At 36.1% G+C, this 144,179-nt stretch overlaps 1 protein-coding gene across 3 annotated transcripts; it reads right to left on the minus strand.

The window, feature by feature from the left end:
* Positions 1-19,488: 19,488 nt before the first annotated feature.
* Positions 19,489-115,447, minus strand: RAB28 (RAB28, member RAS oncogene family). 3 transcript variants are annotated; one of them, XM_058546737.1, is made up of 7 exons: positions 115,204-115,446; positions 110,439-110,535; positions 105,209-105,297; positions 93,595-93,724; positions 40,971-41,074; positions 35,730-35,807; positions 19,489-20,439 (listed from the first exon to the last, which is right to left on the minus strand). In XM_058546737.1, the coding sequence occupies exons 1-7, from the start codon at positions 115,276-115,278 to the stop codon at positions 20,347-20,349; spliced, it is 666 nt and encodes a 221-aa protein (XP_058402720.1). In that variant the 5' UTR covers positions 115,279-115,446; the 3' UTR covers positions 19,489-20,346. The 3 variants fall into 3 exon arrangements, with proteins under 3 accessions (XP_058402720.1, XP_058402721.1, XP_058402722.1); XM_058546738.1 differs by lacking the exon at positions 115,204-115,446 and adding an exon at positions 114,918-115,061; XM_058546739.1 differs by lacking the exon at positions 19,489-20,439 and adding an exon at positions 21,683-21,787 and having other exon boundaries at positions 115,204-115,447.
* Positions 115,448-144,179: the final 28,732 nt, after the last annotated feature.

Genomic DNA, 144,179 nt, shown 5'->3' on the forward strand with positions numbered 1-144,179 from the left:
TAAATTTTCCAACATGATTAATGGTGGATCAGTGAGAGCAACTGGCCACAATGTTACATCCTATTCCCTCCTCCTTGCTTTGAAGGGAATAGGTGTTACCCTCTCATCCACCCTGGGTAAGAAATATAAGTGAGCACAGAAACTCATCTCTTTTGTCTACTGCATGCCAGAAGACAGGTTGGGACATGAGGTAAGCCCCCAGAGGAAGAGAGAGCGGAGAGGAGAGGGGAGGCAAGAAAGCACGCTTGAACAATAACCTTCAATATAGTAAATCCATCAATTACTAGTTTAGGATAGTAGTCTACTTTTAAAAAATAATTCCATTGAGTCAAGTAGCAGACTGTGAGGTGTATTACCCTCTGGATATACTTGCTTGGTTATTTATGAATTATTTCCCCATGTGGCAGACACTGTTGGTTGGTTGACCCAACTATTATTTCCAGTCCCTACTACCTTATGCACATTTTCTATATTGCTGTAAAGGCTAAAACTTATCTCCTGGCCTGCCCTGAATTATGGATGGCCTTATGATGGTCCCTTTCCAGCCAGTGGGAGGAAGGAAATAGTCCCTGGGGAATGTGTCTGTGGTAGGCAGAATAAGGTCCCCCAAAGTTGTTCATGTCCTAATCACCGAAACTTGTGAATATGTTACTTTCTCTGGCAAAAGGGACCTTGCAGATGGGATTAAGGTAAGCATCTCGAGATGGGGAGATCATTCTGGATTATCTAGGTAGGCCCGATATTACCACAAAGGTCCCTATAAGTGAAAGAGGGAGGCAGGAGAGTGAGAAAAGATGTGATAAGAACAGAGTCAGAGTGATGTGGTAAGGGAAAGACTCAACCAGCTGTTGCTGGTTTTGAAGCTAGAAGAGGTTCACAAGCCAAGGAATATGCATGGCCTCTAGAAGCTGGCAAAGGCAAGGTAAAGGATTCTCCCCTAGAATCTCCAGAAGGAACATAGCCCTGATGACACCTTGACCTTAGCCCAGAAAGAATCTGTATTTGTATCGTTTTCAGTCACTCTTGTTTTTGTGTTGTTTGTGGTAGTTTGTTAACAGCAGCAACTGGAAACTAATACAGTGTCTCTTTCCAAATAAACACGTCACCCTTCTTCTCCTTCCCCCTTCTTGCTGCATGGAAGGTGGATACAGAGTCTAGAGGAATAGCAGCCATCTTGCGATGTTGCAGCAACTCTCATGAGGATGAAGGACTCAAGCTCAGGACAGCATCAGGTCCCTGATGGCTTCACTGAGCCACCAGCCCTGGGCTGCCCATCCCTGAACTTCTTGTCACATAAGAGAAATAAAACGTGATATGTTTAAGTCACATAGTAGGACTTTACTAAACATAAACATTATTTAAAAATAAGGTATATAATCTTTTAATAAAATAAATTATGTTAAAAATAAACTCATCAATTCCTAAATATTTTACAAATTCTACTATTCTCTATGCTCTTGAAGCTACATACATCTATTATATCTGCAGGGTGGAGATACCATGTATCTCCCAACTCTATGCTATATACTACAGTCTATACTATATTAGATATTGTATATCTTTCCAACTCCACATTCAGTTCCATCACAGCGGCAGCTTGAAATCAGCCATGATGGGAGTATTTCCAACCTAGACATCAGCAAACACTACAAATCAGGGTTTTATTTTTCTCCAGAGTCAGTTGTTAATCATTTACTGACCTGCCACTGGTTTTGTGTTTCTGCAACCAAATACATTTCTAATTGATGCATCCATAATAATGTGTGTGTGTGTGTGTGTGTGTGTGTGTGTGTGAGGAAGATCAGCCTTGAGCTAACATCCATGCCAATCCTCCTCTTTTTGCTGAGGAAGACCAGCCCTGAGCTAACATTTATTGCCAATCCTCCTCCTTTTTTTCCCCAAAGCCCCAGCAGATAGTTGTATGTTATAGTTACACATCCTTCTAGTTGCTGTATGGGACGCCGCCTCAGCATGGCCCGACAAGTGGTGCATCAGTACGCACTCGGGATCCAAATCCGGGCCACCAGTAGTGGAGCGCATGCACTTATCCGCTAAGCCACGGGGCCGGCCCCCCCCAATAATTTTTAATGCTATTTGTAGTAAGATAAGAGCCACAATTGCCATCTCAAATTATATTTATAGGGAACTGGACTCTCCTAGTTTCTCTTTTAAATAAACATTTAAGTACCAGGCACTGTGCTAGGCAGGCTCTTTCTTATTCTACTTCACATAATCCTTACTACACTCCTGAAAGGTAAATATTATAACCCCATTTCACACATGAGGAAACCAAAGCTCAGGGGAAGAAGGGGTTTGCCAATGACCTGTGGCCAGTTAAGGGCTAAGATAGGATTTAAACATCCTTTCATCTGACTCAGAAATCTATGCTCATTCTTCAGCAATACGATGTGTTTTGAACATAGCAGGCACTAAATAAATATTTGTTGAGTTATTGAAATAAATATTAACTCTTCCTTTCAGATAGCTGGGGACCCAAAATGCTGGGCTAATGTGGAAGGCAGCTTTCACACCATATGCGCAAAAGACATTGGCACCAGGCTACTTTTCCTAAACATCAAAGAGAGCCTTGAAACACTTATGGTTAGAAGATTGAGTTTCATGAAAGTATTAAATTTATATTTTTTCAAACAGCATCACTGGGGGAGGCACCGTGGTTACAACTCTCTCATCTTGAAATAGACACAGAGTAATTTCCTCCTTTGCTGGTTGTCAGCCTGGCTCCCAATCATTTCCCCCAGAGCTGGCAGAATTTCAATGACTCTAAAATTAATCTATGGGGCAGAGAGTTTGCCCAGTGGCTTAAAATTCTGGAAGCTTTGCTGTGGTCTCAAAGTCAGTGCCTTGGATGGGAAGTCAAGAGGTCAAAGGTGAAATCCCAACTCTTGGCCCAACTGAGGAACCTTTGGACAATCCTGTGGACACATTTCTCCCCTAGCTTTATGTCAGGAAACCCCACAAATTATTTCGAACTAGAGTGATCAGTAACTAACATAGAATTGCTAGGCACATACATGGGATTTTTAAGTTAATTTATTCAACATTTATTTGAATTCCTAAGGAAGATAGACATGTCAACAGATAAACAATGTGATGTGTGTAGTGAAAAAGACATGCACAGGCTGTTAGGACTGCACAGAACCTGGAGTGACTAACCCCAGTGAAGTGGGGAGGGAGAGATTAGGCAAGGCTTTCCAAGATGATGATACCTGAAGTTAGGTTTAAAGAAAAAAATGGAACTGGATAAGTGAGAAATTAGGGTAGAGGATTACTGGCAAGGGAATAATGCAGCTACTAAGATGGTTAAACTACAAGCAGTTTAATGTTAAAAGCATAGCGTGTAAGGCACAGAAGGGCAAAAAAATAGCTATAGGGGTAAGCAAGGGCCAGGCTGCATACGGACCCTGGATATCACAGTAGAGAACCTGGAGTTTATCCCATATGCAATGAGAAGCCACCAGAAGTTTAAACCAGGGGGTGACATAGCCATGTTTGTATTTAAGAACCGTCCTAAAGGTCCCAAAATCTATTAAAAGGTAATAGCAAAAGTATAGATAGGAGATAAGGGCAACGATGGGGCTGTGGGGGAAGGGGATAGGGTCAGCATATAGATTCAGAAATACTCATTGAGGGGATGGGCCTCATGGTGTAGCAGTTAAGTGCGCACACTCTGCTGCTGGTGGCCCGGGTTCAGATCCTGGGCACACACGGATGCACCACTTGTCAGGCCACGCTGTGGCGGCATCCCACATAAAGTGGAGGAAGATTGGCACGGATGTTAGCTCAGGGCCAGTCTTCCTCAGCAAAAAGAAGAGGACTGGCAAATGTTAGCTCCGGGCTGATCTTCCTCACGAAAAAGATAAATAAATAAATACTCATTGAGAGAATCATAGATCATAGAGATTGAAGTTAGAGCTAGTCTAGGATAACCCCTGAGTTTCTGGCTTGGGCAACTAACTAGATGGTGACACCATTAACTAAGCACAGGCATGGCAGCAGGTCTGGGTGGGAGAGGAGTTACAGAATGAGTACAAATAAGCTGTGTGTATGTCATCCACGTGGAGATGTCCCACAGCAAATGGACACATGGGTCTGCAGAGAAGACTGTGCTTTATCCATCTTTGGATCCAATCCAGAGCAAATCCTGGCAAACAAAAAGCTCTTGACAAGTATTTGTAAATTGGAAAGATGACAGCCTGCATAAAGCTTAGGAGAAGGGTTCGAGGTAAAATAGAATTTTGAAGGGGGAAGGTTAGCAACATACTGAGAGTGGTTAAAACAGAGAATGAATGAAACTCCAGAGAAAGAGAGTCTCTAGAGTGAGAAGAGGGCCAAGAACAAGACGCTTTGGAGCACCAACATGCAAGGAATGGGCAAGACAGACCAGTGCAAGGAGATGGAGTCCAAGGGCACAGAGGTTGGAGGGGGACTAAGACAGTGATGTCACAGAGGCCAAGGAAGTCAGGTGGAGAAGCAAAGTCCTAAAGATACACCCTGAGAAAGGTCCATGGGAGCCATCTGGGGTCTTTGCAAGAGCAATTCCAGTGGAATGGAGGAGACAGAAGCCCGAATACCTTGAAATGTAACATGGGAGTGAGAAGAGAGATACTAGCAGTTAGGTTACAGGGGAACTCACAGCAAAGGGGGAGATGTTTTAGGACAAGAGAGGCTTACACGAGGTGCCCGGGCAGGAGACTGGCAACAAAAGTAGAGACAATGGGTGATGTGGCTTCATCGGAGACTCTGAGAAGATGCAGGCTAGGCATGGAGATTGTTTTGTAAGTGCAGAGGATGAACGGTGAATCATTTACTATAGCTAAAAAGTTGAGAGAACTCTCTATATCCAAAAATAGGGAAATGGTTGTATAATTATGATATATCTACCAAATGAAATATTTTACACTTGTGAAAAAATAAGTTATGAAACTATGTGGCCATATGAGAAAAGGAGTTCTAAAATGATGCTAAATGAAAAGGATGGACAATTACCAATATAAGAGTTACAATTACTTTTAAAAGAAACTTCAGAAAAAGTTCTAGAATATTAACACCAACCATGATTGTATTAAGGTATGGAGATTTTGTGGATGTTTCTCAGTACTTCGTCTTTGATTTTCTACAAGTTTATTGAATTTATTTTGAAAATTTTTTTAAAAATTAAGTTAAAATAGGACTTACTTGATGATAGCCAAGTTTTTCCATAGGTAATAATTCTCATTCTTATACATTAACATATCCAAGAATCAGAGCCCCAGATAGCATTTCCCTCCGACAGAAATCATTGTCCCATCCTTCAATTTACACATGATGGGACCATCCCACCTGCCTTATAATTTACTCCTCACGTTTTCCTTCACAGCCCTTCCCCTGGAGAATCTGAAGGCTGCCACTGGCATGAATATAGGCTTTCAGTTGGAATGTTCAAAGAACTGTGTCCAACCCATAGGTAAGCTACTGTCCCCATCACAGGGCAGGTGGCTGAGATGCCAGCCATTGCTAAAGTTAGTATATGTTCTGTTTGACACTTTGCCTAAGGTCTTGCCTAATTCTGAAAATGTAATTGAGACAGGGATTTTAGGGGAGAACGCAGGGGTTGGAACGAGACAGAACTGGGTTAGACTCTCCACGCCGCCTTCTTATTAGGGCAAGACAATTATGAAAATGGAGCTTCAATCTCTACATTTGTAAAATGGAGGTAATGAAACCTACTTAGCCGACTTCTGAGAATTAAAAAAAAGCATCACATATGTGTGTGTGTATATGTATATATCCTATTGTATCTATATATGACAATATCTATATCAACTTTAGAATTTTGCAGCCTGGGGTTTGCACTTCAATGTGGTCATTTACAAACTGTGTGAGACCTTGAGCAAGTCACTAAACTACCAATGGCTGAGGACAAGACAGGATAACGGGGGATGTCTCTGTGGATGCTAGTGAAGATAGATGGTAGAAAAGGCCAAATGCATCAGACTTTAAAAAGCTTCCAGAACTTGCCAATGACCCTGGGGAAAGATGGGACAGACCACTCAAGTGTAAAAGAGGCTTGAGACAAAAATTAAATCCATTATAGAAAAATAAAAGTGCATTTTTGCAGTCCTGATTTTGTGCACTGAATATTCCATGGTAATTTGGGTGGAAAGGTAGAAGTAGAGTTAGCAGCAAGTGTGGGAGCACATGGCCAGACAAACCTCTGTTCCATTCCTGATCTAATACTTTCATTTTACAAACCAATGAATGGAGGCCCAGAGAGGTGAAGCAAATTGTTCATAATCACACAGCAAACTAGAATTCAGATCTTCTAACTTCCCACACTGCCTCCCAAAATAGTTTGTTATGGTTTTACCAAAAGCAGTAGAATGGGAGCACTATCCCTACGTTAGAATGAACCAAAGCATTGAAGCCGAGCCATTTCCCCAAAATGCAATTGCTTTAAGGAAGAGTCATCTCAGGGAAGGCAAAGACAACAGTTTCTACATTTCATCTGATTCCTTAGTTACGTCTGAGGACACATAACCAATATATCCTAACTGTCTGGCCTGAGAGATTTTCATCTATAGAGTACACTTATGTCAGGTTTGATTCAAGCTGTGATGGCCCAAGCCTATGACTATCAACTACTTGCTTCAGCTCTGTGGCCACTCCAATATCTTTCAACAGGTTTCATTCCTAAGGCAGAATTGCCAATAAGCCTATCTTGAACCTTTGAGAATAAGAACCCTGAGCCAAGTGACATGCGCTCATTTCCTAACCTAAATTGTTGTGTTGCTTAAGACTACTTTGACTGCAAGCAACTAAAACCTACCATGAGCTAGCTTAGGTTAGCGCGTGAGTGTCTTATTAGGATGTTGGGTCTCACTGTAGGACAGACAGGTATTTGGACACCAGGACATATTAGAGCTAGAGGTTTGAATGTCATCAAAAACTCTGTCTCCCACCTTTCATTTCTAAGCCACTGCTCCATTTCTAAATTCAGTAATCCTAGAGAAGGAACTCACCATTGAGCTAACCACCTTGGCCAGAGACGGTGAGTCACAATGGAACGTTCCTGCCTCTGCTTCAGTTTAAGGATGAGGTGGAAGCAGACAGCCACCAAGTGTTGATTTTAGTGTTTATTAAATGTAGGGCTCTGTATTAGGCTCTAGGGGAGAAGGGCAGCAAAGGAAACAAAAAGTTGGAGAAGAACCATATTCCTCCCTCAAGGAGTCTCCCACTCTGGAAGGGAAAATGACAGAATACGGCCTAGCCAGGGCCACTACCATGTTGGGTAGATAGAATGGAATCCCATCTTACACAGGACCTGGATTCCAAAGTTAGCAAGAAAGGCAAAAAAGGTCTATAGTCAAATATTATTGCCCTAAATTTTTGAATCACACCCAGCACAACAAGATGCTCATGGCATGAGAGACAAGCAGAACCAAAACTAACTTAACAACACAGATTCATATCTCCCATCTCTCACTCCAGGGTACGTGCTCACTGAACAGACTGGCAGGCTAAATCACTCACACTATTTATAGTAGTTTCTCTTCTTCTCATGCTCTTTTACCAAGTCCGTGGAGTTAAATCTACAGAAGTTACACATATATAGGATGTGACTCATTAACTTACCAAAGCCACATATTGAGCTTGAGAACCAGAATCCAAGCCCAGGGTTGCCTGACTTTTTAGTCCACGATCATGCCCCTACACCAGGCAGTCTCCTGGAGTTACTTCATTCCCCATTCTCTGAGTCTTTTAAAGATGGAGGCCCCCAACTGCTCCTCCTTGGAAATCCCTGGCCCCCAGCCCAGGAGCAGCACAGAGCTCTACTCAGGTGGGTTCACATGTGTAGGGTTGTGTTGGGCTGGGCTGGGCTGGGCTGAGCTGAATTGGGAGGTCGTCTGGACAAGCACAGAAGGACAGCGATTCCAGGGCAGCTGGTGGGATGCCATTCATTTTCCTAGGTTGTATATGCTATAAAGAGCTTATCAAGGAGATGTTTATAAATGGGGAGCCTTGCTGTTTTTAACAGATTAACTATAACATACTGGGTCAGTGACCTGGCAACCCATTTCCATGAACTGTTAGTTTACTCTTGACTCTTTTCCTGGACGGTAGGCAGATAAAGAGGCCACCGGGTTGACAGGGAGGAGGCTGGCCATGCCCAGAGCTTCCATTAGGCAGTTAAGCATGGGCTCTGCAGGCTCTAATACACCCTAGAATCCAGCCAGAACTCACACCTCACTCTTTCCTACATGGTCATCGAAAACCTTCCACCCAACCCTGCCTAAGGCCTCTTTCTGACCAACTCTATGCAGAGGCTCCTGTCCAAACAACACAGAGAAACTGTGCTGTTGTTGCTTTGGTCAAGTATTCAGGTCGAAACCACATCAGATAGACCAAAAGGACTCCAAGACAGGTCCAATTATATTTTCTAATCTGGAATAGGAAAATCTGACCTCCAGGGACATTAACTTAAATGCACTGAGCCCTAATCTGGTGTCAGTTGTTCTCTTCCTTGATCTCATTTAACCTCAAAACTACTCCAAGAGATAGATATTCTCTTCACTGTCTTGATAAGAAAACTGAGGCTCAGAGAGATTAAACAGACCAAACTGATACAATTTACAGGTGGTACAACTGGAGTTCTCACTCGGGTCTGTCAGATTTTAACATATGTTCTTTTCACAATACCATGTGGCCTAATCCAGATACCCTAATTGTACCTGCGTTGGCAGATTCTTTTGGATGTCTACCCAATAGCCACAGTCCCCTTTCCAGAACTTTAATTAGCTCACATATCCTACGGCCATGTGATTCTGTGAAGATTAAGATACTCCCCATCCCAGAGGGTGAAGCTTGGAGAGTCTAAATCAATGATTCTCAACCCTAGATGCTCACCAGAGCTCCTTGGAGTGTACACACACACACACTCCTTGGAGTGTGCACAATAGGGCCCCCAACTGAGCCCAATTAAACCAATCTCTGGCCCCCAACTGAGCCCAATTAAACCAATCTCTAAGAGTAGAATGTAGACATCTGGATGAACTTTAAAGGCTCCCCAATTCTTTCTCAGCCAGAGCTGAGAATCACTGGCCCTAACCATTTTCCTTACCACTGGTCTGGAATGAGCATTTGATAAAATTCTGGCCAAAAAAAGGGGTGAGAAGTCTTCTGGGAGGTGAGGCTTTGGGGAAATTTTTCTTCCTTCTTTAAAGGAGACATGATGGGATAGGCCCTTTTTTCTCTTTCTGACCTCTGGATTTTGTGATGTAAAGATGTGATGCCTGGTGTTATGACAGCCACCTTGGGACCATGAGGGACTCAGCCTAACAGCCAACAGGCTGAGGACGGCAAAGAAGAAAGGAAAGAATCTGGGAACTTGGTGGCATCTTTGAGCAACTTAACCCTGGAATCATCTTACCTTGAGAATACTTGTTGTGAGAGGGGATCGATATTCTTAATTGTTTAAGACACTTTAAGTTGGATATTTTGTTACTTGCACCCAAAGGGATCTCAACAGCTACGCCCACTACTGAGCTTCACCTGCCTACTGCCTGTGCTATCTCTAACAGGGGCAGAGGTTCATTAGCAGCTGGGGCCCACCAGACAGTAAGACCTAAACTTAGTCTTGCTGCCCAAAGGACTAATAACTAAAGGGAGCCCTGGACATGTCATTAAATAACTAGTTACCATGAGAGCTATTCCAATAATAACCATGACATTTATTATGCACTTACTATATGCCAGGAACTGTGCAAAGCGCTATGTCTTCTCATTCCATCCTTCAATTACCCAGTGAGATAAGTATTATTATCTATTTTTTATACATTAGGAAACCGGGACCCAGAAAAGCTAAGGAATTTGATCAAGGTTGCGTAGCTAAAGAGTGGCAGAGACAGGATGCTAACCCCAATCTGTCAGACTCTCAAGATTTTTCTTCTTTCCAGGAGACCATGTTGTTTCATTTCTCTATGACTTATGACGCTCTGTGTATTCACACATCCACTGAAGTGCTTAACGATGCGAATAAAAGGCATTCATCATTGTAATCCCTAATGGAGATAACAGAAATATTAGCAAAGGCTGAAGTGAAAACAGTTCAAGTGAGTCCTAATTTTTTACAAGGCCAAGGAATGATTTACTTTATCATAGCAAAGAATTTTATTTGACAAATGCATACTTTGTCATCTCTGGTCTGCTGAAAATGTAAGTTTACATTTTTCCTAACCATAAAATTAAAATAATTTTGGCTCCAAAAAACTTAAAAGAAATCCCATTCTAGCTTCAAGCATTTCCCTGCAAATTTAAATGCTAAATATGGAGTGTGAATAAATACCATTCCCATCGGGCAGGACAGACTGGAGTCAGCAGGAGCAGGGTTCAAATCTTGGTTCTACCTCTTGCTGACAGTGAGGCACTGGAGAAGATGTTTCACTCCTCCAAGTCTCAGCTTCCTGATCTACAAGACGAGAATCACAACTCTAACTGCAAGCCTGAGATAAGGATTAAATTAGATGGCCTATGTAAACTGCATGACAAAGTAGATGTGTTATAAAGCTTGGCTGTTATGAAAAATATGTACAAAGTGCCCAGCATGGTACCTGGTGCAGAGCAGCTACTCAATAAATTTTTGATGCCTTCCCTCATCATCAACAATCTTAAGAAGTAGGCCTCCAAAGAGGGCACCAAAAACAAACTAGACTAGGTCCCCCCTGTACTTGCTTGTGGAAGGAGTAATGAGACAGCACCCACATCTTGGTTCACTCAGCTTTCTGTCAGCTTTTTACAGTATCATCCCTACACCCTGACCCAAACACAGGGCAGCTAGCCAATCTGTTAGTGGGCCACCTGCCAATTTGGAAGACAAATTTGAGAAAGTGTCAGAGGATTGGGGTAAGGGACAGAACAGGGGTGGGGATGCGGTGAGAGGAAATGGTTAAGTTGGCTCCAGAGCCAAGGGACTTTGGAAAGCTGGAGAGAAACAATCCTCCCTCCCCCTAAGTTAGAAACAAATGAGGGGATTTCAAAGGAATCTGGACCGCTAGTGGGAGAAGAAAAAGATGGGGCCTTAGCAGGGGATTACCTATGATAACAATGGTGGCTCCATTAGTGCTTTATTGGGGTTGGTTAGCCAAAATAGGACTCCAAGTCACACTAAGAAAAGCAGACAGAAAAGACCAATAGTTCACGTACTTGTTTTGAATTGTTATAGGTTTTTGAGGTCCTTTCCCCCATGATTAGAGTCTCATCTCCACCCTATGAAGTCTCAAGGCATCGCAACGATTATCATTCCCACTTTACAGATTAGCAAACTGAGCCTTCAAAGCTGACAATATATTCTTGCTCACATAAGGGAGAGGTAGAGACACAGAGAGATGAGTCTATCCAGTGGCTCTCAAACAAGAGTCCAGGGCCCTGCATCTGGAGTGCAACACAGAATTGGACTTTTTTTAAGCTTCCCAGGTGATTCTGATGATCAACCAGGTCTGGGAACCACTGACAGCACCTAACAAACTCACTGCAGAAAAGGAAATGGAGCCTGACAGAGGCGGAGCCTGACAGAGCTATTTGCCCAAGGTCACATAGCTGCTCAGTGGCTAAGACAAGGTTAGTCCCTTGGTCAACAGTCTCCAGGACAGAGCTCTTCCCAGGTTTCATTCATTCAATAAACCTTTATTGGGTGCTTCTTTGGTGCCAGGCGCCAGGGAGACAGATAAAAATAACAGGGTTCTCGGCCTTAGAGAGTTCATGGTCTTTCTAAGGGGAGGGGGACAAGTAGCCTCATGGCTGCAAGGTGGCATGGTGGTGCCATGAGCTCTGCTAAGTACTTCTAGCTTGGGGTCTCCGGTGAGGTTGTGGTCAGATGAAAAGCTGGAGGACTCACTTCCATGTAGAAGCAAAGACCAAAAGAGGGCTTAGTAACTTCTGCGCGAGGCAGGGCAAGGCTTCAGAAAAAGGGAGAGAAAAATAAAGAAAACAAAGGCTCCTTACATGGAAGCTTGGTTACTTTTGTTTTAATAAGCCACTTGTGTGCTGTGACTTTATACAACTCAAGTTAGAATAAACGATTTTGAATGAAAGGTTTCTAAGGATATTTAGTGGGTATATAAGAAACAATCTGACATCACTAAAATATGTTAAGACTAAAATAGAGGCACCAGGAAAACATCCCTGTAGGCACAAATCTTCACTACCATATGGAGAGCTTAGCTGCCTGTGCTCATGGTTATTGACGAAAGTCTGTCCATATCAGTTCTGTGTAGAGGACCAGGCCGGTCAGTGAACCGTGAAATTTACATGAGGAATTTACTGTCTCTAATGTTGCCAAGGTCATGGGGAAGTGGACACCTTCATTTGCCATTAGCAGGATAAGTCATATATTTCTGTAGTGCAGTTTGGCAAAATTTATGAAAATATAAAATATTTTTAAAATAGCTTTGAACCAGCAATTCTACTTCTAGGAATTTATTCTGAAGATAAATACATAAAGGCAAATATAGAAACATATACATAGGACATTCAATAAGGCATAGTTTATAATAATAGTGAAAACTTGGGGGAAAAACAAATGTCCATAGATCAGGGAATGATTAAATAAATTATCATATTATACGCTTGAAAACCATGAAGCCACTAAAAATGATGATGTGTATTTATACTTCTGGATGTAGGAAAATGTCTATAATATCACTTAGTGAAAAAAACAAATTTCAAAAAGAGTTATTTAACATAATGCAACTTATTATAAGTGTGGCTTCTGAATATGTGGACTTACGCATGGAGAGATATCTGGAAGATGGCTTTTCACCAAAATGTCAACAATAATGAACAGGGAGGGGGGATTTTAACTTCTTTATTTTTCTCTGTATTAAATATTTTACAATACTATATAATCCAAACAAATGATAGGGTCATTTTCATTTGGAGATTAAAATTCTTGAAGAAATTAGTCCTAGGTAATAAGAAATTCCAACCTGATTTAATGAAGATTGCAAATATTTATTTGTTCTTTATTTTTACAGTCTTCCCTTGTAAATATATACTCATGTAATTCATTTATATATTCAGCCACGAAAATCGTTTGTACATTCATTTGAAACTACTTAATAAGCACCTACAATGAATCAGGCACAGGGATACCGATAAGTGAGGAGTTTAACACAACAGTTAAGAAGTCAGGCTTCTGAGCCAGGCAGACCTGGGTTTGGATCCCTGTTCCATGACTCAATTGTACAACCTCAGACAGGTTATTAAACTACCCTGAGCCTCAGTTTCCCCATCCGTCAGAGATATATAAATACCCATTGCATTAGTCATCTATTGCTTTGAAGCAAATTACCCCAAGATTTAGTGCCTTAAAACAACGATTTGTTACCTCTCATAGTTTCCGTGGATCAGGAATTTGGGGAGTACTTCGGCTGAGTGCTTCTAGCTCGGGGTATCTGGTGAGGCTGCAGTCAGATGAAAAGCCAGAGGATTTGCTTCCAAGCTGGCTGCATCAAAGGACTGGCAAGTTGATGCACACGTTGGTGAGATGTCTTCTTTAGAGGGCCCTCTCCACATTGCTGCTTGTGTGTCCTCATGGCATGGTATCTGGCTTCCCTTAGAAGGAGCAATTAGAGGGACCAAGGTGGAAGTTGCAATGCCTCTTATGACCTTATCTTGGAAATCACACACCATCACATCTGTAGTATTTTATGGGTCACGTGGATTAGCCCTGATTCAATGTGAGAGGGGATAAAATAGGGTGTGAATAACAGGAGGCAAGGATCATTGGGGTCTTGAACCTATGAGAAGATGTTTATAAAGAGCTCAGTATACCTGGACTGCATCCATAATAAGCTGTGGTGACAATAAAGAGCACAGACAACTGCACTCCACGAATGGGTCCCAGGAAACTGAGCCCAGAGACATTAAGTGGTTCAACTAGTCATAAGTCAATTGGTATTTGAGCCAGGAGAAAAAGCAGGTTTTCGAACTTGCCTCTTCAGGGTCCCTTTTTCCCTAGCAGAAATCCCAGTAGAGACACAGAAGTGAGGGACCACTTGCTAGAACAAAGTAGTCACCAGGGTTGAAGATGAACAGATGTCTCAGAAGGAAGGATGGGGAAGCCATTAGAGGATTCTGAATGTCAGGCTGAGGAAGTCATTTTCCTTTGATAGAAAAGGCCATTTGGAGCCATTGAGGGGTTTGGAATAAGAGTGACTTAATTCAAACCTGAGGGTCAAGTTCATTCTCATGGCCGTGTGTATAGCAGATTGTGGAGGTCTCTGAAAGAAGTAGGCTATTGGAGCCACCCAGGCATCAGGGGATGAAGGCAGCAATAGTGGAAGAAGAGAAGAAGCCCGAGAGACACAGTGGCTAGGAATCCTATCCATGCACAATCTGTGGATTCAGGTTAGTTAAGGATCAAGGAAGCCAAGTCACAAGGCTTAGGTGAGAGTGGCTAACTGAGCTGGTATGTGGGCAGTGCCAAGGATATTTGCCTCCCTCAGCCCAACCTCTAGCCCTGTGTCTACTTCAGTCTACAGTGTGGGAGGCCTAAAAACATTCAATATGACTTGGAAGCAGGACTTTAAAACAAATAGTCTGCCTTTCCTCTCACTTCCAGCTCTCCAGTGGGGAAAACTGATGGGATGAAGGGCCAGACAGAATGGAATTTATGCGGTTCTAAGATCAGCCCAAAGGCCCTGCTTTACTGAAAGGCTCACTTTCCAGGGCTGAAGGTGTTGGGAGAGAGGGTTGTCTCACTCAAGGCTGTCAGTCCAAGCCTCACTTCCCCTGTCAAATCTGTTCTGACCACTCCCTCAGCCTCCTCCAGGCAGAACTGACCTGCTCTTGGTGTTCTGCACACCATTTACCAGGATGGATTCTCTCCTGATACCTAGGATGCCACAATGCCCTGATAACTTGAGGGCAGAGACTGTGTCCCTAGGCATCGCCTAGGGCCTAGCCTAGTGTCCCTAGGGCCCAGCCTGAACACTATGATTTTACCCTCTGAAAAAGTTTGACAAATAATTTTCTCTCCTAATTTCATCAGCTTTACTTCCAGACACTAACGTTTACAATCACAAGGGTTGCAATCTGGCCACCAAAGGGCTGAATTCAGCCTATCGATAGGGCTGCCATTCACATCCCAAGTATTATAGATTTATCACCCATTTTCCAGGACAGTAAAGTGCCTTGTTCTAACAAAATACTGTGACAATTTTCAAAAAGTGGAAAGTAAAGTGATTGAGAAAGGAAAACTTCTAAACGGCACAATGGTTTGATATAGGCTGGCAGTGGCCATATCCATACATAGGTTTTATTTGGCCAATATAACTTAAAAAACTTGATTGGAATGGCTTTAGACAGGGCACATGCTCTCTAGCTTACCATTCACTCCCTCTTATCTTATACTCTTAACTGCTTTTTATTCATTTATTTACCTACCTAGCCCCTGATGCCATGCGAGTTTGCAACCCTGCAATATGACACAACACTTCATAAAGCAATCTCTTCCTTCTTTGGGAAGCAGATGTTTGCAAGGTTCTTTCTTGGGCTAGATCTAAATTTTCTTTCTCTAGCTTCTACCTACCCATCCTATTTCTGGGGTACTATAGCTTCTATAGCAGAAGTTTAATCTTTTTCTAAAGCATGGTCTTTTACTTACTTGGAGACTACCATCGGAGTCTCTCTGAGTCCTTCTCTTTTCCATATTAAGTATACTTTCTTCCTTCTATTGTTTTATATGGCATTGAATCCTCTTACCATAATCAGAACGCACTGTTACCCTCTTAAAGAGGGGTACCTGTAAGTGGAAAAATACTGCAGGCATGGTCCAATCCCTTGCAATTCAAAGTGTAATCCAAAAATGAGCAGCAGTAGCATCACTGGGAGCTTGTAATAAACGCAGAACCTCAAACACTACCCTAGATCTACTGAATCAAGATTCTCCGGGTGATTTCGTACGCACAAACCAACTCAGAGAACAAGACTCGTTTTGCACTAATGTAGCCTAAGATTACATTAGCTTTGGAAGGCAATTATGTTACACTGTTGAACCTGATTCTTGTTATCTGAAATCCCTGTTTTTTCACACTCACTGCTAAGTCACATCTTCCTATATTATATTACAGTTTTATTGAAGCATAACAGTCTGATTACATTTTGATGAGTTATACACATCCTAGACTAAGATTCTGAGGACAAAATACAGATCATGTTCACCTCTGTCTTTGGTGCCAAGCAAAGGTCCTGGTACATAATAGTTGCTTATGTAAGAATTAACAAAAAAATAAAATAAACTAACCCTAGCCAAAATGATAAAGAAAACTGAGATATGCTGTTAATTCATGGCGTGACTTGATCTGGGGCTACTGTCAGAGACTGGGACTCTCTCCACTTCTCACTTCTGCTCCACTGGAGTCAACCCAGTATTTAGGCAGGCTTTCCCTTCATGTCCTCAAGATGCCTGCCAATGTTGCTCAGAGCTACAGCCTTTTCATTCAAGTCTAATGGGCAGAGAGTCATCTGAAAACTTGAGATATGAAAGTTGTTTTTTCTTTTCTCTTTTCTTTTTCAGGAAGCTTTCAGCAAATGTCACCCCCAGTTTCATTAGCTCTGATGGAGTTATCCTCTCGTTTGTGAGCCAATCACTGAGGTCAGGAGAATTTACTATCCTAATGCGTTTAAGCCAATGAGGATCCACTCCTAGAGCTGTGAGTGACTGAAAATGAAGGAGTGTTCCATCAGGAAACTGATGCTGGGAGAAGCGGTAGCACGGATGTTGGGGAGGCAGCCAACAGACGTCTGCCACAATGCTCAATAGGTCTGCATTTCCATTTCCTTTCAATCTTGCAACTGTTTTTCAGTATATCCAACATTACAGCAATCACTAGCATGGGTTATGGCCAGAAAGCTTTTCTATTTTTAAACAACACACAAATTATTATGCTCCATCACATTGTTTCAGCGATCAACTTTAAAGGGCCCTGGCTTACCTCCTCCTGGAATAATAAAGCAGTCACAGAAGGAGTTCTTTGGGCCACTCCAAAAACCACTCCAGAGCGGTTTGCCACACATAATAGAGGGTGCACTTGAAAGGCAGCGTCCGATGACCAGTTCTGGCTGAAAACTTTTGTGTTTTTCAAAAGTTCAATAAGCAGCAGAAGTGACCACAATGTGTTTGAAACTTTATAGCATGCGTCTTCAGGAGACAAAGTGCCTAAAACTAGACGGAAAGACTTGTAATTTTTTAAATTAAAAACTGTGGACAGGAGAGGTAACAGTCATAGTAAAATAAGCATGAATCCTACGTTTTTGTTTCAAAAATAAAACCTGAGGTATGGGGAAAATTGTAATATGGAATTCAGAAATCTGCTTTGGCCATATGCTGTACTGAATGTTCACTGTTCCTGCTTTCCTTGAGCCAAAAGGCTCTCAATGACTGGTCAGGCTTCGCTGGGAGAGACATAAAACCAATGAGACCAAAGGCGGGGGGAGCGCAATTTTCTGTCATCACTTCAGTGATCAGAGGGCAAACTTACCAACACCAGCCTCTTTTGGACACACACTGCTGGTCCAGGTGGTCAATGTGAGAAGGTACATGGACCAGCACTGGCCATCAACACTTCTCAAAAGAACAACTTAACAACCAGGCCTGGTCAACTCCTAGGAAGGAGGTCAGTTGTGTGATATTCGCAAATGGAAGGCAGCCTAAATCGGTATCCAGCCTTGTCCATCTGATCTCAGAAATGGTTTTTGCAGATCCTCACTCTACCACTTACTCAAGTAGGGACTTGGTGTAATCACTCACTCACAGCTTCTGTGTCCTCATGTGTAAAATGAGGACAACGATACCCATCACAGATTGGTGTGAGGAAAAAAAAAGTAGCTCGTGTGGCAAGTACCTGTAATGTCCAGGACAGAACAAGCCTATAACAGGCCATTCTCTCCCTTGTCCCCTGCTCAGTCCCATTCAGTGCTCTAACTTTATAAAAACACAAGCAGTTCTTTGATCTGATCACAGACCTTTCGAAATTTCTCTCTGCCTCCTCTAAAACGTCTGTAGCACTTAGCTTGTACAATCATATATATGTAAGTCATACCTTTTAGTACTGCAATAATTGGATTAAAAAAAAAAAAACCTTTTGAAAATCCTCAAGTTTTCACATAGATGTAAAAACAACACAAAACGACCAAAAGAACATGGCCTCATCCCTTACCGAATGTAAAACCTTGGCAAGTTTAGTTTAATAGTAGACTTCAATCAATCACAGCTTTTAAAATAGCAGCAAAACAACAAACATCTCTCCTACTAGACTTTAAGGCCCTGGAGGGTTGAGATCTTTTTTCAACTTTATATTCTCCTAAAGAAAATAGGGAGAATATATTTTCCCTAGCAGACTGACAAGCATATGTTATGAAGATGTGAAAAGTAAGGATAAACTGAACTACCTTGAAGGGCTTATCACCTTGAAAGGCAAGGCTGTTTAACTGCTATAAAATGAAAAATATAGAAATCAAAATAGAGAAAGATTGGACCCACTGCCTAATGAGTACAGCAGTCACAATTTTTGAAATTTCTTAAATTTCAAATCACTCTTGACAAAGTGTCACTCTGGCCTAGAGACAGAAGATTTCCTATCAGGTCTAGCTCTGTGATTTCACGACCTCTGACAAGTTCCTTTTTCTCTCCAAACTTCAGTTTCCTTAGCTACACAGAATGTGAAATAGTTTTCTAAAATCCCTTACAGCTGTAAAATTAGGTGTCCAAAATTTCTGCACAAACTTGTGGCAAGTCTCCTACAAGAAAGGGGCCCTGCTGGCACTCCTGAGAGACATAAGAAAGAACAGACTTGAGACCATCCTTCACTAAGCTCATGACCTATTAATAAAACACAAGGACACGAATAACTTTGATTCAAGGCAAGAAGGGGTGATCGCCATCTGAGAGGTACTCACATGGAACTTTCAGCTGTGAGGCAAGGACTGGCCTCGTGGAGGGGCAGCATTCATTCCTATGTCGATGTGGCAAATATGGAGCAGCAACCATGCCAGGGATTGTGCCTTAGCACAAAAAGTACAACTGTGACCAAGACAGAGCCCTGCCCTTGTGGTCCCTAAAGGCTGGCTGACAAAAGGCAGACATTTGGAGAGGGGGAGGAATTCTAGGTAAAGGGACCTGTAGAGCAAAGACAGGAAAGCAGAGCATCATAAGGCACACAGGAGTGAGTCCATGGCTCTGCTTGCACAGAGGTAGGCAGGACACAGAAGACTGGCATAAGAAAAGGTAGAGAGGTCGGAGGCAGCTGATACGGAGCCTCTGAAATGCCAGGCTACGGAGTCTGGATTTTAATCAGTCCAACAAAATAACCTAACAATTCTAAGTGATTGAATGCTTACTAAACTTCACATGATCACTGATTTTGTATCCAAATACACTTTGTTTCTCTGTAAACAAAAGGAAAATGACTGAAAGAAAATCCCCCAAAAAAAGTAATTTAAATAAATTTATTTGCAGGAGAAAAACATCTGAACATCAGGTACAGTCTGATCCACAATGATCCAACAATAGTCATAACTCATTCTGGGAGTACTCTTAAGCAGTTTGCAGTAGAAAGTCCATGTGGAGAATTAGCTGAACATTTATCAAAATTCATAAAGCCATCTAACCTGAATATTACACAATACATAATGACCATGATACAGTAATAAAAATACAATATCAAATACTCACTACTTTGTGAGCTACAGCTACAATATAGACAATTTAGGCCCTTTTTTAAAAAATGAAAAAAATATTTCTATTACAGCTTTATTTCAAGCATTTTCAGTTAGATACAGCTTTATATATGTTCACTCACAATAGATAGCAAAAGAATGCCTTCTTAAGTATCTGTAAATAAAATATATTACTTGTTTAAATGTTCGCACTCTGAAGCATACTTGGCCATGTATGAGTTCAGATAAGAGAATGAAACTGTACTGTGGCAAAATCCTGGCTGATAATCAAGACTTGGATAGTTTTCGTGTTTGTTTAAAAAAATTTACATCAGGGAAAAAAGAAGTGAGGACATAAAGAGAACCAACATTATTCTTTTTCAATGAAGCAGTCTAATTTCAGAGAATGGGCTTTCCATTTTGAATTCAAAGTGTGTGGTCCCAAAGTTGAATTCTTTCCAGTCCAAGGAGCTGCCTGCGGCTGTGAGGCAACACTTAATGATGAAGCAAGTTGGGAGGAAAGTGTTAACTGAACTACAGAGATGGTCACTGATAAAACAAGTTCCTAGAGGTCCTAGGGCCCACACAGAGGCAAAGGGCAGCCAGAACTATCAATACAAAAGAAAAATGCACTCACTGAACTGCACACATAGAGCTTCTAGGAGGGTTAACAGTTCTTGACATAGGTTCCTGGTTGTAGTTTACAATATCTGCCTTCACCACCCTCTGTCATAAAAAAAAAACAAAGTTATTATCAGGACATCAGAACATTTAGAAAAAGCTCCTTAAAGTATATTTTTATTTTCTGAACTTTGGTGAACTCCTGATGATAGACATCATAAATGAAGCAGGAGCTGATACTAAAAGAATCAACCAGAACAAACTAATGTAAAGCTTGGATTGGGGGTGGGGAGAGGTTTAAGGATATAATAGCAATTCCTCTACTGAGTCTTTCCTGGTTTTATGACATTACCTTGAGGTTATAACAAGTCTAATAAAAAACTGACAAATCAACATGAAAAGTTAAACCCTGGTTATAATTTAAAGCAAAGGAATTAAAATTAATCATTCACATGTTTTAATTCATAGGCAAGACCTCATCATTTCAAAGTAAAAAAGTCATCATTTATTAATATTTCATAAACCATTATGCCCAGCCATAACTTTTTTTTAGAATGTGTACAGCAATTTGTGAGTTAATGAGAAAAGGTATCAATGTTAAAAATAGTCACATATAAAGGAGAAATGTTTTGAGCAACCCAATTTTTAAAACTTTTCCAATTTTTAAAACTTTCCTCCTAAATCCCTAACTTTCTTCCAAATAGCTCACTATTGGGTTACGAATAATGACTCTAACAAAATACAGAATAACGAGAAATTTAGAAAATTACCTCATATTCATGGTTTTGAAATAATTTAAACCAAAGACACTTTTAACTCTGCCTTCCTTCCTTCTAACTTATACTTCAAGGAGTATCTTAAACAATGAATTTAAGAATACACCCTAATATTCATCTCTAAGTAATAATTTAAATTAAAACAAATTCTTTACTGTTTTCAACTCTTTTACTAAGGCTGCACACACAAGCAGACAAAGAAGGGTAATTCAAGGCAAATTTTTAAAATACTCTTTCAAATACCAGGATATTTCAGGAAAAATGGTAAAGAATGAATAATCAAACAACTGCCTCAATTTTCTACTTCACTGCACATGTAATAAACACAACAATCAAGACAAATACTTTGAAAGTAATTGAAATGTTATTTTAATTTGTTCCCAATTCCTTCTTTAATTCATAAGTCTCTTGGCAAAGGATCAATTTTTCAAAGTTCTAAAACAGGACTTATGTAATATTAATTCCCAATAATGCACAATAATCACTGGAATTTCTCTGTTGATAAAGAATAAGGAACAAGATGGCATTCACTAGTTCTACCCACCCTCCTCCCCAAAACTGCAATAATTTATCCATTAATACCTGCACTACTGTACTGAACAGATTCTACTTTGAGCAGAGTTGGTATGTTGATTATCTTCTTCCGGGTACTTCACTATTTCTGCCCTGACAATATGCTGTCAATTCCATACAATATTAACAAGATGAAGAAGAAAGAAAAAAAAGGGAAGAAAAAATGGAAAGTATGTTCAATGACTGAAAATAGAAAGGAACACTAACACAGAAAAGGAATACACACATAAATTTAAACATGTCACAAAAGAAATAGCAAAATATATACATATAAAAGGAAAGAAAATGAACAAAGATCCAAGAAACATTACCTTTACAATTCTGTTTAATTATTGAAATAGACATGTCTAATGAACCTCCCAGACAAGTTGTGAGTTCTATTTTTGATATCACAATTATACATAATATATATAATGCCCAGTATTTCAGAGGACAACAAAGAATTATGGGGCTTTTCTATGCAAAAGTGCAGTAAAAGTATTAATTCCATTTCCTTCAATGAATATTATTGAGGAGCTATTATGTGCCAGTCACTCTATACTAGGAATGTATTGGTGAATTACACAGGACATGTTCACAAGTTGCTATGGCTCTAATGGGAAGAGAAACACGTACACAGCTAATTGTCATACGAGACAAGTGCTTTACTAGTGGACTTAAGATATGTTGTGGGAACATAGAGGAAGGAGTAATTAATTTTCTTTGAAGGTGGGGAGAGGATGCAAAAATCAGAGGAAGCCATATGTCACTTACAATTGTTACAATTAATAATATTTATTACTTGTCAAAGACTTCCTTTTGATGCTCACTCCCCCATCCCTCACAACTCTAACCTACATGCTACCAAATTTCATGTAGAAATAAACAAGTTCAAAATGTACTTTTCTGTCATTTAAAAACAATATTTAAGCACAACACCTGTTGTTTTCAAATATCTAAGAGTTTTGCTAAATAAATAATCAAAACTACTTTGTTAGGTTTTTGATTGCTATAACTCTGAGGGTGAAAAGACCACCTATGACAAATATATATGATAGAGATAACACACTCCTCGAATTTTTTAGACTTGAAATTATCCTTTCTTTTTTTATGATTCAAATATCTTATTTCAAAGAATGCTTCCTTCATAACAGCATCTATTAATTAACACGTATAGAAAAACATGTTAATATGGGCTGTTGTTTATGACAACATTTATAAAGACTGGATAAACAACTGTGAGTAAATGAACAGGATGCTATGGTATACTAGCCTTGGATGGGCTCTGCTCTAGTTCTCTATCAAGCAGTATTAACTTCTGGACAAGACTCATGATTTACTAGGCACTCAGCCTGATGCTATCAACAGAAGCATTACCAACTGCCACATGAGGTGTGAGGGGGGTACATTAGTGAAATGTTGAACGCCATCATCTGACCTCCCCAAACCTACTTGTTTCATGCCAAACTATGGGTTACAATAAAGAGAAGGGATTTTCATAATCAGTAAGCAACTCATTAATCCTCCAAAATGTTGTTTTAAACCCTATCCTATAAACACAACCAGGTTCTGACCTACGGTCAAGACACTTTGGTCAAAGTACTGACTAACATAAATGACTTGGATTTTCACCATTAATTTTCATCAAATTAATGAAGAACTAACAAGGCAACATCTTTCTCGGGGGCCTTGGCTGTTTGACATAAAGCTTTGTACAAAGTTTCTGAACTGGAAGCCAGAACCAAGGCTCTGCAGATTCAAAATTTGCTTTCTGAGTAGAAAAACATAATTTCCATGACATAAGCTTCATGGTAGGTGATTTTACAGCAGTCGGCTTGTTTACAAGCATTCATTGACGCTTTCAGACAAAATGTTACCTACAAAACACCAACTTTTCTTTTTGGAGCCACAAAGTACACTCAATTATTCTCTGCTATTATTCAAGGGAGTGAAAATAATGAAATAGCCCTAAAAGGAAAGAAGCTTAACCCTTATTTTGTCAAAGAGTATTTGCAAGTGGACACTGGGAATGGAAGTGGTAGCTATCCAGAGGGTAAGCAAGAAAGCAACCTGGGAGTTGGGATAGTAAGGTATAAGGAGCAGAGATGGACTCTTGGGAAGACACTAAAGATAAATTTGGTCAATTCGGCAATTATGTCTTAATCCAGATAGCAGTAACATATTTACCACTGCAAAAGTCATAATTTTTCATGCTCAGGATATGGAATAAACATACATTCAAGGCTAAAACATTTGTCACTATCATTCATTCAAAGCTAATCACTATTCTAGGTATTGAAGACATTCAGATAAACAATACATGATCTCTGTTTTTGAGATGCATAAAAGTCTAGCATGGAAAACAGATGTATAAACTATTAAAGAATATCATGATTGATACACATAAAAAGTGCAACCAGATTATAGATTAGCATTGAAAGCATGGATATACCATTTTTAAAAGCATGGTACTCTGCACACAGTTGGAGCTTCAAGGAAGCTACTATTCTTTTTCTTCCATATAATGTGCCATTATATGCTACTAGCAACATTCATAACTTTGGGCAAGTTACTTCACCTCTTTAGTCTTCACAATCTCCTAGTCCATAAAACACAAGGTTTATCTACATGGTCTCTAAGGTCCCAGCTGGTTTTGAAACTATAAGAAAAAATAAATCTAAAAGATGAGTAGAAAAAGGAAAAAATGGGATATGAAATGGAAATCCATTAAGCAATATTCAATATCTCTGGGTTAGAATAGTATGTACAAAGGGAGTAAATATATTCTGCAAGGAAGACAAGTGACGTTTAGGATAAGAAAAGAATTCCAGTGCAGTCTTTGTAACACATTGGAGAAAATGATAAAAAGATTAACATCTGGGTAAAAAGAATCTTAAGTTCCTTATGGCTCCTTAAGGAAAGTCAATATTCAGATAAAGCCGAAAAGAAAAGAGGGGCTCCTAGGATCAGGGTTAAATGGGCACCTGCGCTGTACAGTTGTGTGCTAAGTAAGACTTAACTAAAATCTTGAGCATGACTACTATATGGCAGGCCCTATGCTAGATACTTTCATATATAGTAGGAAAATAATCAGAGGGGACATAAGGAATTTTTAGCAAGGTGAATGAGTATCTCAGACATGAGAGAAATTCTTGTTTTGAAGAAACTAATGCACACTTAGTTCAAACGGAACAGAAATTCACAGTTTATTAACTAGCAAGTGAAAATGTCAAGGCATAAAAATGTATTAAGTACTCTTAACACCAAGCATATATGGTAAAATCTCCTTGCAATTAAGACTAAAGAGATGAGATATAGGACTATGCATTTTCTTCTTAGATTATCTAATACATTATTAAAGAGCTGAATACTGGACTTCCTAGAGAAATAGCAGTTACAAATTTAATTTTTCTCCTAAAAGTCTGACAACTTTGTAAACAAAAAAATCTGAACAATCTAGGAAACCAATATATTTGTTAACAACTAGTCCCAACTTTTATACTATCTTAGAGGAGGATAGTTAGAAGAAAAGAGGAGAACAGATAAATGATGCAAATGAAACTATTAACTAAATTAAGAACTGTGAAAAATGCATGTAGAGTATACTTGTTTAAATATTTGTCTGCCCTCATTTATTCTGTGAGCTCCTTGAAGACAAGAACTTTAACTTAGTCATCTCAGTATCCCTAGATTCTAGTGTGGCCCCTGGCACAAAGTAGACCTTCAAAAAATGTTTGCTGTATTAATTAACTGCATTTCCTGTCTTTTCTCCCTCTTCCCCTTTCCCCTCCTTGTGAAGCTTGCAAAATGTGCTGATAACTCATTTTATATGACTCCCAAACAGAAACAATCTAGGTTAGAACTAAAATAGCAGAATCTCTTTAAATAAGCAGTGAATGAAACTAACACTAAAACCTTATTATAAATATTTACGTCCCAAACTAAATTTCTACAGCATCAATTTCCATATGACCGGTGAATCTACCATCTAGCTCCTTCTCTATAAAATAGTACATAACACTTTCAAACATTACACTGAATTCCCTCAGGGATCTTTCAAATGGCATAAAAAAACACAGAAAATAAGCATTCGCATCCTTTCCCTCTTCCTCCTCTCCCTCCCTCTCTGCCCCCTCCATATGCAAGATCTGAACTTCTTTGTCTTTTAAATGAACTTTCAGAAGACGTCCAAATGGCCAAGAGGTAGATGAAAAGATGCTATCAAAAACAGAACTACCAGAGTGATGTCAGCAACATGGCAGAATAAGCTGTTCCCTTTATCTCTCCTCCTCTGAACTACAACTAAATGGACATTCATCTGAATGTCTGAATATACATAATACACATATGTTGATATACATAAAACATCTGAAGGTGGATGGACTGGGCCCCCAGGAAGGCAGTGGAGATAGGTGAGCACTCCCCTACCCTTCCCTGGCAGCCCTGTGTGCATGTGAACACTTTCCTGGCAGGCAAGAGTCCCCTTAGTACCGCTACAGCCCCACAAGTGGGAATGTGTCTTGGCACAACTGTAAGAAGAGGCGGCGGCAGCCCTGAACCCACACACGAACACTTTCCCAGCTGGTAGAAGAGCCCACAGTGCTACTGTGGACTGAAAGAGCGGCCCAGACTCAGACTCCGTGAAGAAGCCTTGTCCACCAAGCACAGCAGCTGGCGTGACCATAAGAAGAGGTGGCAGCAGATCTACACAGAGGTGTGAATGCTTTCCTGGCCAGCGAGAGCGCCCGTAGTACTGCTGCAGCCCCACATGTGGGAATGTGCCTCAGCATGACTGTAAGAAGAGGTGGCAGCAGCCCTGAGCCTACAAGTGAACCCTTTCCTGGCCGGTAGGTGTGCCCACTGTGCCCCCACAACTTCCAGCAGATAGGTTCCGATCAGAAACATAGCTCTTGCTTCCCCACAAGCGGTAGCAGGTGGAATCTGTGACCTGATACTACCATAAATGCACCAGCAAAGGCTTAGTTCGTCAAACACAATGAGAAACTACAGCAACAATTCAGAGCAGAGGGAAAATGACAAGTCTCCAGAAACCAACCCTGAAGTCACAGAAATTTACAATCTAAATGACAGAGAATTCAAAATAGCTGTCATAAAGAAACTCAGTGAGTTACAAGAAAACTCAGAAAGACAGTTCAATGAGCTCAGGAATAAAATTAATTAGAAGAAGGAATACTTCACCAAAGAGATTGAAACTATAAAAAAAAACACCAAGCAGAAATTCTGGATATGAAGAACACAATTAATGCGATAAAACATAATCCAGAATCCTTAAAAAATAGAGCTGACATTATACAGGAAAGAACTAGTGATTTAGAGGACAGAAATATAAAAATGCTTCAGGTGGAGAAGGAGAGAGAACTAAGATTTTACAAATATGAAGGAATTCTTCGAGAAATATCTGACTCAATTAGGAAAAGCAACATAAGGATTATAGGTATTCCAGAGGGAGAGGAGAGGGGAAAAGGAGCAGAGCGCTTGTCGAAAAAAATAATAGCTGAGAAATTCCCAAACCTGGGGAAGGAACTGGACTTACAAACACATGAAGCCAACAGAACTCCTATATATGTCAATGCTAAAAGACATTCTCCAAGGCATGTAATAGTGAAACTGGCAAAAGTCAATGGCAAAAAAAAATATTAAGCGCAGCAAGCCAGAACAAAATAACCTACAAAGGAACACCTATCAGGCTTTCAGCGGATTTCTTGGCAAAAACCTTAAAGGCTAGGAGAGAATGAATGATATATTCAAAATACTGAAAGACAAAAACGTCCCACCAAGAACACTCTATCCAGCAAAACTATCCTTCAGACACGATGCAGAAATAAAAGTTTTCCCAGATAAACAAAAGCTGAGGGAGTTCATCACCACTAGACCTCCCCTATAAAAAATGATCAAGGATGCCCTCATACCTGAAACAAAAAGGCAAAGATCTACAAAGCTTTGCGCAAGGAGATAAGTAGACAGACAAAATCAGAAAACTGCAGCTCTCTTTCAGAACAGGGTAGCAAATACTTAATTATAACTTAAAAGATAAAGGGAAGGAAAGCTATCAAAGTAGGAAGTTATCAAGGAAAGTTATCAAAAGTAACTATAAACACTTCAACTTAGTCACAAATTCACAATAGAAAAGAGAATAATTTGTGACAACAATAACTCAGAAGGGAAAGAGGAAAGTGATGGAACCTGCTTAGGCTAATGGAGATAAGAGGCTATCAGAAAATGGATTATCATCTACGAGATCTTTTATACAAATCTCACAGTAACCACTAAACAAAAAATCAGAGCAGAGCCACAATTCATAAAAAAAGAGAAAATCACCACAGAAAATCACCAAAATGAAGTGGCAGTCAGAAATATAAAGGAAGAGAAGCAATGGAAATATAGAACAACCAGAAAACAAGAGATAAAATGGCAGTATTAAGCCCTCATATATCAATAATCACTCTAAAAGAAAATGGACTGAATTCTCTAATCGGAAGACACAGAGTGTCTGGATGGATTAAAAAACAAGATCCAACCATATGCTTCCTCCAGGAAACACATCTTAGCTCTAAAGACAAACGTAGGCTCAGAGTGAAGGCATGGAAGATGATACTCCAAGCAAATGGCAAACAAAAAGAAAGCAGGTATTGCCATACTTATATCAGACAAAGCAGATTTCAAGATAAAAAAGACAATGAGACACAAAGAGGGGCAGTATATAATGATAAAAGGGACGTTCCACCATGAGGAAATAGCACTCATGAATATAAGTGCACCTAACACAGGAGCACCAAAGTATATAAAGCAACGACTAACAGACCTAAGGGAGAAATTAACAGCAACACAATAAGAGTAGGGGACCTCAACACTCCACTTACATCAATGGATAGATCATCCAGACAGAAAGTCAACAAGGAAATAGTGGATTTAAATGAAACATGCGATGAGATGGACTCAATAGATATACAGAGCATTCCATCCAAAAACAGCAGAATACACCTTTTTCTCAAATACACATGGAACATTCTCAAGATAGACCACATGTTGGGTAACACGGCAAGCCTCAATAAGTTTAAGACGATTGAAATCTTATCAAGCATCTTTTCCAACCACAATGCTATGAAACTAGAAATCAACTGCAAGAAAAAAGCTGAGAAAGTCACAAATATGTGGAGAGTAAATAACATGCTATGGAACAACCATTGGATCAATGAATAAATCAAAGGAGAAATTAAAAAATACCTGCAGACAAAAGAAAATGAAAATACAACATACCAACTCCCATGGGATGCAGCAATAGTGGTTCTAAGTGGAAAATTCATAGCAATACAGGCCCACCACATCAAACAAGAAAAATCTTAAATAAGTAATCTTAAACTACACTCAGCAGAACTAGAAAAAGAAGAACAAGCAAAGCCCAAAGTCTGCAGGGAGGAGGGAAATAATAAAAATCAGAGCAGAAATAAATGAAATAGAGACTTAAAAAACAGTAGAAAGGATCAAAGAAACTAAGAGCTTGTTCTTTGAGAAGATAAACAAAATTGACAAACCCTTAACCAGACTCACTAAGAAAAAAGAGAGAAGGCTCAAATAAATAAAATTAGAAATGAAAGAGGAGAAATTACAACAGATATTGGAACAAATACAAAGGATTATAAGAGAATACTATGAAAAACTATATGCCCAGAAATAAACTAGAAAAAATGGATAAATTCTTAGACTCATACAACCTCCCAAAACTAAATCAAGAAGAAATAGAGAATCTGAATAGACCAATCACAAGTAAAGAGATTGAAACAGTAATCAAAAACCTCCCAGGGCCGGCCTCGTGGCTTAGCGGTTAAGGGCGTGCGCTCCGCTACTGGTGGCCCGGGTTCGGATCCCGAGTGCGCACCGATGCACCGCTTCTCTGGCCATGCTGAGGCCGAGTCCCACATACAGCAACTAGAAGGATGTGCAAATATGACATACAACTATCTACTGGGGCTTTGGGGAAGAAAAAAAGGAGGAGGATTGGCAATAGATGTTAGCTCAGAGCCGGTCTTCCTCAGCAAAAAGAGGAGGATTAGCACGGATGTTAGCTCAGGGCTGATCTCCCTCAGCAAAAAAAAAAAAAAAAAAAAAAAACCTCCCAAAAAATAAAAGTCCAGGACTGGATGGCTTCTCTGGACAATTCTACCAAACATTCAAAGATTTAATACCTATCCTTCTCAAACTATTCCAAAAAATTGAAGAAGATGGAACACTTCCTAACTCATTCTATGATGCCAACGTTACTCTGATACCCACTCTCGTCACTCCTATTCAACATAGTACTGGAGGTTTTGGCTAGAGCAATTAGGCAAGAAAAAGAAACAAAAGGAATCCAAATTGGAAAGGAAGAAATGAAACTCTTGCTGTTTGCAGATGACATGATTATATAGAGAAAACCCTCAAGAATCCATCAGAAAACTATTAGAAATAATCAACAACTACAGCAAAGTTGCAAGGTAGAAAATCAACTTACAAAAATCAGTAGCACTTCTATAAACTAATAACGAACTAGCAGAAAGAGAACTCAAGAATACAATCTCATTTACAATCACAACAAAAAGAATAAAATATCTAGGAACAAATTTAACCAAAGAGTTGAAAGATTCATACAGCAAAAACGATAAGACATTACAGAAAGAAATTGAAGAAGATATAAAGAAATGGAAAGACATCCCATGCTCATGGCTTGCAAGAATAAACATAGTTAAAATGTCCATATTACCTAAAGCAATCTACAGATTCAATGCAATCCCAATCAGAATCCCAATGACATTCTTCATGGAAATAGAATAAAGAATCCTAAAATTTATATGGAACAACAAAAGACCTCAAATAGCCAAAGTAATCCTGAGAAAAAAGAACAAAGCTGGAGGCATCACAATCCTTGACTTCAAAATATACAACAAAGCTATAGTAATCAAAATAGCATGGTCCTGGCACAAAAACAGACACACAGATCAATGGAACAGAATTGAGAGCCCAGAAATAAAACCACACATCTATGGACAGTTAATCGTCAACAAAGGAGCCAAGAACAGACAATGGAGAAAGGAAAGTCTCTTCAATAAACGGTGTTGGGAAAACTGGACAGCCACATGCAAAAGAATGAAAGTGGACCATTGTCTTTTGCAATACACAAAAATTAACTCAAAATGGATTAAAGACTTGAATGTAAGACCTGAAACCATAAAACTCCTAGAAGAAAATATAGGCAGTACACTCTTTGACATCAGTCTTAGCAGCATCTTCTCGAATACCATGTCTACTCAGGCAAGGAAAACACGAGAAAAAATTAACAAATGGGACTACATCAGACTAAAAAGCTTCTACAAGGCAAAGGAAACTAGGAACAAAACAAAAATACAACCCTCCAACTGGAAGAAAATATTTGCAAATCATACATCTGACAAGGGGTTAATTTCCAAAATATATTAAAAACTCATACAACTCAACAACAAAAAAACAAACAACCTGATCAAAAAATGAGCAAAGGATATAAGAGACATTTTTCAAAGAAGATATACAAATGGCCAACAGGCACATGAAACGACGCTCAACATCACTAATTATTGGGAAATGTGTATCAAAACTACAATGAGATATCACCTTACAACTGTCAGAATGGCTATAATTACCAAGACAAAAAGTAACAAATGTTGGAGAGGATGTGAAGAAAAGGGAACCCTCATACACTGCTGGTGGGAATGCAAACTGGTGCAGCCACTATGGAAAACAGTACAGAGATTTCTCAAAAAATTAAAAATAGAAATACCATATGATCCAGCTATTCCACTTATGGGTATTTATCCAAAGAACTTGAAATCAACAATCCAAAGAGATTTATATACCCCTATGTTCACTGCAGCATTATTTACAATAACTAAAATGTGGAAGCAACCCAAGTGGCCTTCTTCAGATGAAGAGATAAAGAAGATGTGGTATACATATACAATGGAATACTACTAGTCAGCCATAAAAAAAGACAAAATCATCCCATTTGCGACAACATGGATGGACTTTGAGAGTATGATGTTAAGCAAAATAAGCCAGACAGAGAAAGACAAATACCACATGATTTCACTCATATGTGGAAGATAAAAACTAATACATGGATAAAGAGAACATATTAGCGGTTACCAGAGGGGAAGGGGGCTGGCGGGTGGGCAAAAGGGGTAAAGGGGCACATATGTATGGTGAGGATAAAAATTAGACTACTGGTGGTGAGCCTGATGCAGTCTATACAGAAATTGATAAATAATAATGTACACCTGAAATTACACAATGTTATAAACCACTATGATTTCAATAAAACAATTGAAAAAAAAATAGAACTACCATAAGATCCAGTAATTCCACTTCTCAGTAGTCATCCAAGGGAAAGAAAACTAACTTGAAAAGATATATGCACCTCAATGTTCACTGCAGTGTTATTTACAATAGCCAAGATATGGAAACAACCTAAGTGTCCATCGATAGATGAATGGATAAATAAAATGTGGTCACATATATACAGTGGAATATTATTCAGCCATGAGAAAGGAGAACATCCTGCCATTTGTGACAACATGGATGGACCTTGAGGACATTATGCTAAGTGAAATCAGTCAGACAGAGAAAGACAAGTACTGTATAATACCACTTATGTGTGGAATTTTAAAAAGCCAACCCTGTGAAAACAGAGAATAAAATGGTGGTTACCAGGGGAAGACAGTAGGGGGACAGGACAGACGTTGTTTAAGGGTATAAACCCATGACGAGTAGTAAATAAGCCCTAAAGATATAATGCACAGTACAGTGAATATAGACAACAATATTGTATTATAATCATCAAACTTACTAAGAGACTAGAACTTAAGTATTCCAACTACTAAAAAGAAAGAATAATTACATAACTTCATAGAGATGCTAATTATCACTAAAATGGCAATTATATTACAATATATAAAAGTATCAAAATAACATGTCACAAACCTATAAATTTACATGTTGTATGTCAAATATACTTCAATAAAAAAAAGAAATAACACTGTCCTCAACACAGCTTACAAGTACATTCTTAAAAACATCTTTAGGGGCCGGCCCAGTGGCACAAGTGGTTAAGTGTGCACGCTCCGCTGTGGCGGCCCAGGGTCGCTGGTTCAGATCCTGGGTGCACACCGACGCACTGCTTGTCAAGCCATGTTGTGGCGGTGTCCCATATAAAGTAGAGGAAGATGGGCACGGATGTTAGCTCAGGGCCAATCTTCCTCAGCAAAAAGAGGAGGATTGGCATGAGATGTTAGCTCAGGCTGATCTTCCTCACAAAAAAAAAAAAGAAAGAAAGAAAGAAACATCTTTAAAAAAAAGTACCTTTCAAAAATGTTCCTTGAGAGATGTTAACACTGAGAAATGTTAATTATGAAATCAATAATTTAATTGGCAAAGGCACCAAATTCCTTCTTCCCTACACAAAGGATTGTGACAAACATAATACAGGAGGGATCTTCAATGAATGAATTCAAAGTAAACTCCACCAATAAACTGAACATCAAATTAAATTTCATCATGTAATAAACAAGATGGGGTGCACTAATAAACAAAGTGGGGTGTACAGGCAGGGTGGAGAGCTAAGTAGTTACATCTGATACCTCTTTCATTAAAATTTGCCTAAATGTTAAATCTATCTCTAAAGCCAAAACAGTAACTTTCTGGCTCTTGCTACTAAGAGTGACCTAAGAATATTAAGAAAGCTTCCCCAAAATTTTGCCTTTCAAAAGTTTCCGAGTTACTCCATCTCTCTAGAGTTTCATCCCTGAACCTGAGTACTGCCATGGGGCTCAGGCACTATACAGAGTTCTTTCTCAGTGAGGCTGCCTGTGAGGCACCAGCACACCTTCTCCTCCAGGGAGGGCCCACCAATCACTGGGTCTCCCTTTTCTCCATTCCTCTAGGTAAGAAATCTCAAATTGATCTAGGACTTCTCCTTCTCTCTTTTACCCAGTCATTCCACAAGCCCTATTGATTCTTCTCTGAAATTTCTCTTACATTCATTATTTCCCTTTCACTCTGATTCTGGTCCTTATCACATGATGGCAAAAACCCAGTCTCCTTGCTTCAATTTCTTTCCCATCCAACCACATATCCACCAATCCCATTAGATTAATCCTATCTAAAAACTGCTTTCATTTATTTCCCTGCTTAAAAAATTATTTCCCATTGTCAATATGTTAGATGAAATTTATCAACTTGGCATTCATAAATCTCCATAATCTTTTCTCAAATTCCCTTCACACTCCAACACAAATGGTCTTCTATTTTAACCAAACTGGTCTTCTGTTTCCAAAATATAACCTAAGCTTTTCAACTTGTTCATGCCAGCTTCTCTTTCAGCCATTTTCTTATCCCCTATTCCAAACTGCCCAGTAAATCTTCGCCCAATATGGCAGAGTAGAAACACTAGGGGCACTGCTGTCAGACAGGCCTGAGTTCAAAACCTGGCTCCATCACTGCCTAACCATAAGTCAGTGGATCAACCTACTTAACCTCTCCACAATCTGTTTCCCGCCCATAAAATGATGAAATGCCACCTGCCCCACAGAGTTATTCTGAGGATTAAATAAGATAACACAGTGCCTGGCACATAATATATTAATTTTCTTTACTGAAGGCAAGGACTACTTTTTAAACTCCTTTAAATCTTCTTTAGACCCACCACTTTACCACATATATAACAGATGATCAAGAAATCATTCATGATTGATAATCACTCATGGACTCTCTAATTAACATTCAGAGACAAACATCATTTAGAAAGAGAAGCTAAAAAGCAAGGGAATCACTTGACCTCTGGAGTCTGCCAACTTCTGTGCAATCAAGCAAATCATGGTGATTTCTCTTTCTTCTATCCATCCTCCTAGGCCAAAACCAAGTAACTATTTTTATGTGTCTGGGAGCAATTTACACAGCACAAAATATCTTAACATTGTGCCTGGCCATAGTAAGTGCTGAAATAAATGTGTTTTGAATAATAAGAAATAAAAGTAGCAGATTTCCAGAGTTCCAAATATTTTAATCAAGTTCTAGAAACAGCCACATCAGAAGAGCAATTTTCAATTGATATTTGCTCTAATGGTTTTAAAATACATATACATACACACAGAGTGACCATGAAAACAAGACACAGAACTAACTCTAAAAGAATTAAAGAAAAATTTAAGAATGGGAAAAGATAATTATACCTTTTTAGCTGCATGTGGTGAGGATGGAGTGGAGGTAATTAAGGAAAAATATAATTTATTTTTTGCTTCTAACCAAACCACTTCTGAAGCTTAACTTTAAACTAAAGGCTCTTGCTCTGACTTTTCGTTCACTCAAACATGAATTGGTGTGCTATTACAGTGGTATTTTTAAATGCTTGACTATTGGTATCATGTTTATTTCTTAGTCTAAGAGAACTGTCTAGGAATAGTGAAAGAATTCAGAAATCCTCAATAATTAATACCATTATTAAATTAACAATGAAATAACATCAAAAATTAATATCATTACAGTGGAGGATGTTTTAGAAAAGAACAGAGAGCACAGACTTAAAAAAAAATTGAAAAAATAATGTTTGACCAAAGCAAACTTGGAAGATGCCAAATGGAGTAAACTCTCACTAATTAAGACTAACCTTTGATAAACAGTTGGGATTTTGTACGAAATATAAAAAGAAGATTGTACAGTAATCCTGGAAGAACTTAAATAAAGAAGTACAATACAATACAGTTAGCCCCTTAACCCATTTTTTTAATCATTGATGAAATTTTTATTATATAATCTCATTTTTCCAACAAAAAGGACAAAATGAAGTTTCAAAGATATCATATAATTTGGCAAAAAGTTAATATCCTCCTTCTTCTGCAATAAACACTGATTCATACACACAATCTCTTTCTAAGGCTTTTAGGGATATGTACATAGAATGTATAAATGTGAAAGGATTCAAGAGTGAAAATTAATGTCTTTCAAGAAAAAAATTATTTTTTCAAATATAAAGTTCAGTATAATCACCTGTGACTGTTCTATTTCTGCTTTGTTTAACTTGATTCCAAGGATGTCAGCAGCAACTTTCTGAAAACACAGGAAGACCTACATAACAAAAATAGATTTAAATGATTTAAAACAGGCATGCTTAAGTTACCTTCAAATAAATTGAACTTTCTAAAAATGATAAACAGCAAGAATTGCAAAAATACAACATACCAGGTTATTCCAAAAATAGTTTTATTTGTCAAATACAGCAACATTTTAAGTGTAATAACTTTTTAAATGATTAAACCATAATTTGAAAATCCATGCAATTCACTGAGTTGGTCTAAACAGACACCTTTATCCCTAAAAACTTATATTTTTAAAGATTTTAATATAAGATAATTAATTATAGCTACCACATTTAAAAAAAAAAAACTACTAGCATAACAAAGTCCTATAAGTCCTGAAGAAAATGAAAATAAATTAGTGTATACTTTATTATCCAGGTATTTCACTGCCAATTTTATATTGGTCTTTTGATCTGGCTTTAGCCTATCTTAAAAGGTCTTACTTTCCAACCCTTTAATCATCTTTGTGGCTCTCATCAATTTCAATAAATTCTCCATATCTCTTGAGAAAAACAACTTAGCAATCTTTATTTTATCAGTTCAGAGTAAAGAAGCAGTATACTCCATTATTGTTAAAAAAAATCTACAAATACTTTTCTATAAACAGCCTTTCATACATAGTTAGCTTATGCTGAGTCCACTATGATTCCTAGCCCTCCAATCCAGACATTCACTGCAATGCATACCTTGTCTTTGCTTCATAAGTGTCCTATCATATTCTTATCCCTACATATCTCACGATTACTTACTGAATATTTATTCCAACTTTACTAATTTAATTTTGATTTCTAAACAAAAAAAGATACATATCCCCGAAAGGCTTATGTTATTTGTACCTCAAAAGCATTATATATTACAGTTCGCTGGTGGTCAACGTTCAAGGAAAAATAGAAAAGCTAATGTGTTGGAATAGAGAGAAAGAGGAGGATTGTAAAAGAAAATGAGCAAAGAGATTAAGGGAGTACAAATTATGTAAGATCTGGTAGGCTACTGGCAGGGCTTTGGCTTTTACTCTGAGTGAAATGGAAGCCATAGGAAGGTGGCTTGGTGTGACTTATGTTTTAACAGGGTCAATCTCGTTATTGTATTGAGTATTCACTATAGAAGATCAAGGGTACAAAAAGAGAAATCAGCAAGACAATAATGTAAAAGATGATGGAGGCTGGAAACAAAGCGGTAGCAATGGAGATGGTAAGAAATGGTCACCAGATTCTAGATATATTTTGAAAGTAGAACCAACAGGACTTGGTGATAGATAGATGCAGGGTGTGAAAGAAAGACAGGAGTCAAGGATGTCTCCAAAATTTTGTTGGCCTTACCAACTGGTAGATCTGCCATTTACTAAAGTGGGGGAGACTGTGCGAGATTTGAAGAGGGAATATCAAGAGTTCAGTTCTGGACCTGAATTAAATTGGGGCTGCCTATGAGACATCTAAGTGGAGGTGCTGGGCAGGCAGTTGGATATATGATCTGGAGTTCACAGGAGAGGTCTGGTCAAAGCCATGAGACTAGATGAGGTCACAAAGGGAGTAAGTTCAGAAAAAAAGATATTCAAGGACCGAGTCCCAGGGAACTCCCATATTTAGAACTTGGAGAGATAAGAAGGAATCAGCAAAGGGGACTAAGAGAGAGTAGGTAGGAGGAAAACCAGGAGGTGTAGTATCCTGGAAGCTAAGTGAAACACGTATTTCAAAGAGGAGTGATCAACTATTTTATATGCTGCAGCTAAGTCAAGTAAGATGAGGACTAAGAACTGGCCACTGGATTTAGCAAAAAGGAGGTCACTGGGGGGGCTGGCCCGGTGGCATAGTGGTTAAGTTCACACGCTCTGCTTTGGCGGCCCAGGGTTCGCAGGTTCGGGTCCCAGGCGTGCACTGACACACTGCTTGTCAGGCCATGCTGTGGCAGTGTCCCACATAAAGTAGAGGAAGATGTGCACAGATGTTAGCCCAGGGCCGGTCTTCCTCAGCAAAAAGAGGAGAATTGGCATCAGATGTTAGCTCAGGGCTAATCTTCCTCACACACACAAAAAAAGGGGGAGGTCACTGGGGACCTTGATAACAGCAGTTTGGGTGAAATATTGGGGGCAAAAGTCTGTCTGGAACTGTTCAAGAGAAACTGGGAGGAGAGAACTGGAGACAACTCTTTCAAAACATTCTATTGGAAAGTGGGGGAAAGAAGGCAATAGCTAGAGAAGGAAGTGGGATCAAGAGTTTTCTTATTTTTGAGATAAGTCACAATATTTTGTATGCTGATAGAATAATGCAGTAGATAGAAAACAATAATGTAGGAAAGAGAGAATTGCTAAGCAATGTTCATTACTAGGCAAAGGGAAGGGGGACTAATGCACAATGGAGGAGTTGGCCCTAGCTAGTAGCAGAGATAGTTCATCCCACAATAATCACAGAGAAGACAGAAGATATGGGAACAGATGAAGGGTGGGAAGAAGAGTGGGGGCAGATGTGGTGGCAGGAGTATGCGGAAGTTGCCTTGTTTGTTTCAAATTTCTTATAAAATAAGAAGCAAGGTCATCAGCTGAGAGAATGGACAAGGAAGTTTTGAAGGTTTGAGGAGAGAAGAGAAGCTATGAAACAGTCATCTAGGTGAGGGGGAGAGACAATGGACTAAGGACATGTGGTATAATTATTGAGGAGAATTAAGGCCCTACTTAAGGTTAGTAATTGTGAATTTTAAGTGAAACCTCCAGCATGCCTCTGTGTTTTTCTCTGATCATGTTCAAATACATGGGTACAGCCATAGAAAGGTGGGGGCCTGGTTCAAACCAGAGTTAAGGTTTAGCCAAGTAAGTCTGATAAAGTGAAACAGCGGAAAGGGAACTGAGGGTATATGCATGGCAATGATTTTGATTGGCCATGAGATTTAAGTTAGGAAGAGAGGAAAATGAGGACATGAAAGGAGGTTAGGGACATTGAAAAAGTGTTAGGATCAATGTTTTGTAGATCTTGCTGGGGTTGCAGATTAATTACGTTAGGTCATTCAAGGGCGTGAGCTGGAAATACAGGATGGTGGTCAGTGACTGGGATGTCTGATATTGAAATATGAGATAACAGAAGGGCTGCAGTGACTTGTAATGATAATGCACGGGAGTGAGTGGCTGAGATGGAGTGGAGGATAAACAAAGATATTGAAATCACTAAGAATTATGACAAAGGTAGTATTAGAGAGAAGTACAGCAAGCCAGGAGCTCAACTCCTCAAGCAATGAGGGGAAGTAACCTGGGGTTGGAGATGACTACAAGTCTTAAAGTGATTCCACAAGAACAAATCATTTCAAAGTTGTATTTAAAAAGAAAACAGTGAGGATTTTTAATGACGGTTCAACATAAGTACACAAAAAGTACTAAGTGATTAAACACAAGCCAAAATACTGGAAGTTAAAATAATTCTAAAATGGCAAAAAATCCTAGGAAGATAAGTGAGGATAGAAACCCAATCCATGGACGGACTTATTGAAGAGGATTGATATTATTTTTGGTTTTTTTTGTGTGTGTGAGGAAGATCAGCCCTGAGCTAACATCCGTTGCCAATCCTCCTCTTCTTGCTGAGGCAGATGGGGCCTGGGCTAATATCCGTGCCCATCTTCCTCTACTTTATATGGGATGCCGCCACAGCATGGTTTGACAAGTGGTGCGTCTGTGTGCGCTGGGGATCCAAACCTGCGAACTCCAGGCCACTGGGGCGGAGCGCACAAACTTATCCACTACACAACTGGGCCAGCCCCTAATACTGTATTTGTTAAATGGTAGGTGTGGGTATGTGCCTGTGTTTGCATTATCCTGGGGGAAAGGGTTCCAAAAAGTCAAATTTTTAAATGTATCTGACCCCAAAAAAGATTAAAGACCCTTTATATTACTTAATATTTATCCTAAGCATAAAAACCATGAAGGGAATCATACAGGAAAAACATCAAAAGATTAAACCACAGGAAAACTTCAAACTTCTTTGATTGAAAATGCCAAAAAAATTAACAGCCAAACAAAAATCTGAGCAGTGGAGAATATTCGTAACTATTATGACAAATGGCTGTTATCCCTAAAAAAAAAGGTCATAGAAAAATTTAAAAAGCAATAGTAAATTATAAACATAAAATAAGCAGAAAATAAATCGATAATGAAACATTTTAAATTTCAACCTCAATAGCAATAAAACATTTCAAATTTAAATAGCAAAATACCTTTTTTTTTTGCCTACAAAATTGACAAAGATTTCAAAATAAATAAATAAATCCTGAATGTTAAAAAAAGAGTACAGTGATATGGCACTCACACAATGCTGGTGGTAGCAGAAATTAGCCTTTCTGGTGATAATTTGGCAATATGTTTCAATTTCCTTTCAAGGAATTTATCTAAAGGAAATAATCAAAACATCAAAGCTTCTGGACAAAATTTTACATTAGAGTATTACGTCCAAAACTTGGAAACAACCTATATGTTCAACAATAGGGACCTGGTTGAATAAATTTTTGAACAATTATTTAAAGGATTATTAAATCTAATGAATTATTAAATCTATTTAGTAATATTGAATGACATGGTAAAATTTTCTACAGAAAAACATATTAAATTAAAAAGTAAAATACAAAATTATTTCTATATTATGATCTTAATTTTTTAAAATAAACATTTAGTGTGGTTAATACAGTGAGCCCTGGAGTGTCACTACAAATCCTATCTCTACTCACTTACTAGCTGTGTAATCTGGACCCCCACTACATAACCTCTCTAAGACTTATCTATAAAACAGAGATAATCAGAAGAGTACAGTGCCAGTCACAAAGTAAGCACTCAGTAAAGGCAATCTGCTAGCAGTAGCACTAGTATTTGTGAGCATCCAAAACAGACAACTAGAAGGAACCATATGAGGTTATGAATAGTCATCTCTGGATGCTGAAATTATGGGTGATTTATATTCTTTTTAACTCTCATATTTTTAAATTCCTTAAAATAACCACAAAATTATGTAAATGAATTATAAACAGAATAAATATGTTATTTCTAATCTATTTTATATCTTCAATATGAATTAATTTGTATTGAATTAAAAGTTAAGTACTGAAAGTATACTTCCTATGAATATTAGTAAATAAAAGCAAAACATCACTTACAATGTTCAGTATTCATTATTTTACTTACAGAGTCTCCTGTCTTTGCTGAGACAAAGTGGCTACTAAAACCATTTTCCTGGCAAAACCGTAAGTGTTTTTCAGGTTTTACTGTTCGCATATGCTCCAAATCAACTAGAAAGGTAAACAAAAACAAAAAGAGAACAAAATTCAATATTAGGGTCAATCAATCAATTTTTAACACTTTTTAATTTGACTTATTTTCCAATATTATATCCTAGCTTACACACTAGCTGTGTAATCTGGAGCAATTTCTTTAACCTCTTTATGCCTCAGTCTCTAAATCTAAAAACTGGGAAAAACAAATATACCTACCTTATACAGAGTTCTTTGAGAATTACGCCATGTATAGTGTACAATGACTAGCACATGATAAGTGCTCAAAAAATGAAAGCTATCATTCTTATTATCTATATAGCTTCAGGAACATTGATTATATGCAGAAAAGATCTACTTAGTATAATGTGTTTAAACACAGTGATTAATTGAAAGTAAGATGAACTGACCCAAACATATCTGATTTGAAACACTTTAATTACTTTAATAGTTAGAATAGTTCTGTAACCTACATAAACGTTAATGTTAACACAAATACATAATTAATTTTCTGCTAAAATATATCAATATTTCATTAAATGTTTATTTTAATTTTTTTTACATCTATGGTTTAATTTCATAAAGACAGCTCAGTTGCTTTCCAAACCTAAGGCGTACATATTGAAAGTAATGGGAAAGGGTATATTTCCTTGAATAGTTAGTTCTAAGTGCTTTAAAGCAAAGTGTAGTACTCATATCCAATACTGGTTTCATCCAGCACAGTCTATTTTTTCAAATGTGATTCTTTATTGAACAGCTTCTCTTTTTACAACACTAGAGACCCTATAAGGGTGTTGACTCAATGCCGTCAATTATAAGGCAAATATATTCACAGGATTTAAGGACAACTAGGCTCTTTGAGTCAATATAGGAAAAAAAAACTTAAACTGATTTCCTGAGGAAGGGACCCAACTGACTTGTAAAAACTTGTAAATTTGCAAATCTAGTAAGCCTACATAATAGCGGCAATTGATTATCAACTAAAAAAAATGCTCTCATACTATATAAAAGGCTTTATTTAAAATTATATTGAAGGTCTTTAGTTTGTAGGCTCAAGAGATCTTTCTCTAGGACATTTCTGATCTAGTGGGGGATTCCTGAGCCCCATTTATATTGCTTAGCTTGGATAATATGGAGCTTTTTTCTTCTGGCCACAAGTTGCTGTTCCTTAAACATCACTAAGACCTTATTTACAAGAACAGGCCAAAAAATGTCCAGATACCACAGGCATCAACTTGTAGAAGACTAAAATACTAAGCTATTAGCATTGACATTTATACATCTGGTTTATCATAATATTGAAGCTAAAATACTTTCCTAATTCAACAAGAGTAAGAACAAATCATGTCACTAGGAAAATTCCCCAAGGAAATCACTATCCAACTGAAAAAAAACCATGAAGTTTGTCATTTAATGTGTGTGTGCATTTGTCTTTTCTAATAGAATAGTCTATCATTGTTCTGTTTTTTCTTTTACTTTTTTTCCTTTCTTCCTCCCCCTCCCCCAACTCCCTAACTACCACATCAGTTTATCTAAATAGCATTGGGAGATTTAATATCCAAGCAAAAACTTTTTCCTAATAAAGATAACCATGAGAGACTAATACTATAACTGGTCAATGGAAAAAAAAAATTTATTCAACATTTATTTAGTAACTATTATATACCAAGCACCACAGTAGATAATGAGAACCCAAAGATGAAAAAGATACAATCCAGGTCCTAAAAAAGTCACCACCGGTATTATCAACTGTTATGAGTCATAAAAGTTATTTTAAATAACTGAGATTCTGATAAATGATACACTAGATATAGAAAAGGCCCTCACAGAACTTCACTTCAAAGTTTTCCTCTGGTGTGTTAGCATTTGGTGGGCAACATTTAAGAGGACTCAGTTACTAGAGTACTTCATTCTAAATAATCCAGAAATGTTAATTCTGAAGATGAAGTCATAGTGAGATGTGGGTAAAATCTTTCTTTTCTTCTATTTTTAAGAGCATCGTTAAATTAATATCCAGTATCCATCTATTATACATGTGATAACACTCTCACTGCTATAATGATTTAATTTCCTTTATGTCCTTCAGTAAACCACATCATTTTTCTAGCTCTTATCATTTATTTTTCAAAATGGAATTAAAATTTCCTAATAACAGTAATATATGCTCATTTCCCAAATATTCAGAAAAACAATCATAAAATGAAATAAAAAATGCCATTAACTGGAGACAATAACTGTTAACATTTTGGTGTGTATCCTTCCAATATCTAAGCAACTGAAGGACGAAGGCATTAATACTGTATACATGCAATTTCTTTTACCTCAACCATACTATACCCTGCTTAAACATATGCTTAACAATTTCAACGGTAACCACTTTATTGATCATTACTTCATTCATTCATTCAACCAATATGTGAGTTCCTACTATGGCCAGGCACTGTCCTGGGTGCTGCAGATATAACAATAAGCTTACATTTGAACGAAGGGAAAGAGATCAACAAGTAAAATATATAGTATGGCAAATGCTGATAGATCTTATGGAGAAAAATAAAGAGTACATGAGAGGAAGTACTATTTTAAACAGGTAAGTCAAAGACCTTAAGAAGGCTAATGAGCAAGAAAAGCTGGGGAAAAGCTTTCCAAGCAGAGGGAATTGCCAAGTGCAAAGGCCCTAAAGCAAGATTACGCTTAGCAGATTCAAAGAAAAGCCAGAAGGCCAGAGGGGCTGAAATGAGTTAGCAAGAGAAGGGAAACAGTGGGAAATGAGGTTTAAAAAGCCAAGGAGCAGATCATACAGTGTGTATGGGCCAGTATAAAAGAGATGGGAAGTTACTGGGGGTTGTGAGGAAAAAAAAAAAAAGATGTAATCTGACTTACATTGTAAAAGGTTCATTTGGGCTGCTTTATTGAGAATAAACTACAGAGTGTCATAGTTTAAACCCATTGTGTGGGTTTAAAAATTACTGGAGTTAGATTAGTAAAGAAAGTAAACTGGAAAGACAGATGATAGACAGACTGGGATGCATGAAATTGATACTGATAGGAGGAGAGGGTGTAGAAACTGATATTGACTAGGTCTTCAGTATAACTATGTTATACTATGTGTAGGTGGGCGGCAAGATGACTGGAGGTGAAGAATTCAAGGAACTGAGAGACCAAGGTATTAGAAGGATAATCTGCATAAATTCAGAAATTACCAAGAATCATGACAGCAATAGTAATGGAATAACTGTGACCCGGAAGCCACAATCTTCAAGAAATTCAAGGCAGTGATTCAGGGTTTGGCTGATAACGCAAACAAATTTAAGTAACAGGAGGTATAATCATATGGCTGGATATGCACATCTAAGAGCTCTAAGGGAAGACGAAGGAGAATGATCTGGAATGAGCAATATAGAACAAGAAGGTCACTTTCCCAACTTCTGGTCCTAGTGATAACATAGATATAGCAGGGAAAAATCAGCACTTGAAAGAGCTTCAGGAGAAGGCAGCACTGTCCTTTTGGGAGAGCCAAGTGACAGAAGAATTCTACAAATTTTTGTTTGAGGAAGATGTTGAGAATAAAAGAATTTTATTGATGTCTTATTTGTAAACTCCTGAAGGCCCAGAGAAAGGGTGGCAGAAGTTAAGAAAGGATAGAAACTGGGGTCTGAAAGGGGGATGACAGAGCTGTATAAGGTAAGAATATAGGAGATAAACCAATGATATCAATGTCCTGGGCTTTCTTGTGTTGCTAACATAAATTGGGATTAAAAAAAAAAAGGAAGATGAAAAACCTCTAAGTCTACATTAGAGCAAGAAAATCCAAATTATTTTTACTGTCAAAACCAACTGTGCAAAGAAATCACTTGGTTCACTAATCCTGACCTGGATACTAAAATGAAAAGGAAAAAAAAAATTCATTCTTAAAATCACATGGTACATGAAACAGAAGTCTTAAGAGAATCCAATTAATTTTCCTAATAAAAGTAATTTTAATACAGCTTAGAAAGTTGTTTGAAAGAATATGTACAATTTTTAGTTTAATAAATTTTAAATTTAAAGTTACAATATTTCACATTTTATAATTTCAATTTATAGCAAGAAAGAGATACCAACAAAAGCACATTTAAGGGCTTCCTGAAATATTAACAATCCAGTAAGAAGTGACCTTTTCTCAGAAATGTAACTAATAATTATATGTTACAGAATGTTAGGCCACCTGAAAGCCCTTTTAAAATGTTTCACATAAACCTGTGAAAACAATGCTCAATCTCAGTACTCAAAAAAATGCAACTTAAAAAACTTAAATACAGATGTTTACCTTTCAAACTGGCAAAACTGAAAAAAAACAAAAAACATAAGAACACCCAGTATTGATAAGAGTTGGTACTACTGGCTTTCTGAAAAGCAATTTGGAAATGCATATTGAGCCTTACCAACATTTATACTCCAGGACCAAGTAACCCAACTTGGAAGAGTTTATCTTGAGGAAAAAAACATCAGAGATGTATAATAAAAATTATAAATTAAGATCTTCACCACAGAGTTACCTGTAATATAAAAAATAATGGAAGCAATATAAATGCCTCAAAATAGAAATGCAGTTAAATGATACAACCACATAACACAATACTCTCTGGCCATAAAAATCACGGACTTAAAGACTATTAAGTGAGGTCTTGGCAATGATTTTTTTTGGATTTGACACCAAAAGAAAAGGTAACAAAAAGCAAAAATAAACAAGTGAGATTTCATGAAACTAAAAAGCTTCTGCACAGCAAAGGAAACCACCAACAAAATGAAAAGGCAACCTATGGAATGGGAGAAAATATTTGCAAATCATATATCTGATAAGAGATTAATATTCAAAATATATAAAGAACTCAGACAACTCACTAGTGAAAAAAGAAACAATCTGATTAAAAAATGGGCAGAAGAACTGAATATACATTTTCCAAAAAAGACATACAAATGGCCAACAGGTACATGAAAAGATAATCAACATCACTAATGATCTGGGAAATGCAAATCAAAACCACAATGAGATATCACTTCATACCTGTTAGAATGGCTATCATCAAAAAGACAAGAGATAACAAGTGTTGGCAAGGATGTGGAAAAAAGGGAACACTTCTGCACTGTTGGTGGGAATGTAAATTGGTGCAGCCACTACGGAAAACAGTACGGAGTTTCCTCAAAAAATTAAAAATAGAACTACCATATGGTCTAGCAATACCACTTCTGGGTATTTAACCAAAGGAAATGAAAAAATAACCTCAAAGAGCTATCTGCACTCCCATGTCCACTACATTATTATTCACAATAGCCAAGATATGGAAACAATCTAAGTGTCTGTCAACAGATGAATGGATAAAGAAGATGAGGTCTCTATATATATATATATATACACACACAATGGAATATTATGTAGACATGAGAAAGAAGGAAATCCTGCCATTTGCGACATCATGGATGAAACCTGAAGGCATTATCCTAAGTGAAATAAGTTAGACAGAGAAAGACAAATACTGCCTGATATCACTTATATGTAGAACCTAAAAAACCCAAACTCATAGAAACACAGCAGAATGGTGGTTACCAGGGGCTGAGGGATGGGGGAAATGGGGAGATGTTGGTCAAAAGGTACAAACTTCCCATGATAATAGGAATAAGTTCCAAGATTTTAATGTACAGCAGAGTGATTATAGTTAACAATACTACATTATATACTTGAAAGTTGCTAAGAGAGTAAGTCTTAAATGTTCTCATCACAGAAAAGAAATGGTAATTACGTGAGGTGATGGTGTTAGCTAATGCCATGATTGGTAATCATTCTGCAATATATAAGTGTATCAAATCAACACATTGTACACCTTAAACTTACACCATGTTATATATCAGTTATATCTCAATCAAGTTGGAGAAAAAAAGATTATTAAGTGAAATACACAACAGTACAGGATGTCAAATTAAAAAGTAGAGTACAAAATTATCATACAATAAAACTACTACTTTATAAACATATTATATACGTGTACATATATGCATAAACAAATGACAAGAAAAATACACTAGAATTTTTTAAATAAATTTATTTATTTATTTATTTTTTGCTGAGGAAGATTCGCTCTGAGCTAACACCTGTTGCCAATATTCCTCTTTTTTTTCTTGAGGAAGATTAGCCCTGAGCTAACATCTGTGCCAATCTTCCTCTATTTTGTATGTGGGTTGCCGTCACAGCATGACTGATGAGTGGTGTAGGTCCGCGCCAGGAATCCAAATCTGCAAACCCGGGCCACCAAAGTGGAGCGTGCCAAACTCAAACATTAAGCCATGGGGCCAGCCCCATAAATAAATTGTTAAAAATTAAAATTGGGAAGACTAAGATTTAAAAATGACAGCTTTTGTTTTGGACCATCCTTTTAAGGGTGTTTATATGGCAAGCAGCCTACCTAGAGATAGTGTCTCCCTCAGGGATAAAGTGTAAATCCCTCAGGGATAAAGTGTAAATTTGTTCACTGTCTGGTATAATAAAGATAATATTTCCCTTCACAGCAAAGGACAGAGGTTTACTTGTAGCCCATTATAAAAGATTTAGGTTTCCCAAGCTCAGAGTTCCTCAGCTATGATACAAACCACTGTATGTACATCATCTATGTAGGTTCCCTCATACTGTGTCCTAGTGGAACTCTGGGGCCAAGGAGAACCAATGCAAACACGGAGCTCATCCTGCTGGCTATGCTATGAGAAATAAAGTCTTTTATCTCTAACCCAGGAGCTTCATGCCTTCCGCCAATATCCATGGTGTTAGCAGGCTAACTCATTAGCTTCCAAGTAGGGTAAAATCTTAGATCCTCCACTTTTCTTGACAACAAGAAGAGTAAAATAGATATATAATGGTAAGTTGAGCAGACTGGATAGCTGTTCATCCACCTACACTGTATTTCCCAGCTTGGCTTGCAGTTAGATGTGGCCATAACACTAACTTCTGACCAATGTAATAAAGGAAGAAGTGAGAGCAATCACTACTAGGCTTAACCCATGAAAAACTTCCATGTGTGGTTGTCCTTACTCTTTCCTTTTTCATGGTAACCTGTGAAGCCAGAAGTCTGGGTGCCTGAAAAGGAGATGAACCATTACTGATAAACATTATCTGGTTTTGGTCTTTACATAAGCAAGAAATAAATTTCTATTGTGCTAAGATACTGGAACTTTAGGGATTGTCTCTTCACAGCATCTAGCATTACCTTAACTAATAGAAAAACTATTTAAAGTATAGATTTGCATCCATTTTTGTTAACAATGAACCTCCTCCTGAGTATACATTGTGTCTTTTTTTTTTTTTTTTTTTTTTTTTTTTTTTTGTGAGGAGATCAGCCCTGAGCTAACATCCGCCAAGCCTCCTCTTTTTTTGCTGAGGAAGACGGCCCTGGGCTAACATCAGTGGCCATCTTCCTCCACTTTATATGGGACGCCGCCACAGCATGGCTTACCAAGCAGTACTTCGGTGCGCGCCCGGGATCCGAACCAGCGAACCCCGGGCCGCCGCAGCGGAGCGCGCGCACTTAACCGCTTGCGCCACCGGGCCGGCCCCATTGTGTCTTTTTTTTTTGTGAGATCAGCCCTGTGCTAACATCTGCCAATCCTCATCTTTTTTTTTTTTTTTTTTGCTGAGGAAGACTGGCCCTGGGCTAACATCCGTGCCCATCTTCCTCCACTTTATATGGGACGCCGCCATAGCATGGCTTGCCAAGCAGTGTGTTGGTGAGCGCCTGGGATCCGAACTGGCGAACCCCGGGCCGCCGCAGTGGAGTGCGCACACTTAACCTCTCGCGCCACCGGGCCGGCCCCTACATTGTGTCTTGAGTTATTAACTAATGATAATTTGAAGTTATAACTAGCAAGATAAAAATCTAAGCATTATAAGTGTCTCTGTGATTTTGGTTAGGTCATACCCAAATAAATGGTCACAAAATTACATTAAATTTAATTATAAATTGAGAAGCATCTTTTGCATTTTTTTTACTTACTAGGGAAAAATAAACAAAAACATGTACCATTGGAGAAATGTTCTTTCTTCTGCCATCAAATGCTCAAGTAATACATGGAAAATATCATGAAAACAAAAATACATTCTCTTTTGTCAATACATTTTGTTGGAAGATAAAAAGAAAGATGCCTCAACAATTATCAAGTCACGACCAATCTTGTTTCATCCATATCCCCACTCTCAGATTATTTGAAAGCAAATCAAACACATAATATATGGCTTCATCCATAAATACTTTAGTATCATGTTTTCTTAAAATATTTTGTTTTGATTTTATTGAGGTTCAAAGCTTTGACTTAAAAGCAACAAATCTGTATTTTGAATCTACAGCTGTCACTTTCATCCTTCATTTGGCCCTGCTGATTCCAACGGAACACTGACTTCCTAAATTTATGTGATGGTTCAAAATTTATTTACTTGGATAACTTCCAGGATAAAGTGGCCTGTATATTAGGATATAGAGAAGATTTTGATGAGTAACAGGAAGTAAATGGCATTTAATAAACAATAAACAATTCTGATAAAAATCACAATATGTCAAATATTTTCATAAAGAAAGTGTCAACATAGAAAAATTTTTTCATACCCCAATAGATGATCTTTGTTACTATTTTATTGACCTAGAGTGATGGATTATATATATGAACTAGTCTCATACAAGAAATGACTTTTCTGAACTTCTCAATCGTTTGCATTAAGGCAAATGTACGGTTCTTCAATCATTCACCAATTCATTCGGAGAGGAAATAGGACACGGTAGTAAAGAATGTAGTCTTCAGAGCCAAACTGCCTGGGTTTGATTCCCTGTTCTGTTACTATTTGTAAGACCTTGAGCAAATCAGTTAACCTCTTTTTGTCTTAGTTTTCTCATTTATAAAACGGGGACAATAATAGTACATATCTCACAATGTTATTATAATAGATAAAATAAGCAAATACATATAAAGCACTTAGAGCAATGACTGGTACCTACTCAATAAGTATTAGCTAGTGTTATTGTGGTTTGTCTATCCATTCATTTATTTATGAAATATTTACCCAGCACCTGCTAAGTGCTAACTGCTAGGAAGGCTAAGAGGAACATATGTACAAAGATACCATACAATCAAATTCTGAGACCAAGAGAACAATAGTGGTCTGTATAAGACAAGGTACAACAGTATAATAGAGAAAGGAAATTTCTAAAACTGCTTAGGGGAACAGGAAAGATCTCACAAAGAAGATGACACTTTAGCTAACTCCTGAAGAATGAGGAAAAATGTTAGACAACCTTGGCAGTAGAGAGGATGTACATTCCTTAGCAAAAGAATATGTGCAAAAGCATCTGAAAGAATCTAGCTTCCAAGAGCTGGTAAAATCAGCATGAGGGTCTTGTATGGGATGCTAAGAAGTTTATATGCACATAGATAACATCTGCACAGCTTCTCTTCTCACCCATCTTACCTCACACAAAAATATAAGCACAAAAAGGAAATCTTGTAGGTGACACATACTAGAAAACCTTTAACTTTCCCCTGTTGGATTCAAAGCACTTCCAATCACTACACAATGACAATTCTGTTTCTAACTTCAGAGACTATTCAAAAGAAAATTACAAATGATAAGAAATGTTGCATTCCTATAGATTTCATGAACATGACATTTTTTTCTGTTCAGCCATCTAGTATACATAAATAGTTACCATTATCTATATCATAACTTTAAATATAGAATATGGCAAGTTTTATACACCTACAGCTGATTATTCTTCCTTCCGAAAGTCATTACAGTCCTACACATTAATCAGCCTAAAGATGATTCACATTAACTGTGTAGTTGCAAAAATCACAGGTTAAAAAAAGAAAAGGATAGTTCATGCACTTCTTTAAAAGAGCTAAAACAGTACCTTAAAAGTCATTTATTAAATAAGTATAAGCACCTATTATGTGTCAAGTACTGTGCTAAGTACAAGCAATACATCAGAGAACAAAATAGACACTATCCTTACTCTCACATTAATGAGAAAGACTGATAACCAAGTAAACACATAAATAAGGCAATGTAACAATTATCATAATCTAAAATGGGGGCGGAGTAGGGGGAAGGTGAGCAGATAGAGAGTAACAGAATGACAGGAACCAGGAGTGCAATTATGACAATTTTATATATGGTAGCCATGGAAGACCTCTTTGATCTGAGATCTAAAGGACAAGAATAAGCCAATCAAGTTAAGAGGAGTTTGGAGGAGAAAAATGTTTTAGTCACTGGAACAATTACAACAAAACCTAGAAGTGAAAAATGACTGAGCACAATTGAGGAAAACAAGCATAATGAGCAAGAGTGGGGACGTAGTAGTATAATATGAGGATATTACTCAAATAAAGCAATGCAAAGCCATTGGAGGGTTGTAACCATGTGAGTTTTGCATTTTCAAAAAATTACTTTGGCTACTATGAGGAGAAAGGAAGTTAAGAGGGCAAAAAGAGATGCAGAGAAACCACTTTAGGAGACTTCTGAAGCAACTTGAACTCTGTTTCAATATGTACAGAACACTTCAGGACCTCATAACAATCTTGGCAAATACGTAAAGCATTAATCTAATTTCACACACAAAAAAACTGAGGCTCAGAGTGACTTAATCAAATGCTAGTCATCAGTAGCACCAGGATTAGAAGCAAACCATCTGATTCTAAATCCAGTTACTTTCTAACAAAGAAGAAAGAATATCAGCTTTGGGGATGATTACTTAGTCTAATTTTTATTTAGCATTTTAATTAAAAGAATAAAGACATACAAACTTTAAATGCTCATTATAAAAAAGTAAACTATTATATACTTTATTACTTATTAGTACTTTAAAAGTATTCACTAATAACAATAAATCATAAAACTGAGCCCATCAGCATTATAAAATAATAAAAGATACTCTTTGCCTTAGCACTTGATTACACAAAGTCCTTTACAAAGTACTTGCAGCTGCACATACAAATTGTGAAATTACATAATGTTTAAAAACGATCCATCATGATTAGCCCAAACATGACAAGTAAAATACCCTTAATAATTTATTAAATTTGATTTACAAGAGCTTAAAATTATGTATATATTTTGACTTCTAAAACACACACACTAATGCTAATAAGCCAAGTATATGACAACTTTTCTTTTTAAGTCCTATTTGTTTACTGGCATTCAGGCATCCTTATTCAGGATCTCCATTGCATCTATCTATTGGATTACTGATATAATGAACAGAACAGTCTTCAAAGATACAGTGCCAAATGTAATAAATAGCTTAAGAACTAGATATATAAAATGCATAATAATCAGAGCTACTGAGCCAACTAAATAATGTAAAATTTTAAGTAACATTTTAAAATTCTGAAAACCATTACAATAATATCTATATTATTTTTTATATTGGCCTGAGACTTTACAATATTCCTGTTTTCCTAAATATTCATTTTTCAACATGCTATAAGAACATATTCTATAATGAATCTGACTTTTTTCATTCAAACCACAATGTACTATTTCATCTTCTTTAAAAAAGAGAGAGTACTATATGATGCTAATTAATTATATTATTAATGTCCAGTCTCTGTCAATGGAAAGAAAGTATTAAAAGTACACACTATTTTTGCTGCTCAATCCACATATGATGGCAGCAATAGAATATTCTCAGTGAAATGATTGTAAAATATGTTGCTGTCTAACTTGAAGAAGTAAAAGCAAAACACAAATATAGCATTTGTACAGATTTTCACAGTAATTTTTAGGTTATCAAGGAAACATCTAGAGTGTTGATCTGGTTATACTCAATTCAAACAAACTACTTGTCACATTAACTACCTCCAGGAAGTTACTCCAAACACAAAATAAACTGTTTATGCCCCTACTCAGATAGATAACATGACAGATTGTTATTAGTTGAAGACAGATGAAATACATTAATTTGATTGTGAGCATGTGTTTAATTTTACCCTGCCATGTACACTCTCTAATGCTGTCCTTCTATGATGACATAGTAAATCATACTGTATTAGAAGAATTGCTAATGCAAGAAAATAAAAAATTACCAGAACTTGACTTTGACTTAGTAGATTCTTAAACCAACCTTTTTAAAAAATATAACTGCCTGAAAATCACCGAGTTCCACAGATAAAGAAAAAAGGTATCATCAAAGAAACTACTTTAATTTCTAGTATAAATTTTAAAACCTCAATGCAGTTTAACATTTTTCCTGTATACCAGTCTTTATATTTCTTTATAAAATGTCTCTTCCTTTTCCCATTTTCTACTGTTTTAAGTGTTTATCTTATCAGTGTGTATAAGCGCCTTCTATAAGAAGGACATTTGCCATATTTGTTCCAAACATTCACCTCAGGTTAAGATCTTTCTTTTAAAAGTTTCATGATGCTTTAGAGACACAGAAATTAAGATTTTTATGAAATCAAATACACTGAGATAATAAGCTCATTACTGAGTTTTTAAGCTACATTTACTTAGTTCTTTTGTTACATGCAGCTAAAAGCAAAAACAGATAAACAAAAAAGCACCTAATACAACAGTCACTCACAAAGTATTTGTTGAATAAAGAAAAAATATTTTTAGGCTCTTAAAAGAAATACAAAATATCAACTGTGTCTAAAATAATATATATTTCTTCATTTTACAGGAATATTATACAGGACTGAAAATTTTATGAACCAGAGTCTCATACCACAATAAGCATGAATATCACAAAAGTGTTGAGCAAAAGAAGCAAGACACAAAGAAATACATACAAATGACAGCATTCATATTAAATTTTAAAATGAAAAAATTAAATATTATTTAGCAAAGCATATACAGATGATGAAACTAAAAAGAACGGCAAGGAAAAGATAAGGACAAATGATAATAGTTACCTCTTAAGGTAGAGAAAGGACTGATAAAGACACGTAGTAGGCCTCTGGGGTGCTTGGCAATGCTCTATTTCCTGACCCAGTAATAGCTATTCTTTAAACTATACATATATTTTACATACTCTTCTGTTGTATATTCACTATATTAAAAATTCCTATTAAAATTATAATAATAGTACAATGGTCTTCTCTTCAAACCTAATTTTTCATATGATCATAAAGAAAGGTCACTGTTGCAAAAATATTCATGGTTTTCATAATTTTCCCCAAAGACCTCTATTATTCCTTTAATTATCAAATCATACTCTTTTGACTTACCTATATATGTCATGAGTCTTGTGGATTATCTCTTAAATTATTTGTCCCCTGACTCTGCCAGATCCTTATTTATTAATTATTTTGCCTCTAGCAATTCTCTGGCACTTTTTATAGAGTCTCTATATTGCTACAAGATTTGCCTAACCACTTTGCTTGTATTTCTATTGTATAATTACATACATATCCTCGAATAGACCTATAAGGATTCTGAGAGAATAATGCTGGATATTGTTAACTCCGTAGAGTCACCAGAACAACACTAACAGCAGCCAGTATCAAGAGGACAGGAATGGAGTATGTAATAATTCAATTATTAGTTATTATTATTAATTCATATTATTTATATATAAATAATAATCATATTATTTCCTCAACTTCTCAACTTATTAAGTACTACTAATTAGATTACCTAAATTCCTTCTAGTGATGGATAATATATAACTACTTCTCTAACTTCAGCTAAAATAAAATAATACGCCTAAATGAGGACACAGCACCATAGAGTTAAGTAAATGGTGCTACATTTCTGGCTGTCTACAACTTTTATTGCTTTCTATAATATTTGTGCATAAATCATGAAGATTAGCATCTGCCCACATGCCAAAAGCCTAAAGGAACTAGAAAATTAATAAACTGCCTTTCCTTATTTTAACTCATGAGAGAATTGCATACTGGCACAGTACTATATAGGTTTATTTGCAAAGTTCTGCAAGATAGATATAATAAGGTCCAAGTTCACTTATGTCTTCATACATATACTTGTACGAAAAAAGAAGTGTATTTGTCTTGCCTAGACACCAGCATATCCTAGGATCTTACAAAGAACAGAAGCCATACTAAGAAGTGTCTCAATTGGCAATTATATTATGGTTATTTACTTCTTCTTTATATTTTCCAATTGCCCACAATGACCACATATTAGATCTATTGGGAGAAGGAGAATGATAGAACATGATTTACAATAACAGCAAATAGTAAAGAGAAAACTGCTTGATAGCAACAGAATTCAGAGTAATAAGAACGGGTAACATTTATATAGCACCACACTGCTTTATAGACACTTTACACATATTAAATCATTTAATTCTCATTACTCTTTAATTGCAATTAAGTAATTTAATTCTTTAATACAACCATCATTTGACAGATGAAAAAACTGAGGCATAGAGAGGATAAATGACTTATATAAGAACACAGATCTGGTAAGGGGTGGAGCCAGAACTCAACCCCAGGCAGTCTAGCTCCAGAGTCTGCATTCTTCACTCTCACACAGTTTTCTCTTCAAACATGTTTTGTTTTGTTTCAAACATAGATTTCTGGGACTGTCTTTTTTCACACAACTTTGTTTCATCCATGTCATCCCAAGTATAATACTGCATTCATTTTCATTGTCATATAACATACCTTTGCATAAACATACTACAATTTGTACATCTTTTTTCCAAGTGATGGACACTCGAGTTGTTTCCATTTGTTAGCTATTACCAACAACGAAGCACCATGACTATTCTTTGTACATGTCACCTGATACATACGTGTAGCAGTTTGTTTAAGATACATAGAATAAAACTGCTGAATCATAGAGTCTACAAATGTTCAACGTTACAGAATAATGCTGAATTATTTTCAAAGTGGTTATACCAATTTACAATCCATCCAGCAATGAATATGAATTCCTGTAGGTTCACATTGTGTCTCTATCACTTGTTGTTCTTAGGCTTCTTGATTTGTACTTTATTACTTATCTGTGGTCTTATTTTGCACTTTCTAGATTAGTGATGAGACTGCACTTATTTTCATGTGTCTTTGGGCCATTTGTCTTTCTTCTTCTGTGTAATTCTTATTTATGTTTTACGTACATTTTCTAGTGAGTTGTCTTTTTCTTGTAGATTTGTAAAAGTATACTAATCTTCTGTCCATTATTTGTGTTACATGTACCTTCTCCCAGTTTGTGGCTTATCTTTTTGAATTCTTTAATGCATCACTTGACAGAAACAAATGTATTTATCTTAGGTGGTTGATATAGCCAACATTTAAATTTAGCAACTGCACCTTTTTTAAGAAATCCTTCCACACCTCAAGGTAGGAAAGATATTCTTTTATTTTTTTTTCTTCTAAGAATTTGTCCCGTTAACATTTCAGTCTTTAATCCATTTGGAATTGATTTTTGCATATGCGAATAATATAGGGGTCCATTTTCTTTTTCTCCATAAAATAAACAACTTTCCCAGGACTACTTATTACACACTCTTTCTCAGAGATCTTCAATACTACTTCCATTATAACATTGAAGTTCCATTTTTGTGAGGGTTTATTTCCAGCATCTCTACTCTGTGTCCTTGAGTGAATTCCACAATGTCTTTATTACAAGCTATTTATAAAAAGCCTTGATCACTGGCACGGCAAATGCTTCTCACCTTGTAATTCAGGAGTATACTGACTATTCTTGGCCCTTTACCCTTCCATACACATTTTAGATTCAGTTTGCTTAAACACCACACACATAAATACTTTTGGGCTTTGACTGAAATTATGCCAAATCAACAAACCAATTTGAGGAGAACTGACATCTTTATTAGACTGAGTCTTTGTATCCTTAAACATAGTATTTGTCTTCTTTTATTTGGGTCTTTTTTTTATGCCATGTATGAAAACTGTATAATTTTCTCAACACGGGGATTTTCGCTGTAGCTAATCATATCATCTGAGAATTTGGTAGTTTTATTTCTTCCTTTTTAATCTGTATGTTTCATATGTCTTTTTATTACTGTTTACAATAGCTGGAACCTCAAGAATGACGTCGAATACAAGAGTGGTGGGAATGGATATCCTTGCCTTGTACATCATTTTAGGAGGAGAGCAATCACTCTTTCACTATTATGATATTAACTGTAGGTTTTTCATAGATGCCATTTATCAGGTTGAAGAAGTTCCTTCTCATTCCTAGTTTGCCGAGAGTCTTTTTTATCATGAATGGAAGCTGAATTCTATCAAATGCTTTCTTTGCATCTACTGAGATCATCATATGGCTCTTCTTCTTCAACTTATTGATACAGTAAATTATATTAATTGATTTGGAATACTGAATCAGCCTTACATTTCCAGGATAAACCCCACTTGGTCATAATGTAGTATCCTTTTTACATATTGCTGAATTCAAACTATTAATACTTTGTTAAGAATTTTGTGTGTCTATGTTCATGAAAGATATTTTCAATGCAGACGAAACAAGGTTATATTGGAAGAAGATGCCATCTAGAACTTTCATAGCTAGAGAGAAGTCAATGCCTGGCTTCAAAGCTTCAAAGGACAAGCTGACTCTTGTTAGGGGCAAATGCAGCTGGTGACTTTAAGTTGAAGCCAATGATCATTTACCATTCCCAAAATCTAGGGCCCACAAGAATTATGCTAAATCCACTCTGTCTATGCTCTAAAAATGGAACAACAAAGCCTGAATGACAGCACATTTGTTTACAAAATAGTTTACTGAATATTTTGAAACCGCTGTTGAGACCAACTGCTCAGAAAAAAAGATTCCTTTTAAAATATTACTGCTCATTGACAATGCACCTGCTCACCCAAGAGCTCTGATAGAGATGTATAATGAGATTAATGTTGTTTTCAACATTCTGCAGCCCTTGGATCAAGCAGTAATTTCAACTTTCGAATTATTATTTGTCTTAATATTTAATAAATACATTTTGTATGGCTGTAGCTGCCATAGACAATGATTCCTCTAATGGATCTGGGCAAAGTAAACTGAAAACCTTCTGGAAAGAATTCACCACTATAGATGCCATTAAGAACATTCATGAGTCATGGGAAGAGGTCAAAATATCAACAATAACAGGAGTTTGGAAGAAGTTAATTTCAACCATTGTGGGTGACTTTGAGGAGTTCAAGACTTCAGTGGACAAAGTAACTGCAGATGTGGTAGAAACAGCAAGAGAACTAGAATTAGAAGTGGAGCCTGAAGATGTGACTGAATTGCTGCAATCTCATGATAAAACTTTAACAGATGAGGACTTGCTTCTTATGGATGAGCAAGGAAAGTGGTCTCTTGAGATGGAATCTACTCCTGGTGAAGATGCTGTGAAGATTATTGAAATGACAAAAAAGGATTTAGAATATTACATAAACTTAATTGACAAAGCAGCAGCAGGGTTTGAGAGGACTGACTCCAATTCTGAAAGAAGTTCTACTGTGGATAAAATGCTATCCAATAGCATTGCATGCTACAGAGAAATCATTCCCGAAAGGAAGAGTCAATGCGGCAAACTTCACTGTTGTCTTATTTTAAGAAATTGCCACAGCCACCCGAACCTTCAGCAACCACCACCTTGAACAGTCAGCAGCCATCAACATTGAGGCAAGACCCTCCACCAGCGAAAAGATTACAACTCGCTGAAGGCTCAGATGATGGTTAGCAATTTTTAGCAATAAAGTATTTTTTTAATTAAGGAATGTACATTTTTTTCTTAGTAAGATTATTTTTATTTTTTCATTTTTTTATTGTTATAACATTGGTTTATAATATTATATAAATTTCAGATGTACATCATTATATTTCAATTTCTGTGTAGATTACATTAAGCTCACCACCCAAAGATTAATTACAATCCATCACCACACACATGTACCTAATCACCCCTTTCGCCCTCCTCCCTCCCCGCTTCCCCCCTCTGGTAACCACCAAGCCAGTCTCTGTCTCAATGCGTTTGTTGTTGTTTTTATCTTCTATTTGAGTGAGATCATATGGTATTCTGACTTATTTCCCTTAGCATAATACCCTCAAGGTCCATCCATATTGTCACAAATGACAAGATTTTATCCTCTTTTACAACTGAGTAGCATTCCATCGTGTACACATACCACATCTTCTTTATCTGTTCATCCCTCGATGGGCACCTAGGTTGCTTCCAAATCTTGTGAACAATGTTGTGAACAAATATTGTGAACAATGCTGTGATGAACAGAGGGGTGCATATATCTTTACGCGTTCGTGTTTTCCTGTTCTTTGGATAAATACCCAGCAGTGGAATAACTAGATCGTATGGTAGTTCTATTCTTAACTTTTTGAGGAATCTCCTACTGTCCTCCATAGTGGCTGCATCAGTCTGCATTCCCACCAGCAGTGTATGAGGGTTCCCTCTTCCCCACATCGTCTCCAACACTTAGTATTTCTTGTCTTGTTAATTATAGCTATTCTGACAGGTATGAGGTGATAGCTCACTGTAGTTTTGATTTGCATTTCCCTAATAATTAGCGATGTTGAACATGTTTTCATGATCCTGTTGGCCATCTGTATATCTTCTTTGGAAAAATGTCTGTTCAAAACTTTTGCCCATTTTTCAACTGGATTGTTAGTTTTTTTGTTCTTGAGATGTATGAGTTCTTTATATATTTTGGATATTAACCCCTTATCAGATATATGGTTTACAAATATCTTCTCCCAATTGTCAGGCTGTCTTTTTGTTTTGTTGATGGTATCCTTTACTACCCAGAAGCTTTTTAGTTTGATGTAGTCCCATTTATTCATTTTGTCTACTGTTTCCCTTGCCCGGTCAGCCATGGTACTTGAAAACATGCTGCTAAGACCAATGTTGAAAAGCGTACTGTCTATGTTTTCTTCTAGAAGTTTTATGGTTTCAGGTCTTACATTCAAGTCTTTAATCCATTTTGAGTTAACTTCTGTGTGTAGTTTAAGATGATGGTCTATTTTCATTCTTTTGCATGTGGCTGTCCAGTTTTCCCAATACCAATTACTGAAGAGACTTTCCTTTCATCATCGTATGTTTTTGTCAAAAATTAGCTCTCCATAGATGTGTGGCTTTATTTCTGGGCTCTCGATTCTGTTCCATTGATCTGTGTGCCTGTTTTTGTGCCAGTCCTATGCTGTTTTGATTACTATAGCTTTGTAACATATTTTGAAATCAGGGAGTGTGATACCTCCAGCTTTGTTCTTTTTTTCTCAGGATTCCTTTGGCTATTCAGGGTCTTTTGTTTTTCCATGTAAATTTTAGGATTCTTTGTTCTATTTCTGTGAAAAGTGTCATTGGAACTTTGATAGGGACTGCATTGAATCTGTAGATTGTTTTAGGAAGTATGCACATTTTAACTACGTTAATTCTTCCAATCCAAGAGCAGGGAATATCTTCCCATTTCTTTGTGTCTTCTTCAATTTCTTTCAACAATATTTTATAGTTTTCAGTATACAGGTCTTTCACCTCTTTGGTTAAATTTATTCTTAGGTATTTTATTCTTTTTATTGCAATTGTAAATGGGATTGTATTCTTAATTTCTCTTTCTGCTACTTTGTTGTTAGCATATAGAAACACAACTGATTTTTGTATGTTGATTTTATATCCTGCAACTTTACCATATTCGTTTATTATTTCTAAAAGGTTTTTGGTGGATTCTTTAAAATCACGTCATCTGCAAATAGTGACAGTTTCACTTCTTCCTTTCTGATTTGGGTCCCTTTTATTTCTTTTTGTTGCCTGATTGCTCTGGCTAGGACTTCCAATACTATGTTAAATAAGAGTGGTTAAAGCAGGCACCCTTGTCTGGTTCCTCTTCTTAGAGGAATAGCTTTCAGTTTCTCCCCAGTGAAAATGATATTAGCTGTGGGTTTGTCACATATAGCCTTTATCATGCTGAGGTACTTTCCTTCTATACCCATTTTATTGAGAGTTTTTATCATAAATGGATGCTGTATCTTGTCTAATGCTCTCTCTGCATCTACTGAGATGGTTACATGATTTTTATTCTTCATTTTGTTAAAGTGGTGTATCACGCTGATTGATTTGCAGATGTTGAACTACCTTTGCATCCCTAAAATAAATCCCACTTAATCATGGTGTATGATCTTTTTAATGTATTGTTGTATTGGATTTGCTAGTATTTCATTGAGGATTTTTGCATCAACGTTCATCAGTGATATTGGCCTGTAATTTTCTTTTTTTGTGTTGTCTTTGGTTTTGGCATCAGGGTAATGTTGGCTTCACAGAATGAGTTAAGAAGCTTCCCCTCCTCTTCAATTTTTTGGAAGAGTTTAAGTAGGACAGGTATTAAGTCTTCTTTGAATGTTTGGTAGAATTCACCGTGGAAGCCATCTGGTCCCGGAATTTTATTTTTGGGGAAGTTTTTGATTATTGTTTAGATTTCCTTACTGGTGACTGGTCTATTCAAATTCTCTATTTCTTCTTGATTCAGTTTTGGAAAGTTGTATGATTCTAAGAATTTATCCATTTTTTCCAGATTATCCAATTTGTTGTCAAATAGCTTTTCATAGTATTCTCTTATAATCTTTTGTATTTCTGAGGTGTCCATTGTAATTTGTCCTCCTTCATTTGTGATTTTTATTTATTTGAGCCTTCTCTCTTTTCTTCTTGGTGAGCCTAGGTAAAGGTTTGTCAATTTTGTTCATCTTTTCAAAGAACCAGCTCTTAGTTTCATTGATTTTTTTCTACTGTTTGTTTTGTTTTTTGTTTTTGGGGTTTTTTTTTTTTTTTTTTTGCCTCTTTTTCTTTTATTTCTGCTCGGGTTTTTACTATTTCCTTCCTTCTACTAATTTTGGGCTTTGTTTGTTCTTCTTTTTCCAGTTCCTTTAGATGTACTGTTAGATTGTTTATTAGAGATTTTTCTTGTTTGTTGAGGTAGGTCTGTATTGCCTAAACTTCCCTCTTAGAACTGCTTTTGCTGTATCCCATAAATTTTGGCATGTCGTATTTTCATTTTCGTCTCCAGGTATTTTTTGATTTCTCCTTTGATTTCTTCATTGATCCAATAGTTGTTCAGTAGCACTTTGTTTAATTTCCACATATTTGTGGCTTTTCCAATTTTCTTCCTGTAGTTGATTTGTAGTTTCATACTGCTGTGGTCAGAAAGGATGCTTGGTATTATTTCAATATTCTTAAATTCATTGAGACTTGTTTTGTGGCCTAATATGTGATCTATCTTGGAGAATGTTCCACGTGCATTCGAAAAGAATGTGTACCCTGTGGTTTTTGGATGGAATCTTCTGTATATATCTACTAAGTCCATCCAGTCTAATGTGTCATTTAAGGCCAATGTTTCCTTATTGATCTTCTGTCTGGAAAACCTATCCACTGGTGTAAGTGGAGTGTTAAAGTCCCCTATTATTGTGTTGCTATCTATTTCTCCTTTTATGTCTATTAATAATTGCTTTATAGATTTAGGTGCTCCTATTCTGGGTGCATAGATATTTACAAGTGTTACATGCTCTTGTTGGATTGTTTCCCTTATCATTATGTAGTGCCCTTCTTTGTCTATTGTTACAGTTTTTGTTTTACAATCTATTTTGTCTGATATAAATATAGCTACCCCAGATTTCTTTTTCATTGGCATTTGCATGTACGTTGTTTTTTTAGACATAATGCTATTGCACACTTACTGGACTACAGGATAGTATAAAAATAACTTTTATATGCACTGGAAACCAAAAAATTCATGTGACTCATTTTATTGTGACATTTGCTTTATTGTGGTGGTCTGGAACCAAACCACAATATCTCTGAAGTATGCCTGGATTTTGAAGTTCTGTTGGTGGGTTTATATACATTTAGGATTGTGATGCCTCTTTTGTGAATTGATCTTTTGCTCATTATGTAATATCTTTCTATATCTCTGCTAAATTCCTTATTTCTGGCATTAATATAGCTACTGCAACTTTCTTTTGATTAGTGTTTGCAGAGCATATCTTTTGCCATTCTTTTACTTTTAACCTGTCTGTATCTTCATATTTAAAGTACGTTTCTTACAGACTGCATATAGTTGGATCTTGCTTGTCTATCCATTCTATCTCTGTATTTTAATTGGTGTATTTAGACCAAGTATTGGCAAACTTGTTCTGTAAAGGGCTAGATAGTAAATATTTTAGGATTTTCAAATCATATGTTCTTCATAGCCACTACTCAACTCTGCTGTTGTAGTGAAAAAGCAACTATAGACAAGATGTAAACAGATGAGTACAGCTCTGTTCCAAAAAAACTATTTATGGACACTAAAATTTGATTTTCATATAATTTTCAGGTGTCATGAATTATTATCTTTCTTTTAAATTTTTCCCAACCATTTAAAAATGTAAAAACTATTCTTAGATGGTGGGTCATACAAAAAGAGGCCATGAACCATAATTTGCTGACCTTTGCTCTACACTACTGCTCAAATCACTCCTCTGCTTAAAAACCTTTAATGGCTTTCTACAACTCTTAGGAGAAATCTGAACTCCTTAAAACATTGTCTCTGTTGCTCAACTCTTCCTGCCTTACACCCTATGCTCCAGTTGTGACAAAATGGTGTGAATTTTCCTCATATTTCAAACTATCTCCTAGCTTTTTCAGGTTTATTCATTCTTTTACTTCTTCCTGGACTGCCCTTTCTTCCTCTTCTCTGTATGGGACATTCCTGCAATCCCTTAAGATTCTGTTTAAGTATTTACTTCTGTTGTAACATCCCCCTGTATACCAACTACATCATTCTGCATACCATCAGTATGACAACACTATCATACTGTCTCCCCTACCATTGTGCTTGGTACATCAAAGGTACTCATGAATGAATGAATGAATGAATACTTTAAAATATAAGAGGAAACTGAAGGTGTGCAAATGTTTACAATACATAAGAACAAAGTGAAATTCTAACACACAGTTAGGTTTTTATGGTCATCAAAATGCACTTTAATCAAACTAATTTTAGAAAAATAAAAAAAATTCTCATAAAAACTAAAAGCATTTTATTGATTATAAGATGTTCCTTAGACTTTAACATTAAACTGTACTGTAACAAACTCTCAGAAGATGGTGCTAGCTTAATGTCAATAAATCTAGAAAGAAATAAATAATAAGACAACCAGCAAAAGAAAATACTTCCTCTAAAAAAAAAATAATGGATCTACTTAAGGAAAAGGCACAAGTACAGATAATTTCTAACAGAAAACTTCTTTGGAAAGAGGAAAACTTCATTCCTGAACCTAAGACTAAAGGTAAAATTTAATCGATTTTCACCAATTCTTATTAAAATATAGAATAGTGATCAGTAATCTTTAATGCTTAAGAAAGAGGAGATCCTGAAGAAAAAAAGAGCTTAACTGCAAACCTAGAAAACATTTATCTTTACTGACAAAGAATTCAGTTCACAGTCTCAATATATTAGCATATCAAATTATAACTCTATGGATATAAATGGCAGTGGTGGGGAGGAAGTTGGAATAAAGAAGGAAACAAAATTATACAACCATCTCTGGTATTCAGTTTTAAACCAAAAAATACTTTTTTACAGAAACTACAATGGACATATTCAGTTGATAAGTTTTAATGCTAACTTGGATTTTGTTTGTTTTCAGATACCTGCCATTTTGTTTTGTTTTTTTAAGACTGAACTGACCACTCAGTTCAGTGACCACTCAGTAAACTTTACTTTTTGGCTAATCCTAAATTACAGAAAATTCTAAAATAGGATTTAATAACCACTCCTAAAGATTTCTGAAACTCCACATTCAGGTATGCATTTGCAAAAGATTCATCATTTTTGTGTAGGATATCTCTGTCTCTTAATGAAAATTTAAACCCATATTTGAGAAGTAAATGGCTTGTGCTGGAAGACTGAAAATTTCCTGGCTATGGAGGAAACAAACGCACATAACCAAAATCCCAAATCTAAGAATATCTGACTTAGAACTAGCAGTCTTTCTTTTATTGGGGTGTGTTACTAAACGATACACTTTAACTTTAAAATACACTCAAATACAGCACAAGTAGTAAAGAAGAGCTTCTTACTTAAAATTAAATCCCAGAAGTATATTTCCTGAGTGTAATACATTCTATGAAGCTAAAACAACAAACTTATGAGTTTACACCCAAAAGAGGCAAAAGAAAACTGTTAGCCTACATGAAATATATTGTAAGTTAAAGAGACTACTGAATATCCACCTGAGAATGACAGTTCTTTGGATAGGTAACTGTTCTTATGTTAATGAATCATCTGATTTTGAGACTGTCAAAAAATAGACTTCTTTTATCGACACTCTAAGAAAAAAACTTTTAACCAGAAAAACTGACAACCTTCCTTCCTCTTACATGTCAAAAATACAATCAGTATTTATGGGTAAAATTCTGAGGTTTCTTAATGAATAGTGTAATCATGGGAGAGTAATGAAACAGAAATTACTGGACTCTCCCATTTTTCACAACACTCACTATTTGAAGAATAAATGAAGACTGCACTCTAAGGATTTACAGCATACAAGCATTACACCTTTTCAGATTAGAGCACTAACAAAAATTTTCCATTCCTCCTTTTAACATCCAAATCTATCACTTTCTGAGTTTATTGGGATCATTAATCATTTAAGTTTGATTCCTTGTTCATTTTTCCCACTTCATAATACATTGTAAAAGTCATGTTTTTTAAATTCAGAAATAATCAACAAGAAATAATCAAAAATAAAAAAACAGGTAAAGTATGGGGCAGAAATGTTAGGTAGCTCTTCAAAACAAAGCTTTAAAAGAAAGTCCGTATAACAAGAAAAAATACATGGGCTAAAAGCCTTAAGTGAAAAAAAAACGTATGGAAAAAGACTGAAAGAATACATAACAAGTAGTTGGTTCTGCGAGATACAACTATGAGTGTTTTTTTTTCTTCATAGGTTTTTGCATTTTCCAAATTTTCTGAATTGAATATGTAATAATAACACTTTACTTTAAAATCCTAAAAAACACCTATTAGAGAATAATACAAGAATAACTTCCATTATAGCAATGTCTTAGAATGTATTACACAAGCGATATATTTTAAATAAATCAACTATTAACAGACCTAAAGGAGGCAGTTAACAGCAACACAATAATAGTAGGGGACCTCAACACCCCACTTACACCAGTGGATAGATTATCCAGACAGAAAGTCAACAAGGAAATAGTGGAATTAAACAAAAAACTAGATCAGATGGACTTAATAGCTATATATAGAACACTCCATCCAAAGACAGCAGAATATATATTCTTCTCAAGTGCACATGGAACATTCCCAAAGAGAGACCATATGTTGGGAAATAAGGCAAGCCTCAACAAATTTATGAAGATTAAACCATATCAAGCATCTTTTTCTGACCATAATGCTAAGAAACTAGAAATCAACTATAAGAAAAAAGCTGGGAAAGTCACAAATTTGTGGAGACTAAACTACATGCTACTGAACAACCAATAGATCAATGAAGAAATTAAAGGAGAAATCAAAAAATATCTGGAGACAAAGGAAAACGAAAATGCACCACAGCAACTTATATGGGATGCAGCAAAAGCCATCCTAAGAGGGAAATTCACAGCAATACAGGCCCACCTTAACATATCAGAAACATATCAAATAAGTAATCTTAAACTACAACTAACAGAACTAGAAAAAGAAGAAAAAACCAGGCCCAAAGTCAGTAGAAGAGGGAAATAATAAAAATTACAGCAAAAATAAATGAAATAGGCACTAAAAAAACAGTAGAAAGGATCAATGAAACAAAGAGCTGGTTCTTTGAGAAGACAAACAAAATTGACAAACCCTTAGCCAGACTCACTAAGAAAAAAAGAAAGAAGGCTCAAATAAATAAAATTAGAAATGTAAGAGGAGAAATTACAATGCATACCACCAAAATACAAAGGATTATAAGAGAATATTATGAAAAAGTATATGCCAACAAATTGGACTATCTAGAAGAAATGGATAAATTCTCAGACTCATACAACCTCCCAAAACTGAATCAAGAAGAAATAGAGAATCTGAATAGACCAATCAAAAGTAAAGAGATTGAAACAGTAATCATAAACTTCCCAAAAAATAAAAGTCCAGGACCAGATGGCTTCTCTGGAGAATTCTACCAAATATTCAAAGAAGATTTAATACCCATCTCTCTCAAACTATTCTGAAAAATTGAAGACAGAACACTTGCTAACTCATTCTACGAGGCCAACATCACCCTGATTCCAAAGCCAGACAGTACAACATAAAGAAGGAAAATCACAGGCCAATATTGCTGATGAACATAGAAGCAAAAATCCTGAACAAAATATTGGTAAACCAAATACAGCAATACATTAAAATGATTATACACCATGATCAAGTGGGATTTATACCAGGGATGCAGGGATGATTCAACATCCATAAATCAATCCATGTGATACACCACATTAACAAAATGAGGAATAAAAACCACATGATGATCTCGATGCAGAGAAAACATTTGACAAGATCCAACATCCATTTATGATAAAAACTCTCAATAAAATGGGTATAGAAGGAAAGTACCTCACATAATAAAGGCCACATATGACAAACCAACAGCCAATATCATACTCAATGGTGAAAAACTGAAAGCCATCCCTCTGAGAACAGGAACAAGACAAGCGTGCCCACTCTCACCACTCTTATTCAACATAGTACTGGAGGTTTTGGCCAGAGCAATTAGGCAAGAAAAAGAAATGGTATCCAACTTGGCAAGAAAGAAGTGCAAATCTCACTGTTTGCAGATGACATGATTTTATATATAGAAAATCCTAGCGTCCATCAGAAAACTATTAGAAATAATCAACAACTACAGCAAAGTTGCAGGGTACAAAATCAACTTACAAAAATCAATAGCATTTCTATACTTAACGAACTAATAGAAAGAGAACTCAAGAATACAATCCCATTTACAATCACAACAAAAAGAATAAAATATCTAGGAATAAATTTAACCAGGGAGGTGAAAGACCTATACACTGAAAACTATAAGACATTATTGAAAGAAATCAACGATGACATAAAGAAATGGAATGACATTCCAGGCACATGGATTGGAAGAATACACATAGTTAAAATGTCCGTACTACCTAAAGCAATCTACAGATTCAATGCAATCCCAATCAGAATCCTAATGACACTCTTCATGGAAATAGAATAAAGAATCCTAAAATTCATATGGAACAACAAAGACCTCAAATAGCCAAAGTAATCCTGAGAAAAAAGAACAAAGCTGGAGGCATCACAATCCCTGACTTCAAAATATACTACAAAGCTATAGTAACCAAAATAGCATGGTACTGGTACAAAAACAGACACACAGATCAATGGAACAGAATTGAAAGACCAGAAATAAAACCACACATCTATGGACAGTTAATCGTCAACAAAGGAGCCAAGAACAGACAATGGAGAAAGGAAAGTCTCTTCAATAAACGGTGTTGGGAAAACCGGACAGCCACATGCAAAAGAATGAAAGTGGACCACTGTCTTTTGCAATACACAAAAATTAACTCAAAATAGATTAAAGACTTGAATGTAAGACCTGAAACCATAAAACTCCTAGAAGAAAATATAGGCAGTACACTCTTTGACATCAGTCTTAGAAGCATCTTTTGGAATACCATGTCTACTCAGTCAAGGGAAACAAAAGAGAAGATAAACAAAGGGAACTACATCAGACTAAAGAGCTTCTGTAAGGCAAAGGAAACCAGGAACAAAATGAAAAGACAACCCACCAAATGGGAGAAGATATTTGCAAGTCACATATCTGACAAGGGGTTAATCTCCAAAATATATAAAAAACTCATACATCTCAACAACAAAGAAACAAAAAACCCAATCCAAAACTGGGCGGAGGATATGAACAGACATTTTTCCAAAGAAGATATACAGATAGGCAACAGGCACATGAAAAGATATTCAACATCACTAATCATTAGGGAAATGCAAATCAAAACTACAATGAGATATCACCTTATACCCATTAGAATAGGTATAATTACCAAGACAAAAAGTAACAAATGTTAGAGAGGATATGGAGAAAACGCAACCCTCACACACTGCTGGTGAGAATGCAAACTGGTGCAGCCACTATGGAAAACAGTATGGAGATTTCTCAAAATATTAAAAACAGAAATACCATACGACCCAGCTATCCCACTACTGGGTATTTATCCAAAGAACTTGAAGTCAACAATTCAAAAGACTTACCCACCCCTATGTCCACTGCAGCATTACTTACAACAGCCAAGACGTGGAAGCAACCCAAGTGCCCATCAACTGATGAATGGATAAAGATGTGGTATATATACACAATGGAATATTAGCCATAAAAAAGACAAAATCATCCCATTTGCAACAATATGGATGGACCTTGAGGGTATTATGTTAAGCGAAATAAGCAAGACAGAGAAAGAGAAAGACAAACACCCTAGATTTCACTCATATGTGGAAGATAAATGCATGGACAAACAGATTAGTGGTTACCAGAGGGGAAGGGGGTTGGGGGCTAGGCACAAGAGATAAAAGGGCACATACATGTGGTGACTGACAAATAATAACGTGCAATCGAAATTTCACAATGTTATAAAGTATTATGACCTCAACAAAATAAAATAAAAACTTATGTTTACACTATACTGTAGTCTGTTAAGTGTGCAATAGCATTATGTCTAAAAACAATGTACGTATCTTCATTAAAAAATACTTTATTGCTAAAAAATGCAAAAGCTGTTGGAAAAACGGCACCAATAGACTTGCCTGACACAGGGTTGCCACAAATCTTTAATATGTAAAAAACACAATATCTGCAAAGCACAATAAAGTGAAGTGTGATAAAAACATATGCCTGTAGTTACAACAGATATTGTATGGACTGCAAAGCCTAAAATATTTACTATCTGACTCTTTTCAGAAAAAGTTTGCTGACCCCTGCTCTAGACAGTGAGTACACAGATGTTTACTGTAAAATTCTTTCAATTTTTATGTATGTTTGAAATTTTTTATAATAGAATGTTAAAAACAATCAGAGCAATAATCATAAACTGATTCTACAGTTGCCCATTGGGAGGAGAGGGAAGAGCCTATCAGTTCTTAGTGCTGCAGCGAGCTTTTCTAAAACCCACCTGGAAGAAGTTATGTGCCGGGAGTTGTAAAAGGTGAGAAAACTAGAACGAAGACTTAGTCTTAAAGAAATGTTCTGTCTATTAAAAATAGGCCTAGAAACATTCTACCTACCAGCCAACGAAAGTGTCAAGGAAGCTTGACGTTATATGAAGTCTTAGGTCAAAGAAAGAAAAGTAGAAAAGCAGCCATGAGAAATCAAAACATCAAGCCTTCCCCCATTCTCACTCTCAGCTGAAGACCGGTATTAGTTTCCCAGGGCTGCCGTAACAAAGTACCACAAACTGGGTGGCTTAAAACAACAGAAATTTATTCTCTCACAGTTATGAAGGCCAGAAGTCAGAAATCAAAGTATTGGCAGGGCCATGCTCCCTCTGAAGCCTCTTGGGAAGAATCCTTCCTTGACTCTTCCTAGCTTCTTGTGATTACCGGCAAACCTTGGTATTCCTTGGTTTTTAGCACTCCAATCTCTACCTCCGAGGCATCCTCACATGGCTTTCTTCCTTATGTATCTGTGTCTCTGTCTGAATTTCTCTCCCCTTCTAAGGATACCAATCATTGGATTTACAGTCAACCATAATCAAGTATGACCCATCTGCAGAGATCTTACTTCCAAATAAGGTCACACTCACAGGTATTGAAGGTTAGGATTTCAACATATCTTTTAGGGGGAAACAACTTAATCCACAGCAAAGACTGTGCTTCCTATTTCACTGAGAAACTGGAAACAGTCAAGAGACCTTCTACATGTCACCAGATCTACACATCAAACACAGTACAGGCAGTTACCTATACTCCTGTTACTATGAATCAATAAATGATCCATGCTCCTACCTAAAGCCAAACCATTTATTTGTACACTAAATCTCATCCCCTCTCAACTACTTAATGACATCACTCCAGCAATTCTAACATCTCTCTCCAACATCATCAGTTTTACTCTATCTACTATTTCATTTCTATCAACATATTTCTCCCATCTTAAAAAACAAAAGCAAAATCAATTTTAAAACTCTTGACCCCACTCCCTCCCCCTTCCATTTCTCTGCTTTCTTTACAGCAAACTCCTCAGAAGAATCATCTATACTTATTAATTCTAACCTGGCTTTTGTCTTCACCACTTCAACAAAATTGATCTTATAAAGATAACAATGAATTGTTGCTAAATCCAATAGTCAATTATTGGTCCTCTTCTTACTTACCTATCAGCAGCACTTGACATAGTTGATTCCACCCTCCTTGAAACATTCTCTTCACCTAGTTTCCCTAATGTCATACTCAATACCAAAACCAGAGAAGTAACATTCTTTGAAATGTTCTAGAGGTATACTGAGATATAGTACTTTTAAGGCATTCTTTGAAATTATATCAGTTTCATCAAGAATACCAGCAAGGTTGCAGGATACAAGGTTAATGTACAAACGTCAATCACTTCCCTATATACCAGCAATGAACAAGTGAAATTTGAAATTAAAAACATAATACTATTTACATTACCAACCCTCAAAAATGAAATACTTAGGTATAAATCTAAGAAAATATGTACAAGATCTATATCTTGTAGAGAAAATATACATGTAAAGGAAAAATACAAAACTCTGATGAAATCAAAGAACTAAATAAATGGAGAGATAGTCCATGCTCATAGATAGGAAGACAATATTGTCAAGATGTCAGTTCTATCCAACGTAATCTACAGAGTCAATATAATCCCAATCAAAATCCCAATCAATTGTTTTTCAGATATTGACAAACTCATTCTAAAGTTTATATGGAGAGGCAAAAGACCGAGAATAGTCAAAACAATATTGAAGGAGAAAAACAAAGTTAGAGAACCAACACTACCCAACTTCAAGACTTACTATAAAGCTCCAGTAATCAAGACAATGTGCAAAAGACTAGATAAATAGATCAATGGAACAGAATAGAGAGACCAGGAACAGATCCATATAAATATAGTCAACTGATCTTTGACGAAGAAGCAAAGACAATACAATGGAGCAAAGACAGTCTTTTCAGCAAATGGTGCTGGAACAACTGGACATCTACATGCAAAAAAATGAATCTAGACACAGACATTATGCCTTTCAAAAAAATTAACTCAAAATGGATCATAGACCTAAATGTAAACACAAAACTATAAAACTCCTAGAAGATAACATAGGAGAAAACCTAGATGACCCTGGGTATGGTAATACCTTTTTACATACAACACCAAGACACAATCCATGAAAGAAAGAATTGATAAGCTGGACTTCATTAAAATTAAAGACTTCTGCTCTGGGAAAGGCAATGTCAAGAGAATGAGAAGATAAGCCCCAGACTGGCAGAAAATATTTGCAAAAGACACATCTGATTAAGTACTGTTATCCAAAATACACAAAGAACTCTTAAAATTCAACAACAAGAAAACAAATAACCCAATTGAAAAATGGGCCAAAGACCTCAGCAAACATGTCATCAAAGAAGATATACAGGTGGCAAATAGCATATGAAAAGATGTTCCATGTCATATGTCATCAGGGAAATGGAAATTAAAACAACAATGACATACCACCATAACCTACTAGAATGGCCAAAATCCAGAATATTGACACCACCAAATGCTGGCGAGCACCAAGAATTCTCATGCATTGCTGGTGGGACTGCAAAATAGTAGAGCCACTTGGGAAGACAGTTTGGCAGCTCCTTACAAAACTAAACATACTCTTACCATATGATCCAGCAGTCATGCCCCTTGGTAATTACCTAAGTGATCTGAAAACTTATGTCCACACAAAAACCCACATATTGATGTTTATAGCAGCTTTATTTATAATTGTCAAAATTTAGAAGTAACCAAGATGTCCTTCAGTAGGTGAATGGATAAACTGCACTAAAAAGAAATGAACTATCAAGTCATGAAAAGACATGGAGGAGCTTTAAAAATGCACATCACTAAGTGAAAGAAGACAATCTGAGAAGACTACATACTATATGATTCAAACTATATGACATTCTGGAAAAGGCAAAACTATGGAGACTAAAAAGATCAGTGGCTGCCAGGGGTTGGGGAGGAAGGCATGACTAGGTAGAGCACAGAGAATTTTTAGGGCAATGGAAATACTCTGTATGATATCATAATGATGGATACATGTCATTATATGTTTGTCCAAACCTATAGAACGTATAACACCAAGAATGAATCATAACATAAACTATGAACTCTGGATGTTTATGATGTATCAATATAGGTTCATCAATTGTAACAAACGTACCACTGTGGTAGGGGTGTTAATAATTGGGGGGGACCCGTGCATGAGTAGGATAGGGGGTATATAGAAAATATCTGTACCTTCCCCTCAATTTTGCCGTGAACCTTAAACTGCTCTAAAAAAATAGTCAATTAACAAAGTCTTAAATAATATCAGCAAGCAGACAATTGATTCTGGAATTAAGCTCTCTTGGATATTAAAAAATTAATACTGAATCCCATATAAAAGTATGTCCACAAATGTTTTCCTGAAATCCTTCACAGTAATATAATACAGATCATCCTGTTTCAGAAACTCCACCATTAGCAAATTCAATCTCTAGCATCACGAAAAGCACTCAAGATCCTACATTAAAGCTGTGTGCGGGGGCCGGCCCCATGGTTCAGCGGTTAAGTGCGCGCGCTCCACTACTGGCAGCCCGGATTCGGATCCCGGGCACACACTGATGCACCGCTTGTCCGGCCATGCTGAGGCAGCGTCCCACATACAGCAACTAGAAGGATGTGCAACTATGACATACAACTATCTACTGGGGCTTTGGGGAGAAAAAAGTGAAAAAAAGGAGGAAGATTGGCAATAGATGTTAGCTTAGGGTCGGTCTTCCTCAGCAAAAAGAGGAGGATTGGCATGGATGCTAGCTCAGGGCTGATCTTCCTCACAAAAAGAAAAAAGCTGTGTGCGTGTACATACACAATAGAGCAGGAAGAATTCTTAGAGAAAGTCAAATTTGGTCCATATACATTTTGTCAAGATCTTGATGAATTTGGCATTATAGGAGAATTAACAGAAATGTTTAACCTCCGGCAAAATTCTTGGTTTTAATAGGTTGTGGCAGTTTTTTGGGGTTTTGTTTTTTTAATTTAACACATGTATACAGAGTTCTGTAGCAAGAAAAATCTGACAGTATGGTAGCCACACTTTGGAGCTACATCAATTCTAAACAACACACAAGTGATTATCCTCATAGGATTATCACTTTGAGGTACTACTCTCCCCTTCCATTCCCTCTCACTAACTGCTTGTTAATTATAGCAATGAAATATAAAAGAAAAAAAATTAAAGCTTAGGTTAAAGGTAAGATTTGATTTAAAATGTCACATTGATGATAACTTTAACTTATGTTTTATGACATTCATATTACTATCAAATTTATTACCTCTGGAGATTTAAACTTGATATAATGCTCAAAAAGAAGAGGGCAAAAATTTGCCTGATTGCTTAGTTTTAATCTGGAAAATCTCTCTTTGACATGCCCATCTTTCAAAAAATTCCTGTGAGACTTTCATAAAGATTCAATGCAAATGCCTTATTGGGGAAGAGAGAGCAGAGAATTCATCCTCTTCTTAGCCTCAGGTTACCACCTAGTCTCACCCTATCTGACAGGATTCCTGCACAAATGAGGCTGCAACCTTGGAAAAGAATATCTGAGGAGGTAACACAGACTGGAGACCTTGATACAATGAGAACCATGAGGAAAGAGATTAAATGCTTTCATAAGACTCCAAATGATGCTTCATCCATATCTATGACTTTGACTTTTATTCCATAACCTTCACTTGGTACTGATCCTTTACCTTGATCCCCATTTAATATCCCACATTCCCCTGCCTGTCCATAAACTGGCTGTTGTCCATTTTTAATCTTGTAAATCCAACCTTCCTCATAATTTTATGGCTACATCTTGAAAACTATCACATCTTTAGGGGGAGGGATCATGTCTTATTCTTTTTATATTCCCAGTATTTAGAATGATTCCTAAACAAAACAGGCCCTCAATGGATGTTTGCTAAGTAAACATAATACCTTTCTTGCATTGATAAGATTACAGCCACGTGTTGTTTAACGACTGGGGTATGTTCTGAGAAATGCGTCGTTAGGGGATTTCATCATTGTGCGAATGTCATCAAGTGTACTCACACAAACCTAGATGGTATAGCCTACTACACACTTAGGCTATATAATACTAATCTTATGGCACCACCGTTGTATTATGCGGTCCCTCATTGACCGAAATGTTGTTATGCGATGCATGACTGTATAAGCATATTATTCAACAGTATTAATCAAAACATTTGGCTGACCATTAAAATATTTTAGTATTAGTTTTAGTCTTGGTAACTTTTACTTTCTAGATTATGGCTAATGAGAATATTTTCACCCTATGGGTACAATAAACACTTTAGAGGTTTGTATTTTCAAGGCCAATCTCAAAAAAAAAAGAAAAATTCAGTTTGTGTGTTTTTCAATCATCAACATCATCCTTCTCCTCCTTGCTTCGCATGAAATCAAGATATACACGGCATAAGAAAATGACTCAGTCTTATGATGCAAATGATCAGAATTCCCCATAGATCTGATTCTGAAATGAACTGATCTATTATTGAATTTTTCTAATTATTTCTAATTTTTGAAATTCTCTTCATAACGGTTAACCCAAAACATTGGTTAAGTATAATCTATATTTTATTTGATATGCAAATTTGAAGATATAATACATTTTGAAGATATAAAATATTTGAAGACATAAAAATCTTCTTAAAATACTACTGCTTCCAGCTATGACAGAATAACTGGGACAAGATTTTCCTTCTGCCATAAAAAACTAGAGAACTGGACAAAATATATAAAGCAGACACTGAACATTAGTCAGGATAATCCCTGAGAGATAAGAAACAAATAAGGTGAGCTTTATAATCACTCTGACTTTCTAACTGGAGGTACTTTCTAAACCATACTGTGGAGAAAGAGAACATGAGGAGAGCATGAGCAGCTTGTTGACTAGAGGAAACTGAGACTGCAGTTCAAATAAGCTGAGGCACCTGGAATTCTGTGAAGTGTAATACTGGAAAGGAGATATCTACAAAGAGAAAAAAATTCAGAAATCTTTATAAGAGTCTCCTTGAGGCCATTCTTGACTACTAAGCTACAAGTGTATAGGGCAAAAGTCCATGAGGCTGGGCAAAGAAGAACCAGAAAGCTGCAACCAGAAAAATTCCCAGAATGTAGCAGACCTGGGAGATATTTAACTTCCAACCAACTAGAGAGGAAGGAACCCGTTGAATACTTAGGGCATTCAATGGAGAACACAAAAGGGTAACATCTTAGGAATGGGGCTCAACTAGCCATAGAGTATAGGTACTCTAACAAAGCTTAAAAACTATCAAGCTACAAATAATTTACGTGCCTACTAAAGTACAAAAGATGGTAACAAAGTCCAGCATTCAAGAATGTAAAATGTCCAAAGCCCAAAAAAAAATTCTTCATATTAGACATATGAAGAAACAACAAAATATGAGCAACAACCAGGATGAAAATCCATCAGAGAAATAGATTGAGAAATGACAAAAATCATGGAATTAATCAAAAAGCACTTTTTAAATGAAAAAATCACTAGAGGGGCTCAATAGCAGATTCAAGCAGGCAGAAGAAAAACAGTGAACTTGATAGGTCAATTGAGATCATTCATAATCAAACAGGAATAGAGGAAAAAACCAAATGACTGTCTCAATAGATATAGAAAAAGCATTTGACAAAATCCAACACTCTTGATTTTGTCTTGTCATGATAAAAATATGACAAGGATATCTGCTCTCATCACTTCTGTTCAATGGGAGTTCTAGCTGGGGCAATCAGGCAAGAAAATGAATTAAAAGGCATCCATATTGGAAAGGAAGAAGTAAACTTATCTCTGCTTGCAGATGACATGATCTTATATATTGAAAATCTTACAGAATTCACACAAAAAAACTATTAGAGCTAATAAATTAGTTCAGCAAGGTTGTAGAATATAAGATCAATATACAAAAATCATTTGCATTTCTATACACTAACAATAAACAATCATAAAATGAAATTTAAAAAATGTCCACTTAGTACAATTGCATTAAAAAGAATAAAATATTTAGGAATAAGTTTAACAACAGAACTGTAAATTTTATTCTTTGAAAGCTACAAAACATTGTTGAAAGAAATCAAAGAAAAATTAAATAAATGCAAAGACTTCCAAGTTCATGGATTGAAAGACAATATTGTTAAGATGGCAATACTTCCCAAACTGATCTACATATTCAACACAATACCTATCAAATTCTCAGCTGACTTCTTTGCAGAAAATGATAAGCTGATCCTAAAATTCATTTGGAAATGCAAGGAACACAGAATAGTCAAAATGATCTTGAAGAAGAAGAACAAAGTAGGGGAATCAAACATCCTGATTTCAAAACTTACTACAAAGCTACAGTTATAAGACAGTGTGGTACTGGCATAAGGATAGACATATAGATCAATGAAATAAAAGTGAGAATCCAGAAATAAACCTATACATCTGCCGTCAATTGATTTTTGACAAGAGTGCCAAGACCACTCAACGGGAAAAGAATCTTTTCAATAAATTGTGCTGGGACAAGATATCCACATGGAAAAGAATGAATTTGGACTTCTATTCACACCATATAGAAAATGTACTCAAAATGGATCGAAGACCTAAACTTAAGAGCTAAAACCATAAAACTCTTAAAAGAAAACACAGGTATAAATCTTCATAAGTCTGGATAAGGCAACAGTTTCTTAGATATAATACCTAAAGCATAAGCAACCAAAAAGAAAATAAATAAATTGGATTTCATCAAAGTTAAAAACTTTTGTGTATCAAATGACACTACCAAGAAAATGAAAAGGTAACTTGCAGAATCAAAGAAAATATTTATAAATCATACCTGATAAGCATATAATATCCTATTCTTTAAAGAACACTTACAACTCAACAATACTCAATTTAAAAATGGGCAAATGATTTGAATACACATTTCTCCAAAGAAGATCCACAAGTAGACATTAAATGCATGAAAGGATACTCGACATCATTAATCGTTAGGGAAACGCAAATCAAAACCATAATGAGATATCACTTCACACACACTAGGACAGCTATAATAATAATTTTTTTTAAAAAGTAAAATAACAAGTGCTGGTGAGGATGTGGAGAAATTGCAGCCCCCATATATTGCTGGTAGAAATGTAAAATGGTGTAGCTGTTGTGGAAAACAGCTTGGCAGTTCCTCAAAAAGACAGAGTTACCATATGACCCAGCAACTCCATTCCTAATTATCTTGCCAGGAGAAATGAAAACCTATGTCCACGCAAAAACTTGTACACAAATGTTCATAACAGCATTATTAATAATAGCCAAAAATTGGAGACAACCCAAATGACCATCAACTGATGAATGGAAAAACAAAATGTGATAAAGTACATACATTCAATGGAACATTATTCAGCCATAAAAAAAATGAAGTACTGATGTATGTTATATAATGGATAATCCCTGAAAATACTACATAAGTGAAAGAAGCTAGACACAAAAGGTCATATATTACATGATTCCATTTATATAAAATGCCCAGATTAAGCCATAATAGAACTTCTTATTAAAAACACAGTTATTTTGGGCCAGCCCTGGTGGCCTAGTGGTTAAGTTCGGCATGTTCCGCTTCAGCGACCCGGGTTCAGTTCTTGAGCACAGACCTATACAACTCTGTTAGCAGCCATGATGTACTAAAAAATAGAGGAAGACTGGCACGGATGTTAGCTCAGAGCAAATATTCCTCAGCAAAAAAAGTTTTTTTTATATGTGTTCAATAGATTATTGAATAGTTCACTTGTACCTCATCATCTTCCAAAAATGATTTAAAGTTGATAGTTCTATATGCCATCATATTTATTAAATTTGAGAAAAGTCAATGAAAGAGCATTAGTTCAAAAAGAGGTAAAATAACCAAGCTCTTGGAATTAAACCTACCATATTCAATAAAAACAGAGTTCACTTGAATGTTAGATATGCTTCTAAAACTCCTACGTAATACTGTATTTCTGTGAATCAACTCACTTTCACCCTTCCTTTGGCTTCATTATAATTTTAGAAGTACTAGAAGAGGGCCGGCCCCGTGGCTTAGCGGTTAAGTGCACGCGCTCCGCTGCTGGCAGCCCGGGTTCGGATCCCGGGCGCGCACCACTTCTCCGGCTATGCTGGGGCTGTGTCCCACATACAGCAACTGGAAGGATGTGCAGCTATGACATACAACTACCTACTGGGGCTTTGGGGGGAAAAAATAAATAAAATCTTAGAAAAAAAAAAAAAAAAGAAGTACTAGAAGAGAAAAAAAATGTGATGGCACCATTTACTCTTAAGCATTCTTCCTTAATTTGCATATTATGTGCATTTGATTCTCCTAATACAAAAAAAAACCCACATTATTTAAATAATCTGACTAATCACACACAATAATCCACATTTTTATATACTAAATATTTAAAAGTAGTCTACAAATTTAATTCCCACTGATTTTCACGTTTTCAAAAGAGCTCTAGTTTTGGTTTCCTCATTAGTAAATAAAATAAAATTAGAAGATTTCTATTTTTTTCCTAGTTTCAACTTCTGTGAGTCTTTGAGATTTATATACTTCTAACATATTAAACCATAATGGTCCTATTATGGGCTGAATTGTCACCCCTGCCCATCCAAATTCATATGTCGAAGTTCTAACCCCCTAGCCCCTCAGAATGTGACTGTGTTTGGAGATAGGGCCTTTAAAGAAGTGAGGTAAAATTAAGGTCATATGGATGAGCCCTAATCCAATATGACTGGTGTCCTTATAAAAGGAGATTAAGACAAAGACATGCATGGAGAAAAGACCATTTGAAGACAAAGAGAGAAGACAGCCATCTACAAGCCAAAGAAAGAGATCTCAGAATGAAACCAACTCTGCCAACACCTTGATCTTGGACTTCTAGTCTCCAGAACTGTGAGGAAATAAATTTGTTATTTAAACCACCCAGTCGGAGGTACTTTGTTATGGCAGCCCTGGCAAACTAATACAGGCTCTAACATTTTTCAGTTATTTAGATCCTCTAACCTGTTAGTAGCATGGAAACAAACATCAAAATACAGAAGTGAAACTCAGATTTCAAGAAACTCTAGAATGAGTTCTTTGGAGACATAAATGTATAAAAGGGCTCTGGACTTCCTTTCCAGTAAGCTGAATTACTTTGGCTGCAGTAGGACTTTAGGAACAGTAAATTCCACATTCCTAAAGCAAAAGTTAACTTCCTATTAGCTTTTTGTGTTATGGTGTATGTATACATATGTTTGTTTGGGTTTTTTTTAATTGCAAAAGAGCCAACATTAAATTCCAAATGGAGAGATACCCTTGAACTGGCTCAACAATTCCCTGTAACAAGATGGAAAGAAGTAGAAGTACTTGGGAGGAAAACAGCTGGATTCAAATCTTGGCTCTATCTCCTACTAGCTACTTAATGTTAAGCAAGTTACTCTCTGAGACTCAGTCTTATAAAGGGAGATCACTTAACACAATGCCTGGCACATAATAGATGCTTTACAAAAGGGGACATCATTTCATCATCATATTTAAACAACTCAGCATTGGCCCAAAAGGAATAGCAAGCTACCTACCTAAGCGCTACTGAAAAGAAAAAAAAAAAATAGCACCAATGTGCCCTAGTGCAATCTAATTTTCACTATACTTGAAATAATAAAGCCCAAATAAAATCAAAATTAACACAATAGCTTATACCACTTTAAAAAAACAGTAAATACCTGCATAGGCTCTATTTAATGAATCAAATACTTAAAAAGGATTCAAGATTTCTGTCAACTTCTCTTTAAACACATTTTATCTTAAAATGTTACATTTTGCCTGAAATTCAGTCCATTTATACATTCAAACTCTACTAATTTTGCAAAGACTGTTTGAGTTGCACATTCCACTTAATCCTTAGCTGACAATTTTTCCCTCCCTTTGATACAATAGTACTAAATTATATGTTTCTTTCTTTTGTACTTTTTGTCCCTTATGTTCATCTTACTTCAACAACAAGACTTTAAGTTTCCTGAAGGCAAGATTCATGATACATGTGCCTAGGCACCAGCCATGTGCTCTCAGAAAGAATTTATTACTTTATGGATTGACTGTGTTAAATAGTTATAAATTTGCTATTGCCTTTCTATGCTGCTTAATTTAAAGGCATTTCAAATTAGAGAGAACTCAGAATGCCTTTACTATAACATATATATAGAATCACACACAGATTTGAGTGTCCTAAAAAATAACCTGTTAGCCTAATTAATGACCTAATTAAGTCTTTAAAAGTAATTATTAGATAAAATACAGACCACAATAACATTTTTTCATTTTCTGCTTATTTTTTTCCATTGTTAGCAATGTATCTCTTTTACAGTCTACAGGAGTTAATCCCTACCATTCCCTGAATGATAATGAGAATATATTTTCACAGTAGCAACTGGTGACATTTCAATAAATCAATGTGCTACAGTGATACCTAAATAAAAGCTTATTTCACTATAATGATGCTTCCAGGCTTCCCTCAAGTCAGGTGGTTACTTGCAGTTAATGATCTGTGACATACCACACAAGTAGTCCTAAAAAGACTTATTATCCACCGCATGTGCAACAATATTTGCTTTATGGATGGCTAAATGAATGAAGACATTCAATGTAACTGTAAAAGTAAAATCAAAAGAAAACTTACAAGTAACATGTTTTCTTTAAGTAAAAGGGCTGTGACCATTTTCCATTAATACTTAACCTTTTACTGGAGCAGTGCAACCACATATAACGCTCAAATCCATAAAGCCCAAGAGCTGTTCTGGGTTAATGCTAATTAAATGCCCCCAATCAAAAGAGCAGTAACTTTACAAAAATGTGAGATCATCAGCCTCTATTGTTGACATCAAAGTCACATTACAAAGCTTAATGAACAACTTAAAAAAAGACAAATAGGCTTAATACGTAAGTCGAGACCACATCTTTTAATCGAATTTACACACACATATACAACACCAACATGCCAAGAAAAGAATTATTATTATGCTGCACACAAAATCTGCTAATCTCAAACAATACTCTATCTTTCATAGCTGCCAGACTTTGTAAGCATTCACATGTTTACCATTTATAATTTTATTTCATTTACTAGATTCGGCTTTTGTCCACCATGTGTCCACTGTGGATTAACTATTCCCGTAGGTACAATTAAGGCCTTTCCATTTGTTGTAAGAAGAGCTAAGTATGAAGGACACAGCCAGAAATAACATTTATACCTCAACCAAAAACAGAAGCACATTCAAACTCAAACGATGGTTTATGCAGCATCTTTTTTTTTTATTAGACACATGTCTACATAGCAAAATAAACTTGAGATAAAAATTCATGGCAACTGTATACCAGCTTTCACCATTTAGACTGGATATCAAAATTATATCACCTCCATCAACCGAAATTATTTTCCAGAAAAGTTTACTTCTAAACTACAAGTGAAAGTTGGCTCCCAAACATTAATTATAACCAAAATTTTCTTCATTATTTATGTATTTCAGAGAAATTTCACAAAATTTTTACTGGCCTTTATTTTTAAATCCTTAAATTAAGAAAAATATATAGACTTAGCAATACTCCTCCCTTACCCATAACTAGAAGAAAGGATTGAAGAGACAGTGGAAAACACAATAATAACAACTAACGTATATAGAACCTATTATATATCAGGCATGGTTCTAGGAACTTTATATAAATATTCAGTTCTTACAACAACCTCTCTATAAGGTAGGTGCTATTATTATTGCTCTCTTTACAGATGAGAAAACTGAGGTACAAAGATGGTAAGTACCTTACCATGGTCACATAATTAATAAGTTGAGCCCGTATCTGAACCTAAGTGATCTTACTTAGAAGTCTATGCCCTTAATCACTACTCTATACTGTCTCTCTATATTAAAGATATTAAAGTGCTAGAACACACTATAAAATAAATATACATAAGGAAAATACAATTTCTCATCTTTTAAAATTAAAATTTTGAATGAAAATTAAGAGATTAATTAGGGCTAAGAGTTTAGTTTTCAAAAGAACTATGTGTGTAACATAAAAGGCTTTTTACGTGACCTTATGTGGTAGTAACTCATAAGCACCAAGTGAGGCTATTATTATTAAACTCCTCTTCCAGACGAAAAACCTGGGCTCCGAGTTTTATAAAAACTAAAAAAAACAGTATTATTTTCACTTTACATCTCAAAAGATCCATAGTTCTATCTTTTACTGAAGTAGAGAATTAACAGTTTTCTAGTCATTCACAACAAGTATTTATTGAGCACTCTCTGTGCCAGGGATGAGCTAGATACTAGAGGGACAGCAGTGAACAAAGCAGACAATCTCTGCCTTTGCTGAGCTTTAATTACAGAACACCTGCATAATCCAAAGGGGAAAAAAAAACAACTTTGCTCTTAAAAAGGTGACTTTTTCATAAGAAACACACAGTTTGAAAAGCAAAAAACAGCTAATAATTACTAAAATCAAATGAGAAACTATCTAGTAGTCTGTCCTAGTCCTTTTCTATTTGTTCATTTCCCTCAACCCTCTAAAGAGTTTAGGAATTGGGAAAGTTCTCACAGACCCCTCATGTTCTACCTTTCCACTTAATCAGAATCAATGCAATAAACTAAAGAGTAAGGAATAGAAATGATTCATTCAAAACTATATCTAAAAACACAAGCTCAAAAATTTTAAAAAGACATGCATTTTATATCATCAGGTGTTTGCACATTCCCCTCTCATGTCTGTCTCTCTCTTCCTGTGAACATAAAACACGACGTAATATCTCCCATCCTTTAAAAACAACACCAAAAGAGTTCTGACCCACAGTCCTTCCAGTGGCTACCCCGTTTATTGACTCTCTTGTATAGTGGCATTATATCACATGTTGCCTCTATTCATTGTCCACAATTCATTTCCTTCCCTTCTCTCTTGAACTCACTCTACTCAGCTTTCACCCCTACCACTCCAACATACCTGCTTGTCAAGGTCACACCAATTGCCTCTACGTTGCATAATCTAATAACCATTCTCAGTCTTCATCTGTTGATCACTCCCTTCTCCTTAAAACATCTTTACATTTGGCCTCTAGGACACTTCACTCTCATGATTTTCCTCCTACCTCCACTGGCCATATTTCAATTCCTTTGCTAATCTCTCTTCACTTCCCCAAACTTTAAAACGTGGCTGTAACCCAAGGATTAATCTTTGGACCTCTTCTCTTTTTATAGTCACTTCTACATTAAATTCATCCAGTCTCAAGGACTTAAATAGCACCAGTATGCTGTTGACTCCCAGGCTTTTATCTCTAGACCTTATCTTGCCCCTGAACTCTATAGTCATACCTCCCTCTGCCTACTAAATATCTCCATTTTGTTGCTTAATAAGTACCTCAAATTTAACATATCCAAAACCAAACTTTTGATCCTCACTCAAAATCTGTTCCTCCCACACTCTTCCTCATCTCAGTAAATTGAACTTCAGTCTTCCAGATGCTTAGGCCAAAAATCTTGGCATTATCTTGCCTCTTCTCCACAACCAATCTGTGAGAAAATTCATCACCCCTACCTTCAAAATATATCCAGAAGTCAACCACTTCTGACAACTTCCATTGTTATCACCCTGGTCCATGCCACCATTATTTCTAACCTGGATTATATCAAAAGTCTTCTATTTGTTTACCTTGCTTCCACTCTTACCCACTATAGTATATGCTCAAAACAAGAATTATAGTGATCTTTTCACGTTAAATCACTTTACTCTGCTCAAATCCTTCAGTGGCTTTCCATCTCAAGCAGAATACAAGTCAAAGCCCCCTTAAAATGGCCTACAAAGTCTTTCCTGATCTGTCCTCTTCCTAGATCCTTTCCTCTGTATATCTAACTTCATCTCCTACACTACTCCTCTCACTCACTATTCCCATAACTTCACATAGCTACACACATAGCTACAAACACATACACACATAACAACATAACATATACACACCTCCTCGAAGTTCCTGGGGAGAAAAAAAAACAAACTACTACCTCGAGGCCTTTGCACCTAATCCTCCCCTCTACTTGGATAACTCTTCTTCCAGATATTTATGTGGCGCTCTCTCTCTTCTCCTTTATGTCTTTGCTCAGGTGTCATCTTCTCAGACTTTTCCTGACTACCATATTTAAAACCTTAACACCCTCCCCAAAGAATTCATTTTTCTCGCTTCCCTGCTTTATCTATCTATACAACACTTATCACCATTTAATATATCATATATGTTATTTATTTATTTATTGCCTATCTTCCTCTACTGGAACACAGCCAGATGAGGGCAGGGATTTTTGTCTATCTGTTCATTTCTGTATCTCTAACACCTAGACAGGAATGTGCTCAATGACTATTTGTTGAATGAATGAAGAAAGACATAAGAAAGTAAACAAAGAAAATACTTGCTGAAATGCTTTATTTATACTGCAAAAACTACACATCCATGTGAAATTTTAGAAAATAATGTCACAAAAAATGAAAAGTAATTAAATTCTAAGCTCAAAAACAATTTTAAATTAAAAAGAAACGCTACTTTTAGAGCCCCCAAAATACTCCAAAGTTGGGCATATTTCCAGGATGTGCCTGGCAAATAGTAAGAATTCAATAAATCTTAGCTAGATTTATTATTATTATTGTTATTAGGTATATGCATCTACCTACGTATACAGAAAATGGATTCATGGATTCTTAATAATCTATCAATTGAATGATAAAATGAACCTAAGCAATCATCTCTGTAAAGAAGAGGTCAGGGTTTAAACTGGACATAAAGTTACAATTAAACTCTCTTAAAATTGTATGTCAATAAATATGTTCAATTAAGCAGACTTACAACTAAACATAGTTTGGGTCATAATATTTTAGGAATAGAAGGTGCTTATGATTACCTAGTATAATCCCCTCATTTTATACATGAGGATGATCCTAAGGGATTAAGTAAATTGCCCAACATCACGTAGCTCGATAAAATGAAAGCATCAGGACAAAAGCTGAAGTTTTCTGATCCCCTCTCCAGTGTTCTTTTAATCTATATTGGATTTGTTCCAAAATCACTGCAAATATAAATTAAAATAAATTATTAAAGGGGCTTAAATTACATTAATGAAAATTTCAGATCTCCTTTTCACAAGGAAATGTTTTTATAGCTGTGTTCTTTTATTTAATATTAATTTAACACTTAATAATTAATTTCTTCTAAAATTTAAAATCAGAAATTCATCATAAAAGAAACAAAAGTAAGGTGGATTGTGCTTTTTTTTTTTAGCATTTATTAAACTTTATTCATCATGACAACAAGAAGATGGACAGAAATCATATAAACAGATTGTTGTGCCTGAAACACTTACACAATTCCCCCAGAAAAAAACCAGAAAAACCTTAATACTTTTCTGGCTAGGTAAATTATAATACTGTCAAAATAGTTTGAAGTAGGTTATCTAAAAAAAGTAACTATGAAATGACATAACATCACTGCAACAACCATCAGGCAAAAAATGGTTTTTGATTAGTAATATGAAAAAGCACTCATTTGATATTTTTCTTCCTCAATAATTACCAGTCATAACATCAGTCTGAATGCAAACTTAATGCATTTAACTTGAGGAAACTACTAAACCAATTAAACTTGAAACACTATCAAAATGTTCTGAAAGTACAATAGGAGTGTGAAGTATCACATAAGAGAACAGCTTTAAGTATACACAGCCATGCATTCTGAGAAATGTGTGATTAGGTGATTCTGTCGTTGTACAAACATCACAGAGTGTACTTACACAAACCTAGATGGTATAGCCTACTACACACCTAAGCCATATGGTACCAATCTTAAGGGAACACCATTGTCTTTGCGGTCTGTCATTTACTGGAACAGTGTTATGCGATACATGACTGTATATTAAAATACTCTCTTACTCAGTATACAGGATATTGATGCTATCACTATCAGAATAAGATGTTATCAGCATCTTCCAGTAAGTAAACAATCATAGCTCTGTCTGACAAATTTACACGTAAAAAGAGGAAAAAGCAAAAAAAATGAAGCAATAGAAACAGAAATATTAGATGCATCTGAAAAAGACACTTGGTTCTGATACTTTGGAATTACTATTCCTGGAACAAAAAAGAACCAAAGTATTAAAAGAAATGGATGAGGGACGGGAATGTTTAAATTTAGAATGTATAAACAGAATGAACTTTTCAAATTCTCAAAAGAGTTTTTGTTTATGCTTTTAAATTAGAAACTCTTAAGCAAACTGATAATAATGACTCACATTCATTTTGTTATATTGTAGATGATAAATTTTATAGAAGTTGATATGAATCCTTCAAAATAGGAATCAAAGTAAATACTACCTACTTCATATTCACATTTCTACTCTCCAGATAAACAAGAATTTTTGAAGACTCAAAAGAGTCACTGAAATTCATGTAAATTCCCATAAAATTTTTTAAGCTATACATATAACCATTTCTTACACTCCTTTATTACTGAGAATAAAGAATAGTCTTTGCCTTGTGATAATTTTATTGAGAGCATCAGTAAAATTTTCAACTTCAAATTTACTTGTTTTACTAATACATTTCCACTGAGTTCAGGGAACACAACTTAGAAGGTACATTAAAATGTAACCTTTGAACCTCGCAGTGTAAAACATCACTTCCTGGGCAGAGATAGTACTCCAAGAATAATCAATCACTGTTAAGAAGAATATACACTCAACATTGTTAATTAGTGTTGATGCACTCTTCTCTATGCCCTCATCTGTCATGAAGATTGTTTAAAAATCTGAGTTATTAGTCTTTATTTGGGAAAGGATCTGGTTAATATCTTTAAGAGTAGAAATCATTCATCCATCCACTCTATCCTGGAGCGTGATAATTCCTACCCCCAATACAAGTTACTGATAACCACTACCCCTCCACGAACTAAGAAGCTATAAATCAGGAAGAGGGCAGCTCCTATGCAACCCCTGTTAATTTCTGTTTACAATCTATCCAACTAAGAATGTTAGCTAGCCAGGGGAGAAACTAGCTGATGGATCAGATAGTAGGAAAACATAACAGCTTAAAGATAGAAAATAACAAAATGACAAATTAAAATGCCATGTGGTTATAAAACATGGATTGAATTTAAAATTAATCTTTAAAAAAATTAATATTCCTGAATGTTCATTCATTTCAATTTGAACCTTCCCTGAAACACTGAAAGAAAAAGCTGTAATTTAGTGCAGATTATGATTTTTTGAAATTAAACACAAAAACAAAAAATTTGTAAATAAAAAGTCAAAAATGTAAGTTTCTACCATTATGTAAAAGTCACAAGTTTGGAAAAAGCAGCAAAATTCATAATTCTTTTATAATATTTATTTAACTTAAAATCATGACATAAAGTCTATGACATTTTGTCTCAAACATGATCCAGCATAAGATAACTTCTATGTATTTCCTAAAAAACTCTTTCTGACGTTATTCACCAGGGTAGAATTCAGTAGACCAGTTGGGCCTGAAGGCCATCTAATAGATTTCCTGTATCTACATATGTATTTTTCCTCATTAAGAAAACCATTTTCCCTGAATAACACATCCCGGGCCATAAACACTTCTAATTTCAACAGAGTCTTCATGAAAAGGCTTTTATTCATTCATTCAGTATTCATTCATTCAGGTACTGTTCTAAGTGATGAGGTCCTTAGCTTTCATAGAGCTTAGATTTTAACGGGGAAAGACAGACAAGAAACAAACAAAAAACAATATCAGATGGCAACAAGACTATGCAGATAACTGGAACAGAATTTCCTGACAGAAAAGACTAGATGGCTCATTTAGATTGAGTGGTCGAGGAAGGAAACTCTGAGGAGATGACATTTAAGATGAGATCCAAATGACAAAATGGAGCCAGCATTTTGAAAGAAGGAAAAGTATTCAAGCAGAAGAAACCCTAAGGTACAAATTAACTTGGAATGTTTTAGGAACAGAAAAAAAGACAAATGTGCCTTATGCATATAGTGACCAAGGGAGCGTGCAGTAGAAGATGAGATCTGAGAACCAGTCTTGGTAAACTTGGATAAGGAGTTGGATTTCATTCTAAGTGTGATGAGAAAGCACCAGAGGGTTTTAAGCAGAAGAGTCATGTGAAAGATTTGCCACTTGGGAACTGGGCTGTAGGAAAGCAAAGCTAAGCGCAGAAAGAACAGTTAGGAAGCTACTGCAGTAATTCACACAAGAGGTGATGATGGTGTGTTAGGTCATGGCCACGTCCACCCATAATGAGCCCGTAGGCGGACATAAATTGAAAAATCCTAGGCTCTGCAGCACAGGCTATGATCAAGTGAGAATGCCCAGGTGCTGGGAGAGCAAGACCTTCAAGCCCGGGAAACCAGGTATTAGGCCTGGTGGATCTGACTCCCTGAATTGCAGAAGTTGCCTTAGACGGTAATACAATTGTTTCTGGGTGCTTATGTGGCTGGATCCGTAGCCTGTCAGACATCTCACTCCACATAGGGCTGCAGATATCATCAAACTTCAACAGAACTTCCGTAAAATACACTGAATAAGTATATGACTCATCCTCTTTCCCATTTTGAAAGTTACCTACCAGTAATTTATTTTACCTCACTAGGGAAAAGTAGGCCCTTCCATGAAGACTTGGATATAATTATATTTATTAATCCCAACAACCAGACAGAGCAAAAGTCAAATTTTTAGAAAACTTGAAGACAGTAGAGAAAAAGAATGAAATTAAGACCTAGGTTCGCAGGTCCCAATCACTCCTTAAGTGCTCTCTTTGGCTCAACCTTTGCGCAAATTAATGATGGCTAGCAGAATACACACATAGCTAGCACTCAAGAATGTTTGCTGAATGAATTGCCCTACCCAACACATGATAAGAGAACTGTCAATCTGGGGAAAAAAAAAAAAACAAGGAATAAGATGGCAACAAAGGAATTCTCTAGGAACCATTTTCTCCAGGCCACTTTTGTAAAATATCTATTTCAGCTCTTCTAATATACAATTTGTGATCATTCGAATTGAAGCTATAGTCAGTGCTTTTAAAAGGCTATTATGATTAATAATAATAACTAATAGTTATTGGGCATTTACAGTATATAAGACTACATGCTAAGTGATTTTCATGTAATATCTCATTTAATCTATAAACCAACTTTTCAGACAGAAACTATTATCCTTATTTCCAGAGATTTCCTCCAGATGAGGACATTAAGGCTTAAAGATATAAATTGTCTAATGTCACACAGCTGTTAAGTGAAGAAATTGCGCTTGTAAGCAATGTCTGTCTAAATTCAAAGCCCTATGATCTTAACTATGACTTAATACTTCATTTAAAATCTTAAACAGTATAAAGAAAGAATACTAACTAGTGTCTTACAGTTTTTCAGAATAGAATATAGAATAAATTGTTTTTAAGTATTATATATTGAAATAGTTAATTTACTAATTACCAATTCTGTTTACTTCATTAAAGCAAGTCCCTTCCTCTGCTGGCTACTTCATTAACCTATTCTAATTATTCCTTATATTTAAACATAATAAAACAATTTTTTTACAAAAATAAACCAATACTTCATCCTCACCAAAGACTTTCCTCAATCCTTAGTCTAAATTTCTGAGAGTTTGCTATATTTTAATAAAAAGGAAATGATTTTAGGGGCTGGCCCAGTGGTGTAGTGGTTACGTTCGCACACTCCACTTCGGCGGCCCGGAGTTCACGGGTTCAGATGCTGGGCGTGGACCTACACACCGATCATCAAGCCATGCTGTGGAGGCAACCCACATATAAAATTAAAATAGAGGAAGCCTGGCACAGATGTTAGCTCAGGGTCGATCTTCCTCACCAAAATGAAAAAAAAAAGCCAATGATTTTACAACTTACTAATTATCAACTTTTACTACAGAACAAATTCAAACATACACACACACACTCTCTTTCTCTCTTTGTATGGAAATCTTCTCTCTATCCTATCCTTATGCTAACCTTTGACTAAAAGTTGGCTACTGCTGCCAATATTTTCACAGCCTACACAAATTTCTTTTCAACATATACTTTCGATTCAAGTTGCAAAGAATAGGACACAGTGTTGAATTTTAAAAAGCACATTTAGGCAGAAGATGACTCTGTAGATAATGAGCATAATAATTCAGTTTCAGATGTCTTCCTACCATCTTTCTTTTACTTTGCGTTTAGTATGTAAAGTTTTTGCTTTTTAATACAATTACATCCCCAAAAAAGGAAATGAATTCATACTACTATACTAATGTAACATCAATTTGGAAACACAAATTGTAAGATCTTTCATTACATGATTATATGAAATCCGGCCAGTGACAGATTACACAGTAAACGATAACCAGTAAAATGTTCATCTATAATCTCTCCATTTTACAACGTTCTGTATGACTGCATACTCTATTACATGATCTCGTTCTGAAAGAGAGTATTATAAATATAAGAAAGGGATTAGAGCTAAGTCATAAGTGAAAAAATTCTAGACTTATATGCTATTAAATCTCAAACAGAACACTGCAATATTTTTTCATAAATTCATGTAACTTATATAAATGTTTGCTTTTAAAACCTAGGAATGGCATCACCAGCACAGTCCAATAGCCCATCTAGTCTGATATCCTGTCTTTGACAGTGACCAATGGTAGATGCCTCATAGGACAGCATAAATACATAACATAATGTATGTAATTATGCACCATTACTCCAGATGGTAGTTAGATTATATCCTGAAAGAAATGAAAACAAATTCCAACCCCCTAACCCTTCCCTACTCTATAATTTCCCAAAAGGTGATGAGAAACCTCCAATAAAGCACAAATTTAACCATAATATAAGCCAAAATGTTGGTAACACGACAGCTGACTAAGAAATGATCTCCTAAAATGAAAAGTTGCACTCAGAAATAGAACCTAAGCTCATCAAAACTTACGATTTGTAAAGGGGGATTTCAATGAATTGAGAAGCAGCTGATTCACTCAATTGGAATTATTTACAAAACAGATGAACAAAATTTAACTTAAAGCTTAAAAACAAGCTATATCTTTTACCTAAGCCATCCACTTTTTATATGTAATACTGTTTTCTAGAAAGTATTATAAAATTTGCTTATTAACTCTTCAGAGAAATGATATTCACACCTGTTTTGTAACAGTTTTAAGGTAATGCTTGGATTTATTAAATGTTCATCTAAGTGTGCAAAACCACATAATGAAGAAATCTTGGTTTGGCCCTCAGGAAGTACTATTTCCTAAACAATTACAGACAAAAAATGTACTATATTTTTAAAGACCATTGGAGAAGATAATTCTCTTGGTAGTATACTTGGGTATTGATTTAACAATGCTTATAGTCAGGAAACAGTTCCTGACCTAAATCCTCCATGGTATAATTTGAATTCATTTTCTCTTTTTCTGACCTCAAATAAGTTGTAGAAGATTAGGTCATATCATAATATTTTATTTATTTTAAAACACTTATTAATGTCTCCTTTTCCAGGTAACTGCATTTCAGGACTATGAACCAAATAACAGTCCTGTACTGAATTCAGTTTTATAATTCTTATATGCTGTATATCATAGCCCAAGAGACAAATCTCAAAAATTACTTATACATCATTTTTACCAAGCACTACTCCTCCCCTAATACACTCTTTCTCAAAAAAAAAAATTATCTATATTTCAGAACAAACCTCAAAAATTCAGAAAAGGAAGTTTATGGTAGATGGCAGCAAGGAACAATGCACACAAAATTCCATGCAGACACTGCTTCCTTCCCTAGAATAGGGGATCATTTAATGAAATCTATCTCTCAAAATCTCTGGGGCTGAGCTGAAGCTGCAGTGTAATATCATAAAGTCTGCAGCTGTGTTGCTGTTCTTAATAGTCCACGCTGCTTCCTTAGACCACAGGAAGCCAAAACACACAGTGTCCAAACAGAACTTACCTTAACAGGAATTGGCCAAAGCAGGAGAGCAGTTATGATAGATCAAGGCATCAAAACCATTATTTAAAACATTGTGCACATCTTTAGGAATTTTCTCCTTTAGCAACTTGCTCACTCCAGGAAAGCTGTACCTATTTATGTTTCCAAACATCAACTATTTTTTAGGAATAAAAACTATGAGATAGGCAAATAAACTTTACTATACATAAATAAGCCTTAATAACTTACTTTTATTGCCCACCAAGGCAACCAGCGGCTCAGTTTCTGACTCCTCGCTCACCTTCTTCACCACAGAATACCAGTCTTCTAAATTCTCAAAGCTTTGGTAATTTGTAATATCATATACCAAGAGGATTCCCTGTCACAAAAGAGTTACAGAATATTTGTAATGTACTACTTGAAAAAAAATATTAATACTGAATATTAAGTAATGCTTCAGATATGTCTAGTAGAGTATAAAAATGTAGACTATTTCATATAATACTGACTTCATTTAGTTTCCAGCAGACAGATAACACTGAATGTTTTCATTCAAGATAAATCCAACAATTAAGATGCAATTCAAGGGGCCGGCCGAGTGGCACAAGCGGCTAGGTGTACGTGCTCCGCTGCGGCGGCCCGGGGTTCACAGGTTCGGATCCCAGGCGCGGACGGACGGACCACTTGTTAAACCACACTCTGGCGGCGTCCCATACAAAGTAGAGGAAGATGGCTACGGATGTTAGCTCAGGGCCAATCTTCCTCAAGAAAAAAGGGGAGGATTGGCATCAGATGTTAGCTCAGGGCTAGACCTCCTCACAGAAAAAAAAAAAACAGATGCAATTCAAGCTAAATAATAATTTTATCAAATTATAAGTGGTTTCCCAATAAGACATCTGGGATATGCTTGGTAAGTTCCAATAAATATAAGAAAATCATATCACAGAGGTGGAAAAAGCCTCAAGGTCTACAATCCTGCCTGTCACTTTCATGAGGTCAAACGTTTAACCCTTTCAATAAATAACCATCTGCTGCTACTCTTTTTAAATATTTTCAAAAATGGAGATTCCATGACATCCCTTGATAGTCAATTTCAGTGTTTAACGCAATTTTCTTTAAATGAAATAAGTCGATTTCCTCTTTTGGTCCTCTGTGCATTTGGAGAACAACATGAGAGTATCCTCCTTATAATAACCCTTCATGTACTTGAAGATAGTTAAGTAACTGTTCTACTGTCTCCTTTCCAGAATAAACAAACTCAATTCCTAAAACTCGCCTCAAAGGACCTTTTTCTATCCCTTTAATCATAGTTGTTAGTTCTTCCCAGGACACACTACATATAGTTTTTTGACATCCTCTTTAAAATGAGCAATGTAAAACTGGACATGATACTGTAATAAGAGCTTGAAAAAAGCCAAATAGAACAGAGGGATTGCTTCCTGCCTCTTATATATCATATTCCTTTTAATATATCCCATTATTTTGTGTGGGAAGGAGAAGAAGTATGTACACACACAAAAATAACAGTGCTACATTCTTGATTCTCATCCAGTTTGTGGTCAAACACTTAATACAAAGCTCTGCATACAGTATAAGTCTGGACCCTAATAGCATTTATGTCTCCTTCTTAAGTTATAATCATAAATATTGACTACTTTTTTGCATCTATTATGTACCAGATAGATATCTAGATCTTTTCATTAATCCTCACAACAATCATGTAAGACTGGTATTATTATCCTCATTTTTCTAATAAACACAAGTTAAAATAACCAAGGTCACATAGCGAGGTAAGTGATGGGGCCAGGATTTGAATCAGGACTGAATGAATATAAAGTCCACTCATTCATTCTACAAACATTTGTCTGCCAACTATTTGACAAGAATTGTGCTGGGTGCTAGGGATATAAATTCCAAACCTAAAGGAACTCACAGTCTTGCAACAAAGCTAGTCACATAAACAGACAAGTATACAACACAGAAGTCATGGCCAGTGATATACTGGTAAATATTAATCAACTGGCTCAAGGGCACGGCAGGAGTGGGAGTGGGTGAGGGTTATTTGCAGTGTTTGCCAATTTATGTGGTGTAAATACTCCCCTGTGGCCATTTTCCAGCTATCAATGTGACTTCACTGAACACAGAGCTGAGTAGGACACCAATATATAGCACCTCCATCATACAGATACACTAGACATAAATAATCTCAAGAGCATAGATAACAGAAATATATAGTAAAATAATTAGTAAATGATGCATTTTGAGCATATATCTTTATTTTTAATGTAATTTATGTTTACATATAATTTTTAGTCATGAATGTATTCAACAACTGGCTGACAAAAATTCCTGAAAATTTAACAATTGATTCTCCCAAGCCAGCTCTAGCATACTACTGTTATGACCTTCCAGTACCACGCTCTTTTATTAAACTACACTAGTCCCCACGTCACTTAGCTACTCTGGGTCTCAGGTTGTTTGCCTCTAAAATTAGATCACTGAGTTATATACTCTCTAAGATTCCTCTCAGTTTAAATATTCTATAATTTTTATACAAAATCACTTGTCTGGTTCATTTTGGTAACTTAGACATCATTTCTCTCTCTCTTCCCAAATGCTTTGAAATAATGCCCAACACAGAATTATCTGAAACAATGAGCATAATCCCACTTTTCTTATTAAAAGTAATGCTCCAGAACTGACCTCTGAAGAAAGCTAATCTTCAATCTATTGACTCCACCTCCAGTTGACAAGAGTGATACAATATATGTGTTAAAAGAGCTCTGTCCTGGAAGTCAGATAGCTGCTGGATTGCAGTCCTTGCCCTACCATCTATTGATCTTGGGCAATGCTTCTGTCATCCACCTTTATAATACCTGCCATGCCTAAGTGATTAAGTGAAGGATTGAAAATAGACTTATTTAAAAATTAACGCACTAACACAACTGCTAGGAATTTTTATTATTATTCTGAGTGAATAAGAATCACACTTTCAAGGCAACTTTGAGGTAGTTTTTACACTCATAATTGAGTCTTGACCAGTGATGCCTCTTAAATATTAAGATTTCTGGAAGCCTTCTAATTAATATATGAAAATCTTCATCTCAACATGGGCCAATATCTGAACATGACAGAATATGTGTAAATAAAACGGCCATGGTGGCCCTGGCCACCATCTCTTTGATGATCAATACTTGACCAGAGCTATAGAATAAAATTTAAACACCACTGATCTAGACCAAGAGTTTGTAAACTATGGCCCCCAGGTGTAATCCGGCTCAAAACCCACATTTGTAAATAAACTTCTACTGACACATTGACACACTTATTTGTTTAAGTATTATCAATGGCTGCTTTTTGACTACAACTGCAGAGTTGAGTAGCTGCAGCAGAGAAGTATGGCCTGCAAAACCTAAAATATTTCCTATCTGGCTCTTTAAGGAAAAGTTTGCCAAGTCCTAATCTAGACCAATGTGTCCCAAAATTTTTCAGTCAGTGATACCTATGAATCTTCCAGTACTTACAAAAAAGATAGAAGGATAAACACCTTTCATTAATCTAGCTATCCACCCACCCAAATCTGTTTATCTGTTCATATACCCCATTCTCAATACCATTTAATGTAAATACTAGGATTTTATCTTTGCTCCTCACATGACAGATAATTTTGTACCAGTTTTGACCTACACCAGTGCCATGAAAATCTGAGAAGGGAAAATGAGAAAAATCAAAGACATTAAAATACAAAAGAAGTTCTAGGACTTTCGGTTTCAACTCTGACATGTAAAGAGCTCGGAAGTCATCACACCTGTCCTGACAATAAGAAAAAAGCTGAACAAACTAAAAATCAGTGACTTTGCTTAGACACAACGGAGAGCTGTGTTTAGAGGGCAAATCACCACCCTAAAATCTGGAAATCCAGAGCAGAAGCCACTAGAGCCAGTAAATGGTAGGAACATTTTAATGGTAATTTTGATGAATTGCTGGAGGCTGAGCGTACTCTAGCTTGAGAATGAGAAACTCCTAGGGACACAGCCTTAGGGGTACCCTCACACTTTCATGGGTTTTACCTCCAGATCCTCATGGTAAAGCGTCCAGAAAAAATCCCCTCATGGCTCTGGCATGGGGAGGGAGAAAGTAACCATTGTAAAATGTGCCCAGAGCATTATCCACGAAAAAAAGGCATACTCTCCAGGAAAAAAGTTTAATCAGAGTCTCATTTTACAGACGGAAGGGCAGTTCCCAACTCCACCCCTTTCTAGCCATCCTGTGTCACCTAAGTGGGAAGAGCTAAGAAACATCTGTGAAGGTCACAGGCCAGGGACACAGGCCCACTAAAAGTCTGAGACTTAATCATGAGAGTCTAGAATGCTTCCCCTCCCCCATACTTTACCACAACACCAACAGGGTTCCAGTATAACAGTAGTGGATTACATATGAAAGAGCTGCAAGACACAAACTTCAACTAAGGAAGAGCTCTTTGAGATGCTCAAAAAGACAGGGGAAGAAAAAAACAAGGACACTAGAGGAATTTGATGTCTCCGGCACTTACAGCTTCAACAAACACTAAACACAGACCAACTCCTGGTGAAATGAACACAAAATCTCACACTAAAGTCTTATTTACCTGAATTCATATTACTCAAGACATCACGTCTAGCTTTCAAAAAAAACTAGAAGGCACACTAAAAGGTAGTTTGAAGAGAAAAAGCAAGCATTAGAGCCAGAATCAAATATGACACAGATTTTGGAATGACATGACCAGGAATTTAAAATAACAACGATTAATATTTTAAAGGCTCTACTGTAAAAGGTAGACAACATGCAAGAACAGGTAAGCAATGTACACACAGAGATGGAAACTCTGAAGAATAATAAAAAAATGTTAGATATCAAAAACACTGTAACAGAAATAAAGAATGCAATTGATAGGCTCATCAGTAGACTGGACACAGCCTAGAAAGGAATCAGCGAGCTTGAAGATAAAGTAACAGAAACTTCCAAAACTGAAATGCAAAGAGAAAAAAGAATGAATAAAACAGAACATCAAAGAACTTTGGGACAATTCTGAATGGCATATCATACATGTAACTGGAATACCACAAGGAGAAGAGAGAATGGAGCTTAAGAAAGATTTGAAGTAATAATGGCCAAGAAATTGCCAAAGTTAAAGACACCAAACCACAGATCCAGGAATCTCCAAAGACACTAAGTAGGATAAAGACCAAAAAATCTATACCTAAGCACATCATATATTCAAACAGCATAAAACAAAACACAAGGATAAAATGTTGAAAGGAGATTATTGGCGGGGGCAGGTGGAGAGAGAGAGGGAAAACCTTATCTATAGAGGAACAAGAATAAAAATTACAGAGAATTTCTTTTCAGAAACTATGTAAGTACGAAAAGAATGGATTGCAATATTTAAAGTGTTGAAAGAAAGAAAAGGACCAATGTAAGACCTGAAACCATAAAACTCCTAGAAGAAAACACAGGCAGTATGCTCTTCAATATCGGTCTTAGCAGTATCTTCTCGAATACCATGTCTCACCAGGCAAGGGAAAAAAAAGAAAAAAGAAACAAATGGGACTACATCAGACTAAAAAGTTTCTGCACAGCAAAGGAAACCATCAACCAAACAAAAAGACAACCTAACAATTGGGGGAAGATATTTGCAAATCATATACCTGATAAGGTGTTAATGTTCAAAATATATAAAGAACTCATACAAATCAACAACAAAAAAACAAACAACCCAATTAAAAAAGAAGGAAAGGATCTGAACAGACATTTTTCCAAAGAAGATATACAGATGGCCAACAAGCACATGAAACGATGTTCAACATCACTAGTTATTAGCGAAATGCAAATCAAAACTACAATGAGATATCACCTCATGCCCGTCAAAATGGCTATAACTAACAAGACAAGAAATAACAAATATTGGAGACGATGTAGAGAAAAGGGAACCCTCATACACTGCTGGTGGGAATGTAAACTGGTGCAGCCACTGTGGAAAACAGTATGAAGATTCCTCAAAAAATTAAGAATGGAACTACCATATTATCCAGCTATTCCACTTCTAGGTATTTATCTAAAGAACACGAAAATACTAAGTCAAAAAGATATTTGTACCCCTATGTTCCTTGCAGCATTGTTCACAATAGCCAAGACTTGGAAACAACCTAAGCACCCATCAATGGATAAACGGATAAAGAAGATGTGGCATATACACACAATGGAATACCACTCATTCATAAAAAAAAGATGAAACCCTGCCATTTGCGACAACATGGATGGACCTTGACAGTATTATGTTAAGCGAAATAAGTCAGATTCAGAAAGTCAAATACCACAGGATTTCACTCATACGTGGAAGATATAAACAACAACAACAAACAAACACAGAGATACAGAGATTAGATTGGTGGTTAATAGAGGGGAACGGGGGAGGGAGGCGAGCAAAGGAGGTAACAAAGCACATATGTACGGTGACGGATGGCAATTAGTCTTCAGCTGGTGAACACGATGTAGTCTACACAGAAATGGAAATATAATGATGTACGCATGAAATCTATATAATGCTATCATATATCATACCATTATATAATGGTAATCAGCTTCATCTACTTGACATTTATAGAATAGTCTATCCAAAAACATCAGAATTTACACTCTTCTCAAGCTCACATGAAACATTCACCAAAACAGACTACATTCTGGGCCATAAAACATACCTTAACAAATTTATAATAGAAATCATACCAAGCATGTTCTTAGACTACAATGGAATTAAACTAGAAATCAATCATCGAAAGATAGCTGGAAAAACTCAAAATATTTGGAGATTAAACAACATACTTCTAAATAACACATGGGTTAAAAAAAAAAAAAGTCTCAAGAGAAGCCTAAAAATATCTTAAATCAATAAAAATACAAGCGATCAAAACTGTGGGATGCAACAAAAACAGTGCTTAAGGGAAAATGTATAGCATTGAATGCATATTAGAAAAGAAGAAATATCAATAATCTAAGCTTCCACTTCAGAAAACTGAAGAAGAGCAATTTAAGCTTAATGCAAGCAGAAGAAAAAAATAATAAAGATTACAGCAGAGATCAATGAAATTGAAAAGTGGAAAACAATAGAGAAAATTAACAAAAGCAAAAACTGGTAAACCTCTAGGCAGGTTAACCCAAAAAAAAAAGAGAGAAGTCACAAATTAATGAGCAGTCATCACTACTGATCTCATAGACATTAAAAGGATAATAAAGGAATAATATGAACAATTCTATGGTCAAAAATTTGATAACATAGATGAAATGGACCAATTCTTTAAAAGGCAAAACTACCAAAACTCATACAAGCAGCCACTGACTCGGAGGCCTCTACCCACCAGCTTCAGCACACCAAAGCCAGCCCTCTAAGTACTCACCTTTTCGGGAGCCTATAATACAAGCACCCTCAAGCCCTGAGTCTGTCACCACATCAATCAATCCAGGCCTCTTCTGACTTCTTCCAGAAAACTATCAGAATCTTCTCAGCCACAAGAAAGTACAACTCCCTCAGAAATGCAACACATAATGGCAACAACTCAGACCTGAGAAGAATCTACTGGGAACTGCTGGAAACAATTTTCTTGACAATCTTGTGACCATCTAAACCCATCACCATGTCTCATGTTCCCGATTACCTCTTTTATCACCCATCTCTCCGCCATGCATCTTTCTCCTATGTCTTATCCTCAAATTGCCCTGTGCTTCCTCTTCCCAATTTACCCTCCAACTGTTCCTCTTCTTCCCAAATCTTTTTGCCATGACTTCTGGAAATCAGATTTCAAGTTTAATAAATCCTTCTATATCTTCAAATCCTTCAACAAAAATTTCCTACATTTTCTACGCCTTAACTTCACCTTTTCCCCCTGCAATTCCCAGAAGATACTACCACCTTTCTCTTTCTCTTTATAAACCTCAAGACCTTTAGCAAATATTATATAAAGTACTTTGTTTTCATCTATTTCACTTATCACTGTATCTAATAAGAATGATGAGCCAGTAAATCAAATGGATACCATTTTCAAATGGATAACTGATAGCGGTCTTGAAGGAACAAACACTGATGGCAATACTTAACAGTACTGCAAGGTATGTCATAGATTTAGTTCTAAAATTTTACATGCACAGTACACACAAAATTTAACATTCTCCAAAATGAAAGGTTCCCCATTCCAAAAATGCAGGTATTTTTTCTCCCTGATTTGTACAACAAATAATCTACTTTTGTTTTCAATTATATATAGAAATGAATTAAATCATATAGATTATATAATAGTCTCAACAACATATACTTTGCTGTAAAAGCACAACCTGCAAGAAGAAATACTAATGCAAGAGAGCTCTGTAAATACAATCAGTTATAAAGTGGCAAATATTCAACTAAAAAATTCATACTAAAAGACAGCAGAAGGTCTCAGGAAGTCCAGCTTTAAGATGTGCTCTTTCCCCAGCTGTCATACAGGCACCAAATACTTTTGTTCGTGGTTAACAGGCTAGCTCATCTGTGTGGGGCACTGGCACACAATAGTAGTTATGTTCCACCTCAAAAATGACTACACTTCATTGAGTTTATGCTCAGTAGCACAGTGTTTGCAAACCACTTAGATTCCAGGATGGAAAGAGCTACAAAAATGAAACATCCAGTCCTTTTCTGAGGTTTGTTATTAGCCTCTGTTAGCCACAGGTTACAGGGCACTAAACACTATGTACTGTGTGTTTGCTCGTAACCACTATGAAAAATAGCCCATAATATCGGTCTGAAGACTCCTAGAAAATTTTAAGTTAATTTAAAATCTAGGAATATAACTGAGACATACTTATTAGTTCTTGTCAAAATACCTCACTAATTCTTTCTTGGGTGTCAATTCAATTTGTTTCAACCAACACTATTCAATAGACTATTGCTAAAGTTTAATGCTACTGGGGGCAAAAGGGAAAGAGGGTAAAATAACCAGTTTTATTTTAATCTAATTTAATTCCTAGCCTATAAATAAGCTTCTTCTGGATGTTAAAAAATGCCCTTAAAAAAAGCTTAATAGCCCAGATAGGTATAAGTCTTTCTATATACAACACATAAGTTAGAGAACCTAAAACAAAATCCTAAATAATACATTAAACTGATGTCCTCAAAAGCGTTTGCCAAAACATTATTTCTGAAAGATTTCTATCCTGTAGCATGTATCCCAAAATACAAAGTATTCATGACATGGGCAACATACAGCATCTAGAAGAACTCTAGAAACCATACAGATTCACTTTGAAGAATAATTGTGTGATTATATAACATAAAGTTATTAAATATATTAAAATGCTATTAGAATGTTTTTGAAACCATTGTTTTTGAAAAGTAACATTTCTCCCAATTTATGATAGTGAATTGTAGTCAGAGCTTCTCTGGCCTGGATAAAAATTTATATATATTTCAAGAAAAGAAACCACTGGTAAATGTACTTTATGATTTTACACAGCATTTAATTTAGAATCTCTGGAAACAGAGAAAATTTATTACACTACCATTAATTTATGACAACTCATTTTATCATCTTAGAATTCCTAGTGTCCTGGTACCATTTCATGAAAATGTTCATGAACTTCTCAGAAATAATGTACTACATTGTTGTTTAATAAAACAGGGTATACGCTTATAACATTCACAGAAATTGTAAAGTATAAACAATATAATACACCATCAAAAGAGAAAAAAGTCAACAAGTACCTTCAAAATAGAAATCTTATGTGACAAGTTCTAAAAAGGAATATAATATTCTCTTTCTCCCAAGATACAAGGTACATTAGAAGAGAAGACAGACATTTTACTAAACTCAAGTACTCTCAAAAGAGATGGAAATTTTGAAATTTCTACATATTTGCCCATTAATGCCTGCTGATATTAAGCAGCTATGTAATAGCATAAAACATATATTGTAAAAACCTGACTTGAGGGGATGGTCACACAATATTTAAATGTACTAAATGCCACTGATTATCTACTTTTAAAATGGTTAATTTTATATTATGTGAGTTTCACATCAATATTAATTTTTATATATCATAATTCTAAAATAATAAACTTTAATAAATTTACATAAATCAAACAAAATTTTTCAAATGCCTTGAAGGTAAAATTAAGATAATCCAATTCATGAGCATTAAATTCTCCTAATTTTTAAGTAAGAAAAATTTATTAATTGAATTTTATATTATTATTTACACTGAGATGCATAAAATCTTCCCGTTTTCCACTAACACTAGATATATCTACAAACCATAAGAAGGTCTTCTATTTGACATTATCATTAAAAGCTTGACTAATCTAACTTTTATTTTTTAAAAAATCCAGTATGTGTCCTTGAAGATAGATTTTAATGGAGCAAAGAAGAGAGAGATTGTTATTTTCAAATCCCATTTTACCAACTGCGTGAGTGAAACAAGGACTGTGCCTTCCCACAAATCTCTGTCCAGCAATTTTTCTTGAGCTTAAGATCTTCTTTAACCATAATCAGTTTAAAACAGAAAAAGTTAAACAACAACAAAAAAGCTAGACACAAAAATCTGAGACATACCTTTTAAGATAAAAATGAACATGCATAAAATATCAAATCATATAGTCACAAGTGAAAACATTACATGAGCAAAAACATTTTCCCAGAGACAAAGAACAATGTAGAAGAAAAGGCAAAGAGAAAGAGTTCTAAGAGCCAAATCTATATATCAATAACGCAAAAAACAAAACTCGAGAGCCTTTATATGTGATTCAGAACCATATAAGCCTCATTTATCCTTCCCTGAATATTTTAGAAAATAATTTAGAATCTACTTTCCATCCAAAATTAAAGCAATAGTATTTGTCAAGCATCAAACTTCGTACAGAAGAATGCTTAACATTCTCTGGACTCATTTCTTATGAGCAATATATTTCCATATAACCAAGTTATAATTCTCCCACTTAAAATATCAAACTCCAATAAAGAACTAAATGAGGATTATGAATATTAGCCCTCTAATGCCACACGATGATGTGAAAGATACACACTAATTAAAAGTGGAAGAAAAAGCAAACATAAATAGCATGTCAATAGTTAACTTTTTAAAGTATATTACTACCATGCATATTTTCTATTTGTATAATAATTTAATTTAAAAACTTATAAATTATGTCTCTATAAATTCATGTTGCCAAAGAATTTCTGTTATATAATTATTCAAGTGGTTTTTCTTACTCTACATAGATTTTCTTCTGAAAAAAATCATTATCATGTTAAAATATTGTGCTTCATACATAGGCATACTTAGTTTTCTGTTACAATATATTGAGATATCTATTAAATCTGAAGAACTATAAATATTTAGTAGACTAATTCAAAACACAAAAATAGACATATAAATATGCTTTATGTCCTTACAACTTAAAATGAAATTAAATTTTCCCCTTCTATATTTTTCACTCAGTTTACATATTCTGAAAGTAATCACTATAACCAAACCAGCTAATAAATATCAAAATGTCATTTATCACTGCATTTATTCAACTGCTGACCATAATATCTAGTGATATAAGTAGTATACAAAAGCTGTTAGAGTCATACCAGTTCCCTGACCCAAATCATTCCAAACATAATTTGGGGAGGATGAAACCAAAGGATTAGCACAAATGTAAAATTAGTCTCTACATATCAGATAAAAATCAAGTTAGCAAGAACGTGTGTGTGTGTGTGTGTGTGTGTGTGTGTGTGTGTGTGTGTACCCACTTGTGTGTGTTTGTGAGGGGAGTATTTTCAGTATTGGAATAATCATAGAATTCATGTCATACCTGTGCTCCATAGATATATTTATCCAACATCTTGCCTCCTATTGTCTGCCCTCCTATATCCCAAACTTGAAGAGTAACATTCAAGTTTCCTAGAATATAAAAAAATGAATATAAAAATAAGAATAGAAAAAACGTTAAGTAACAAAATAACAATTGAATACAGTTTCAGAGAACACTAAGTCACAATGGTAAACTCTGAACCTAATTTGCCTTTTATTCAGCATGCTCATACGGTCAGATATTTGAAATTGTGAAATAATGTTGTCAAAAGAAATCATAATGGGGAATTTCGTTTTATACTTTTACCCCATTTCCATGGAACCATATTTATAATCACCTTCAAAACAAAAGAAAGTTTTAATTCATAAACTTCTTAAACCTTAAAAAAAATTTTCTTAGAGAATAGAACAATAAAGCACTTGTACGTGGGGTAAAAAACATACCGTAAAATAAAAATTGATCTTTATATACTAACCTACCCTATTGCACATAATGAATTTTGCTGTAAGTTTTAAACTCTATAGGTTCTAAAACTCATAGATTAATCAGACTACAAAAATGGACCCATACTTTCAACTCAAATGAATAAATTTTAATTTGAATGTCAGCTTTATATGCAATAGTAAACATAATTTAAAAACCACGTTTTCAAATTTAACCTATAAAATATAAACACATTTGATAGCCCTCTTCAGAACTGACATAGGATACATACCCAGTATATCACGAAATATTATGATGCATTTATACCTGTTCAAAGCATTTCCATTGAAACAAATTATATGTGATTCAAAGCCTTCATAAAATAGTGTAACAAATCTTCTTCCCCATACAAGTATTATAAAAGCATTTTAAAATACTAAAAGGCAATCTTTAAAATTCTTTTGTCCATTTTGCAAAATATTTGCTTGATACAAAAATTTATGATAAGCTATTCTCTCTTATCAATGCAACTAATGACCAAACTACAAAAGGTAAAGACTATGTTCAGTATACTCTTTTAGTTTAACATTTCAAACTATTTCCCCTAATAATGTTATGCAGTTTTCTCCAAAGGTGGACAAAGTCTCAATGGGTACCTTAAAAATGAGCTCCCACACGAAAAATGTATCTTTCTGAATGATTTGCAAATCAGGAAAACTCAAAATAAAAACTCAGACACTAAAAAAATGGTCTCACTTCAAAAAAAAAAAAGGATCATAAAGACATGAATTTTTACACCAACGTAAAACACTAAAATTGGGGAATGTTAGACACACCATTCAAGTTTGCAACTGAAAAGAAAGTACAACACTGGATTAACTAGCCAAGTTTTACCCTTAACTCTAAGTTTTGCTGGGTTTGTATTACACTCTTTCCATTATTTGGATGTAGGTCTGTTCCATCTGCCAACGTGCAGAGGATTTACACAAGGTACTTCCATTAGCATTAATGAGAGCTACTGAAGTTTATCACCCGTCATCGTTGCCACATACACACACTTTCAATGCTCACAGAGTAATGACCAAAATGTTCTTAAAGCTCTATAAATATGAAAACCAAAATGTCACAGACTAAGACTTATCCAACAACTTGTGTAAACCCAATTTCTTAAAAATATAAATTTTTCAAGATTCAAAGCTGAACTCATTCTATAATACTGTCTCAAATTAAGCAGGTGAGAAAGGGCTAGCCGTCAATAGAACTATATTATCAAATAGTTTCAGAAGCCCCTAGATAAACAGGCAGTACTTGATTCATTTTACTTGCAAAACTCTTTACAGTCATTTGTTTACTTCAAAAAACAGTGCCTAGTAACATTAACTTTTTTAGAGTAAGATTTTAGTTAATACTGAATAAAAAGCATTTAATCCCATTTTCTTCAAGGCCAATAAACGCTATCACTTAACTTCATATCAAGAAATATGAAGCTTTTTTTCCTTTAAATTCTGATACTTAGAGCCTATCTGAATTAGGTGTTATGAACATTTCAAATATAACTTTAGCAACATGATCGTCATTACATGTTTTCAAATTCTGACCACATCATTTCAAAACTCTAAATTGTTTATTCAATTGTCTATCTAAGAGGTTTATATTCATGCATTGAGAGTATTTTTTAAATCCATACCTTTCCAAATAAACACTGTTTGTTGTTGTTGGCTTGTTTTTTAATATACATATTCTAGTGCCTCAGAAATAAAAATAGTTATGCATTACTGATAATCCAATAATGTACAATGCTAGCCAAAAAAAAAAAAATTTTGCTATCATTCTACCTTCAACAAATGATATTAACTTCATAGTTATTTCAAATATCTAGAAATATATTTTTAACTTCCACATTTGAATTTTAGGCTTAGTAACACACAAACATAAAAATAAATGGGGTTTCCTATTTGGGAAACAAAATCACATAAAGATGGAATTCAAATCAATATTCATTTTAGTTTTTGCAAGTATAAACATATGAAGTCTCCTAGTATATTTTCAAAATGACGTACCTATAAAGCTATATAAGAGTATTCAAATAATCAATATTGCAAAATTTTTACAAATCAAGAACCAATCTAATATAAATTTCTAACTAATTAAAGAACATTAAGGAAACTGTCAGCAATTTAATCCCAAATGCAAAATGCTACAAAACTCCTGCTCCTCTGTAAGAAATGACATGTAACTAGGGGAAAAAATAAAATAAATGAGGTGACAAAATACAGGTAAGTTGCTTTTGGTATGAACCAAAGCCACCAAGAGGATTCAACAGTGACCTTGTAAAAGTACACTTGGTGCCTTGGTTAACCTTACTTAAAGTGCTGCATAGTCAAGATGGAACTAAAAACACAAGTCTGCCCACTTCTTGTACTAAAGACTTAGAAATCCTTTTCACAGTAGAACGCTGTTTACTGGACTGTACCCACAAGCTTCCTGAAAGTATTTTGACTAAGGCTCTTAAGAAGCTCTATCAGCAAAATCTCTGACTAACAGATACACTATTTTAAGCAGTAAAATCTGCACAGTGGTTGCATCCAGACTATACAGCATACCAGATCATGAAACATACTAAAATGGATGAGTATTTGCAAAGTAATGACCTTGAAAACTTGCATGAAGAAAATGTCAATAGATGGACAGGAGGTATTACACGTCTAACGATCTGAATGGACAGAAGACTTACTAGAATACTAACAAATATTAGATTTACCTACTATGCTGCTTTACTACAAATTCAATAATGCTGCCTGTAATGTTTTAGCAAATGATTCAAATATTAATCATCCTACATTTGACACTTACAATGAATTAAAATTAAGGCTAAAGTATATAAAGGATATACCATAAACCTTGTAATTTATTCAGCTTATTTCTTAACATACCAATTAATTATATAAAATCAATTTACATTAAAACATTTTTTTCCTACTGAAATTTCTACCACAATTTTGAGTCCATTAAGTAGCATAAAACAAACTGCCTTTAAAAAAAAAAAATTCTGGAACTCTGCCCATCAAAATAAAAACTTAATCAGAAAAATTAAAATATACATTCATTAATGTCATTTTTTAACCTAAGTACTTTCTAAATATAAAATATTATACTATAAATTTGGATTTCAAAACCACCAAATATTTTTTACAAAGTAATCAAAATCTAAAAATTGGTATTGATCTGTTGTGCAACAGATCAGAAATCATCACGTCACATATATAAAATATCCAAAACCAGTCTTAAAATGTTTTCAGTGTTTGAGTAGGTGCTTGTTCCTTTATTTAAGGCTTTGAACTAAAAACATCAGGAAAATTAAAAAATATTAATGATACAGAAAATTGGTGCTGTTGCTAATTAGCATTAAAACAAAATAGTCAATAACTAAACACATAATGAGGTTCTCTGTGTACAACTGGCATCTCTGAAAAAATTGCTGTGAAAATAAGTTTTCAGCATGTATATTATGTGATTTGTGCATGTATTCTGCTAGTGACTGCTGTAAATATTCTGAATGTAGCATTAACCTATCTATAAGAGAATAATAAAAATAAAATGAGATTTTTGGTTTTGACTGCATTAAAAGAAAATACAAATGAAACAAAATACACGTTTCCCATTAAACCTCTTGCTGAACAATAACTTAGTAACGGAAAACTGGAATTCTTTTCTCATGCTATATCTTCTAATTTATTTTTCATTGGTAGCCAAATATAGACCATCACACAATATAACAGAGTATATTACTAGTGAGATATGCAGAATACCTTCAATTACCAAGAGTTTTCATTAACTGCTCTAAAACTTTCATAGAGAATTGTCTGATAGATGGGGTGTCTGAGAGGTTAACATATTTCAACAATATTAGAATTTATTAAACCCCTTCCCACTATATCACTCACGTTCCAGTATACGAATCTGACACTACACTTGTAACCGTTTTTATTCAAATTTGTTTCCTCAGAGAGGAGAGGGATGGACTGGTTTATAAAGTCAATCAAGATAAACCGCTTTTAATAAAATACTTTAAACATATAATTTAACCATCACAAGTGAATGGACAGAGCATTTTAAAGCCCCAATTGTTCAGAAACTAACTTAAAACAGAAACCACTCTTTTTTTGTTATTATTTCCCTGTATTTCCCACAAAATGTGCTGCAACTGGCATCTAAATAGTTTCTTTGCATGGTGAACTGAAACATCTTGAATGCTCAAACTGTATTTTTATGAGTGCCTAGGGACCCTAAATTTTAGTGGTCTATTAAATGCCAGCAATTTCATGCTGCCTTGCATAAAACAGCATTCACATATTAGAGCACAGAAGTTCCATAGCTACATTATACTTCTGTTCCAACTTTCTCTCAAACAAAAAACTGAAGCAGAGGCTAATCAAAATAATATTTTAAAAAATAATCTTTCCAGTCTTTTCACATTTAGTTTATACCATATCTGTTGATAATTGTATAGCATTTGATTTTTTTTAAACTTTTTGGAATTTTATAAGCAACTATTGTTTACCCTTGAAAAATGTGCAGTGGTCAAAAATAGTGGGCGAGTAGGGGAATATACAAACTTTTTTCTCACACTCACGGACAATATGTCTTCATGGTAGATGCCAATGAAAGTTAACCTCCCTAAGATAGATTTACTGATTACATCTATTTTCATGCAAAAGCAGCCCCAAAATTTATTTAAACATTTATGCCTATGTCTCTTATTGTAAGATATGTACAATTTTCTGTGTTAAGATTTTCAGTCTCTTACCTGGCAATGTTATTCTTCTCAAAAAGAAATCCAGTCCTATAGTTTGTTTGTACTGTTTCCCAAAGGTTTCTTGAGCAAAACACGTAGCTAAGGAGGTCTAAAAAATTGATGCACAGAATATCAAAATTAATATCTTTGTTTTAGAAATGTAAACATAAAATCACTACTAAATCTTATTAAATAATCTTAATATTTCTTCTCCTATTAATCCAACAAGCAACTTGAAGTAGTTCTAATCAGTTACAAGGGGAGGAGGGACTAAACACTCCACCAGGTAAAGTTCACTTGCCAGCAGCTATCAGTGGGGACAACAGACTAATCTTTTAGATCTCTTTAAATCCCCTGATTGTCAAGCTCCTTCTCCTGGCTGGAAATTATAATTTAAGATTCATCAACAAAGAAAACGAAAACATTTAGTTTGGAAAACTAAAACCAAAGATTCAGACTAAACATCTCAATCTTCTATATCCATATATATCAGTTCAATAAAATTTCAGAGAACTCAAAAGTTTCATTTCTGAGGTTAAATATTCTGAGTAGTTTGTGCCCACAGCCAATAAAAAAGTACTAATTAAGCAGAGGAAAGCCTGTTTATAGAATTTCTTTTCTTTTTCCCCCACAGGAAAAGTATCTTTAAGTGTCTAATTTTTCTCTATATTAAAGATGTTAAATGAAAATAATTCTATAGAATGACTCTGATAATGTTTATCTTTCAAATAAAGTTGATATTTTTAAGATTAATATTAAGCAGGCAAAAATAAATACTTTCCATCCAAGAATCATAAATCTTAAAAGTCACAAGAATATTATAACCAGAACAGATACACATCCACATTTTTTTATAACAACTCAAAGTCATATTCAAAACTCTCAAGCTTTCTTTTAGGATACCATTTCTTATCAAAGCAAACGAATAATTAATCATTCTGGTAACAAGTGAAATAACTCAGAAACTTCTTAAACATTTTAAATGCACTATTCAATTGTAAACTTTCCCAAAAAGAAGAGAAAGGCAGGTTCTTGAAGCTTTTATGCTCTTCAAGACAGACTCCCAAAGTTAAGGAAAAACAGCCTTTTTTAATTTTAAAGTTAAAATTAGATGTCAACTCCTAAAATAATGAAAACTAAGATAAAATTTCCAAGATAGTTTATTACAATTAATTATGACATAAGTATAGCAGGCAAAAGAAAACGTGGCCAAATTTCAATTCCTTTAAACAAAAAGACCTAAATTTCTTTTAACACAAGAACCATATTTTCCACACAAATGGCAACTTGCACACCCTAACTCCAATTCTTTTAAATACTCAGCATTTGTAATAACTTTCTAAGACATTTGGTCAATATTTATTGAGCACCATAAAAAAGATGTTCTGCTAGACACTGAGAAATAAACTCACTACAACAAAATGAAAATTTATTTGGCTTCCTTGAAGCATATAACAATAATACAAAAACTGAGAGATCAGAATAAAAAAGGTAAGCATTCCTTTTTGAAGCCTTTTGTTTTTCATTTAGCCTTATTTATGCCATTGAGCTTGTTTAACTTAAAGCACACAATCATCTGTAAAGAGGCTCAGAGTTCTAGAGAAAAATAATTATCACTACTTATACTATTACAGATATTTAAAAATGTTTAACATATGGATGGTTGAAATACTTTTATAAATCAAAGAGAAACTCAAGGCACATAAACATCAGCATAATGTCATTTAAGGTAATTTTTCACTTTCATTTAAGATTCTCAAAGTTCAATATTTTTATATTAATGAATATTCAGAAAAATTCTAAGGTTCTTTTCTTGGAAACAGGACTTCTAGATTTTGGAAGCCCTACCCTCACACTTTTGAGGCAAACATAAAGCTAGGACTTTCATTTGAAATAGAGTATAATCTGTCAAAAGTATCGGTCATTGGGAAAACAGAACATTAAAATGGGTTCTTATTCGTCTCCAGACATCTTACTATAAAAATTAAACAGAGGATCAACCGAATCAGTGAGAGGCACTTACTCTTCAATTATCTAGACTTTGTGCCATCTTTCACATTTAATAATTTCTCACAAGTCATTGTATAAATACCATTCTTAAACAATTATGAAGTGAACAATCATCTACCATATCTGAAACGTTATCTGATTCTTTATTTTTTTTATTGTTTGGTGAACTTTTGCTAACAATTTTAACCATACTACATTTACTAACACTGAAAAGACACCATAAAAGAATACTTTGCCTCAAAAAAATCTTAAGAAATATGTAATAAAATCAAAAGTATGAATCAAAACAGGAAATAAATAGAAACACGTGCTACTAGGAGGAGGAGCTAAATTTCTCTTGGAGAAACTGTTAGTGGTCATCTCAATACTCAGTTGCTTCTGTCAGTGTATACAGAAATGCCCTGAGTTAGAACTAGCAAGAAAAACTAATGCTAGAAAAAATGGCCACAAGTTAAATCAGGATACAAATAAGAATGAAAAAGAGGCTGAATTCATAAAAGAAAAGGACAGTAAAAGAAGAGAATGGGAATGTTGGCAGCCGCCAGTAATTTGAGAGCTGAACAGGGTATGAAGGGAAAAAAAGCTTGATATATGAATAATGAAAAATAGTTAGGTTTCTGATGCTTATATCCGGAAATTTCTGGCAGAAAAAAGTCTTTATGGTTTTAAAATACACAAGCTAAGATGATGAAGACTAAATCAGAACACCATAAAGAGTATCACGGTTATCCTTTGAAGTAGAATGATAATCCTAATTCAACAATATTGAACTGCAAAAATTATGCTTTGTCCTACACAGAATTTTAAACAAAGATGAAGAACATAACTATTCATAATAAATTACCAACATGAGGAAAATGTATGACAGGCTAAATAAACCTAGATACAAAATTATGAACAAATTTCAACTAATACATGTATGATGATAACGAATAAATACTAGGAGAAAAAAATGAATAAAAGTTTAAAGAACTGCGATAGAATGTAGAATGGCAGGTAATTTTTGTGTCTTTTTATAAGTGTATTGGTGTTATATATTATTATAATTTTAAAAAGGAAATAAATTCAGTTATGAGTTGACTATAAAAAGATTTAGGAAATGTAAAATTAGAAGGCATTCAAAAGAAAATATGAATGATGAGAAAACTATAAAAATATAACTTAAAATTTTTATTGATTAAAGGTGTTAGAAACAATGCTGATTTATTTAAAACAATTAATCCATTCAAAAAGTTGTTTTATATGTACAAAAATTCATACAATTAATACTTTATAAAGAAAAGTGATCCCAAGTTCTTTTCTTCCCCAAAATGTTTAAAAGTAATCAAAATATATTAAGTTGTTCTTCCTCAGCAATAAAAATCAATAACAAAATTCCCAGGAAGGCAAGAAAGAAATTAGAACTCTCCAAATTTTGCATTTGAATGACATCTTTCCCAGGGGGCCTCAGAACTCAAATCTCAGAACCAAAGACAGGAGCAGCTGCCCAGTGCCAACTGCCAGGGAAAAGGCAAAGAGCAATCGTCACCACAGAGACCAAGGTAACTATACCAGTAACAGGCAAACGTGAACCTGAAATCGGGAAACTGGTAGCAATAATAACCTGCATTTCTGAAGACTCTGGTTGGGGAAAATGGAGTGGAGAAGAAAGGAGACAAACTTGAGCAATATTCCCAGAAGGAGTGTTAGCACCTTTGACAGAAACGACAGGTGTGAAGACACCCCGGGCAGAGGCTCTTCGCTTTGTTTGGGGTGTGTGTCACAGACTCCTTTGAGATCCTATAGACCCTCTCCAAAGAGCAAGTACCAGGCAATGTTTATTTCATTTCAGGAGCTCCACAACCCTGGGTTAAAAACCCCTGCCTAGGAGATAAGGAGACTGGCTGCCGGATATTCTCATGCACGCACTCCCTCCCTCTCATTCAACCAACCATCACCGAAGTCTAGACTTTAAGGCAAGGATCCCCTCTATCAAGCTAGCAGCTCTACCCTCAGCATCCAGCCCATAACAGGAGCTCAACAGATATTTGTTGAATGAATGCTTGTGCTGACAGGTGCTGTGCTGGGAACAGACAAGAACAGGTACGATGCTGTAAAACAGCAACCAACGTTTATTGAGTGCACACCATGTTCTGAAAGCTTTACGTGGATTTTCACATTTAATGTGTATTTGCACACTTAACCCTTTGAGGCGACCCCCATCAATACCTATCTTACAGATGAAGCACAAATAGGTTGGCAATTTGCCCTCCAGTCACTCGACAAGTAAGTGATGGAGCCCCAATTCTCACCCGGGGAATCTGATTCCAGAGCCAAGCTCTTGGGAGCTCCCAGTACAGTGGAGGCATCCGAAACGGTGAAGGGGGGAAAGGAGCCAAGTGTGACCTGGACTAAAGTAAAAAGAGGTAAGATGCCTTGGCAGATCCTTGCCAGTCCTCAGAGACGAGAAGCTGGAAAGCTTCCCAGGGAGGTGATGCTGACCCGAGTCATGAAGGAGAAGTAGGAGTTCGCGATCCAAGCAGGGAGTCGAGGAGTGACTGTTTTTTTTTGTTTTGTTTTGTTTTGTTTTAAGAGGAGCTGGACAGCTCTCGTCGGCCTTCACCAAGCGCCTGCTTCGTGTCCGGCCCCAGGCCAAGACCAGGCGGGCCCGGGCCCAGAGGTCCCGGGACTCGGGGTAATGAGGCGGCGGCAGGGAAGAGGCTGAGGGCGCCGGGGCCGCGCCGGGGTTCCTGCAGGCCTGGGACGGCTAGCCCGCTCGAGGACTGACCTTCCCGGAGGTGCCGTCCCCCAGCACGACGATTTTCAGTTGCCGGTCCTGGCTCTCCTCCTCAGAGTCCGACATGGTGTCCCGGGAAGCGGGCCCGCCTCCCCCTCCCCCCGAGGTAGAGGAAGAAAGGGAAGGAGGGGGGTCTCCGGGGGCGGAGGAGAGGAGGAAGGGCGGCAGTGGGGGCAGGACCCCCCGCCCCGGTGTCTCAGCGGCCACTGAAGGTACCAGGAGAGAATCACTCGCCCGGCGCCATCTTGCCCACCTCCCCGCCCCCTGCGCGCTGCGTTGGGCGCGCCCCCCGCCTTGGCGCCAACCCGCGCCGACCGCGAGTCTCCCCGTGGAGCCGGCCCATTCGTGGGCCTGGGATGGGGGAGGCGTTCGAGCCGAGCAGGCGAAGCGCCGCGCTACCCTCGCAGGGGCAGTTGGCGAAAGGAAAGCTGGAAGTGTATCCTTCAAACTAGGTGGAAAAATCGGAGCAGACGTTCTATCAAATTCCCTTGTTTCCCTCTCGCCCTGCGAAGGTCCCTGAGGCGAATGGTTTAGCCCGATGCGGATTGAGGGAGGAATGACGCCTGGGCTACGCGCCGCGGTTGCCATGGAAGCCGGGAGTTGGAGGAGAGGCGCGGGGGCCCGTTTCCTGGCTCCCCAGACGCTGGTTGCTGGTTGCCAGGCGTAGCGCGCAGGGAAGGGGTCCCTGGAGCTGGCGTGGGCGCCGGGGGTCGCGCTCAGGGAGGAGCGGCGGCGCGGCTGAGGGTGGCGGTTGCTAAGGACCGCGCTGCCAGGTGGGGAAGCTGTAGAGGCCGCCGTGAGTGGGGTGGAACTGTGGCGCTGCCTCTTATTTTAGCCTCTCTGGAGTTTCCTCGTATGAGACACAGAATCCCTTGATTCATTCATCAACCGCATACCCTGGAGCAGTAGTTCTCAAAGTGTGGTCCGGGGAACCCTCGGTGGTCCTGGTGAAGTCAAAACTATTTTCATAATACAAAGACCTTTTTTTTCTTTTCCTTTTTTTTTTTTTTTTGTCTTTTCCACGTTCATTTTCTCACAAGTACACAGAAACGTTTTCCAGAGGATGCATGATGTGTATGACATCATCACTCTGGCAGCTGAGGGAGCATGTGCCTTTTATTCTGTTTCAAACATTTCTCAGTATTAATTTCAGTGCAGTAATGATCGCTATAACTCACATAAACCAAAGCTCTTTGGGGTCCACAATAATTCTTTTTTTTTTTCTGTGAGGAAGATCGGCCCTGAGCTGACATCTGCCAATCCTCCTCTTTTTGCTGAGGAAGACTGGCCCTGAGCTAACATCCATGCCCATCTTCCTCTACTTTATATGTGACACCGCCACAGCATGGCCTGACGAACCGTGTGTCCGTGCGCACCTGGGATCCGGACTGGCAAACCGCAGGCCGCTGCAGCACAGCGCACGCACTTAACTGCTTGTGCCACCAGGCCAGCCCCCTACAATGATTCTTAAGAGTGTAGAGGGGCCCCTGAGTTCAAAACGTTTGAGAACTGCTGTCGTGGATGATCTCAGTCCAGTAGGGTGGGTAAAAGACATAACTGAAAATTTCAATATAGTGAGACAAATTCTACAGTAATAATGCCAGCCTACTATGTTTGTCTCATTGTTAATTACTGTACATGGATGATCAGTTCACTCCTTATGGGAACCCCATAACATGGGTAGAATTATCCCCGTTTACAGATGAGAAAGCTTAAGTCACAAAAGCTTAGCTCAGAGGCAGTAGTCCACGGGAAATGGAAAGCAGTACAGTGTAAAGAAGTGCCCAGCCCCGGAGATAGCACTGGAGTTCTAATCACAGGTCTGCACTTACTTGATGTGTGACCTCATGCCACAGTTTCCTCATCTATAAAATAGAGGTACTACTTCCTTCATAGGGTTGAGAATTAAGTAATCAATGTAAAGTAACATAGAACAATACTTGACATATAGTAAGCTCAGTATGAACCAGTGTAATTATCACGCTCATCGTCATTATTAAATATGGTCCATGTTGGAGCATCACTGCTTTCTAGCCATGTTACCTTAGACAAGTTTCTTATGTAGAGCCTCAGACTCTTCATCTGTAAATAGGACTGGTTCACAATAGTACCTACTCAGGTAGTATTAGCTCCCAGTTTTCTCTCCCTACTACTGACAACAACAACTTTCTACATAACTGGCTGAGTTAATGAGAATTAGAAGAAAAAGAATATGTGAAAGGGCTTTGCAAAGTTCTTTGTAACTGTTATTTTGAAGAATCCCTTTCTAATGAGGACAGACTTAACCCCTTCTTGTCCACGAGGGGAGTTAATATGGCAGAAATTTGCTTTTCCACTCTTCCTGAATGGAGATGGTTATATGACCCAGTTCTGACCAATGAGACAGAAGAGGATGTCCTTTGAGAGACATCTGGGAAAGATTTTCCTCTTTGATTAAAAAAAAAAGAAAGAAAGAAAAAGATAGATGCAGAAGGAAAGATCTCCCCCTCCCTTCCTTTGCTGTCCATATTTGGATAAGGGCATAATATTTGGAACTGCTACAACCTTCTTCAGCCCACCATCCAGGCTTCTTGTTATGGGAAATAATGCTAAGGCATTTTAGTGATATATTTCATTACTTGCACCAAAACATATTCCATTATTTGCACAAACACATCCCACTGGCACAACTACTTTGGCCAAAAACTAGATTTAGCTAAGGTCATAGGACAGATTTTCATGTATGTTTTCATATGAAGGGAAATCTAGAAGAAAACTTTGCAGTTTCCAATCATCATGCTTTGATGGAGAGACACTATTTATTTGGATCTTGATTCGTTCCTAGGATAGTGTTGCTATATGAAACAAAAAGTCAATTGTGTTATTTCAGTGACCATATTTTATACACCTATGGAAAGATTCCAGGTTGAAAATTAGATTTGAAGAGTTGGAGCCATATTTATAAATTAAAAAGAAAAAAATATTCTTATTGTATGGAGGACCATGCACTAAATGCTTCTATTTACTATTCTAAACAGAAGTACAGCTGATCCACAGAAAAGAAAAATGTCTCTGTGGAGCCTCTGTAAAATGTCCACAACAGGCTGATAAACTAGAGGAATCTTTTTCAGTGGCCTTAAAACTAGTAAATTAACAAAATGCTTAGAGAAGAATTCTAGAAATTTCAAGAAAATAGGGTTCTTTAGATATGAAGTAAAAGTTGTTACACAAGATAAACCTGACTGCTATCTATAAAACCACCTTCCCACCTAATTTTAAAACACCTTTTCTAGCATTCCTAACAGATGATAATCCAAACTTTATTGGAATAGATCCAGATTCAAAAAGCTTATTCTCTCATGAAGCAAGCTGGACTCTGGACAGATAGGCCTGGTTATTAGAATATTCTTCCTGAGATAAACTGAAGTCTTTGACTATAAATTCCAACTAATGGTATTCTGTATGTCTTCTGGAGTAAAACAGAACTTCCTCGTTCTAAAGGAATGTCTTCAAATTGATTCATTATAAATAATGATTGATTTGACAAATATTAAGTGAATGCCTACTGTGTGCCAGGCATTCTTGCTCAAAAATCTTCTAAACAATGAGGACGAACAAGTGACCAAAACACACAAGGGCTCTGCTCCCATGGAACTTGCAATTTGGAGAGGTGTAATAGATGAAATAATGACCACTCCAAAGATATCAGGTCCCAATCCCTGGAAGCTGTAAATGTCACCTTATTTGCAAAAAGCATCTTTCAGCTGTGATTAAATTAAGGATTTTGAGGTGGAGAGATTATCCTGGATTATCAAGGTGGGCCCTAAATGCAATCACATCTTATAAGAGAGAGGCAGAGGAAGATTTGACCCAGACAGAAAAAGAGAAAGCAGTGTGACCACAGAGGCAGAGGCTGGAGTGATGCAGCCACAAGCCAAGGGATGCTGGCAGTCACCGAAAGCTGGAAGAGGCAAGGAACAAATTCTCCCCCTGTAGCCTCCAAGAGAATGCAGCCCTGTCAACACCTTGACTTCAGTCCAGTGAATGCTGATTTAGGACTTCTGGCATCCAAAACTGTGAGAGAATAAATTTATGTTGTTTTAAGCCACCATGTTTGTGGTTATGTTACAACGGCCACAGGAAACTAATACAAGGAGAAGAGTAGAAATTTCATGTCAACAGGAAAATTTCAGATTCAGGTAAAAAAAGATAGTAAAACAGCTGATGGATAGGATAAAGAGTAAAAGCATCTGAACATTTTTATTCATCACTAATGAAGGTGAGAAAATAGTAAGTGAATCAGAGAGTAAACTGATTTCAGAAACCACCAATCTCTGCCATCTTCTTAACAAATCCAATAGTCACCCATCATTTTCCCTTCATCTTTTTGCAATATTTCATAATTCTGAAGATGCAGAGCTTAGGACTGATGTCCAAGTGAACATGGAAAGAAAAACATAAAATATTGTGGAGTAAGGCAAAATAATGGCCATGCTCCCAGCTTGTGCACTTGTTATTACTGTATTTCTGCTGAAAAATCTGAGAAAAATATGTAAATGATCCCCAGAATTTAGTGGTGTATTAAGCTCCTAAAGGACAAAAAATCAGTAAATAAGTCTCTATCCCTGAAATTTTCTTCTCCCTTGGTTATAGGTATATATCCATATAAACACACGTGTGTGGTGTGTGTGTGTGCATGCAACCACCACCTAGATCAAGATATACAATTCAGAATCTCAGCAGGCTCCCTTGTGCCATCTTTCAGGCATCACCTCCTCAAAGGTAACTACTATTCTGACCTCTAGCACTATAAATTAGTATTACCTGTTTTTGAGCTTCATATAAATAGGCTTCATACAGTACGTACTCTTTGGTATCTGGCTCCTTTCACTAAATATTATGTCTATGAGAGTCATCCATGTTGTTATGTGTAGCAATAGCTTTCATTGCTGCATATTATTCCACTGTATGAATTAACCACAACTTGGTTATCCACCTTACTGTCTATGGACATATAGATTGTTTCAAGTTAAAGGATATTCTAAATACTAATATCTTTAGCTCTTTAGCACGCCTCATCCCTGCTCCAAAGGAAATCCCAGTCCACAAATAGCAGTCTCCTCACACACAAAAAAAATTCTTCTGTCTACATTTTACAGTCCTGAAATGTGGGAGCATTTAATAATCATGGAACTGATTTTTGGATATCCCTTTTTAACATCTACATTTGTTGATTTGCTCTTGGAGTGTCTCATCTACTGTATCTAGTGGTCTCCACTGAAACTTCAGTTGTCACATAGTGTTTTGTTTAGCATTGTGAAGATGTCAGTTCCACACAAACAGATTAAACTTACTTTCAATCAAAACTTCCCTAACTTTTTTTAATTGACAGAACGATGCTAAACTTCATCTGAAATAATAAACACGTGAAGAAAATTAAGGGAAGGGGCAAGAAATGAAGGGATCATCAACAGGTAACAATTTTTTTAAAAGGCACTATTTACAATTGCAATTATATCATGCAATACCTAGGAATTCATCTTAAAACAAATATGTGTATGGAAAAAAATTACAAAACATTGAAAGACATTAAATAAAACTAAATAAATGGAGCAATATCCCATGTCCATGCATAGAAACACAATATTGTAAATTTATCAGTTCTACGAAATGATATACAGAGTCAATGCAATTCTAATAAAATTTTTCACTGAATTTGAAATGATGAATATGGAAGGCAAAGATCCAAGAATAGCAAATCTTTTCCAGGTAAAGAAGGGCAAAGAGCTTGTTTTACCAGATATCAAGACTTTGCATAAAGTTATAATTAAGATATGTATTTATTGTTTCAGGGATAGAAAAACACCATTATCACAAAATGGAGAGCTATGAAATAGGCTCCCATATACATGGAACTTTGATATAGGTCCACACATACACACACACACACACACACACAAAATTCCAGAGAATTAAGAATCTAAATACCTAAAGCAATCTACAGATTCAATACAATCCCAGTCAGAATCCTAATGACGTTGTTCATGGCAATAGAACAAAGAATCCTAAAATTTATGTGGAACAACAAAAGACTGCAAATAGCCAAAACAATCCTGAGAAAAAAGAACAAAGCTGGAAGTATCACAATCCCTGATCTCAAAATATACTACAAAGCTTTAGTAATCAAAACAGCATAGTACTGGCACAAAAACAGACACACAGATTAATGGAACAGAATTGAGAGTCCAGAAATAAAACCACACATCTATGGACAGCCAATCTTTGACAAAGGAGACAAGAACATACAATGGATAAAGGAAAGTCTCTTCAATAAATAGTGTTGGGAAAACTGGACAGCCACATGCAAAAGAATGAAGGCTGACCGTTATCTTACACCATACACAAAAATTAACTCAAAATGGATTGAAGACTTGAAAGTAAGACCTGAAACCATAAAACTCCTAGAAGAAAACATAGGCAATATGTTCTTTGACATCAGTCTTAGCAGTATCTTCTTAAATACCATGTCTCACCAGGCAAGGGGAATAAAAGAAAAAGAAACAAATGGGACTACATGAGACTAAAAAGCTTCTGCATAGCAAAGGAAACCATCAAGAAAACGAAAAGACAACCCACCAACTGGAGAAAATATTTGCAAATCATAGTTCCAAAAAGGAGTTAATTTCCAAAAGATACAGAGAACTCATACAACTCAACAACAAAAATATGAACAACCTGATCAAAAAATGGGCAGAGGAATGAACAGACATTTTTCCAAAGAGAAGATATACAGATGGCCAACAGGCACATGAAAAGATGTTCAACATCGCTAATTATTAGGGAAATGCAAGTCAAAACTACAATGAGATATCACCTCACACCTGTCAGAATGGCTTTTATTAAAAACTCAAGAAATAACAAGTGTTGGAGAGGATGTGGAGAAAAGGGAACCCTCATACACTGCTGGTGGGAGTGCAAACTGGTGCAGCTACTATGGAAAACAGTATGGAGATTCCTCAAAATATTAAAAGTTGAAATACCATATGATCCAACTATTCCACTTATAGGTATTTATCCAAGGAACATGAAAATACTAACTCAAAAAGACATATGACTCCTATGTTCATTACAGCATTATTAACAATAGCCAAGACTTGGAAGCAATCCCAGTGCCCATCAACAGACGAATGGATAAAGAAGATGTGGTATATATATACAAGGAAATACTACTCAGCCATAAAAAAATAAAATAAAATAATATTGTGTCATTTGCAACAACATGGATTGACCTTGAGGGTATTATGATAAGTGAAATAAATCAGACAGAGAAAGACAAATACCGAATGGATTTCACTCATATGTGGAAGATAAACAAACAAACACATAGATAAGGAGAACACATTAATGGTTACCAGAGGGGAGGGGAGGAAGGGGTTGGTGAAAGGGGTAAAGTTTGATGTTTGCTGATGGATAAAAACTGGACTATTGTTGGTGAACATGGTGCAGTCTATACAGAAGCTGAAATATAATGATATACACCTGAAATTTGTACAATGTTCTAAACCAATATGACCGCAATAAAATAATTTTTTAAAAAAGAATCTAAATATGAAAATCAAAATTTAAATAATTTGAGGTGACTGTCTTTCTTAACTTAGGATAGAGAAATATTTCTTGACAAGACACAAAGAGTTAATCATAAAAGGTAATATAAAGAAAATTAAATTAAAATTAAAAACTACTCCATCAAAAGATACCATAAAGAAAATGTAAGTCACAAACTGGGAGAAGATATTTTCAACACATAAAACTTACAACCAATGATATCCAGAATCTGCAAAGAACTACAAATCAATAAGAAAAAAAAAATCCAGTAGAAAAATGAGATAATTACATGAGAAGGCATTTCACTGAAAAAGAAACATGTATGGTCAATAAACTTATGCAAAAATGTTCAACCTCCTTAATATAACCAGAGAAACACGCAAAAAAGAGCTTAATAAGATACTGTTTCATACCCAGTATATTAACAAAGATTAAGAAGTCCAAAATATCTTTACTGGTTAAGAAAATAGAAACCACATAGTTACATTATCAGAGAGAATTTAACATAGGGAATTGGTTACATGGGATTGAAGGGCTGAAAAAAACAAAAAGGGGAACACTGAGGTAACACGAAGTTAGTTACTACAGGAAGCAGTTACTATCCCTAAGACTGGAAGAACAAAGGGAAGAGGTCGGGGTTATCCTAACATTGAAGCTTGAAGGAGAAAGCCTGATCCAGACTTTTGCTTCACTGCTGCTGCTCTTCAGGAAGACAGAGGAAGGACCCAAGGAGCTGAGAGTCAGAATTCTGAGGAGGGAGTTCCACTGGCTGCTACTGGCCACGCATTGAAAGATAAGTAGAGGAGCCCCACAGAGCTGGAACTCACCTCTGAGGAGAGAAAACCGTCCTACTGCTTCCGGTGCCTCTAAGTGAGCACAATGAGGCTGATTCTGGGAGTGCAGAAAGAAACTGGAGACTGGAAATAACCACGGCTATAACCAGCTTCTGCTGTTGAGGTGAGATGCCATTGTTGGAAGAACATTGATAGGAGTACCACGCTAACAGGAAAGAAAGCACCTTTGGCCTCCTGCTATCTTCCAAACTCCCTCTAGTACCCCTTGCCATTGGCAGAAACTAAAAGGAAGCAAGCCAGCAAAAGAGCAATGTAGTTTGGAGAGTACAAGACCCATCATACTAAGTCAGTAACAGAAGGTGGGTTTGGAGCTTAAAGACAATACCTTTACAACCAGCACAACACCAGTTGTTGAGGAGGATATGGATCAACAAGAACTCGTACATTTCTTGTAGAGAGCACATGGAACCACTGTAGAAAACAATTTGTCACTATTTTGTAAAGTTAAAGATTTGTACACCCGGTGACCCAACAATTCCATTCCTAGGTATATATCTTGGAAAATCCCATACATAGATGCACCAGAAGAAATGTGCCAGAATTTTCATAGGCTCAATTTCATTCAAGAAATAATCCAAAGGTCCTTCAGCAGCAAAATAGATTTTGGCATATTCACGTAAGGAAATATTATGTAGCAGGGGAAAATGAATGAACTACAGCTATGTGGATTATTCTTAGAAACATAATATTGAGTGAAAAAAGATAATCCCAAAAGACTACATCCAGTGTAATACCATATTTATAAACCTCTAAAACAAGAGCTCAAAACTAAATGTAGGGGCCGGCCCAGTGGCGTAGCGGTTAAGTGCGCGCGCTCCGCTTCGGCGGCCTGGAGTTCACGGGTTCGGATCCTGGGAGCTCACCGATGGACCGCTTGTCAAGCCATGCTGTGGCAGCATTCCATATAAAGTGGATGAAGATGGGCATGAATGTTGGCCCAGGGCCAATCTTCCTTGGCAAAGAAGAGCAGGATTGGCATCAGATGTTAGCTCACGGCTAGTCTTCCTCACACACACAAAAAAACTAAATGTATATACATCTATGTGTATACATATATGGTAAAAATTGTCCAAAAGATAATAGTAAACATAAAATTCTAGTTAGTGGTAACCTTAAGATGGGAAGAAAAAGGTGGATGAGATAGGAGAGGAACAGTCACATTGGGGATTAGATCTTCAATATATGAATTGTGTGTGTCTCTCTCCCCCACACACACACCTCAAAATTCATATGTTTAAGCCCTAACCCCCAATATGACTGTATTTGGATAGGGATTTTAGGAGATGATTAAGGGTAAATGAGGTCATAAGAGTGGAGTCCTAATCCCACAGGATTGGTGGCCTTATAAGAGGAAGAGAGAGAAAGTGAGAGAGATCTCTACACCCACACATACTGAGGACATAGTGAGGATACAGTGAGAAGGTGGCCATCAGCAAGCCAGGAAGCGAGCCCTTTCCAGACACTGACCCTGCCCAAACTTGATCTGGGACTTCTAGCCTCTAAAACAGTGAGAAAATAAACTTCTGTTGTTTAAGCCACCCAATCTACAATATTTTGTTGTGGCAGCCCGAGCTGACTAAAACAGATTTTGGGTACAATTCAGTCCATAGCAATATATAAAATAAAACTAAGTGGTACCTGCCCAATTTTTTTAAGTATTGAAAAGAGATTAAAATGTCCAGATTTTTTTACATATTATTAAACTACCATAATTAAAACTATGTCAAATAGACACTGGAATTGATAGCTGGATTCCTTCAACAGAAAAGTTCAGAATGGTCCCAATATATGAAGAAATTCATTGCATAGTAAAGATGATATTTCTAATCAGTGAGGAAAACATGATGTTACTCATTGGGTATTAATTTTTAAAACTAAATGTCTACCTCATTTCTTACTCCAAAATGAATTCACATGAAATTAAAGTATATTTTTTGATGAAGCCATAACAAACTAGAAAAAAATGGGTAAATATTTATAACCTAGAGTGGAAATAACTCATGTTGCATGGCGTTAAGTTCAGTCAAAAAATTACATACTGATAATTTGTATACATAAAATTTTGAACATTCATGTAGCAAAAAGCACCAGTAGGATCATATAAGCTTCCACCAAATATAGAATAGATGGTTACGACCAACATTCTCACTGAGGAAAATTAGAAAAGCTAAATATAATATTTTTTAATCTGTCTGAAGTTATCAGAGAGTTACCAAATTATATGAGGAATTATGGGGCTAAGAAAAAGGAAGCCCAAAGATTGGAAGCCGGCATTCAGAGCCACTCTCTCCAGAAGTTATCTGCTGATTCAAGAGTAGAGTTGAGAGATAGAGAGGATAAGCAGGGCTCTTAATAGTCTCACAGAACTGGGAGGAGATGGGGCAAACATTGGCATTCAGGGCACACCATGGAGGAGAAGCCTTCATAAACCAGCCCCCATTCTTTGGATTAAGACCCTGAAAAGTTACATTTTAGGAATAAGGGTGGGTGAAGCAGAAATAGATCACCTCCACAGAAACTGAAGCCAATTTTTGTTATCTCAATCCCTCACTGAACTAAAATAACCTGGGTTTGCTGTGCCCCTGAATGAACAACCAGAAGCAAAGCTATATTCTCTCTGAAGGAGCATCAAATTATCTCTACAATTTTCCATAATCAATATCTGTCATTCAATCAAAAACTTGGAGGGCCAGCCCCTTGGCCTAGTGGTTGAGTTCAGCATGCTCTGCTTTGGCAGCCTGGGGTTTGGTTCCCAGGCACGGACCTACACCACTTGTCAGTGGCCATGCTGTGGCAGCAACCCACATACAAAATAGAGAAAGAGTGGCACAGATGTTAACTCAGGGTGAATCTTCTTCAGCCAAAAAAAAAAACAAGAAAACTTGGTATATGAGGAACAAGACTTCGTGACTAAAAATCAAGAGAAATTATAAACAAGAGAAGTACACTACAGAGATCCAGGTAATGGAGATATAAAACATGGACTTTAAATAGCTAATATGTGTAAGGATTTACATGATAAGATTGAGAATTTTGTCAGGGAAGTTGAAAATATAAAAAAGAACCAAATGTAAATGAGCAATAAAAAATATAATAACTGAAATTAGCCCAATAAATAAGTTTAATAGCAGGGTAGACATAGTTGGAGAGAGAACTAATAAGGCAGAAGATAAGTCAGAAGACAATATCTAGACTGAAGACAGTGGGATACAAAATACGGATGAGACCATAAGAGACGTATGCAATATGGTCACAATGTATAATTGAGTTCCAAGAGATATACTTTTTTTCCTTGATTCATCACAAAGGTGGCACTCCAGAGCAGTGAGTTTCAATACATAAACTCTCTTTTCAATAAATAGTCCTAGATCAGTTGGATATTCATGTAGAACAAAAATGAATTTTGACTCCTACTTTATACCATATTCAAAAATCAATTCCAACCATTTCGTAAAGCTAAGACTAAAAGTAAGAAAGCTTTTAAAAGATAATATAGGAAAATATTTTCATGATCTTAGGTTGGGGAAGATTTCTTCAAGAAGACACGAAAGAAACCAATCTTTAAGGGAAAGGTTGATTAAATGAGTTACATTGAAATTTTAAAATTCTGCTCATCAAAAGACATCTTTAAGAAAATGAAAAATCAAAACTCCCTAGTGAAAGAAGATATTTTCAATACATATAACTCATAAGGGACTTGTATCTAGAATTGGAAAGTATACCTATTTCAATAAGAAACAGACACAAATAACCCAACAGAACATTGGACATGAGGCTTGAATAGACATTTCACAAAATAGCCAATAACATAAAAAAGTTCTTGATTTGTTTAGTAATCAGGTAAATGCAAAGGAAAACCGTAATGAGGTACCACTACACTCCCACCAGAATGGCTAAAATTACAAAGACTGACATTGCCAAGTGCTGGAGATGTGGAGCCATTAAGCCTTCCATGCACTGCTGATAGGAGTATCAATTTCTGCAGCTGCTGCAGCAACCTGTTTGGCATCATCTACTAACGCTAGATATATGCCCTATAGTCCAACAATCTCATTTCTTAGTATCTATCCAACCAAGATGCATATAAAGACATGCACAAGAATGTTTATAGCAGTATTATTCATAATACTCCAAACTAGAACCAATCCAAATGGCCATCAATTGTTGAATTGTGGGACATTCACACAATGGGATATTATGCAGCAATGAAAATGAACAAATTGCTACATGTTACAATACAGAAGAATCTCATCGCTACAATGTGGAATGAAAGAAATCAGACACAAATGAGTACATTCTCCATGATTCCATTTATATAAAGTTTTAAAGAAAAAAAAACACCTCTGGTACTAGAAGTCAAAATAATGGTTACCTCTGGGGAGGAGGAAGAGGGTAGTGATGAAGAGCAGAGTACAAGAAAAGCTTTCAGAGTATTGTTCTAGTCTGTTCTATTTTTTTTCTTGAGTGGTGGTCACATGGGTATGTCCACTTTCTTATAATTCCCTAAGGTATAGTCTTAAGATTAGTGCAATTTTCTGTATGTTACTCTTAAAATTATAAATATATACATATATGGTTGATAGTAAATGCATAGTAAAATTAAACCTAGAAGAATACAAACCAAATTATTAATAGCAGCAAGATTATAGGAACTATCACATTCCATGTTATATATTTCTGTATTGTATGAATTTTTTACAGTGAGCATGAATGTGTGTTGTAATCAGAAAAAAAAAGCATGAAAAAACACATCAATAATAGCAAAAGACTAAATAGTTACCCACCGTCCTTTTCACGGTGGGCAGATGAGAAATTTGTCATGTGATAAGTAGATTCCACTAAAATAGAAAACCTGTTAGTTTCATAATCACCTATGAGCCTTTGTTTGAAAAGAGAAAAAAATCTTGCTTGTAACAGAACGCCAGGCTGGTGTGTGAGCTGCAATTTCCCAGCTGTCCACAGTTCTGCCTCATTGCTTGGGGATGTGCTTCACTGATTCCTAAAGCATAGCTCCAGACAAAACCAAAAATTTGTAAAGCAGGAGAGTTCTCAAATCACCTCTACAGCTGTGAAAACCAGACCTATCACAACTTACCAGTGAGTCTGGCATGGTTAAATAAGGTAATATGTGTGGAAATGTTTTGAAAAACTAGAAGTTATGGTACAAATGCAAAATGTTGTTTGAAACTTGATTGTGGGAACATTTGAGACATGAGTTTCCCTGACCATCAAGAACCAGCATAGAGAACTCAGTGATTTTAAGGAAACTCTGCATTTGCAGATTCCATGGACTGGCAGTGGCACAAATGTTCTCTAAGACATAATATCCTTTACTTTGATCCCTTCTGAAACCTTGTTTTGCACAGCTCTCCTCTATAGCGTTACTGCCTTACCCGTGATGGCCCTTAGCTATGTCATCCGGGCTTCCAGTTTATCTATGTTGTTAAAATTTGGTTTAAGACATTCAGACAAGTGAGATGCTATTATAAAATGTTATCTAAACCTTGGGATAGCATTTCCCAAAAGTGACTTCTTTAGGACACTAGACCCATGAATTACTGTTCACATAAAGTTTGGAAACACCTATAGGTACCCCACTTTTGGACAGTGACAATGCACTTCAGCATATCATACTTGGAGAAATACTGCAATAAAAAAATCTCTTTGGACTTCTTTAACCCAAAATTTCCCAAGCTTATTTGACCAAAGTAATATTTACTGATATCATATAGAACTAATATTGCACAAAACACTATTTCAGAAACCCTACTTTAAAACTAAAATAATTCCAGGAGAGAGGGAAACTTAACAGCAGTTAAGAAGCTGATTTCTAATACTTAAATCTTCATTATAGAAAAATTCATATGCAAAATGCCTCAGTTTCTCCTTATATACATGGAGAGTTCAATCTTATGACATACAAATGTTTTGATTCAGAATGTATTTAAAGCTTTCTCAGTGCCTTTGTCATTATTACTAAAATAAATTATTATCATAAGAACATGAAGAACTGTTCAAGCATTGTGGTTAAAGCAGTGGCCTAGATTCAAATAGACATAGTCATGTTTATGACCTTGGACAAGTAATTTAAATTCTAGGAGTTTCAGTTTCCTCATCTATAAACTAGAGATTATAGTAATATACTTCATAGGGTTATTATGAAGTTTATCAATAATGCATATGCAGTGCTTCGTACAACACCAAATCTATGTTAGAGCCTGTTATTAAAATCTCATTTTAATATCAAGTAAGCACATTAGAATATAAATACTCATGTGAATTTTGCCTATAACACAACCACCATGGCAAGCTGTACAGCTAAGCCAGTGATGCTAAAATTTTTCAAGTATCTTTTTTGGAAGGTGAGCGAAGGGAGGGAGAGTAAGTTTTCTGACTAAATATGGATAAATTAAAGTTTGGTATGATACATGAGAAACATTTTCCTAAAAAAACTGAATTCAATAAAAACATTTGATATAGGCCCTGTATTTCCAAAGCCGTGGATTAATACTACATGCTGTGTGATGGTTAATTTTCAAAAACAGAAGTTTCCTGGAGAAGGAGAAATTCCACCTCAAGACTGCAATGTAGAAATCCTGCCTAAGTTTCCAGCCTGCTGGCCTACCCTACAAATTTCAGATGTGCCAGTCTCCCACAGTCACGTGAGCCAATTCTGTAAAATCAAACTCTGCCTCTATGTCTCTCTCTACACATCAACACACACACACACACACCCCGACGCTAGTGGTTCTGTTTCCTGGAGAACCCTGACTGATACATGCTGTGAGGGATACGAAGATGAATTATGACTTCATTGGATTAGTATTTATGCTACCTTCACAAATAAAAGAATTTACCAATTCCTCCTTTTTGGAGCGCCCAATGTGAACCAGACACTTTATGAGGAACTTGGATGTACATTATCTAATTTCACCCTCATAATGATCCAACAAATTAAAAAGTAGTAGATCTTAAATTATTATAAATTACAATTTATAAATTGCTTTACAGACCATAAGATCCTAAATAAAAGGAGTAGAACTATAGAAAAAACAAAGCAGGAAGTAAGAAAATGTAGAAATGAACAAAATAAGTAGGGAAAAGAAATTACTCTGAAAATCCTTTGTCATTTACTCAGGAAATATTTTGAGTTATCTTGGGCAGAGCCTAATTAGCTTTTTCCAAAGAAAGTTTAATTTTGATATAGTGAAATAAAGCACACCTTTCCCTAATTACTCAACCCTCCACTACACCATGACATAAACATGAATATTATTTAAGGATATATACTGGGGAAAAATATGGAATATAATGAGAGTCATGAAACATGGGTTTAATTTCAGCTCTACTTATTACTAGCTTGGAGGCCTGAGGTAGATCTCTTAGCCTCAGTTTTGTTACCCATAAAACGGAAATAAGAGAAGCACCTCACAAGAATACTATGAAGATCAAATTATAATACCAGTATTTTAGAGAACTCTGTAAATTATACAAGGATGTGCAAGTACTTGTTTTTGTTCATTTGAGCTTCCTAGCTATTATGTTTTCTTTTGTCCTATAGTTTACTTATTATAGCAGAATTGAAAATATGCTAAATTTCTGCTTCTAGCAGTTTTGCAAACTATACTTTATAAACTCCTCCTAACACAAAACTAAAGACTTTCAAAAACTAATACTCTGTTTTTGTTAAAAAATGGAACTTTTAGAAATGAAAATTATAATCACTGAAGTTAAAATCTTAGAGAATGGATTAAATAGTACATTTGAAACAGCTCAGTAACTGGAAGATAGATATAATAAAATTACCCAGAATGTAACACAAATAAATCAAGAGATTAAAAAAGTGTGAGGGTGGGCGGCCCCGTGGTGTAGTGGTTAAGTGCGCGCTCCGCTGCTGGCGGCCCAGGTTCGGACCCCTGGCGCACACCGATGCACGGCTTATCAGGCCATGCTGTGCGGCGTCCCATATAAAGTAGAGGGAGATGGCCACGGATATTGGCCCAGGGCCAGTCTTCCTCAGCAAAAAGAGGAGGATTGGCATGGATGTTAGCTCGGGGGTAATCTTCCTCACACACACAAAAAAAATGTGAGGGATTAAGAAACATGGGGAATAAGATGAGAAGGTGTAACATATGACTAGAGTTGGCGAAAGAAAGGAGAGAGAAGATGCAGAAGAAGTGATATTCTAAAAGGTAAAGCCTGAGGATTTTCCAAAACTAATGAATGGCATTAAAATGCAGATAAAGAAAACACAATATACTAAGTGGATTAATAGAAAATGACACCTAGATGTACTGTGGTAATACTTCATAACCTGCCAAAGACCAAAAAATATGTTTTTCATGTTATATGCTCTATATGCTAATCATAGGCTCAAATTAATTTATTTTATTGTGATCAGGAAAACGCAAAATAATAACATTTCATAGTGATACCTTTAACGGTTATTTTTAAAGCATTTTGAGTTTTTCTTGTGTTTTGTTTCTCTGTCTCTCTTCCGCTCTCTCTCTCTGTATCAGACCAATTCATTACTTGCTGGAACTCATACCACAGAGCATTTTTGCCAACTATTTATGTTCTTTCCTTACTTAGGTAAAGTAAATCCCATACTTTCTCAGTGGGGTTAAGGTCAAGACTCAGAGGGGAGCCACTCCTTCCTAATTAGTTCCCCAGACTCCTCTCTTTTTTTTCCCCTTTAAATGGCCACAACAGTCTAGAAAAATGTTTGGAGTCATAATCCTTCTGATAAATGAATCCCTGATCAAGCAGCTGGTTTCCAGAAGGGACTCCTTGCTGTGCTGCAATTATGTTGAAACTGAACTCCAGTAGTTCAGGTCACAGCTGAAGTACTGAGGGGAAAATACCTGCCTCTGAGCTCCATTGTGTGATACGCTCAAGTAGGAGACTCCTGCTTCTCCTCTCCAAAGTCCTCACCAAAAATATCAATTTTCTTGTTAATCAATGAGAAAAAATGCTTACTGATGTGAATGCATGTGAAGGTCCTCTTCTAGTGACCCAAGGGAGGGAAAATCCATGCTTTTTTCAGAGAGTAGTAGCAATTTAATACCCATCCTAGAAATCTTAAAAATTATTTTCTATTTAGATAATGCACTTAATTTCTGAGCTACTGGATAGTCATCTATTAATAGTTAGTGTCACCGTACTGTTTGATATTTTGCAGGTAAAGTTATCCTAAAAGAAAATATTTATAAATACAAAGTTATATCTCAGATGAAGAAAAATAATATAAGGAAATTAGAAAAGGCTACATCTTAAATACTATAAACAACGGCACTTTAAAACACACACAAACACATACACACACACGAATGCACAGAGAATTTTTCACCTGAGCACACACTGAATATATAAATTTCAGCGACTTTTGTATAACTCTTTCAGATTCAGTTTCCCTCTCTGATTCTTCTAGGATAATAAAAACATTGTCTTCATGTTCCATGTGAAAGTGCAGTCCTTCATCATTTGGTCTTGTCAATAATGTTGTATCAACTATGAACCTGAATTGTGTTTCTGCCAAGAGATATGGTTAACTTTCCTGCTATAAGTGCCTCTAATAAGAAACATACCTTTCAATGAGACTACTATGACTCCAACTTTACCTTAATTTCAGGAAAAGAAATTCAAATCTTTCTGGAAAAAATCTCAGAGACATTTTAGAAGACAGTGGGACTCTTATTGTGTGAAGAGAGATAATGATCACCCATATTCAGTTACAAGATACAAGACAGGCTCATAGAAGAGGTTTGCAACCTATAAAATAGAAAAAGAATTAACAACCAGAATAAATAAAAAATTCTTACGGTACTGGTTTTCTAGGGCTGTCATAACAAATTACCCCAACAGAAATTTGTTGTTTCACAGTTCTGGAGGCTAGAAGTGCAAAATCAAGTTGTCCATACAACTGCACTCCTCTGAAGACTCTAACAATGGATCTTTCCCTACCTCTTCCAGCTTCTGGTGGCTCTAGGCATTCTTTAGCTTGTGGCTGCATGATTCCGATGCCCGCCTCCATCTCCTCATGGACTCCTCCTCCTTTTCCCTGTATCTTCCTCTGTGTATCTCTTAGAAGGACAATTGTCATTGGATTTAGGGATTACCTAAATAATCTAAGATGATCTCATCTTGAGATCCTTAACTTAATTACATCTGCAAAGACACGTTTTCAAATAAGGTTACATTCACAGGTTCCAGAGGTTAGGACAGGGACATATCTTTTTAGGGACCACCATTCAACCCACTATACCTATCAATCAGACTTCTAGTTAAAATAGTTCTATAAGCTTTTGATTTTAGGCAATTTCTTCTACTATATTGTAATATTGTGATTTATAATAAGAAATATATATTTGGTCTTCCTGGCACAGAGCTCCTAAATCCCTTGGAATTTCCTGTGATAAGAACAATAAAGATGTCTTTTGTTATGTTAATGAGATAAAAATATCTATTTGGTCTTTGTCTCTGTTTCTGGCACAGAGCTCTTAAAACTCTTGGAATCTCCTAAGTGATGAAAGCCATAAAGGTGTGTGGTGTTATGTTAATGAGGTGACATTGGAAAGCACCTAAGGATGGGGGCTGGTTGCCAGGGAAACCAACCATATGATTAGAGGGTTGGAACATTCAGTCCTACCCTGTGACCCCCAGGGAGGACAGAGGGACTAGAGGATGAATCCATCACCAATGGCCAATGATTTAATCAATCATACCTATGTAATGAAGCCTTCATAAAAAACCAAAAGGAGAGGGTTCAGAGAGTTCTGGGTTGGTGAACACATGGAGATGTGGGGAGAGTGGTGCACTCGGAGAAAGCATGGAAGCTCCTCATCTTCTCCCCAAATCTTGCCCTAGGCATGTCTTCCATCTGACTGTTCTTGAGTTATATCCTTTTATAATAAACCAGTAATCTAGTAAGCAAAATATTTCTCTGAGTTCTGTAAGCCACTCTAGCAAATTAATCAAATCCAAAGAAAGGGATTATTGGAACCTCCAATCAATAGGCAACTTGTCAGAAGTACTGGTAACAACCTGGGCTTGCAACAGGTGTCTGAAGGGAGTTGGGGGGAGTCTTGTAGACTGAACCCTTAACCTGTGGGATCTGATGCTATCTCCAGGTAGTTAATGTCAGCATTGAATTGAACTGTAAGACACCCAGCTGGTGTCCCAACCATTGCTTGGTGGTGTGGGGGGAAACCCCCCTTCACAAGTTAGATTTGGGTCCAGAATCTCAAAAGATTTGTACGTATAAGATTGAATAGATAAAGTATAAAAGTAGAATTCAAGATATAAATCATAGTGAATCAAAAGATTAAAAGTATAGATAAAAGTGAAACTATGAGCGTAAATGATTTCAGGTCTTGAAAAGACAAAAGAATTTAACTCTTTCAAGATTACAGAAACCAGAAGTGCATTCAACAAGCATCCATATTCATTCATAATTTAAAAAAAAAAACAAAACACTTAGAAAATGAGGAATAGAAGGGAACTTGCTTAATCTGATAAAAAAGAACTCTCAAACCTTCAGTAAACATCACAGTCAATGGTAAAACATTTGAAGCTCCAAAACATTTGAGAAGCTTCTCAAATACCCACATAGGGGGTTTGCCCCACCTTCCAAAGCCTGAAACAATTGGGTGCTCCCGTGCCTGAGGCCAGCCTCACCCAGCTGCAGTCCTCAGAGAGCTGACAAGAGACCTAAAGGCTGGAGGCTTATAGCAATTGTAAGGCCCTGAGCCTAACAACCTGCCACCCTAGGGCCCTACTCACTTAAAAGAAATACTACAACACAAATGTGGTATTAGAACTTGCAGCCAACTGTGCTGGGGCTCCCCACACCTGATAAAGAGACTGAAGGGCCCACAACAACTACATGCAGCTGAGCATTATAACAGCTGGCCAGGAGCATAACTCGGCCACCCTGGGTGCCTACAGGGAGAGCAAACAGGGCACAACAGAAGGACACACGTAGACCACATAGGGGTCACCCCTGGAACATTGAGAACTGAGGGAAGCACACTGCAGGCCTCCTAAGCCATCACTTACATAAGGTCACCTATCCAAGAGCAGGAGACGTAGCTGACCTACCTAATACGTAGATACAAGCACAGGGAAAGAGGTAAAATGAGGAGGCAAAGGAATACATTCCAAGTAAGGGAACAGGACAAAACCCCAGAAAAGGAACTAAGTGAAACAGAAATGAGCAACCTACCTGACAGAGAGTTCAAACAAAGAGTATTAAGGATGCTCACTGATCTGGGGAGAAGAATAGATGAAATCAGTGAGAATGTCAACAAAGAAATGGAAGATATAAAAAAGAACCAATCAGAAATGAAGAATACAATACTGGAAATGAAAAATTCACTAGAGGGACTCAAAAGCAGAGTAGAGGATACAGAAGAACGGATCTGTGAGCTGGACAACAGACTAGAAGAAATTACCCAAGCTGAACAGGTAAACAAGAAAAGAATTAAAAAGAGTGAGGACAGTCTAAGGGACCTCTGGGACAACATCAAGCACACTAACATCCGTGTTATAGGTGTCCTGGAAGGAGAAGAGCAAGACAAAGGGGCAGAGAATCTATTTCAAGAAATAATAGATGAAAACCTCCCTAACCTAAGGAAGGAAACAGACATCCAGGTATAGGAAGCACAGAGAGCCCCAAACAAGATAAACCCAAAGAGGCCCACACCAAGACGCATCATAATCAAAATGTCCAGAATTAAAGATAAAGAGAGAATCCTAAAAGCCACAAGAAAAAGTCAAGTTACATACAAAGGAAACCCTATAAGGTTATCAACTGACTTCTCAGCAGAAACCTTATAGGCTAGAAGAGAATGGCATGATATATTTAAAGTGCTAAAAGGAAAAAACTTGCAGCCAAGAATACTCTACCCAGCAAGGTTATCATTCAAAATGGAAGGAGAGATCAAAAATTTCCCAGACAAGCAAAAATTAAAGGAGTTTGTCACCAAGAAACCAGTGCTACAAGAAATGTTAAAGGGACTGATTTAAGGGGAAAAGAGAAGGCCACAAATAGGAAAAATTATCTATTTCCATGATAAGAGGGTAATGGATACAAATGCACAAAAAAGAGGTTAGATATGATATTAAAAACATAAAAGGAGGGAGGAGGGGAGTTAAAGAGTAGAGCTTTCAGACAGAGGTCAAACTAAAGAGACCATCAATTCTGTATAGAAGAAGAAAGGAACAGAGAAGGCCTACTAAAACACTGAGAAAAAAAAAGTTAAAAAATGGCAGTAAGTGCATACTTAAAATGTCTAGCTACTTTAAATGTCAATGGATTAAATGCTCCAATTAAAAGGCATAGGGTGGCTGATTGGATAAAAAAAACAAAACCCATATATATGCTGCATACAAGAGACACACTTCAGACCTAAAGACACTCACAAACTGAAAGTGAAGGGATGGAAAAAGATACTCCATGCAAATGGCAATGAAAAGAAAGCTGGGGTAGCAGTACTCATATCAGACAAAATAGACTTTAAAACAAAAACTGTAAAAAGAGACAAAGAAGGGCATTACGTAATGATCAAGGGAACAATCCAACAAGAGGATATAACACTTGTAAATATCTACACACCCAATGTAGGTGCACCTAAATATATAAAGCAATTATTAACAGACATAAAAACAGAAATAGACAGTAACACAATAATAGTAGGGGACTTTAACACTCCACTTACACCAATGGATAGATCATCCAAACAGAAGACCAATAAGGAAACACTGGCCTTAAATGATACACTAGAACAGATGGACCTAGTAGATATATACAGAGCATTCCATCCAAAAACCGAAGAATACATGTTCTTTTCAAATGCACATGGAACATTCTCCAGGATTTATCACATATTAGGCCACAAAACAAGTCTCCGTAAATTTAAGAAGATTGAAATAATACCAAGCATCTTTTCTGACCACAACGGTATGAAACTAGAAATCAACTATAGGAAGAAAATCAGAAAAGCCACAAATACGTGGAGATTAAACAAAATGCTACTGAACAACGTCTGGGTCAACAAAGAAATCAAAGAAGAAATCAAAAAATACCTGGAGACAAATGAAAATGAAAATACGACATGCCAGAATTTATGGGATACAGCAAAAGCGATTCTAAGAGAGAAGTTTATAGCAATACAGGCCTATCTCAACAAACAAGAAAAATCTCAAATAAACAATCTAACAATGCACCTAAAGGAACTGCAAAAAGAAGAACAAACCAAGCCCAAAATCAGTAGAAGAAGGGAAATAATAAAAATCAGAGCAGAAATAAATGAAATAGAGACCAAAAAACAATAGAAAAATTAATTAAACCAAGAGCTGGTTCTTTGAAAAGATCAACAAAATTGACAAACCTTTAGCTAGACTGACCAAGAAAGAAAGAGAGAAGGCACAAATAAGTAAAATCAGAAATGAAAGAGGAGCAATTACAACAGACACCTCAGAAATACAAAAGATTATAAGAGAATACTATGAAAAGCTATATGCCAACAAATTCGACAGTCTGGAAGAAATGGATAAATTCTTAGAATCATACAACCTTCCAAAACTGGATCAAGAAGAAGTAGAGAATTTGAATAGACCAATCACCAGTAAGGAGATCAAAGCAGTAATCACAAACCTCCCCAAAAATAAAAGTCCAGGACCAGACGGCTTCCCTGGTGAATTCTACCAAACATTCAAAGACTTAATACCTATACTTCTCAAACTCTTCCAAAAAATTGAGGAGGTGGGGAAGCTCCCTAAATCATTCAACAAAGCTGACATTACCCTGATACCAAAGCCAGACAAGGACAACACAAAAAAAGAAAATTACAGGCCAGTATCACTGATGAACATCGATGCAAAAATCCTCAACAAAATACTAGCAAATAGCATACAACAATACGTTGAAAAGATTATACACCATGATCAAGTGGGATTTATTCCAGGGATGCAGGGATGGTTTAACATTTGGAAATCAATCAACGTGATACACCACATTAATAAAATGAAGAATAAAAAATCACATGATCATCTCATTGGTGCAGAGAAAGCATTTGACAAGATACAGCATCCATTTATGACAAAAACTCTGAATAAAATGGGTATAGAAGGAAAGTACCTCAACATAATAAAGACCATATATGAGAAACCCACAGCTAATATCATCCTCAATGGTGAAAAACTGAAAGCTATCCGTCTAAGAACAAGAACCAGACAAGGATGCCCACTGTCACCACTCCTATTTAACATAGTACTGGAAGTCCTAGCCAGAGCAATCAGGAAAGAGAAAGAAATAAAAGGGATCCAATTTGGAAAGGAAGAAGTGAAACTGTCACTATTTGCAGATGACATGATTTTATATATAGAAAACCCTAAAGAATCCACCAGAAAACTTTTAGAAGTAATAAACGAATATGGTAAAGTTGCAGGATACAAAATCAACATACAAAAATCAGTTGCATTTCTGTACACTAACAACAAAGTAGCAGAAAGAGAAATTAAGAATACCATCCCATTTACAATTGCAACAAAAAGAATAAAATACCTAGGAATAAAATTAACCAAAGAGGTGAAAGAACTGTACACGGAAAACTATAAAACATTGCTGAAAGAAATTAAAGAAGACACAAAGAAATGGAAAGATATTCCGTGTTCTTGGATTGGAAGAATTAACATAGTTAAGATGTCCATACTTCCTAAAGCCATCTATAGATTCAATGCAATCCCTATCAAAGTTCCAAGAACATTTTTCACAGAAATAGAACAAAGAATCCTAAAATTTATATGGAACAACAAAAGACCCTGAATAGTTAAAGGAATCCTGAGAAAAAAGAACAAAGCTGGAGGTATCCCACTCCCTGATTTCAAAATATACTACAAAGCTATAGTAACCAAAACAGCATGGTACTGGCACAAAAACAGACACAGAGATCAATGTAATAGATCAATGGAATAGAATCGAAAGCCCAGAAATAAACCCACACATCTATGGACAGCTAATCTTTGACAAAGGAGCCAAGAACATACAATGGAGAAAAGAAAGTCTCTTCAACAAATGGTGTTGGGAAAACTGGAGAGCCACATTCAAAAAAATGAAAGTAGACCCTTACCTTACACCATACACAAAAATTAACTCCAAATGGATTAAAGACTTGAATGTAAGACCTGAAACTATGAAACTTCTAGAAGAAAACATAGGCAATATGCACTTTGACATCGGTCTTAGCAACATATTTTCAAGCACCATATCTGACCAGGCAAGAGATACAGTAGAAAAAATAAACAAATGGGACTACATCAAACTAAAAAGCTTCTGCACAACAAAGGAAACCATCAACAAAACGAAAAGACAACCTAACAATTGGGAGAAGATATTTGCAAACCATACATCTGATAAGGGCTTAATCTCTAAAATATATAAAGATCTCATGCATCTCAACACCAAAAAAACTAACAACCCAATTAAAAAATGGGCAAAAGACCTGAACAGACATTTCTCCAAAGAAGATATACAGATGGCCAACAGACACATGAAAAGATGTTCAAAATCATTAACTATCAGGGAAATGCAAATCAAAACTACAATGAGATATCACCTCACGCCCGTGAGAATGGCTATAATTAACAAGACAAGAAACAACATGTGTTGGCGAGGATGCGGAGAGAAGGGAACTCTCATACACTGCTGGTGGGAGTGCAAACTGGTGCAGCCACTATGGAAAACAGTATGGAGATTCCTCAAAAAATCAAGGATAGAACTACCATATGATCCAGCTATTCCTCTGCTGGGTATTTATCCAAAGAACTTGAAAACACCAATGCATAAAGATACATGCACCCCTATGTTCATTGCAGCGTTATTCACAATAGCCAAGACTTGGAAGCAACCTAAGTGCCCATCAAGGGACGAATGGATAAAGAAGATGTGGTATATATACACAATGGAATACTACTCAGCCATAAGAAATGATGAAATCCAGCCATTTGTGACAACGTGGACAGACATTGAGGGTATTATGCAAAGTGAAATAAGTCAGAGGGAGAAGATCAAATACCGTATGATTTCCTTCATTAAGTAGTAGATAATAACAACAATAAACAAACACATAAAGACAGAGATTGGATTGGTGGTTACCAGAGGGGAAGGGGGGAGGGAGGAGGGCGAAAGGGATAATTCGGCACATGTGTGTGGTGATGGGTTGTAATTAGTATTTGGGTCGTGAACATGATGTAATCTATGCAGAAATAGAAGTATAGTGATGTACACCTGAAATTTATACATTATAAACCAATGTTACTGCAATAAACAAAAAATTAAAAAAAAAAAGAATTGGAAAAGAAAAAACTGTCTCTGTAGATTATATGATCAACTACATACAAAAGCCAAGGAAACCTAATAAACTCATAGTATTAAAAAGTTTCATTATGATTGCTGGATACAAGATCAACATATAAAAAATAATAGTATTTCTAAATACTAGCTAAATCAACTAGAAAGTATAAAAAAAGAAAGACTCCATCTGCAAACATAAAAACTATAAGGTAATAAGGAACAAAAGATGTTCAAAAATTTTCTTGAGAAAATAATAACACTTCACTGAAGAAATAAGTGAAGACATATACTATATTCATAGATGGAAAGACTCAATATTTTAAAAGTTATTACTGTAAAATAGCTCCAAATCTACATAAATTTTACCTTGTTGCAATTAAAGTTTCCAACAGATTTTAATGTGGTACTTGACAGGATAATCCTAAATTTTGGTAGTCAAGTAATTTTGAAAAAGAAGAACAAGGCATAAAGACAGTGTAGAGGTAAAGGCACCAATGGAACAGAATGGAGAGACCAGAAACAGACTCATACATACATGGAAACATGGTGTTTTGACTCAGTGTGGAAAGAATGAACTGTTTAGTAAATGATGCTTAGATTACTGGATATCTAGAAGGAAAAAAATATATTTTCTATCTCATCCTATAAATAAAAACAATTTACAGGTATGAAAATCAAAACTTTATATAATATTTTAGAGGAAAACAAAGAACATGTGACTTGACTCTTAAGGTATAAAAACAAAAATACAAAGGAAAATTTTAATACCTATCTTAAAATTTAAAAAAATATTTAGTTCAATAAAAAAAAAAAAACACTGTAAACAAATTTAAAAGGCAAGCCATGAGGGAAGACATATGCCCCTTATAAAATTGATGAAATTCAAGCCATGAATTTGAATTTAGCTTAAAATGGATCTCCAGTCTTAGACCCCTGAGCACATGGAAGAAACAAAAACAAATCATCTGTGGAGGAAGGCACCTTTACCCTATGCCACAAATAATCCTCACAATTAAATTTTCAAGAAAAATGGGAAGTTCACAAAGATATCTCTGAACACAAGGAAATAAGTCACTGTAAATGACAATCAGCTGAAACTAGAGGGAGCATCAACAGACCTAAAATTACTAATATAAAAGAATTATTAAGAAAGATTATGAAGAAAATATGCTTATTATGTTTAAAAGAAATAAAAGCTTGTATATATTTTCAGGGAAGAGGAACTTATCAAAAATAATGTAACAGATATTAAAAAATCAAGAAGTATTTCTTAACATGAAAATTAAAATAATTGAGATTAAAAGCACAAAAACCAATTTGACATAGATCAAAAAGTAATCTATGAATTAGAAGATAGTCCAGATGACAGTATCCAGAATACAGCACAGAAAGAAAAAAGATGAAAAATGTGAAATAAACATTGAGGAACGTATCAGATAAAGTGAAAAGGTCTATCGAATATCTAATCTGAGTTCCAGAACACAATGAAAGAGAAAACAGGGCAGCTGCAATATTTATAATGACAGGGGGTAAGAGTTTTCCAAAAACTGATTAAAGACATTCATCCACTGATTCAAGAATCGTAATGAATCTCAAACAAGTTAAATAAAAATAAATCTACACCCAGATACATTCTTGAAAATGCAGAACTTCAAAGACAAAGAGAGGGTCTTAAAATTAGGTTATCCTTAAAAGAGTAGCATATTGACCCTTGGCTTCTCAACAGCCATAGTGGTAGTCAGAAGACTAAGGAATGGGATCTTCGATGTTCTACAAAAAAATAACTGCCATGCTAGATTTCCATATACAGAGAAAATACTATGCAAGAAAGGAGGTAAAATAATGATTGTTATCAGGCTAATAAAAATGATTTAGCATCAATAGACTCACTCTAAAGAAAATTTTAAAGAATACAATTTAGGCAGGAAAAATGATCCCCTATGGACTGACATGTAAGAAGTACAAAGAAAGTGATAAATATGTGGGTAAACAAATGAACATTGAATATATAAGATAATAATAATCATATCTTGTGGTGTTTAAAAGGGTAGAATTAAAATACATGACAATAATAACATATAAGTCAGGGAAAGAAAGGTGTAAATGGAGTAAAACGTTTTAAAATCATGATGAAGTAGGGCTTACACCAGAAATGCAAGGTTGGTTTGACATTATAAAATTAAATAATGTAATATACTATATTTAAAAATTAAAGGATAAAAATTATGACCATATCAATAGATAGAGGAAAAGATTATAATTCAACAGAACATCTTCTCATGATTAAAAAAATATCCTTTTAGAAAACTAGAAATAAAAAGGAACTCCTCGGGCTGGCCGCGCGGCTTAGTGGTTAAGTGCACGCGCTCCGCTACTGGCGGCCCGGGTTCAGATCCCGGGCGTGCACCGACGCACTGCTTCTCCAGCGATGCTGAGGCCACATCCCACATACAGCAACTAGAAGCATGTGCAACTATGACATACACAACTATCTACTGGGGTTTTGGCGCAAAAAAAAAGGAGGAGGATTGGCAATAGATGTTAGCTCAGAGCCAGTCTTCCTCAGCAAAAAGAGGAGGATTAGAGTGGATGTTAGCTCAGAGCTGATCTTCCTCACAAAAAAAAAAAAAAAGGAACTCCTCTAATCTGACAAAGGAATTTTTGAAAAGCCTACAGCAAATATTATACACTAGTGTTAAAATTTTGGAAGTTTTCCATCTGAGGTTGGGAAGAGGATTCCCACTATACTATTCACTGATGTACTGACAAAACTGGCTAGCACCATAACTTAAGAAAAAGAAGTAATTATAATGATCAGAAAAGAAGAAACAAAACTCTCATTATCTGAAGTTGATATAATTGTGTAAATTGAAAATCCAAAAGAACCATAGATAATTAACTCCCAGAGGCCATCTGCATTCCTTATCATGTGGCCAGCAACTGAGAATCTCTCTTGTATTGAATCGCTCTCGAGCTTTGACTCTCTTTCATTAGGAAAAGTCCAGTCCCTTTTAAAGGTTCACCTGATTAGGTCAGGCCCACCCAGGAGGATCTCCTATTCTCAAACTGTGTCACATAACCTAACCTAGTCATGGGAGTGACTGTCCCATCATAGTCACATAAAGGGCATGAGGCCATCTCAGAATTCTGCCTACCACAACAACTAATTTTCCCCA

The sequence above is a fragment of the Diceros bicornis genome, chromosome 8, assembly GCF_020826845.1.
Source record: "Diceros bicornis minor isolate mBicDic1 chromosome 8, mDicBic1.mat.cur, whole genome shotgun sequence".
Taxonomy (NCBI): Eukaryota; Metazoa; Chordata; class Mammalia; order Perissodactyla; family Rhinocerotidae; genus Diceros; species Diceros bicornis.

Bases quoted from the DNA above. Each gene is read 5' to 3' on its own strand.
- RAB28 (XM_058546737.1), bottom strand. From the start codon at position 115,278: ATGTCGGACTCTGAGGAGGAGAGCCAGGACCGGCAACTGAAAATCGTC. The intron at 41,075-93,594 runs GTAAGTTATTAA...TTACCTTTCTAG, and splicing joins TGCCTTGGTGGGCAATAAAA to TTGATTTGGAGCATATGCGA. The intron at 20,440-35,729 runs GTGATTATACTG...TTTTTATGACAG, and splicing joins CAGAAATAGAACAGTCACAG to AGGGTGGTGAAGGCAGATAT.